Source organism: Coptis chinensis, chromosome 3, assembly GCF_015680905.1.
Source record: "Coptis chinensis isolate HL-2020 chromosome 3, ASM1568090v1, whole genome shotgun sequence".
Taxonomy (NCBI): domain Eukaryota; kingdom Viridiplantae; phylum Streptophyta; class Magnoliopsida; order Ranunculales; family Ranunculaceae; genus Coptis; species Coptis chinensis.
The window spans coordinates 22,486,788-22,630,966 of NC_141458.1; the positions used below are offsets into that span (position 1 = coordinate 22,486,788).

General features: G+C 36.5%; 5 protein-coding genes, 4 long non-coding RNA genes and 1 pseudogene across 9 annotated transcripts; 7 read left to right on the top strand and 3 right to left on the bottom strand.

Annotated features, from left to right (window-relative positions):
* The first annotated feature begins 25,570 nt into the window (after nt 1-25,570).
* Nucleotides 25,571-27,978, top strand: LOC147508640 (uncharacterized). The gene is made up of 3 exons (XR_015216396.1): nt 25,571-26,042; nt 26,617-26,677; nt 27,605-27,978. It is a non-coding gene; the product is annotated as an uncharacterized LOC147508640 (long non-coding RNA).
* Nucleotides 27,979-30,711: 2,733 nt separating this feature from the next.
* Nucleotides 30,712-39,551, top strand: LOC147508641 (uncharacterized). Its single transcript, XR_015218130.1, has 3 exons — nt 30,712-31,092; nt 35,948-36,028; nt 39,051-39,551. It is a non-coding gene; the product is annotated as an uncharacterized LOC147508641 (long non-coding RNA).
* Nucleotides 32,570-34,636, bottom strand: LOC147508642 (PTI1-like tyrosine-protein kinase At3g15890). Its single transcript, XM_086601060.1, has 4 exons — nt 34,446-34,636; nt 34,181-34,328; nt 33,507-33,769; nt 32,570-33,423 (listed from the first exon to the last, which is right to left on the bottom strand). The coding sequence occupies exons 1-4, from the start codon at nt 34,493-34,495 to the stop codon at nt 32,724-32,726; spliced, it is 1,161 nt and encodes a 386-aa protein (XP_086457186.1). The 5' UTR covers nt 34,496-34,636; the 3' UTR covers nt 32,570-32,723.
* An 11,507-nt stretch (nt 39,552-51,058) lies between the features above and the next one.
* On the top strand, nt 51,059-58,035 carry LOC147508643 (uncharacterized). The gene is made up of 4 exons (XM_086601061.1): nt 51,059-51,714; nt 56,933-57,004; nt 57,087-57,320; nt 57,896-58,035. The coding sequence occupies exons 2-4, from the start codon at nt 56,938-56,940 to the stop codon at nt 57,928-57,930; spliced, it is 336 nt and encodes a 111-aa protein (XP_086457187.1). The 5' UTR covers nt 51,059-51,714; nt 56,933-56,937; the 3' UTR covers nt 57,931-58,035.
* A 4,904-nt stretch (nt 58,036-62,939) lies between these two features.
* LOC147508644 (uncharacterized) lies at nt 62,940-64,685 on the top strand. The gene is made up of 5 exons (XM_086599151.1): nt 62,940-63,170; nt 63,279-63,584; nt 63,695-63,796; nt 63,906-64,187; nt 64,283-64,685. The coding sequence occupies exons 1-5, from the start codon at nt 62,985-62,987 to the stop codon at nt 64,679-64,681; spliced, it is 1,275 nt and encodes a 424-aa protein (XP_086455277.1). The 5' UTR covers nt 62,940-62,984; the 3' UTR covers nt 64,682-64,685.
* A 9,222-nt stretch (nt 64,686-73,907) lies between these two features.
* LOC147508645 (uncharacterized) lies at nt 73,908-76,523 on the bottom strand. Its single transcript, XR_015216397.1, has 5 exons — nt 76,390-76,523; nt 76,205-76,321; nt 75,250-75,352; nt 74,290-74,467; nt 73,908-74,155 (listed from the first exon to the last, which is right to left on the bottom strand). It is a non-coding gene; the product is annotated as an uncharacterized LOC147508645 (long non-coding RNA).
* Nucleotides 76,524-85,578: 9,055 nt separating this feature from the next.
* LOC147508646 (uncharacterized) lies at nt 85,579-89,439 on the top strand. Its single transcript, XR_015216398.1, has 2 exons — nt 85,579-88,692; nt 89,079-89,439. It is a non-coding gene; the product is annotated as an uncharacterized LOC147508646 (long non-coding RNA).
* A 28,841-nt stretch (nt 89,440-118,280) lies between these two features.
* LOC147508647 (uncharacterized) lies at nt 118,281-119,420 on the top strand (annotated as a pseudogene).
* A 2,149-nt stretch (nt 119,421-121,569) lies between these two features.
* LOC147508648 (uncharacterized) lies at nt 121,570-125,119 on the top strand. Its single transcript, XM_086599152.1, has 5 exons — nt 121,570-121,952; nt 122,100-122,197; nt 122,289-122,396; nt 122,477-122,817; nt 124,900-125,119. Coding segments are annotated over exons 2-5 (516 nt in total). The 5' UTR covers nt 121,570-121,952; nt 122,100-122,131; the 3' UTR covers nt 124,901-125,119.
* A 1,474-nt stretch (nt 125,120-126,593) lies between these two features.
* On the bottom strand, nt 126,594-130,046 carry LOC147508649 (large ribosomal subunit protein eL28z-like). The gene is made up of 5 exons (XM_086599153.1): nt 129,891-130,046; nt 128,955-129,246; nt 128,601-128,764; nt 126,961-127,112; nt 126,594-126,653 (listed from the first exon to the last, which is right to left on the bottom strand). Exons 3-4 carry the CDS (start codon nt 128,697-128,699, stop codon nt 126,972-126,974), a joined length of 240 nt encoding a protein of 79 aa, XP_086455279.1. The 5' UTR covers nt 128,700-128,764; nt 128,955-129,246; nt 129,891-130,046; the 3' UTR covers nt 126,594-126,653; nt 126,961-126,971.
* Between the last annotated feature and the right edge of the window lie 14,133 nt (nt 130,047-144,179).

Below are 144,179 nucleotides of genomic sequence, written 5' to 3' on the forward strand. Positions count from 1 at the left end.
TCACGCAGTTTATTGGCAAGATAAAAAAATTGGTAACAAGCTTGAGCGAAAAGGATAAGATTTCATTTCTTTCTTATCTTCATCCACTACCTTCTCTTCCTTCTTGTTCTTGTTATCTTCATCCACTCTCTGAACTACCACTTCCTTCCCTTCCCTTTTCTTAGCTGCTAACTGTATTTCCTGTAGATTATGCATGGAAATAAGTAATATAATAGAATTTATTCAAATTCAATCATTTAATAGCATTACATTCCTCTAAATAATCCAACCTCAAAAAACTCAAATGCTTATGCTTAAAAATCCATAAATTAACAACAAACTTAAAAATTGTCTTTGACCTTCTCTCCCGGGCATCGTTTTTTGCTCTCCCTCCCCATTGACTCTAAATGCACATTTTCCTCGTTTTTTCTCTTCTTTGATGTATCAACTGCTTTCATAGGTGTTGCTTTCGTCCTTGATGGTTTTTTACTGTTAGTCATTTTCTTCTTCATTTTCTGTAGTGATTTGTAAGCTCTGTATTTTTAGGTTGTTTGAAGTTTGGAGTTTGGTTCTACCATTTAACTGTTGTCGGAAGTTTGGAGTTTGTTGTTTTTACTGTTGATAGAGAAGAAAGAAAGAGAAAAGAACAAGGCTAAATAGGGTTTTACATTCGAATTGTGGGCTTTAGGCCCAAACTCAACTTTAACACACTGAGATATACCACATAAAGTATCATACTGAGAACCGCTTTCATAATAGTTAACACTGAAATATGTCATATAGAGTATCATATTCCAAATTATACCACATAAAGTGTGACATGAAGACATTTTATCATTTCAAAAGACTCATGGACTGACAACATAAAGTGTGCGAACTTCTTCCTGAACTGCAAAATCACAATATCTATCCGATTCCTGAAGCCAAAATAAATACCGTTGTAACAATTGCTCTAACTATTACAACAATCGCTAAATCTTCTGAGAAGCTTAGGAACAACTGCTTCTAACAACAAAATTACTCTACATTGTTCAATTGCACATCTCTTTCCCTTACAAATATAAATATCTGTCGAAAAAACACCACCCATCCTCACTACAAAAATTCTCAACATTGAATTTTTCTGGAGTGTTGTACCCAATATCATAACCTAGAACATCACCACTAGGAACATGACCAATAACTTCACCATTAGGAACATCACCACCACTTCTTCCCCGTAAGTTCAACAAGAAATCAAAATAAAAGAGTTGAACCATACTATCTAAGTTTACACTATAATGTCATCCCCATCTAAGTTAAACAAGTGTGAAACCAAAACATGTGTCGTACCTTGCTCACCATTGTGTTTATGCGGATGTGGACACCTAGGCTTTGTGTGCTCCGTAGATTGGCAGTTGCTACACTTGTACCTTCGAGATCCTGGTGTTCCTTTATCAAATCTCACTAAGGCCACGAAACAAACAACATTTACTTACTTATAACCCAAAGAAATAAAATGGCATGTGCTCCAAAAGGAAATTTCTAAAACTAAAAGTGAGATGTACATGCATGCATGTTATTATGACTTCCCACACCTTGTAGCAATATATTTTGATGTAGGTAAAAGATAAATGGACACTCTTATTAATGCCAACTGTTATCCACTGGTCTATACGGAAGTTAATTTTATAACATCAAACTTTCAACTTATACCCTGTATCTCTGTTCAACTCGTCATCTTCCTCACGTAGGTCGGCAACTCGAGCAGTGAGTTCAACATAGTTGCGGTTAATACTTGGACCTGTAAAATAGTGAAACACAACCAAAATGTTGCCGAAATAAAGTAGAATCAACAACTAATCAAAAGATACAATTGGAAATATAGACATTACAAAGTTGGGACCATACCAAAGCAAAAATCGCAAAGGTAAATAAAACTTACCTCCGTCCTTCGGATGCAAGAGTGGGCATATGGGTTTTGTGTGACCTGTCACACCACAATGGCTACACTTATTCTTATTCGTCTCATTGTGACCTTGAAGTCTGCTAGGATTTTGCGGTCGGCCTTTAGATTTTACATGTGGGGGATCATTAACCGATTGCCGATGTGTGGTTTTAGGCGGAGTAAAAGGCATCTCAAAAGGAACATGTGGGCTACCTTCATAAGCTGGTGAAGTCTCATCAGTTATTGGATTTTCCGTTGGACTGTTAGGCATCTCAAAAGGAGCATGTCGACTGCCTTCAGAAGCAAATGGAGTTCAGTTCTTTGTAGAAAAAGAAGCTAAAAAAAATTTGAAAGCTTCAGTGCTTTCCACTGTTTGGGAGGCCCACGAACATATCTGCCTACATTTGGTTGTAAGATCATCAAAAACGTTATAACGAGGGCGGCTTCGGGTCGAAAAAGTTGGGTTCTCCTAATTGAACAACCGATTTAGCACCCCGTGTCTATCTCCTTAAAAAGCAGCCCTGAGGTATCACACCACCGTCCTCATGTTTGTAAACTGAAATGATATGTCTACATGGAAATCCAGACAACTCAAATAGCCCACATGAATAGCTAGCATCCTGCAATACAACATTGTATCTCACAGTCGACCTTTTTTGCCTATTCAAATGGCAACTCATGGTGTACACACGAATATTGTCATCCACATCTTTTTTATCGTCTCACAACCTCGCGCATCGCCAGGTCACCATCAGTGATCACTGACTTAGGGTGTTTGCCATACATCGTGCCAACTAAAGATTTCAATACCCACTCGTAAGACTCCACACACTCACCCATCAACAATGCAAAACCAAACACTACTGTTTGTCGATGGTTGTTCACTCCAGCAAACACAACAATCGGCATCATGTACTGGTTGCTCTTGTATGTTAAATCAAACAACGATACATCTCCAAAGCAACTGTAGTCCGCAAGTGAGGTGGAATCTGCCTAAAATAGTCTAACCAGCTGTCCACCCTCATTTAAGTTATAATTGTAATGAAATAAGGGATCACCCTTCACCTTGTTATCCATGAAAGCCAACAGTGTGTTGGCGCCACCATCAATACATCGATTTCTCCTATCAAGCCCTATATGATTATACAAGTCTTTCTTCAAAAAACCAACACTTAAGAAACCTCCAGCCCTATGTACAAAAACATCCATCACCTTGCATTTACGAATACCAACATCAACTAGGCTCGTAGAAAATTTCAAATCTTCTTCACTTACATTTCTATGTGATCTTAAGAACATCGAGCTCGGATCTAGTACAAGTGGATGTGTGTGCTCCCCAATAAAATCCTTCATAACCCACAAATTTGATTCAAAATCATAACCAACTTTAAAGCGGGCTTTACATTTAAACCTACTGGTGGCCTTCGACTCTCTAGATTCGATGTCACGTTTTCTGGGTGTCACCCTGTTTACATTTCGTTCACCAGCAGCTGAGCATAGAAATCTCCGCTTAACACGAACACCATCTGTACGCATTCTATAAGTATCTTTACGAACACTAAAACCGACTAACTTTGCATATTTATTATAAATTGCGAAAGCCTCCTTAGTCGTCTTGAACTGCATAGAATAGAATGTTGCTTTGTCTATTTCGAAAACTCTATTAGCCTCACACCCGTCACTGTCTCTATCATTGTTCTCATGAATTTCAACATTTTCACCCTCCCCCATAAATGTGACATCCACAAAATCACTATCCTCATACGTAAAACTATCAAAACATGAATTTCGAAGCCAATCTTCTTCGTCATCAGAGAAGTGAATTCATCATCAGATTGCTACATGAAACAAGTGCACTTTTAGCGCATATTCACTCGTTTTCTTACTCTACGAAGTAATCACAGTGGTAATAGTAAAAAAAAAACACATAAATGCTTGAACAGTATAATGGTCAGAACCAAATAACTATGGTGCTCAAACCATATACCACTTTGGAAAATTTCAATGTCAACTTCATTTGACATTAAATCATGCACCATTCAATTGTGAAACTTTACCTAGACATGAAAAAGAGAAGGAGCCAAAAAAGAAATCAACTAACCTCATACTTATAATTGTTGAAGATCAAAGTGCACTACGAGAAATGGAGGTAAGAGTTCTCAAGTTGAACAGATTTTAGTGAGAGGGAAAAGTTTAGTTCGCGCCATTCTAAATGTTAGAGGGAGAGAAGATGTGTTGTTACTTTCTTACCCTTAACTATTCATTTTGCTTGTAGCATACTCCTATTAAACTACTACATATCGCATACTCATATTAAATTTCTAAATGTAGCATAACACTATTAAACTACTAGATATAACATACTACGATTAAATTACTATATGTAGCATACTACTATTAAACTACTACATATAGCATATAATTAAGTATCCAACAGCAAATGACATTGTAGTCTACTTGCCATTAGATATCAGTTAGATATATCATCCGACCTCATATATCATACTATTTTTGTTTTTTTTTAGATAAGTGAATTCAGTTTATTGAAATGAGGTATGATCCGACCTCAAACTTATTAATCCGACCTCAAACGATTCAAGCACAACTCTTTTTTGTCTCTTTTCGGACATTTTGGTTTCTGCCATTAAAGCACAACTCTTTTTTGTTTAGAGAAGAAGGAGCATTTACGTTTTTACCCTCACTTGTCGCATTGACGTTTTTACCTTTAGTTGTTGTTCACTGTTCCTTTTCCTCAAAACTTAAACACCCGGTCAAAAATTTTAAAATGTGTGGTGGACAGCCCTGCGCACAGGTGCACCCTGCACACCCTAGCTTTTCGGTTATTTTAAATCCAAAAACCCTATCCTCTGGAAAAATATGAATATATACCTGGGTTTGAAACCTAAGCTCAACACAAACTCGGGACTAGAAATCAGGCCCACGTATCCCAAATTCAATCCAATAAATTTTAAATAAAAAGTAATTAATAAATAAATAAATAAATACGGATTACAAATACGGGCGTTACAGCTATACACATCTCAAAAGAATCTCGTCCCGAGATTCGAAAGTAAAGTAAGCTATATGAACAAGTAACGTTGGTTATATTAACTTAGAACCTACACAAGAATGTACCAAGATTAAACTTAAACATGATAACGTTGATATTAATTATTTTTAAATAATTTCAGAATATATGTCCTCATGCCACTGCAAAATCTATTATAGTTTAACTGTCTATATTAAAACAAATTATTATTGTCACTTAAACACAAGATAAATATATCATTTATTTTTAGCATGTAGTTTCTTGACACGTAGCAACCTCTACGAAAAATAATATTCTACTTAAACTAATCAATAATATGGGGTAAGTTCATCCCTGCATAAAATATTATGGAGTTTTCATTATCATGCACAAAATAAAATTAGTGTCCCAATACATTTAAAACAAAAATCACTCATGTCATTGAAACTACAATAAAAATATCAAACATTTTAATTAAGCGTACTCCCGTATCATATGAGTCAAATCGAAAGGGAAACATCTAATTAAAAATACAAACAATAATATGAATCAATAACGTTCACTACTCTAAATACCAAGGTATCGTCGTCAATAACGCATTAAAACACTATTATCCCATTTTACATCAATTTCTTCTCATGAATATATCAAAATTTATTTTCTTTTACTAGTAAACTATTTTTTTTTCTTACTAAACAAACAAATCAAGTTTCTCATATTATCATGGATGACAATCTAAGCAATGGACATACTACGTATATCATAAGAAAAATTGAAACGACAAAATGCCTATAATTTGTAGTTTATTTCGTGACTTCTCACGATGATGAACCATGGATCTAAAAGTGTAAGAAAACTTCAACACACTAACACATTTTTAATCACACCAGAATAAAGTTAATTCGTCGGCAAAAGTTATAGAGAACGGATGAATTACACTAATTATTATGCATTTGAAATCTATTGAAATGCCACAGGATAGTAACCACCTCAAACAATAAAACTTTATATTTACTTTAGTCATACTCTCAGACTCCCTTTTATTCTATTATTTTATTGTATCTACAAATATTATTTATTTGCATTATCAAACAAAATATTAAGAAACTGTAATTCAAGTTTATGCAATTATAATTCATCACTATGAGATGAAGATAAACAATCCAACATATAATACTCTCATTTAAGTAAGCAAAAATGAATCATTTAAAACTATAGAAATCAGAAATATTAGATTTAGAACGACTATCAAATCCTAATTTAGGAATGCAACTAGATCAAATATAACAATTATTCTAAAAAAATAATTTTTCATATTCATCCATCAATATTATATAGACTAAAACAAAACAATTAAGAATAAATACTCGATGTTCATTGTTATTATTATTATTACTAATTATTTTAAACAGTGAAAAGGTTCAAAAATTACTCTCCATATATAATGCCAATTAGAATAAGTCTTGCTACCGTATGACACGAATTTTAAAATTTTTAGGATAATATAAACCCACTTCTAATACATCACCCACAACAAGTTACATTGACATGAACAAAGTTTAATATATTAATTAAGAACAATAAACCCAAGACATATATTTTAAAATACTTGAAGATGCAAAAATCAATGTGCAACTAATGTAACACTATTAATCAATCCTGTCATAATTTATAAGCACGAAACACACTTATAAAAATAAAAATTTGTTTGCTATTGAAGTAAGATCATCATTGTATTAAGACATCCTCTACATAAATTACAATATGATTTACGACTACCAATTATCACAATTATTTTAATTAATCATTAATAAAGCAGCATTAAGAAAACAACCTACACATGCATGTCTTATTGGTGAAACAATATTATCATCATATACACCATAATAGTTCATCTATATACAATAATATAAAAAAAACGTGTATACGCAAGTATACACATCTCAAAAGGAATACACGTATATTTTATTTTACCGTTCATTTTATTTCTAACTAATCACATCTAATAAATTAATCTCTTATACTTTAAAACATTATTCATCCATTAAAGTGTACGAGTGAGGCTAGATAGTTCCTCAAACACAGAGATAATTAGTTCCTTACTTAGTTCGTCACAAAGTCATCAGTTAATGCAGCACATTCAATATAGATTAAAATATCTCCTTGTTTCTTAAATAATAACATAACATTTCAAATAAAACGTTCACAAACATGCTATAGCAGTTAATCTATAATCAATGTGAAAATGATCACCAGCAACAAAACAACATTATAGCAGCACACAGGAGTAACTAAGATAAATATATACATTACACATACAAACAAATCAAGAAAAATATTGACTCGCTTTATTTATGTATCTTTTTTTTTCTTTGTAAAAATAAAACGACTAGCGGAAATAGTTTTGAAAATAATACTTCCTAAACACTACCCATAAACCACGATCCGAGGATCACTTAGACTCACCTAAGTCTAAGCTAACCAAATGCTCCGATACTAAATTGTCACACCCCAAATTTCGAAAAATTGGAAAAACAATATTTGTTCCCGACTCTTCAATTTGCGAGGTGTGATCCACTCTCAACTTCCAAAAACCCAAAATTAGTTTAAATATGCGGATAATTAAAAACCAATAAAAAATTTCAAATAAACAAAAGTCCTCTTCATTACAAAAATTCACAAATATGATTAGGTTACAAATCTCCTTTCAACTCTCTTTAATTATAATTACAACTGAAAATACAAAACAACATTTGTCTCAACTAAAATCTATTACACCTTAAGAGAAAACAAAACATATCCTGAATGCGACGCTAATGCAAACCACAAGCAGCAACCAACCTTCTTCAACCTTAATCCTGCCAAGACTTATCAACTATGTTCATTTAATGAACACACCCGATAAGCAAACATGCAAATCGGGTCAGCATTATAAACAATGCTGGTGTGAGTAGCCTTAAAATACAATATATACTTATACATATATATACACAATCCATAAGGCAGTTAGTTCCTCCCCCGAGACGCCTCAACTTCCAATGACTAATACAACATTCTTATATACACGAATTAAGGCAGGTAGTTCTTCCACTGAGGCGCCTTAGCTTCCAATTCAATAATAGTAAGGCATTTAGTTCCTCCACTAAGGCGCCTTAGCTTCAAACCGTACTAGATCAACTATATCTAATAATCAAATAACAAACATAAACTTACTCTTTACTTACACTGGTATATGCCAAATCACTGAGTGGGTCACACCTGCATAACTAATCAATTCAACTCACCCTTCTGCAAAACCTTGTGAATGCAACCTAAGTTACAATAGAACAAGCATATCATATACCTATTTCCAAACATCTCATTTGAACCAACAAGAACCATCTCAAAGACCAATTTCACAACCACCATAAATCATTTATTATCGATTTAACGTACGCTTCGATATATCGTCACAATTATTGTTTAGAGTTTCTTCAAGTGTCTCTAGAATCACGTCGTCTATATGTCTTACCTAGTTTTCCTGGCTACCACAATCGCTACCTAATGCGGAACATGTACATCCACATGCCTCCCCTCACATAATGCACCACTCCGTGCATAGTTACCCTAAGCGGGATATCGCATACTAGGTAACCCTCACACGAACGTCATTATGTGAGTACTGCCACTATTCGGCATAAAATTTCGTGAGTCTCGTTCTAATTTTGCGAACGGAATAATCAAGCCACTATTCGGCTACACCAGAAGGGCCATTCAGATTCATTGAAACGCCAGAAGGGCCAATCAAATTACTTACGCCCGAAAGGCCATTCAGATTCACTGAAATGCCAGAAAGGCCAATCATATCACATACGCCCATCACAAGGGCAAATCACATGAGTTGTGGTAGCTATGTTCTAGGATTTTTGTTACGTAATTTATTTAGGTGTCATACATATATATCTCATAATCATTTCGCTATATCACGTGCATGTCAAATACATTATTGCACTAAGCCAAATATATTTAGAATTATCTCAATACATCTCATAACAACTTTCATTCTTTCACGTGCCAATATATTATTGCACTAAGCCACAATCCGATGGGAAAATATCTACAAATATGATACTACCTCATAGTAGCATCTCACAGAAATAATAATGGAGCGTTTATATCAATTTCTCAAAAATATTGCATTTAATAGATATTCTAACATATGATATTATTTAACAGAATAACAATGTTAACATACCACATAACATCACAATTTCTCCAAACGTACCGCATAACATTTTTATAGCGTTTTAGGAAGATTATGTCTCCTAAAATTTCTATCTCGTCACGTGTCAAAAATACAAAATATCAACGTCAAATCTTTCTTAGATAATGACAACCAAATTTATACAAGCTTCCACAGCATTTTAGCATTTGATTTGTCCATGCAATTTACAACATAAAACGTAGCACGATTCAACAGTCAAAAGTCCACAAATAAAGTCCAAAACCAAAACCCAAAAGTCTAAATATTTAAAGACTCACTTTGACCCATTCTAATTTATATGGACCGGCCCAAAACAAACTTGAAACTGGCCCAAAGAAAGCTAATTGGTTTCGGCCCAAGCCAACAAAAAATGAAACTTAAACTGGCCCAAAATTTTAATTGGTTCAGCCCACAAACCACTAAAATGAAACTGGCCCCAAAACAAACTAAACTAATCTTTGGCCCAAAGCCCAACCAAACAAAAGAAACTTGCCCAACCAAACAAAAGAAACTGGCCCATAGAACTAAACCAAACTGGTCCGGCCCAAACAAAACAACCCAAGCCCAAGTGAAACCAGGTCGTCTTCCTCAGTTGCTCCCTCCACCGCACCAGCTCGCGCGCCGGCCACCACTCCTCACCTCCTCCTTCCAGCGGTTTCACTCCTGAGCAAAAACCCTATAACTTTAATGAAAGCTCCAACTCGATTTTCTATCACATCCAAACTCGACCCTGACCGAATCGCGCCGCCATTAACAAGTCTTGGGAGCTTCCAACAACACTTCTGCCAACCCCCAACCACCACCAAACGATTGGGTTTCGATCCCCATCAAAAAACCAAACCTTTGGAGTGTAAACAAAACCTCACTGCTCACAAATGTCGACTCCCTTACAACCTTTTTCAAAGCTTCAACAGCCCAACCACACCACAAACTCAAATCGATAGCCCGACCACCGTATTCCGTCCAACAACAACACACAACCAAATCGACAGGCACCTTCCACCCACAATCAATAGCCACCACCAATTCTACCTCGACAACTAACAAAACAATCCAACCCAAAACTAATAAAACCGATAACACCGACAACCATAGTCACAATAACATTTTATTATATATGGATAAATAATTTTAATTAATTAATAGTCAAATCCATTTTATCAGTATAACTTGGTTTCAACAGCAGGCAGAATATTTCGGCACAGAACAGAATGAATAGGAAAAATAAACAGGAACTTATATATTTTGACAGTAAATTCGTAAATTTTAAATAGACAAAAATCATAGTTTTTTTTTTTTTTTTAGTAAGTGAAAGATAAAATCTATTCACAATAATCCAAAGCTCCACGAATCCCTCATAGTCCGAATCATTGCACTCCAACGCTCTAACAAGCGAGCCGCCTCTATCTTATTTTATTTTAAATCCAAAAACCCTATTCTCTGGAAAAATATGAATATATACCCGGGTTTGAAACCTAATCCCAACACAGACTCGGGCCCAGAAATCAGGCCCACGTATCCTAAATCCAATCCAACAAATTTTAAATAAAAATAAATTAATTAATAAATAAATGAATATGGATTACAAATACCGACGTTACATGGAGCGAATGCATATGTCAAATAAGAAAATGAAGATTTAATCGAGCGACCGGAAGACAATTGACAAAGACAATTAATTAGGTAATTGTATGAATGTAATACCATAGAGCTAAAAATTCTTTTGATGAAAAATAAAAATAAAGTATAGGTTTGCTATTGAATATTGTTGTTGTGTCAGATAACATACATGCGGAAAACTGACAATGTTGTTGATTTTTATAGTTGAAATAAAATAGAACGAGACGCCCCCATATAGAGAAAAACGCCCCCAATACTAACTTAACTTGGCAAAATTAGACTAAGCGAGTGTAAAAACGTTCAAACTTAAACTGACGAAGCTAAATGTGGTAACTTTGCCAGATTTTGTCGTAGTGATAGTAACGTACTAAGCGAGCGTAAAAGTATTCAAACTTAAACTGAAGAAGCTAAACGTGGTAACTTCGTCAGATTTTGTCGTAGCGATAATAACGTACTAAGCGAGTGTAAAAGCGTTCAAACTTAGACTGACGAAGCCAAACGTGGTAACTTTGACAAATTTTGTTGTAGCGATAGTAACGTACTAAGCGAGTATAAAAGAGTTCAAACTTAGACTGACGAAGCTAAATGTTATAACTTTTCAGATTTTGTCGGAGCGATAGTAACGTACTAAGCGGCCGGAAAAGCGTTCAAACTTAAACTGACGAAGCTAAACGCGGTAACTTTGTCAGATTTTGTCGTACCGATAGTAACGAACTAAGCGAGAGTAAAAGCGTTCAAACTTAGACTGAAGAAGCTAAACGTGGTAACTTCGTTAGAATTTGTCGTAGCGATAGTAACGAACTAAGCGAGCATAAAAGCGTTCAAACTTAGACTAACGAAGCTAAATGTGGTAACTTTGTTAGATTTTGTCCTAGCGATAGTAATGTACTAAGCGAGCATAAAAGCTTCCAAACTTAGACTGACGAAGCCAAACGTGGTAACTTCGTCAGATTTTGTCACAGCGATAGTAACGTACTAAACGAGCGTTAAAGCGTTCAAATTTAGACTAATGAAGCTAAATGTGGTAACTTCGTCAGATTTTGTCATAGCGATAGTAAAGTATTAAGAGAGCGTAAAAGAGTTCAAACTTAGACTGACGAAGCTTAGCGTGACAACTTCGTCATATTTTGTCAGAGCGATAGTAACGAACTAAGCAAGCATAAAAGCGTTCAAACTTAGACTGACAAAGCTAAACGCGATAACTTCGTCAGATTTTGTCAGAGTGATAATAACGAATTAAATGAGCATAAAAACGTTCAAACTTAGACATACAAAGCTAAACATTGTAACTTCGACAAATTTTGTTGTAGCGATAGTAACGTACTAAGCGAGCATAAAAGAGTTCAAACTTAGACTGACGAAGCTAAATGTGGTAACTTTGTCAGATTTTGTCGGAGCGATAGTAACGTACTAAGAAAAAGGAAAAGCGTTCAAACTTAGACTGACGAAGCTAAACGCGGTAACTTCGTTAGATTTTATCGTAGCGATAGTAACGAACTAAGCGAGCGTAAAAGCGTTCAAACTTAGACTGAAGAAGCTAAACGTGATAACTTCGTTAGATTTTGTCATAGCGATAGTAACGAACTAAGCGAGTGTAAAAGCGTTTAAACTTAGACTGACGAAGTTAAACGTGGTAACTTTTTCAGATTTTGTCAAAGCGATAGTAACGAACTAAGCGAGTATAAAAGCCTTCAAACTTAGACTGACGAAGTTAAACGTGGTAACTTCGTCAGATTTTGTCAAAGCGATAGTAACGAACTAAGCGAGCATAAAAGCCTTCAAACTTAGACTGACTAAGCTAAACGTGGTAACTTCGTCAGATTTTGTCAGAGCGATAGTAACGAACTAAGCGAGCATAAAAGCGTTCAAACTTAGACTGACGAAGCTAAACGCGGTAACTTCGTTAGATTTTGTCAGAGCGATAATAACGAACTAAGCGAGCATAAAAGCGTTCAAACTTAGACTGAGAAAGCTAAACGTGATAACTTCATTAGATTTTGTCGTAGCGATAGAAATAAACTAAGTAAGCGTACAAGCGTTCAAACTTAGACTGACGAAGCTAAACGCGGTAACTTTGTCAGATTTTATCGGAGCGATAGTAACGTACTAAGCGAGTGGAAAAGCGTTCAAACTTAGACTGACAAAACTAAATGCGATAACTTCGTCAGATTTTGTCATATTGATAGTAACGAACTAAGCGAACATAAAATAATTCAAACTTTGACTGACGAAGCTAAACGAGGTAACTTCGTCAGATTTTATCGTAGCAATAATAACAAACTAAGCAAGCGTAAAAGTGTTCAAAGTTAGACTGACGAAGCTAAACGTGGTAACTTCGTCAGATTTTTTCATAGCGATAATAATGTTGCGATGGAAACCAAATTATACCATTAGAACTGAAGTGAAAGAAATACTTTATTGATCACCAAATCTTAAAAAGTGCAAAGAAAATAACGAAAAAGAAACTATTGAACTGGAAACAAACTAACAAATTGTTGCTCGGTTTTTCTTTCAACTTGTCTATTTTGTCTGCTCACTTAGTAAAATAATTTGTTACGATGAGCAAGAAACGAACACTGCTAGGGGCTATCAGAAATAAACCATCAATGTCAAGGCCCCATTTTTTAAATGACCAAGGTTTACGGATTAGATGACGCTTCATCGCGGGAAGTTTGACCCATATCATATATCATATTTTTGACAAGACATACACTTCTCGGACAAACACTTAACATCTGTTGGCATGTATGGCCACCAATACCATTGGGTCATTGCTATGTGAGCGAGACTTCGCCTTTGGGAGTGGTGTTCACATAGTCGTGAATGAATTTCTTTGAGGCCTAGTAAATCGTTCGTTCTGCCCAAACAACGAAGGAGATGATTGAGACATGTGTCGTTGCGATAGAGTTTTTGGTCATCAAGAATTCCGGAGCATCGTCAGCTGTATGATTGTTATTGGTAGATACCGAGACATTATCAGTGTTAAGCTCGTTAGAATCATCTGACAACATAAGTGGTTAATCCGGTGTTGTCTTGGCAGCGACGACTTGATTTCCACAAATAAGTTGCGATAAAATCAGGATGTCTTACATCATAACGTGGAATCTTGCACAATACTAATAGATGTAAAATTTCATGCAATTCATTGAATTAAGTCTAAATAAATAACCATTCTATTATCGCGAGCCACATATTATCATTCAAAGTGGCTAGCAACTAACTTAGAATAATTAATCGTAACTTAGTTGCCCCCAATTGAAGAGTTGTGCATATCCCACAAATGACAGTTTTGTACTCGGCCATATTATTTGAAGCGTCAAAACTCAAACGTAGAGACCTCTCAATTATATTTTCATTCAATTTAAAGATGACAAAACCAAGACTGGAGGTGGACTTATTATGCGAACTATCGGTGTAAATCTAGCAATTAGCTGATATATCAGATAAATATTTCAACTCATCGCCTCCGGGAGGTAATGACAATTAGGGATCGACGTTTTCCTCATCGAGTACCCGCAAAGACCGACAATTCTCAGTCTCATGACCATAATCACTATAAAATTTGCACCATAACGATTTATCGCGAGTTGTTTTAGTGTCGTCGCGTAGGGGAAACGGCGGAGTGAGCAGACTTTTATCCTTGATTTTGTTGAAAACTATCGCATATTTAGTATTAAACGGAGTTAATTTAAAATCAGTAAAAAGCTTTCCGGTCCTGTTCGTGGAGTCTTCTTTTTTATACGGAGGCTTCTGACCGGGTTGCTGTTGCTCAAAAATTGGATCCTTCTATTTGTTTCGCTGATCGTTAAAATCCTTTCCTTTATTATCGTTGTCACAATAAGTTCGAGCAGCTGTGGCATCCTCAACATTGATAAATTGTTGAACTCGCTGGTATAATGCATGTCGGGAAGATGGTATGTCCCGAACAAGAGAGTTGTACAACCCATCTTTATCAAACAAGATAGTTTCTTTAAAAGCGTAGACCATCATTAGATCGGATTGCTCGGAAATCTCAGCTGCAGCTTGGCAAAAACGAGTGCAAAACTACGGAAAGTTTCATCACGTTGTTGCTTGATATTGAAAAGAACTCGGACACCATTTAGACATTTTAGATTATGATGAAAACGTTTCGAAAACTTTTCGGTTAAGTCCTTGAACCGATGAATAAATCGCGGGGGTAATTCGCTAAACCATACTAACGCTTCCCCTTTTAATGTAGAAAGGAAAAGTTTGCATTTCAAAGCATCATCACCTCCCGATAAAACTAGTTTGTTAATGAAATTAATCACATGAAGCATACGGCATCCCTCGACATCATCATATTGATCAAACTCTGGTTGTTTGAAATCTTTGCTATGAGTAACCCGTTGGACGGCGAGAGCAAATTTGTCCAAAATACCATCTTCAACTGCCATATTATCTAGTGTCGATTCAAAAGGATAGCTGTCAAGAAGAGCTTTTTTAATCATTTCTTTGACACGTTGAGGAGTCATCAAATCCATATATGCTGGCTCGTAATCATAGTCGTGATGACGCTTATGGGAATGAACGGAATGAGAAGAAAATGACGAAGATTCAACGTGTCGAGATGAATGTGGTTGGTACGTTGGGCTTTCAGTACGATATTCTTCAGAATGATAAGAATCGCATCGCTGAAGTGTATTTCCATACTGATGGTTTCGATAATGAGTGCGACCATTATTCTGTTCGCCACCCGAATTCCTCGGGACTTGCCGATAATCTGTAAGACCTTAGGGTGCAGTCGGGCGGTTATTAGCAATACCTTGCCTACCGAGAACGTGACTGAGTGGTTGGTTGTTTCTCAGCGGAGGTCGGGGAACTCTACGCCCATTACTTGGAACTCGTTGTTGACTGTTGTGAATATCGTGAATCTCATTCTCACCATTTAAACGATCCCACACACTGTTATATGTCGTTGGCGTGTGTTACGTTGTGGTGTGACAACATCATCGGCGAGTAGAATGGGTCGTTTTAGACGACGCTTGTAGTAGTTGTTCTATTTTCGGACACTCTTGAACTTGTTAAGAAGTGCTTCGCGAGACATTTCACTGACATTATCCGCATTAGATGATGAAGAATCGTCAGGGGCAATAACCTCGCACTGAATAATTTGGCGCATTGGTGGAACGACGTTATTATGAGGGATTAGTCTGTTATCGCCAAGTTAACCTTGACCATCATGTTCGTGATGATCGTCAGTAATTGCATCGGGACCTTGAGATCTTCGACTATGCGTCATAACTTTTGCAGAATGTGATCGAGGGTGTTGAATAAGAACTGTAGACGGCGCCAATTATGTTTCGACCAAATATGATCAAAACACTAAGTAATGATGAAAGAGATGAAGAACGTAGAAAAATAGTGAAAAAGTGATGGTGATTGAGAGAATGATGAGACTGTACCTTTCGGTTGCCTACGTACCTAAATTATCGATGAGATCAAGTCTCAATAACGTAGTTCTGTACATAGTACAAAATATCAGGATATGGCAAAATATCGACCCCTAATTTATGGATATATATCGTGGATATATCCCTCTCTATGTGGATATATTACATTGGGGCATCTGCAAATATCGTGGATATATCGACAAATATTGTAAAATATCACTTAACTGTGTGTGGGTATTGCTAACTGCAAATATCGTGGATATATCGCGATATATCGTGATATATCGACAAATCATCTATATTTTCTTTGAATGTGGTCATACTTTTAATATTTTCTTTGTACATATTTAGGATGATTATATGTCGTTATAAAGTTATATTCGAAATTTCAAATATTTAAAAAGTTACACAAATTACTACACTGGTTGTAACGCCTCAGGATTAAAGAAATATTACAAGGCGTTAATAGGACTACGTTCAATTTTAATTAATTAAAATCAATGATAAATCATCATTTTTATTTTATAAAATCCAAAAGAATCTCCTCTCGTATTTTTAGACATTTAAAATCGTAAATCTGTCATAACACGAAAATCAAAATAATACAATTCTCATTGATTCAACATTTCCAAGATCTGTATATATATACTCTACTTTAGCAACAAATATATATATATATATATATATATATATATATATATATATATATATATATATATATATATATATATATATATATATATATATATATATATCCACTTCAAGATGTTCAACAAATACATTAAATATCCACTTCCATAACAAAATACATGAATTAAAATAAATGAAAGTTACACAAAATGAAATTACGATTACATGAGATACAACAAATTACTACTCACGGGTAACATTAGGACTCACAAAATGAAGTGACAGTCAAAGGACTTGGGAAATAACGCCTTAAAATGACAAAGTTAACATATTTTGGCCCCGAGGAGAGAGTAGAGCTACGCAGGATATTCACTAGCCTCCCCTGTGATTCTTTTGGTTTTTCTAATCCTCGAGGAAAATGATCACCAACAAAAAGCAAAATAGCGAGATGCACAAAATTAATAATGGATATAGAGGGCTTTCTTCCCATTCATTTATCGTCGAGTTCTGAGGCCTCAATAGCACACCATTTGGGTGCTATACTATAGTTTAAATTACAACAAATTCATTGGCTCCTTGAGATACAAAATTTAGTTGGTCTCCAATTGCTTGTCCGCCCGAGCGGCTCATATCCATAACCATCAAACGACTTGTCATCTCGGACCACGTTCATCAGATTCGGTGCTTTAATGCCAACCATTGGTGATGTCCACTGGACCGGCATTGAAGCATTTGAGCTAGAACCTTCTTGGTTCAGGCTCGAATAGTCTTGATTCTGTGGAGAGGTTGTTGCATGTCTCTTGTTGATTTGAAGTGACTATTATGCGGGAGAGGGGCGATAGCTACGGCTCTTGATTCTTCTGAATTGGAGACTTAGGTCGAGGCCCTTTATATCGGTGTTGTCGGCACTAGATGAGGTGCTTGGGTGGTGGATTCCGTCCTCCTCCTCCTTGCCAAACTTTCCCATCCTTGTCACAAAAGTTCCCCGATATAACCCTACATTTTTTTGAGGGAAAACCATTTTCAAGTCGGACACAAAGATACAAGTACAACCAAAACGATTTAGCAAATCAGATTTTGACTCCTAGGATTAACATGCAATTGATCTTGTGTCATGCCCCTTTCCAAGTCGGACACAAGATACAAGTACAACCAAAAAGATTTAGCAAATCAGATTTTGACTCCCTAGGATTAAACATGCAATTGATAGTGTCATGCTCTTCGAGGAAAGAAAGGTGGGTTCATTAGATACTCTACCTCTGCATTAAAGTTTGAAGAAGATAATCATTTTCCTCTGATCGAAACCGGACCGAATGTTGTGATCTTCACCAAACAGCTCAAGTCTCCTGCTCCCAAAGGAGAAATGCTCAATAATCCGATACATATCTTCCGGTTTTTACTTGAACACCCATTCAATTGGTTACAAAATTCAGCCACCATGCTCGTGAAAAATATAAGCGAGAATATTGATACACAATGGAGTGAAATATAAAACAAATATAACTTGAAATGAAGCGGGGAATAGTTAATCCGATATATATGCTTTACTATTCATGTATACAAAACACATGCACCGGGCCATGACAATGAGTGAAATCATCAAAACTTTTGTCGGACTCTAGTAAAAAGTATGACATATACACACCGTAAGGAGGTTATTCTTCGATTATAATATCCGTGTCAATGTTTGCATAGATAATGTGACCATCCGTTACTCTGACGTCTTGTTCCTTTTATGCCCATCAAGCAATGTTCCTACATTACTGGATAAGAGACTTTAGAAAAGTAATAAATGAGTTGTCTTGAAGAGTGATAACAGCACTTCTATGTGTGGAAGCCAATAATGACAAATGTCAAAACCATAAGAGAAGATATAGCCTTTGAATCTTTGAAACAAAGTGTGAGAATCATGCATTGAACCGGGAGGGTTATTAGATTTGTTAGTCTTCACCTAACATATATCCTCAACACCTCAGGAATCCCACTGCATAAACAACATTACAATTTATATATGTGAATTCTGACAGAGTCTGAAGTACTATCCAAGTATCCAATAAATAATATCCGATTTGGTCCACGGGAATCATTCCAATCCAAGAATGATGGTGGGTGACTCCATCAAATCTGAATCATTTTCAGTTAAATTATAATAAGAATTAAAGAGAGTTCATTGTTTCCATCGGAAAACTTCAACGGCAATGTTGTTGTGAAACCTGATGGCACTTTGCTATATAATGCAAAAAGAGAAGAGCGCCGAGGGCAATTGTGATAAGACATTCTCACAAGAGGTACAAAAGAAAACAGCAAAATATTCCAAGAGAAGAATCATTGACATGAACGATTAAAATTCTAAAGAGAACCCATATTGTGATGTTAAAAATGGGCTAACTAAGAGCTATGAAGCACGGACACTGACACACAACACGACATCATTCAAAAAGATAGGACATGGATACGTCATGGACAAATTTAAATCAAAATATGAACTCTAGTTTTGGACATGTCCAAAAATACAAGCTAATGCCAACGAAAGAAATAACAATTATAGAAGATTCATAACAAGTATATATAAAAAGGAATTGGCAATCATCAAGTGCAGTCGTGCATTGTGCCTCATTTTTCTTATTTCAAAAACCCCTACCAAGTCATGTATTCTTTTAAGTATTTTAATCACTTTTTTAAAAAGAATAATAAATTGTAGAAGTGTCCCTAGCATGTCCACAGAGTGTCTGAAATTCTAAAAATTAATTATTAAATCCGACACTCCAAATCGAATATCGGACACGTGTTGGCGGTGTGTCGGGGAGTGCCGGTGTCGGATACGTTGTCGGTTGCCCCTAGAGGAGAGTTGGTGCTTCATAGACTAAGAGCTCCTTATTTGATATAAAGACTTTGTAAAACGAGTATGAGAAAATATATCAAACTTAAAAGCTAAAACCCAGTTACTAAAACTCCAAAAGTAATACTGTGAAACCTGATGGTCTTTATCGAAATAATACAATGAAAGGGCCGGAGATTTCGAGACAAAAACACTCACAAAACATAAAAAGAAATATTTCTCTGTATGTCTAAATAGTCCAAGAGAATAAAATATTGACATTGAGTCACTGACGATTAAAGAGGACGGAGGACATGTTGAAAATTGCTAATTAAGAGTTCTTGGTTTGAATGTTTGATTTAATGACTAGTGAAATGAATACGAGAATATCAAACTCAAAAATCCAGTTACGTAAATGTGTTTTACGCGTGTGATGATTTATGTTTATATACCTAAACAATACTTACCTTTCTTAGGCACTGCCGGCCCTGCTCAAGACCCACACCATCACCAACCCATAGGAATATGAAAGACGGTGTGTCTGCAATTGCCTGAGGACACCCGAAGAAAAGGTTAGACTGTACAAACGCATGAAGGTGACACTTAGACCACAGAGAATAGCAGTGGAAATAGGCAAAAAAGGTACCTCAATCTTAAGGTTTGACATTTGTTCAAATGTCCAATATTCCGTATGGTCAGCAACTCCAGGTGCTCGATGGATATACTCTTCCCAAGTTTCTTTCCCTCGCCACCACCACCACCAATTATATCCAAATATCGTGACTAAAACAAAAAAATTTTATATCGTAGAAATATCGCGATATATCTACAAATATCGTCGATACTTACACTGGTATTTATCCAAACTAATATCGCAATTTTTATATACCCATCTCTGAAATCTCGATATTTATTGTGATATATCGCGATATTTTGTACTATGGTTCTGTATAAAAAATAGTTTGGTATTTCTATGTATAAAGTAGAGATTTCTTGTAGCTCAAGTAATTGTAATTGAATATAATTCTTAGTTGATAATTATCTCTTTGATAAGAAACGAATATGAACACAAATTAAAGTACGTAAGTGGCAAACCATGTGACTAGGGTTCAGCCCTAGACACATGAATTAATGAGCCTGTACATCAATCTATGGTATTGCAAATTGGGACTTAGCCTTGTTGATTAAACAAATAAAGATGGAGATGGAGACCCCTACTAATGGACAATTTCCACGTAGGTGGGGGTCGAAACAAGAGTGAAAGATGATAATGATCCACTTTTTGTTGTTTCATTTTGTGTTATGTTGTGTGCTTTGTTTTGCAGGTGTATATGCTCTTTCAGGTATGTGTTTTATGGTCTAACATTAGGGTGTAGTGATCTTCATGGTGCCCTAGTTTTGGACTCAGTTCTTGTACATTTTCAGGTTATTTGGTTTGGTTGGACTCTTTCTAGCTATGCATTGGTGGTGCTGTGTGGTTTGTGTTATATGTTCTCGTCTATTAACTCCTTTGAGCTTTTCATTAGCTTTATTTTGGAACTCTGAAGTTGGGGGCTTTGGAAGTTTAGCTCAACTATAATTAGTTCTATTGTCCAAGCTTGGTACCCAGAGACATAGACTTTAGCACCTCTCCAATCTGGATAACTTTCACTGGGCTTCAACTTGAGCACCAACTCTCGGTGGTCATTGAGAGGATAGCAACTACGGCCGGCCGAGTTCTGGAAATCTTTCCACCGGATAACGCTCCACGTGATGCGGATGGTTTCAAAGCCAGGGTAGAGGTTGCACTCAACCACCCACTCACTCAAGGGATTCCTGTTTGAATATGTGGGTTTACCATACCACAATTGTCGAACTTGCTTCATGATCGACCATGATACGTATAAGTGCAACAATCAGGATGGGGAAGCACAACTGGTTCTAAATGAAGTTAATACCAACCCCCCAAACGAGCAAGAGGCGGTTCTTATTCTGCCTTTGGTCTATGCAGAAGCAACTGAAGAAGAACATAACCACCATTCAGCTTTATTTGGAAGTATTGTTAACATTATTCATGGGGAAAGAGTGATGGAAACAAGCCAAGAGAGCCCATGTATTGAATTACCAAGAAATTGGTCCCAAGGCCCAATTTTGAGGAAAATGAAGTCTAGAGGACACAGTTTTTTGTGAGTAACTCACAAGAACAAATTTTGGGGAAAAGTAACTCACAATCCCACTATTTCAAAATTAGTAACCCTCAAGGATAAAATAAGTTGGCCCCGCCTTATTACATTTTTTAAAATGCCAGTTATACCTTTCCGTGAAAATAACCCTCAAGGACAAATTACCCGGATTTAAAATAAATATTTTCCGATTTTACCCTTTCTGTCATTTTACTATGAACAATGAGTGCTCATACCTTCTGCTGGTGTATGAACAATGATTGTTCATGTCCAAATAGGTGAATGTACCTTTTACAATATATTGATATATGAACATTGAATGTTCATACAAAAAGGACTATGAACATTCAATGTTCATACCCAATCAATGTTCATACCCAAAGACTATGAACATTGAATGTTCATACCCAAGGACTATGAACATTGAATGTTCACTATGAACATCGAATGTTCATACCCAAAAGGACTATGAACATTGAATGTTCATATCCAAGGACTATGAATATCGAATGTTCGTACCCAATCAATGTTCATACCCAAGGACTATAAACATTGAATGTTCATACCCAAAGGACTATAAACATTGAATATTCATACCCAAGGACTATGAACATTCAATGTTCATACTAAATACACTGAGTCGTTTCGTCTAGGCCGGGACGTTAATTATTTTGCGTCAAGAGTATAATTGACATTTTATCTACCCGATCCGTTTTTTATTTCGCATCAAGGGTATAGTTGACCTTTCATCTACCCGGTCCTTGTGAGTTACAAAAATAAAAAGGTGTCATTGAGAGTTACTTTTTCAACATTTTTGTCCTTGAGAGTCACTCCCTGTTGAATTACCAGGGTCAATCATACTTTCATTATGGATCTTGTCCATCAAAGGGCTCCAGAAATGTTCTCTAGTACAAAGGTGGGTGAAAGCCCAAACCTTTCTATGCAAAGCCCAATGTTAATTGGCAACTCAGCAACCAACAATCCCTCTGACCAGATCTACTATTTACCAACTCCGCCGACAACATCACAAATCTCCATTCCAGAACTCATCAAAAACAGCACAAACACCCGCCCAAACTGTTCCAAACTACCAATCATTAATAATGAATTAATGAGTCACCCTGCTAAATACTCCATTACCTAAAAACTTTTCTCATAAAAAAGTGAGGGGAAAAGGGAAAGGGAAACAACATGATCAAGATGATCGTCCTCTGAAGAAACGAAAAAAAATCCATTCACATCGAAAATTCAACCTCAAATCAGACTGCTATTATACCATACTATCCATCCCCTCCCCTCCCCCAATTGAAGAACATCTAGATGTGCCATCTAATCCGTCGCTGGAAGACATAAGCATCCAAAATGAAATTGCTGAGCATAGTCGGGATGAAATAACTGTTGAATCAGTTTGGGATTTAATCTCAAACCCAATAGTAAATCAAATATTACTTTCTCAAGGAATTGTTCTCCATTCAATCTGGGGAGAAAGTGGAGTGGGGTCTGAACTCAATGTTACTACTACTGGGAATACGGAGACTTTACAAACTGAACCTAGGGTTGCTATGACTGAGCTAAATCTCTAGATGCAGCCACCAATCAATTTCTATGATCAACTTGATCAAATTGAGGGACTTGGTGACGAATCTTCAATGTAAGAACTTCAAATTCATCATACTCAATCTCCTGAGAATATATCTGCGGCTGATGTAATAAATCTTCCTTGGGCCTCTCAGATGGATATAGCTGGTTCACTTAAAGTAACACAGGTACAAAAATCAAAACTCACCTCTTTTGCCTTGTATATAACTTTGGTAGTTATAAAACTGATATGCTTTTCTCTTGCCTTTGTTATCCTCTCTATTCGAATGACCTATTTATCCAATATTTCACATATTCCCTTTTTCAATCTTATCATCTTAATGTTCATATATTGTCGATCATCCCTTGTTGCACCTTTCATAACGACAACCTGCTTGATGTTCACTTCAATAATCTATATAAATTTGGGAAGGACACTTGTGGTCTTTAGTATAGCTTTGAATAGGGCTGTAAATATGGAATTGAGTTTGCTCTCTCTTGGGTTAGTATTTAAGACCGAATGTTTCACCGATGAGTAGATAAATGAAGATTAAATATGAACAAAGGGGTTGTGGTAACATATCAACAATTAGGCACTTGAAACACCTGATTAATATAGAAAATCCTGACATTGTCTTTCTCTTGGAGTCAAAATCTACAAACAAAAAAAATGGTTTCTCTTGTACAAACCCTTCTCTACCCAATTTTTTTTTATGTACCAGCTATTCAATCTACTGGTGGTCTGTGTATTATGTGGAAAGATGGTATAACTATTCATGTAAATTCTCATTCTCAAAACCATGTCACTACTTCTATTTTCATGGGACCAAATTCTAAACGTTGGACAGGTTGTTTCTTTTATGGGAGTCCTTACCCTCAGACTAGAAACATTAGTTGGAATCCTATTAGAGTTCTTGTTAATAATCCTCTACCTCTTCTTATTATTGGAGATCTCAATGTAACTTTGTCGAATGATGAAGCTATCAGAGGAGTCGATTACTCCTTCAATGATGGACAACCTGCCTATGATATTATAAGAGATCAGGCTCTTATAGATTTAGGTTTCAAATGGTACCCCTTCACCTGGAATAACAAAAGAGTAGCCCCTGACAACATCCAAAAGAGGTTAGATATAGCTCTAACTAATATTGATTGGAACATGATCTTTCCTGATTCTATCCTTTATCATCTCCAAGCCATTCAATTTGACCATTGTCCCCTTCTTCTGAATACACATCATTCTACTCATTCACATCCTAAACCTTTCAAATTCCATTCCATGTGGTTAGAACACCCTACTTACTTTCATACAATCGACCATGCATGGTCAAGAGTTATTTGCCCACCTCATATTGCAAAATCACATGTTTTAGTCTCACATCTCTCATCTGTAAAAAAGGCTCTTAGGTGCTGGAATAAAACTACTTTTGGTAACATACATGTACAGATGAACATTATGCATCAAAGAATTGATTATCTAAATAGTTTGTTACCTAATAAATACAATTCTTCTCTTCATAAACAAGCTCTAAATCATCTTGATCATCTCTTAACATGCGAAGAACTTTTGTGGAAACATAAATCTAGGGATAAGGATATCCCTGAAGGTGATAGGAATACTAAGTACTTTCACATTAAAACTCTGAGACATAGAAGATACAATAAAATTGAATGGTTGAAAACTTCAAATGATTCATGTTAGTACTATCCCTATTACCTCCCTCTTTCCTGCATATATTTCTATTAAACAAAATATTGACTTCCTTAGCCCTGTCACACCTGATGAAGTAAAAAAGGTTATGTTCAGCATTGGTGGTTTGAAATCCCCTGGACCTGATGGGTTTCCTGCCATATTTTACCAATCATCCTGGGACTTGCTTGGACAGGAAGTAACAAAGATGGTTGCTTTATTCTTCTCTCAAGGTCATTCTCTCAAACATCTTAATCAAACAAACATTGTTCTCATCCCTAAATGTCCTAATCCATCTTCTTGTAGTGATTTTAGACCAATCAGTTTGTGTAACATCTCTTACAAGGTGATATCCAAACTCCTGACTAATAGACTTAAGGCTATTATTGGCCCTGGTATATCTCCTTATCAGTGTGCCTTTGTGCCTAATAGACAAATCACAGATAACACCATCCTTGCTCATGAGATTATGCACACTATCAAACATAAAAAAGGTAAGTCTAGCCTTATGGCTATAAAGCTTGACGTGTCTAAAGCCTTTGATAAGGTTAATTGGAACACCCTCTCTTCTATCCTCACATCTCTTGGTCTTAATCATAATTCAGTCAATCTTGTCAACCAATGCATTTCATCACCTCAGTTCTCTGTTATACTCAATGGTACACCTTATGGCTTCTTTAAGTCTTGCAGATGGCTTAGATAGGGTGACCCACTGTCACCCTTCTTTTTATTTTATATATGGAAGTGTTAACCAGAATTCTTAATGTAAAAAACCCATAATAACAAGCTTCATGGAATAAAAATCTCAAGAAATAGTAGTCCTATTTCTCACTTGTTGTTTGCAGATGATACTTTCATTTTTTGTCGAGCAAATATTGATGAGGCAACAGAACTTTTGGATGCTCTAAACCTCTTTTGTGAGATCACAGGTCAAGAAATTAATTTTGAAAAATCAGGTATCCTCTTCAGTCCAAACATGCCTTCTTCTGATACAACTAATATCATGCATTTGCTTTACATGAGGAAAATAACTATTGGTGAAAAGTATCTTGGATCAACACTCTTTCTTGTCCAACCAAAAACTAGGATATTTAATCATCTTATTGATAAGGTAAACATTAGAATTACTGGGGTAGAAAAGCAAGCTGCTATCACAAGTAGCTAGAATTGTTCTTATTAAATCTATATCATCTGCTATCCTTGTTTTTCATATGAGTACCTTTCTGCTACCTAACTCTGTGACATTTACTTTGAATGCTATTCAGAGAGACTTTTGGTGGGGGAAAAATACAGGTAAAAAACATCCTTTATATTTGAAGAGTTGGAGCTTTATTTGCCAATAAAAAAAAAGGTGGTGGCCTAGGTATTAGAGATATGGAAACTAATAACCTTGCTCATCTTAGTAAAATTCTTTGGAATATCATCACTAAACCAGACTCTTTTCTTTCCACTCAACTGAAAGATAAATATCATCATAGTGCGAATATTTTACCTACTGTACACAAATCTAGTTCATCTTGGTTTTGGCAGGAAATGCAAACAGTTTACAATACTATTGTCAAGGAAAATGCTATGTGGCAGGTAGGCTCAGGTAAGGATATAAATATCTGGACGGACTCATGGATTCCAAGTCTTGCATGGTACGATTACCAATTCCAATGATTCATAATCCTTTGTACAGTAAAGTTGCTGATCTTATAGATGTAAATACTAGAACTTGGAAAATAGATATATTAAATTCTCTTTTTGATATTAAAATACTTCACTCAGTATTCAGAATATATACATTCCTGGAATAATCCTATTGATAAACTACATTGGACCTTAACCAAAAATGGGCAACACTCTGTAAAATTTGCCTACCATCAGTTAAGCTTAAGATATGTCACCAATGTGAATCACAATACTAGTCTAGCTTTCTGGAGAAATAATCTCAGACCTAGAGAAACTTTGTTTGTTTGGAAATGTTACGACTCTATTATCCCAACAAGAGACCATCTTAGTACTCTTTTCTATGTAGCTGATAAAACTTGTTTGTTATGTAACTCTTCTATAGAATCTGTACATCACTTACTCCTAGTTTGTCTTTTTACAAGAACTCTTTGGTTTTCAACACCTTGGAATTTCAGACTAATATATTTTGAGAGTTTGCAGGTGAAAGAATGGATAGACATGTGGTACAAACCCCCAGTGGATTGGCCGATTGACAAACATGATTGGACAAGTTTTTGTATATATATAAACTGGATTATATGGCTAGAGCGATGTAGAGTGTTGCATGATAAGTCTAAACCTAACTAGGCACATGTATATAGTCTAGTACAGGGGTTTGTAAATGCCCTGGAAGTTGGTTTAGACCTTAATCTTGTAAATTTTCAACCTGTTTCTTTAGAAAGATGGAAACCACCACGAATAGGCTGGGTAAAACTGAACATTGATGCCAGCTTTAAGACAAATATACCCGATCCCATTGGCATTGGTTATGTACTTAGAGATTCTAATGGATGCTTCATTGCAGCAGGAACAAACAGAGGGAGGGGCAGAACTGTGGAAGAAGTAGAATGTCAAGGGGCACTTAAAGGAATTCAATGGTGTCAGAAATTCAGCTCATCAGTAGAAGTAGAGCTGGATGCGAAAGATGTATGCAACTTTTTGGACAAACAACCATCAAGCATTTTTTTGTCTTCAAAGATTATACTTGAAGATGTACTAGAAGAGCTTGTAACTTTTGATAATGTAAGTATTAAGTGGATCAATAGATCAGCTAACTATGTAGCTCACAAGTTAGCATCATATGGGCAAAATCTTCCTCCTAGTTCTGAGTGGCTGACACTGCCACCTAGTTGGTTGATGAACTATTTGGAGGATGATAGACTATCTGTAACCTCTTCAGTTTCAGTTTCTTAATATATATACAGAAATGTTCTAGTGCGGACTTCCCATACAAAAAATAATCCGGACCAAAATAAACCAACTTGAATTCTCGTGAATTTATTCCCTCTCTCTCGTCTCTCCACTTTTTTCTCCTATTAGAACCCACACACTCTCTCTCCACTTTTCCTCTCTCCTCTCTCTACGCCCTCTCTCCTCTCTCAAATTTTTTGCTGCCAACTCCCTCTTCTTGATTCAGAGACAATATAATTTAGAACAATATAACATTGTTTATAACTAATTAATCATATCAGATTATTAGAAGTGGCTGAGTTTGGATAAGATCGTACCACAGACAGAGGGGATGAACGTACCTGCCGTACAACAACGTCACGGTAAAATCTGTACTAGTTGAGCAGCATTGCAACCCTATCCACTTGCGAGCAATATATTCTACCATAGCTGCATGTGAATATTGACTGAGTACATCATAATCACTTTCAAATGCAAGCTGAAAATTAATATCTTCTGCTGAAAAGAAATGAACCCATGGCGAAAATGAGACTATCTATTAGCCAAAGAAATACATAAAATTGAATTTACATTGTCACAATATGCACATCTTCCTCAGCTAGGAGCCTAGGACAGGTTTCTCGTTGGCCTCAGCTTTGGCCATTGCCATATCAAACCATGGCACGCGAATGACTCCTCCAGCTAAAAACTGATGACATGAACAAGTATTTGGGTTTAACAAGTGAGAAATAATAAGAGCTAAATGATAATGGTATCTATCTTAAGCTTCGATAATGATGTCTGCTTTTGAACTTTGGAAACAAGATATATATGGAAATGAGAGGCACTCTATAGATTAAGAAGTCAGAACCAGTAAATTAAATTTGCTATGTTGCATGTGCATAAGTTATTGCAAAATCTAAAAACAAAGACTAAATGAACAATTGAATGTTACAGCATGGACAATGATGCCTTCATTTAGTTGACCGCCTTATTTATTTTTTAAAGAGTAAAAGCTTAACCTTACCACTTGTGAAAGATATATACGACTCAATCTCACAACAAGAGCATACCCTCAACTCTTCCTAAAAAGTAGTTTGATGAAAACAAACAACAAAAGATCTGATTAAACCCATCCCAAACCATCAAACCGACACTTATCCCTCTCTAGATTCTAGACACACACCTTAGGGATTGAGAAAGAGAGCAAGCTCCATGCACACTCCCAAGCACACACTCATTTGGGGGAGTACACACACTCTAAGACACTACAACAAATTGGAGGGGAGGAAAGAGCACCATATTTTCCATGTAAATGACAACATATTATGATGTGATCCACAGACTCACTGCCACACATGCATGCATCACAAAAAAAAACAAAAAAACTTCTGAGGAACGAAATATATATTGCCTGCACTAATTAACAAATAAGAAAAACTTAATGCAATAAACTATTTATTACTTCTTTTTTTGATATCTTAGATTTATCAATTAAACTATTCATTTGTAATTAGTAGCAGGAATCAAAAGCATGATTCAAATAGTTCAATCAATAGCAAATATATATGTTTAAATTTCCTATGAACGTGAAATGGTATATATATTCTCGTTTGCGGTAGAAATTGGTGAAACCAATCTGGGGAGTAAGAAAAAGAGTTTTTTTTTAATGGTTGGGATTGTTCTAAACTATATTGTCTTTGAATCAAGAAGAGAGAGTTGGCAGCAAAAAATTGGAGAGAAGAGAGAGGGCGTAGAGAGAGGAGAGAGGAAAAGTGGAGAGAGAGTGTGTGGGTTCTATTGTTCTAATGAGTGATTTTTTGCTCCCAGTAGGATTTGCTCCAAGAGCTCCAAGCGAAACAAGAACCAGCCATGTGTCCACTAAAAAGAGATTGACAGTTATCAAATTCCTTCCTTAGAACAAACTTCCTGATTTGCCCCCACAAAAAATAGAAATAAATAAAAAGAAAAAGAATTAAAAAATCTCATTGTAAAATATTTAGGAGTTCTTCCCATCATTAGCTAAAGATTTTTTTTTTTCTTTTTTAGTTTGAAAGAAGTGTCACTAGTTCCACATTTCAAGTTTTTTATTCTTCTTTTTTTTCCAACAATTAAGACCAAAAACTAGATTTTGTAACTGGTTAAGTTTTTTTCTTTTATTTTTTTTAAGGTTAGGGGTAAATCAGGAAGCATATATTAAGGTGGAAATTTGATAACTGTTGACCCCTTTTCAGTGGACACTTGGTTGGTTCCTGTTTCCCTTGGAGCTTTTGGAGCAAATCCCGCTGGGAGCAAAAAATCACTTGGTTCTAATAGGAGAAAAAAGTGGAGAGATGAGAGAGAGAGAATAAATTCACGAGAATTCAAATTGGTTTATTTTGGTCTGGATTATTTTTTGTACGGAAAGCCCGCACTAGAGTATATATATATATATATATGTTGATTATCAAAAAAAAAAAAAAACTAATTAGTCCTAAATCTGCTTTTTCTGTCATCTACTTGGTTTATTTGAATTTTTATTGTAAGGGTGCATCTCCTTGGATGTGGTATTTTAATGAAAAGTTAGTTCATTAAAAAAGAGAGAGAGAGAAATGAAACAAATGATTTGGATCCAAATATCTTGAACTCTCTTATATTTGACCTGTTTGGTTTGGTATGATGGCTCTGAACAAGATTTGATCAAGCAGAATCACAGATGACCAAAGTTAAAATGCATGAATATCCCAAATTTTGGATTGGGCCAAATTGGGCATTATGGGATCTTGCATGAAACTTGAGGTGACAAATAATCTGTGAAAATTGATATTCCCTCTTGGTTGCCATTTTCATGATCCACAAACAAAATACTAATCACTAGCCTAAATGGTTACACGTAGTGGGCCTAATTTATCCCAGTGTGCTAGAAAAATTAATTCATGTTTAAGTTTTGGCACGTTGCTGACTGTTTAAGTTTGGTTTAGGGTGCCACTTTCTGATCCGAATACATCCCACAAACTTATTCTGTTGTTGCCCTTGACTAAACCAACACAGGCTACATCTGAAACTTCGCTGCTCAGCGCATAGGAGTAAAAATCCTACCAAACACCAAGGCACCATACAAGGGAATTGCGAAGTTGTCACCAGGTATGGTTCTCAAAAGCTGATTTTTTTTAATAAAATATATTTCCCTTACGTATGTGGTAACATAATCTGATCCTTCATTAGTTCATTGGATGTTCTTAATTTTTTGTTTATGTTGTTCCGGATTGAAAAATACTTTATATATGAAGAGTAATTACTTCGCAAATATCAAATTAGTATAGTAGCGCAGTTGGTCTGAAGCTTGACGAAAACTGGAAGAGACGCAGGTTCGAGTGTCCCCTCACTTTCAATTCTACTGAAAGTGACTAATCAAGAGTCGGGAGTGGTAGCAAATATCATAATTGTGTTGAAAAATTGAATAGTAATGTTACAGTCATGTAGTAGTATGAGCTATAGTACAAAATATCATGATCTTTGTTGAGTATTTATGGAACAACATGATAGTATCATACTATTAAGGATATGTTTGGGGCATTTTCTCATGTAAATATCGTCGATAAAAGGGGATATATCACAATATTTTGACTGTGTTAATTAATATCTAGGGCATGGGAAATTGACCAACATTTTTTTTAGGAGAGAGAAAGTACACATTTTTTAGCCTTCATCTTCTTCTTCTATAGCCTTCATCTAGGAAAGAGTTTTGTTAGATCTAAAATCTCTTCTTCTTCTATAGCTTTCATCTTCTTCCTTTCTTATTTACTCATTCTTATTACTTGTTCCAAAGAAAAGAGATGCAAAAATCAATGAATGATTTTGTGGTAGTTTTCTTTAATCATGAAGAAGGTTGAAGGTTGAGGTTGTTTTGTGATGATGATTCTTTAATCACGAAGAGAGTATAATCAATTATAAATTGGGGGTTTTTAACTTGTAACATGTAAGAAAGTATGGAATTGTTGTTCATGATTTCTTCAATGGATTGAAAGTTTGAAACCCTCCTTTGTATTTGCTTGCCCAGTTTGATATTTCAATACAATATTGATATTTATCGGTATATCTTTAAAATATAGCCAAAATATCACAAACTATAGACGATTTTTTTATATTTACTGATATATCGACGATATCAACAAATGATTTTATGTAAAATATCTCCACACAAAAAGATATATCGATGAAATATATTGAGATTTCATGGGTCGATATATCTTCATATCCTTATATTTTATACTATGGTATGGTACGAGCCCAACACATCATATGTTTTTCTACAACCTAATAAGCTTGGGTTCAATGCCATGTTTAGGCTCAACAAACTCTAGCGTGACACTTACTTGGTGACTTGTAATGGTTATTAATTTTAAGCTCCTGTTAGAGCTAAAAGAAACTCATTGCAACCCTAACATAAACATTGAGCTTCGATCAAATTCTACTGAAACCAATCAATAAGGAAATTTCGCATAACCTCAAATACTAACAAAGTAACAAGGTACCATTAGAATTTTTGCATACGCGCATTCAGCCATCAGAAGTATTAAAATTGTAGTAAAAATCTGCTAAACTCACGGCACGCTTGGTAGGTTATAGAACTTAGAAAATTAAGATGAAAGGCAAGATGCGGTAGGTCATCAAAGTTTTCAACATGACATATACTCCCCAAAAAATAGAAACAATAGTAACAACATAGAAATGGATATTCATACAAAAATACGGAATTACAGCATTGATCTGCCTCACCCATAAGTGGAAGGTTTCCTGCTTCTATGATGCACATAAGGGTCTTGCATTTTTTGGACCTCCATAGCGCCAAAAACACCATAACCAGTGCTTTCATCTTCACCACCCCCTACGTCGTCTTCTTCGCTGCTAGCTTCATCAAGGGCCATTAAGTCTTCACCATACTTAACACTTTCAATTCTCATTTGTATCACTCTGCCTTTAGGGTCATACCCTTTCAGAAGATTAACAACTTCCTTCATATTAGGTCGCCTCTCAGGCTCACTTTGGACGCAAAGAGCGGCGACATTGATTGCTTGTTTCAATTGGCTTTCGTCAAAATTCCCCCTAAGCTTTGGATCAACTAGTTCCTTAAACTTCCCTTTAACTATATATGGCTCAGCCCATTCGGTTATTGTTCTCTTCACTCCTCCAGGAAGCTTTTCTATTGGCTTTCTTCCTGTTAACATCTCTAGTAGGAGAATTCCATAGCTGTAAACATCACAACTTTCTGAAACCTTCCCCCACATAGCATACTCCGGTGCAAGGTACCCAAGTGTGCCTTTAACCCGCGTCGTCATGTGGCTAACACCGTCTGGAATCAGCTTTGCAAAGCCAAAATCTGCCACCAATGGTTCGAAATTTGAATTTAGGAGCACATTACTTGCCTTTATATCTCTATGAATTATATGGGGTGTAACCTCATGGTGCAAGTACCTACATGCATGAAAACATTGTTAGGGTAAGCGATAAGCTATGATTAATTTTCATAAAATTAATAAGCGACTGATTAAACTTACAGTAAGCCTTCTGCCGAGCCGATTGCAATGCTTATTCTTTTCTTCCAATCTAGCTGAACGTCGTTAACAAATTGGCCATGGAGATGAGAGAGTAAGCTAAGATTAGGCATATAGTCATAAACTATAAGCCTTTGGTCCGCTCCAGCACAGTATCCTCTTAGGCCTAGGAGATTTTTATGTCGGACCCTCCCTAGAACTTCAACTTCCACTGCGAATTCCATTTCAGCTTTCGAGTTCATTGCCTTCAACTTCTTAACAGCAATCTGCATCATATTTTATGCAATTGAATATAGTTAGCCACTTAGGTATATACTTTCATACTATGTACATCAATTCATGTGATTCAAGTACTTCAACTCTTCAAGTAGAATTGAATGGAAGATGTCATTTTGTTCGTTCTCTGAGAATAATTAGCAATCTGAAAATCAAATTAAATTGTGTCGTGACATACAATAAGCATGCCGATCAATATATCATTCATGTCCAAATGTTACTGGGCTTAATTAGTCTAATGTGGTTAGTGATTCTAGTACTATTGAGCATTACAAACATAACAACTCACAAGTTCGTACGCACATATCAAATGAATCTTACAAGATTTTCTCTCGACCAAAGAGGTGGTTAACGGTTGTTAGCTTAGCACTTACGTTTGAAGCACAAAAGATGAAGAATACCTGAAGACCATCAGTTGTTTTACCCCAATAAACACTTCCAAATCCTCCTTCTCCAAGCTTGTTTTCTTCACTAAATCCACTTGTTGCCGTGTGCAACTCCTTGTATGTAAATATTCTCCATGTACTACTTCCCATACTTGGTGTAAACCTACAGAAAATTAAGAATAACAAGAATATAGTTACAAGAAAAACAAAAACTAACAAAATCGAAGTAACAAATGTTCTCTCTCTATAACGTGTTTGAATGTCCAAAATTAAACCATACCCCCCTGCATCAACTTTCTCTTCACCACAGCAACTCAGTACAGAACCCATAGCTGGCCTATTGGATTCTTCCAATCAAGAGAAAATATCACATCTCTTATTCAAATGAAACTATGGAATTAAGGATATTTTGGTCATTGCATCTTAGTTCTAGCCGGCCTTTTTTGCCTTGGCCGGCTTTATTATAAAGAACAATTAAGGGAACGTTTATAACTAGAGATGTGTAGTTATCATCCAAGTGGCCATCATGTACATTTTTTAGCTTGGTCCAGATCACTGATATTCCTTGGGATACATAACATATGGAATTAGCAGAGTGGTCACCATCTTAGGAAGGCTTTAGCTGAGTATTATTCCAAGGATCTCACTATCAATTCCCTTATAACTGAGGTCATATGATCATATGGGGACGAGGAAAATGTTTTAAAAAATTAGCTGCTGGCTAAGCCACCCATATTCGGTATCAAGATGTTGTCTCCATAAAGTCTCTATTTCTCAACAGTTAAAAAGAAAATCATGTCACAAACTCACAATAGTTCTCTTTTGAGCTTGTCTACGGTATAGCTGTGCATCGAATATCATCGATGCAATATCTCATAGTTGAGATGGTCAAAGACTCCAAGTTATAGGGAGAGGTTCGGTATGGAGCCAGTAATTAAAGGCTGCGGTACTTCTTTTTGAACAACTTTTGGATCGGAGGGGTGAAACGTTGTATTTTCAGAGGCTTTTTGGGGGATATAGCAATATAGTCATATATAACATAGTATTTTTTCAATAATGCTAGACTGATCCACTTATTTGACTTACTATTTGGACCTACTGATGTGTCAAAAGTCATAATTATTGATTTATATAGAAATATGTGGCCGTGTGTATTGCAATGCAAACCAACGTTATCCAAATAGTGAGTCGCAATAGTAGATCTAAAAAGTAGATCCGTATAGTACTACCACTATAACAAAAAGTAGCAACAATAGCAACCACAAGATAGCCTATCTCATGGGCACGCTATTTCAACTAGCAATAGTAGCAAACCTAACCTTCTCGCAATTAAAATAGTAGCGCACGTAATCTGCCCGCTATTTCAACTCTTACCAAATAAAAAAAATAGTGTGGCGCGAGTGAAACCTAAAAAAGAAATCACAAGCACAAATCACTCCCTGGGTTTCCAAACTCTTGAGACCAGAAAATCGAGAAAACCCATAAAATCAAGTGTCGCTATCCCCCCCCCCCCCTTTTCACTCTTTACTCACATAAAATTGAGAAAACGCATTTCTATTTTGTCTCAAAAACACAGGAGAGAGAAAACTCATTTCTCATAAACCAAGCGAAAACGAGGTGAGTGAAAAATAGGGATTTTAGATTTGATTAATTTGGGATTTCAATGGTGATAAATTGATAATTAGGGATTTCAGATTTGATCATTTGGGATTTCAATGGTGATAAATTGATAATTAGGGATTTCAATGGTGATAATTACTAATTTCTTACATTTTTATGTAGATCAAATTGAATTTCGAGCAGATCGATCTGTTTTCTTCATCAAATTCGAAGAGATTTTGAGCTGTTCGTGTTGATTTATTGGTAACATACATATTTCATATTTATTTCATTTCATTCATCGATTGAGTTATTGCAGTTTGAACTCATTTTATTTATGTTATTTCGGTTGTATTAGTTTATTTAATTATTGATTTCATTTGGTTATTGATTTCATTTTGTTATTTCGATGCTAATATTGCTAGTTCAAACATGAGTAGTGGGAGCATGTTGAAACAGTTTAACTATATGCTTATGGATTTTGAACATTCAAGTTTTCTTACTTTTAGTATAACCTTAATAGTTTTCTAGCCTTGAGGCACTACTAAAAAAATGAGATTTCCCGACGGATGCAAAATAGATATGCCTACGGATCCAGTCCATACTTCTATTGTTGATGGGCATTATCCGTCGGCATAAAATCCCAGGCCCGTCACAGCTCACTTTTTATCTATTCCAACCCGGCGACGGTTTTGTTGGGGATCTAATCCGCAGCAAAATTCAACCCTAAAATCCCAAATTTCTTCTCGGTGGCTCTATTGTTATTTAGACAATAAAATTTTTTAGGGAACCGTCGGCTTACATTTAGGCACCTGATAAATGATAAAAATGATAGTTTACCTACGAAATGAACGATGAAACTCAAAATGTAAGTAAACTAAAACTTATTACGAGTCTATATTTATCAAATTTTCTACTCTCAATTCTATCGAAATAGAGTGGAGTAACAAATTCGTTCCACTCCTAGTTCTCTAGCATGGAATGATTTCATAGTTAACTAATCGGTCTTAAGTCTAATGAGAGGTTTACGAGGGGAATTCTATACTACGAGGTGAATTAAATTAACAAGTTACGAATAACGAAAAGAGAGAATGCTAAGGGTTTGAATCTAGATAAAGAATTAAAGGGAATTGAATCCACCTTAACTTGACTTAATCCTGCTAACAAAGACTTGTCGTGATCCAAATTGAATGCTTAGCATATCAAAAATAGTAATTCTAATCCCTAATTATACATGGCATTTCTACCAATTCATAACTAGCATATGAGCGATTAAACCCATTCTCATGGTGAATTAATCGTTTCTAGAGTGGAATAATTATCACGACGATTTCTAAGTTTAACAAAGATCAAGCGTCATCAAGGCTTTTTCAACCCCTCTAATGGAGGTTTAGCCTTGATTCATACCACTATCATTTCCCATTGATTTAAAACTAAACATCATACCAAAATTCTACTTGGCTAATTTAACTAACAATACTTCAATCTAATTTAACAACTCAGAAATGATACTCAACAAGAATTAAAATTAGATCTATAAATTGAAATGACAAAAATCGAAATTAACAAACTAGCTATTTTATTTATCAATACTAATGAAGAACAATGATTCTAAGAGTTTAATCTAAAACAAGAATTGAATTTAAACTAAACTTAATTTTATTTAATGAAAACTAGATCTAGAATTATCTATTATTTTAGGTCTAACTAGCTACCATTAACAAAGAGCTAAGCTTTTGTTTTTATATGTTCAGATCCAAAAATCGTGCATGGGCTTGGAGCCATGTTTTGGGCCAGAGAATCAGGCCCAAAACCCAATTATTTCAGTCCAAAAAGGCCTCTTCAGCTGCAGTTGGATTCAATAGACTTTTCGTCCATTTCTGCTCCTCTGATTGGGTCAAAGCTTAGACCATTGGAAAGCTCTTTCCGAGCCGGTCGTTTTGACATAAGGTAGGCCCAATTACGAGGTCTGAGTCCAAAGATACGGCCTTCGGAAGTTCTCTCATTGCTTTGAGTCTTTGTTTACGCCTCGCGTCGACTTTTCAACTTTTGACCGGGCTTTAGAAAGGCTTTGTCTTCTTGAATCTTGGCCTTTAATCACAGAACTCCTTAGCAACCGACCTTTGCTCCTTTATCTTGCTAAAGTGGCACATTTCTGCACATAATGGACTTTGAAGCCCTAAATGCATAAAACACGAATCGATATTAACTCTTAATTATTACTCACATAATTGGTCTAAAAGTATGATCATTCTGGGTTAAAACTACAGTTTTGGGCTCTTATCGAACCACCCCAAACAGCATTTTGCTTGTCCTCAAGCAAAGATGAGAAATTAGAATAAGTGACCAAAAATGGAGTTCTATCTACTCGTTTCACTGAAAAGGGATTGCATTGACCATATCAACAGGGCCTTAAACCACTAGGAATTCCCTAGTGGACGAGTTATAGCCTCATGAGAGTTTTCCAGTGAAGGTACTCACAAACTTCATCTATACTACAACGACTAAGAAATAAAACTATTGTTTCCTCATTTATGTCTCAACTATCTATACATCTCACTAGCAAATGAATAAGAATAACCAAGTCAAAAACCTAAACTAATATATGCATAATAATCAATCATCTATGATACAAATATATATACTATGAGTAATACTATGAAATGCATAGCAGGTTCGTTTCTGAAAACTCGGAATAGCGTCCTTAAGTAGGTCCTCACATAAATGTCAAGACGAAAACCACTCTGATTTTTCCGCTCAAGTTTATTACTCCGATTGTGCGGTGGGCACACTTTACCTTACAATCTCAATGACAACAAGGAAGCCGAAGTCGATCAAACACATCTGCCACTTACTATCACACTAACCTATTCCTAATTGAGCTAGAGGTCTTTATTAGGTGTTGCGGGGATTAGGAGATGGTTTAAGAATGAAGGAAATGGATATTCAAAAGGGACAAGTCCGAGATAATAGAGTCTTCATATTATGTAACTTAGAAAACCTTGTTATTTTCTTTTTGCTTCTATACTTTGTTTCCCTCCTTAGCCATATTTTTTTTTTTTTTTTTGGCTTTTGACTCCCTTTTATTCTATTTTTGGAGTTTTTATTTATTTCTATTTATTTTTTTTCTTTTCCTTGGATAGAAACTTCTTTTCTTTTTTCGGAAGCAACTAACTAATTTTTGTTTACACGTGTTTTCTCTTCTTCTTTCTTCACTCATTCTATTCCTCGGGCTTATTCTAGATTGGGTAAGTTGAATTTTTATTTTGTTTTGTTTTTGTAACAGGGTAAAGGAATTGTAGTTTATGGAAGGCTAAAGAAAGGCTCGAGAGGGCGACTAGCGAAAAATAATTCATAGGTTTGAATTTCGGCTATATCGATCCAAAGAGGGGCCTAAATTTTCACTTAGGATATGGCATAGTGATCAAGCAAGTGGACGTGTGATTTCTATCCGGATTTTACTTCTCCTTGTGTCATTTTCTCAAATGTTTATCATATAAGGCTTTTAGGCTATATTCTCACAGGATTTGTAGAATAAGTACTCTAGCCTAGATTTCGAAAACTTTCTTCGCTAACAATCATAGATACTCATGTAATATATTTATAGATAGATGCAAAGATTATTACCTACATATTAACCTAAGTTTCTAACAATTATTCGATGCAAAAGCTACGTTGAGACTTCTAGATTGTTAAGAGCATAGAAAAGAAAACAATACCAATATTCCTAAGTGTATAGCATAAACTTATTTATTTATATTTTTGAAATTTTTAACTTGAAAACAAATGCATGTTATACATATTTATATCCTAACAGATGCCTTAATTACACGTGTTTCTATGCCCCCCAAACAAGAAGCATGCTTTGTCCTCAAAGTATTTAAATAAAGAGGGTAGAAAAAATACCATGGAAACGCGTGAAATTCTGGAACATCTGCAAAACAAGGTTAGAATGTACTAATATAGGAAATGAAAATACTGACGCAACTCTATAAGAGTTCCACCCATTATGGGGTTAATAGAATTAAATTGCTTGGGACATAAGCAGACAATAACAAACTAAAACTTACCTTATCTCCCGCTTAAGCATCCTCCTCCTCATCAAAGAGATGAGGTTCCTTCGCATCCTGCTAGGCCATTATAACTTGCCAAGCTTGCCGCCATTTATCATCTACTAATGCCAACATGTTAAGTGTTATTATGTCTGATGGGATGTACGGGGCGACCAATTGAGGCTGCACCTGCCATCCCGGCCAAGTCATAATTCGCAATGAGCGAACCACCCAATTGGTGGGTCTCATGACTTCAACTCTTTTCCAATCTATGAATTGGGCACAAAATACAGGTAAACAACTACGCATGATGTGGCTTACCAAAACATGCATAAGAAGATACTTACGCCTCATGCTTTGTGCTCTCTTAAGACTAGCGACTAAAACTCGGGGAATGTCATATCGGCGACGTCCCTCAGCTAAAGCGAGGAAAATGTCACCAGCGATCTTTTTTGCGAAATGAACTGCCATTCCCCCAAAATATTCATCAGGATGAATAACATGGTGGTGCCTACGTTTAGGGACAGGCTACCAAGGGCAATGCTATATCTCCCCTGGTCTATTACTCGAAATACCCCTCCTCCATAATACTCATGGAAATATGTATAGTCATAAAGGTATGCATTATCGGTCATATATGCCCATGTGTGAACAAGATCAGGTATTGGTAATCCTGAAACTAAAGCGACCACATTTTTATTGAATTTTAGTGTCATATCATCGACTACGACAGAGAATTCTTGTTCTCCATCCTGATTATAATAGAATCTAACGTGGTCGTAGAAATAAGCAGTAAGCTATGCTGAATATGAATCGTCATCACTTACTAGTAGATGGCGCCATCCTAACTGCAGGATCCTGTTTTGGAACCAATGTCCATAGGTCTCGGTTCCCAACACGTCTTCGAAAGACTGTTCAGGTATGACTATAAGAGATGTCATCTCAACTACTCTTTTGAACAGGTCCAAAAATCCTGGAACAACCCTCAGAAAATTGGAATTTTTCGTGTTTACGGAGGCGGTAGCGAGGTGCCTCCTTCAGGCGGGTCGCTGGCGGTGTTTTGAGTTACGGTGTTTTTTGGAGTTACTTGGGCGTGGTGTTTGAAATAAAATTCGGTCAGTCGCAAATCTCGAACAAGGAAGGGAAAAGCGTGGTTCACGCCTTGTAGAGTAAAATTTCGACAAGGTCGAGGGCGAAAGTAAAATTTCGACAAGGTCGTAAAAAAGTGCTAAAACAGATGTTTACAAGGAAAAAGAAGGAAAAGCTTGGAGTGAGAGGTGAGAGATGATGGTGGGGTGTAGTGTGGGTTGTTAGTATAGAATGAAGGAAGTTTAAATAGGTTCTGAGCTTCCAAAATGAATCGGCAAGTTGCCAAATTGTTTTAAGGCAATTTCCGAAAATAGAAAAATTCCAAACCCGAAAACGGAAACAAACCATATTCTTGATTTTCTAACAACCCTGGTATCTTTTATACTGGATTTAGAATAGTAACTGCTAAACTCTCCTAGGTTTCATGCTACCACCACACATAATCATAGATATGTCGATATCGGCCAAATTCTCAACCTTTACTCCAAGACAACCTTACAGAAGATGATCATATAACGAATTATGCTCGGTATAAATATTACCACCCCCAAACAATTAGGGAAGGTGGGATTAATGATAAAAACACGTACAATTCGAAAATAACCATTTATATTAAAAATTTAAATCCAAACAACATAAAACAAACACATTAATATTTAAATTTAACAACTGAATTAAAATCCAACTAATAAAATAATAAAAACAATGAAATAACAGCGAACACAAACTGATGGTGAACACCTAGCCATGTGATGAAGATGGACCCTGAGATGAAGATTGGTCCTGGGATGAAGAATGGCTTGAGCCATCTATCCTTCGGCGACGACGCTCATGCCTCTCAGACTTGGCTGAAATAGAATCCTCCACGGGTGGCATGCGTCGTAGCATCTCTATTCGGAACAAGCGCTGTGCTTCCATCTCAGTCCTGAGTACTGCATACTGGGCTTGGTGATGCTGGTGGATAGTCTCCATGTTAGACAAGATATCGTCTTGACCCCTTTTGAGCATTTCAAGTCTCGTCTGAAGGTTCGTTTACTTATTTCGAACTACAATTTGTCTATCTCGGATATCTTCACAAATACCATAAACGCAACGCAAGCCAGTTTGCAACACTTGCATGCGTTCTAAATTAGAACTACAACTATCTAATGCATCATCATCTAGACATGTCATATCCTCCCTTTCATCCTCCGACTCAACCACATTTCCTTCAGACAACGGCCAAGTCTCTTGGATGCAATCCGTATAGATACTTGTATTAGAATGCAATTTGATCTTAATAGGAGCAGATTTTGTGACAGCTCTAAATGAGAGCATGATCTTAGTGATCAATACGGGAAGAGGCGCCATGCTCTTTCCCACTCCTCTAATCACATTAAAAATTAAATCGAGGATGCAGAAATTATACTTATTCGTTTGCAAAATCCATAGAACGTCGCGGACATTATTGCGGTCCGATATCGGGCTTTGTTGTCTTTCCCGGGCGTTCCTACCAATCCAATCGAGCTACAACTAGTTGATTGGTTCTCGAGTCAATCGAGCTTGACGAATGAGAACTCGTATTGTATTCACCCTCCATGATAGTATCTTTCATCAAAGCAGGAACTCCAGTATACTGGGATTCCTGAATGGTTGTTTCTAGGTTGCTTTCAGGCGTAATTCCTAACAACTCAGCCAACAACTGTCTCGTTACTTCCCTCTTCGTTCCTGCTACCTTAATGAAAATCCTATCCCCCTCCAATTCTCGCTTCTTATAAAATTGTTCTACCAAATCGTAGTGATAGAATTTCTCAGTCGAGTACCACAGTCCATTCCAATTTCTCCTAATCATCTTCGCGTCGTAAAATGGCTCGAAGCGATCAGCCGCAAACGCGTGCTCCGGCACAATTCTTCGTCGTAGCGCCATTGAAGTTTTTGAAACAACCAATGGTTTTGTAGACGGTGAAGGAGGGCGAAGTTTGATGTAAAACAACTAAAACAACGGTGGTGGCGATGGTGGATGCGGTGGCGGGTTGAAGCTTGAATTGGTGGCTATTTTCGGAGTTTTAAAATTGTTAGGGTTGGTGGTAGTAATGGTTTGGAGAAGATTTCAGTTTGGTTTAACTGCTTGGTGTGGGTGTAGTTAGGTTTTCTTTCCTCTTTTTCTTTTTCTTTTTCTTTTTTTTTTTTTTTTTTTTTTAGGTTGAAAACTTTGTTAATGGCGGTGGTGGGATTAGAACGCGATAGTGTTCGTGGAAACAAAGGGGGGCTCAGGTGCGCTGCCAGTGCGCGCGAGTTTGGACCCAAGCCCAATTTGAATTCCGAACTTTTTCGATATTTCGCGCAATTTCAAATTCAATTTGCCACTTCGTTACTGGTCCGATTTTGGCGAATGAGTTATGAAAATGATCAGTAGAGAATTTCCAATCCAATGATCTATAAAACACTCAATTCCAACCATGGATGACGTATAAGAAGGTGAAAAAACGCCTCGAAGTGCGTGTGTGACGTAAGTTATGCGAACGAAGGAAATCTAAGTTTTAGATAACGTCAACCCAAATGAACTACAACTAATGGGCCTAAGCAACACAAATGGAAAGTTCGAGCAATCCGGATGGAAAGACCGACTGCCCACCCCCAAACAAATTTTTAAACACAAAATTTATTTTAACGTGGGTCGTTTAAAGTCAGATTCCCAAGACTTGTTGGATTGCTATTTCTATGATTTTAGAATTTTTTTTTATTTATATATATATATATATATTTATTTATTTTTATTAGTTTATTATAAGAAAAACGAAAAACAATAAATACATAATTCACCCCATAGAGGAACATGACTCAAAAATCGAGAAAACATGCAAAAGTGGAAAACGTGAATTATGTTAACCGTGGACTTAGGATCCGGTACTTACAGCCACACACTCCATAGGGAGGGCCCAGTTACCTTAATGGTGCACTTACCACTATATGGAAGTGAAAGGAAGTACACCAAATGACAAGGGTCAATCCTCATAGACAGGGTCCTGTAAAAGGACTTCCTCTACATCAGGGGACAGAAGTTTGTGAAAATGTTTTAACCATTGACCATTAACTTGAAAGGTACTGTTGTCCTTGGGATTTACCAAGGTGATTGCCCCGTAGTAAGGTGACTTCATAACGAGAAAAAGGACCGCACCAACGGGTTTTAGTTTCCACAGGAAAATATGTAGGCGGGAGTTGTAAAGCAAAACCTTTTGACCAACCACAAACTCTTTGCAAGAAGATTTGTTTATCATGAACACGCTTCATGTTAGCTTTATAATCCTTCATGTAGATTGTAAGAATCGCCACGGATTTCTTCAAGCTCATTTAATTGCAACTTCATTTTAACACCCGCTTCATTAATATTGAAGTTAAGGTTTTTATAGCCCACGAGTATCTTTGCTCTAATTCAACGGGCAAATGACATGGTTTTCCAAATACAAGTCTAAAGGGGGAGACATACCTATAGGAGTTTTGAAAGCCGCCCCATACCCATAAGGCATCCGATAGACGCCGACCGGTCTTTCCTATCGGGGTTTACAGTTGTTTCTAAAATCTCTTTGATTTCCCTATTAGAAACTTCTACTTGTCCGCTAGTTTGTGGATGATAAGGAGTTGCTACTTTGTGTATAACTCAATACTTTTTCACTAGGGATGCAATAACTCTGTTGCAAAAATGTGTTCCACCATCACTAATGATGGCTTTAGGAATGCCAAACCGACAGAAAATATATTCCTTAATAAAAAATACAACTGTCTTATGGTCATTGCTACGGCAAGCCAGGGCCTCTATCCATTTAGACACGTAGTCCACGGCAACTAGAATATAAATGAAACCGTGGGAAACAGGGAAGGGATCCATGAAATCAATACCCCAAACGTCAAAAATTTCTACTATCAAGATTGGATTTAATGGCATCATATTACGCTTCGTGATTCGCCCAAGTTGTTAGCAACGAATACACGTCTTGCAATGCACTTGGGCATCCTTAAAAAGGGTAGGCCAATAAAAACCACATTGAAGAACTTTAGCGGCTGTTTTCATTCCATTAAAATGGCCACCACACTCTTTGTCATGGCAGAACGATAGAACTTCATTATATTCCCACTAGGGAATGCAACGACGAATAATCTGATCCGCATAATACTTAAAAAGGTAGGGCTCATCCCAGTAGTATAGTTTAACTCTGGCCAAGAGCTTCTTACGTTCATTTCTTGACCAATTATAAGGCATAACATCAGCCGCTAAATAATTTACAATGTCAACATACCATGGTGCTGAAAAAATAACATATAGATGCTCATCAGGAAAGGAGTCCGGTATGGACTCAGAATCACTATTATTGTCGTTTGTAAGTCTAGATAAGTGGTCGGCAACTACGTTTTCGACCCCTCTTTTGTCCTTTATTTCTAATGTGAACTCTTGTAGGAGAAGGATCCATCGGATTAATCTCTGCTTAGCATCCTTCTTTGCAAGAAGGTACTTAAGGGCTGCATGGTCCGTGTAAACTAAAGTTTTAGAACCAACCAAATAAGGATGAAACTTATCTAAAGCATAAATGACAGACTAAAGAATTCTTTTTCGGTAGTTGAATAATTTAGAGTTGAGCATCGTTTAAGGTTTTACTAGCATAATAAATAACAAAGGGACTTATTATCTAGTTTTTGTCCCAAGATCGCACCAACCGCATAATCACTAGCATCACACATGAGTTGAAAAGGTTTAGACCAATCGAGGTCAGATAATTGGTGCGAGAGGTTAGGGCAGCTTTTAAAGTTTCAAAAGCCTGCTACGCTTAAAATTAAAATCAAAGATTGCATCCTTTAAAAAGCAGATTAGTTAAAGGCCTAGCTATTTTTTCGAAAATCTTTAATAAATCGCCTATAAAACCCTGATGGCCTAGAAAGTCTCTAATATCACGGACCGCGTGGTTTAGGTAAAGTCGCTATCTTATCTAGTTTGGCCTTATCTACTTCGATGCCATCGCTAGATACAATGTGACCTAGTACTATGCATTTTTTCACCATGAAATGACACTTTTCCCAGTTTAAAACGAGGCTCTTTTCTTCACACCGTGTCAAAACCTTAGACAGGTTAGACAAGCAGTGTGTGAAGGAGTCTCCATAGATAGAAAAATCATCCATGAAAACTTCCATAAAGCTCTCTACCATATCACTAAATATATGAAGCATACATCCCCGAAGGTACCAGAGCATTACAAAGGCCAAAAGGCATTCGCTTATAGGCATACGCTCCAAAGGGACATGTGAAGGTAGTCTTTTCTTGGTCATCAATATCAATAATAATCTGAAAATAGCACGAGTAGCCATCCGTAAAACAATAAAAAACATGACCCGACTAGGCGCTCGAAAGCATCTGATCTATAAAAGGTAAAGAAAAGTGATCCTTTCGTGTCATATCATTTAAACGTATGTAATCAATACAGATTCTCCATTTCATAGGACCTTGTGTGACAACATAGTCACCATTTCCGTTACGTACCATGGTAACTCCCGATTTCTTAGGAACTACATGAATGGGGCTTACCCATTCGCTATCAGAGATTGGGTATATGATACCCGCATCAAGTAATCATAAGACTTCTTCCCTAACCACCTCTTTCATGGCAGGGTTCAGACGACGCTGAGGTTCGCGAGAAGTCTTCACGTTATCCTCCAAATGGATGCAATGAGTGCAAACATTAGGGTCAATTCCCTTAATGTCGGCTAGGGACCAACCAATCGCAGACCGATGTTCCCTAATCACCCTGATTAAACGTGTCTCTTCACCCTTAGTTAACTGAGAAGATATAATTACCGGATGACTACCATCCGGATCAAGTTGAATATATTTTAACTCCGGGGGAAAAGGTTTAAGCACCGGGGTGGAAGGAATGTCAATAGATGTTTCATCAGGGTCCCCATTTTGCATAATGAATACTTGCTTAGGTAGCAAGTGTTCATACTCAGTATATGGAGCAACCGAAAGGTCTACAATTGGTGTGGACTCAAGGATGGTGTTGACTTCCTCTAAGTAGGAGTCATTTACAAAATCTGAAGTTCCAAAAGAAAGGAATTTATACATATTGTTTTCGGGGAAAAGTGTTGTTAAAATAATCTTGAGCTAAGTTCTCAATCATGCTAACCTCCCCATCTATAGGCGATTATTCTCGTAATCGCTTTTCATCATTTTAAAATATTTACTTCAACAGAAAGATGGCCAAAAGATAAGGACATCTTACCATCGTGGCAATTAATAAAGCTGGCGTTTGCGGTTGCCAAGAAGGGGCCCTAAGATGATCGGTCTGCAGTCGTCGTTAGCGACTTCCTCGTATCGGATAACAAAATCAGCAGGATAGTAGAAATCCTGAACCTTAACAAGCATGTTTTCCACTACACCCTTAGGATACTTAATTGACATGTCCGCTAACTGCAACGTTATTCTTGTAGGTTGCATTTCCTGTAGACCTATTTGTTTATACAAATAATACGGGAGTAAGTTAACACTCGCCCCCAGTACGTCTAATAAAGCGGTTGTCGTGTGGGAATCTCCTAAGGTGCATTTTACAGTAGGACGACCAGGGTCCTTGTACTTAACAATTCCATTATTTTAGGATAAAGTTGGGACCGCTGCTCGCTTAGAAAGGCGCCTTTAGGTATGTTGGTCTTACGCCTAGTAGTGCACAACTCTTTAAGAAACTTAGCATGGTTAGGTAGGTTTTAATAGCTTCGAAAAAGGAAGGTTTATCGTTAGATTCTTGAAAATGTTCCTAATCTCCTCAAAGTTTGTATCCCCGGTTAGCATGGCTGATTTCTCAAGGAACGGTGGTTTAAGCTTTATATTTAGCGTATGGCTCGAATTTTGATGTGTAACCTTGGCTTTCTGTTTCTTAGTTTGTTGTTTAACCGGGTACCTCTACAAAGGTAGGCTCTTCAATTTCTATTTCGGTATCTAGTTCGATATCCGGTGTAGGGAGTATCTTGATGGGGTAACTATAGGCATAGTTACTTTGTTATCAACCACTCTTCCGAATCCGGAGTGGTGATGGCATTTAGGTCACCTACGATTGTAGCTTCCGTACTAGTATTACCGCTACCTCAAAGGCTGTGTTTGCTATTTTAGGGTTTGGTATCGCTTGTCCCGAAACACGCGCTTTTTGGTTGGGCTTTCTCTTGGGCTAATTATTGTATGCCCCGATTTATGGATTGTAAGATCTGTTGGTTTGATTGAGTCATTGTTTGGAAAAGTTGTTGGGTAACCTGTATAAAAAGCGTCGATCACGATCCGGTTGTGTAGGTGTAGTAGTCACGTGGTGCGACCGAACTATTTCACGTTGATTATTTATGGGTGGGTTGTGATAGTTACTATTGTTAACCGGAACGATACCTCTATTGGTATTATAACTATTATAATTATCCTGACCTTGTGCTAGACCTTGTCGTGGTTGTGCTTGGTTGTTATAATTATTATAATTCCCCTGAGCTTGTCCTTGTCTAGGTGGAGCTTGGTTATAGTTGTTTGCTTGCCTAACATTTTGGTTATTAAACCCTGGAGGTGTAACTTGTTGATTGTTTCGCCAACTAAAGTTGGGATATTGTCTCCATGGGGCATTAGGAATAGGATAGCTATTAATGGAGCAAACATTATCTTGCTCTAACTGTTGTTGTTCATAGGCGAGAGGACAATAGGAGTCAGGGTGCTCAGGACTCAAATAGAAATTACATGGGTTGGAGTTTATATTCATGACGGGGATAGGCTTTTGTTGAACAAAAATAGCCTCAACCTTTTAAGTTAGAGATTCGATTAAATTTTTAAGTTCTAGATCGGGTTTCATCTCAAACATACCGGCGGCCTTAACTGTTGAAGAAGAACTAGCAGAGCGGGGGATATCATCACTACCCCCCCAATTATTATTACGTTTAGTTTGATCTTCTAAAAATTTGTAAGCTTCCGAGGCTCCTTTACTTAGGAAACTACCCCCATTCATTATGTCAAGGACTTCTTTATGGTGATGTAGAAGTCCTTTGAAAAAGGCACGAACTAACGTGTCTTTTGCTAGGTTATGGTGTGCACACTCTATAAGCAGATCGGTGAAACGATTCCAAGCCTCAAAAAATGATTCATGAGGATTACGTCGAAAAAATGAATCTTGGAAAGCATCTCATCCAGATATAGGGGTGGGTAAAAATGTTCCATAAACAAATTTGAACAAGTTTAGCCCACGAGTCCACGAGTTAGGCCAAGGCGGTTAACCAAGACGCCGCCTTTATCGGGTAAGGTGAAGGAAAATACCCTCGGTTTAATTTGTTCCGCACCAACCGTAGGGATGATGGAATGTTGTAAGGACTTGTTCAATCCTACGATGATGTGTTGATAAGGTTTTTCATGGTCTAACCCATGGAAAACGGGTAACAAATTAAATATGTTTGGGGAATTCAAAATCCCCACCGGTCCGCTAACGATGCAAGTTTTAGGGCTATCGCCAAGGCTTTGTAAAAGTCGGAGAGAGGAGTCTCTCTCTTTCTTCACCCATTATTTCAGGTGTGGTGGGTGGGATAATAGCTAGAGGTGTAGTGATTGGTATACTTTCGATAGACTTGTTTGTTGACGCGTTGGACGGTTAATTACGCTCGGTGTTTTTCTCCCACCGGACCTTAATCTCATGCAAGTCTAAGTCTAAAACACGAAAACCCTCCAAACAATCTTGATATATCGGTATAAACCTCTAACCGAGATGCGAGGTACGGAAGAAAGGAATACCTAATTGCGTCCTTGCTTCGCTTTATGAATAGCGTCTTGTTTACGCGTGTTCGGTGTATATAACAAGTTAGAACACCTGAAAAACTTAAAACTTCGAAGTTCAAAACAAACCCGTGGAAATCCAAAATTCAAAATTCAGCTTTGGCGCTGGTCGCCCATGTAACTTCAAGTTACAGTGTTTTAGGGCGGGTCGCACTCACTTTGGGCATGGGTCGCGCTCAAGGTTCCAGGCGTTTGGGCGCAGATGCGCTCCGTTTGGGCGCAGGTCACGCTCAGTGTAATTTTTCGTGGAACTTTTCAATGCTTAAACGGACAACCACAGTATGAATCAAACAAGGGAGGGTGGGTTTAATGGGACTTAAAAATGACTAATTATACTATGAAAACAATGATAAAGGTAACTAAGATGGCAGCGGCGCCATTTGATAAATGATAAAAATGATAGTTTACCTACGAAATGAACGATGAAACTCAAAACGTAAGTAAACTAAAACTTATTACGAGTCTATATTTATCAAGTTTTCTACTCTCAATTCTATCGAAATAGAGTGGAGTAACAAATTTGTTCCACTCCTAGTTCTCTAACATGGAATGATTTCATAGTTAACTAATCGGTCTTAAGTCTAATGAGAGATTTACGAGGGGAATTCTATACTACGAGGTGAATTAAATTAACAAGTTACGAATAACAAAAAGAGAGAATGTTAAGGGTTTAAATCTAGATAAAAAATTAAAGGAAATTGAATCCACCTTAACTCGACTTAATCCTACTAACAAAAACTCGTCGTGATCCAAATTGAATGCTTAGCATATCAAAAATAGTAATTCTAATCCCTAATTATACATGACATTTCTACCAATTCATAACTAGCATGTGAGCGATTGAACCCATTCTCATGGTGAATTAATCGTTTCTAGAGTGGAATAATTGTCACGACGATTTCTAAGTTTAAAAAGATCAAGCGTTATCAAGGCTTCTTCAACCCCTCTAATGGAGGTTTAGCCTTGATTCATACCACTATCATTTTCATTGATTTAAAACTAAACATCATACCAAAATTCTACTTGGCTAATTTAACTAACAATACTTCAATCTAATTTAACAACTCAAAAATGATACTCAACAAGAATTAAAATTAGATCTATAAATTGAAATGACAAAAATTGAAGTTAACAAACTAGCTAATTTATTTATCAATACTAATGAAGAACAATGATTCTAAGAGTTTAATCTAAAACAAGAATTGAATTTAAACTAAACTTAATTTTATTTAATGAAAACTAGATCTAGAATTATCTATTGTTTTAGGTCTAACTAGCTACCATTAACAAAGAGCTAAGCTTTTGTTTTTATATGTTCAGATCCAAAAATCGTGCATGGGCTTCGAGCCATGTTTTGGGCCAGAGAATCAGGCCCAAAATCCAATTCTTTCAATCCAAAAAGGCCTCTTCAGCTGCAGTTGGCTTCAATAGACTTTTTGTCCACTTCTGCTCCTCTGATTGGGTCAAGGCTTAGACCATTGGAAAGCTCTTTCCGAGGCAGTCGTTTTGACATAAGGTAGGCCCAATTCCGAGGTTTAAGTCCAAAGATACGGCCTTCGGAAGTTCTGCTCTCTTTGAGTGCTGTTTCTGCTTGCGTTTTCAGCTTTTGACCGGGCTTTAGAAAGGCTTTGTCTTCTTGAATCTTGGCCTTTAATCACAGAACTCCGTAGCAACCGACCTTTGCTCCTTTATCTCGCTAAAGTGGCACATTTCTGCACATAATGGACTTTGAAGCCTGAAATGCATAAAACACGTGTCGATTATTAACTCTTAATTATTACTCACATAATTGGTCTAAAAGTATGACTGTTACAGGGTTAAAACTACAGTTTTGGGCTCTTATCAGCGCCAAGGTGAAAATCTCCCCCCAAAAGTTTTGTGAGCTTGAAGATTTAACGCCGTCATTGTTTTCTCTCCTAGTTTTTTCTAGAGAAGTGTTTTTTTTCTGACCCGTTCGTTGTTCTAAGGCAGCCAAACACAATCTTTGCTCGTTAATTTCTCAGGTAAATTTTCAATCTTTTTCACTTTAAGCATCGATATCTATAATCTTTTTGTGAAGAAATTTGGTGTTTAGAAGTTCAAATTTAGATCTGTGGTTTCTTTTTTTTAGTGATTGGCAATTTATTATCTCATTCGTAATGAGTGTTTGCTGCAACTCTCAACTCAAAATGATTTTCTTAAAGACTGATGATTGAGGTTAGCGCACTAAAGATTCACTTTATTTTGTAGATCGAGTTTTGTAGATCGAGTTTTGTAGTGAGGAATTGAGGTTAGCGCACTAAAGATTTCTTAAAGACTGATGATTATTCAGTGAAAAACATTTATAGTATTAATAAGCCATCCTAATTCTGTTGGTCATATATTAGTGGTAATCCAAGTTCTGAAAATCCCAGGTCAAATGCATGCGTCTGGTTTCATGTTGAGTTTTATTAATTCCTTCCACTGTCTACACTTTGTTATACTAAGTACTAACAATGAAATTATTCTTAAGCTTCTTAATTTATGTTCTTCTTTTTTCGATAGGAAACTTCTTAATATATGTTCAGAACCGTCTTTTAACCAAGTACATTATTGAATGACAGTGACACAAGCTCGTGCTAGTACCAACTCACAAGGACAAAACACACGTGCTAGTACCGCCTTTTGGGGCCTTCGCTGCTAGGTGAGGCAATTACCTTTAGGGACTTTCATCCCTCTGTGGCTCTGTTGATGAGATTGCCTGTATGTAGTAACGTAGAATTGTAGAGCTACAAGCAAATTACAGTGAAAAATGGCTTATTTCTTCACAATAGATCTAGTACAACCTAAACTACACAGATATGGATTTGAGCTTATAAATAAATGGTTGTGCAAATTAGGTGTTTAGAAATTTGGTGTTTTCACTTTGAGCTTATAAATAGATGGTTTTTTTTATACGATATAGTTTATAAAGTCGTTGTTTTGAGTATTGGTGTTATGGTTATAGTTTTATTTATAGATAGTTTAGATCTAGTTCTAGTAATTGCACTTTGTTAATGCTTTATTTATTTTATTATTTTGGTAAAATAATTGTATTAATTCATGGCTTAGATTTGAGAAATTTTGGGTTATTGTTATTTTGTTTTAGGTTTAGGGCATGTGTAGACAGTCAACAATTTAACTATTATATTTTGCATGAAAATTGTTGTTGGAAAATGAAGCTATTCTAGTTCTCCATCTATTTAATTCTTAGCATGGATGCATTGCATTGTATGGTGAGGTGCTTAGTATTGCATTCTAGAATGCTAAATCATAGATTTATTTGATGCCTAATTATCTGATTTGGTTGATGCTTCTTACATACTAGCTTTTCTTTGTTATATATAGTGGTATGGATGCTTTCGCTTCATCGATAGATAAAAGTTGGATTTCCTTGAAATATCCAGATAAGCGTTTTATAGCTGGTTTAGAGAAATTTGTGGAGTTCACGAAGATACACCATCGTAATAAAAGGTCATACCACATCCATGTGGCAAATGCCCGAACCAAGGCCCGCCAAGACCCATGATGACGCGTCAAAGTAGATTGTTTTAGGCATGGCTTTGACGAAACATATAATGTGTGGTTCGTGCATGGTGAAGTAGCACAAAATCAGTATGTTGAACAAGGATAAGGTTTTCGTGATAATGCATATAATGAAACGAACATGGCTAATGCCCTTAACATTGTGGTGGGGGAACTTGGTGGTGATAATTTGGATACGTTAATGGGAGAACATAATGAACAAAATAACTTATTTGAAAATGACTTATTTGAAGATGTTAAGTTTAGTTCTAATTTGCGTAAGGCGATGAGTGAATTGTATGCTGGAAATAAGGACTTCACCGTTCTTAGATTTGTAGTGAAATTATTTAATTTGAAGATCACACATGGGTGGACTGACCAAAGTTTTACTGCATTGCTTCAACTATTTCAGTTGGTGCTTCCAAGTGGGAATAACACACCAAAAATATGTATCATCGGGATAAGATAATCAAAGATTTAGGATTGAAGTATGATAAAATTGATGCGTCTTGAAAATGATTGTATGTTATAATCGGGGAGACTACAAATCTAAGGTTTCTTGTCATATTTGTGGGGTCTCGAGGTTTAAAACTTTAAGCATTGAGGAAAGAAAGAAAGGGGTTAGTCCGGTGTCTTTGCGAAGATTTTAAGATATTTTCCACTAGCAGATAGGTTAAAGAGATTATATAGAGTGGATTGGGTAGCAAAGGCTATGCGTTGGCATTCAACTGGAAAGTCCCCTCCATGTACTTTGGGGCATCCAGTTGACTCTGGGGTGTGGAAGCTAATTGATACACAATACCCAGATTTTGATGCCGAGCCTCGAAATGTCCGTTTGGGGCTAGCAACTAATGGCTTTAATCCTTTTGGGTCATTAAGCTCATTGCATAGTTCGTGGCCTGTGATGTGTGTGACTTACAACATTCCACCTTGGTTGTGCATGAAACCCCAATTCACTATGCTCACAACACTCATCAAAGGTCCAAAACAGCCAGGTAAAGATATTCATGTGTTTTTGCAACCATTGGTCAAGGAGTTGAATGACTTGTGGCATGAAAGGGTAATGGTAAAAGATGCATCAAAAGGAGACGTATTTAAAATGCGGGGTGTTTTGATGTGGACAATACATGACCTTCCAGCTTATGAAAATATCTCCGATTGTAAGACTAAAGGAAAACTTGGTTGTCCAGCTTGTGGTCCAAAGACTGCTTCTTTTTGGCTTCGCAATGGAGGTAAGCATGTGTACATGAGAAGCAAACGTTGGTTGCCTTTGTTAGATGAAGCCAGAAATGATACAAGAGAAAGCACCTATGATAAAACTCAAGAGCTAGAGGAGCCACCCACAAAGGCTAACGGGATCGAGGTTGATACTATGACAATGAACTTAAAAGCAAAAGTTGGGAAAGGCAAACGAAACACAATGTTACTAAGTCGCGATGATAACCGAGAAAATGAAGGTGAATCGTGTTTTACCAATAGGTCGATTCTTTGGGTTGGATTATTGGAAGTACATTCCAAATTCCTCATAACTTTGATGTCATGCATATCGAGAAGAATTTTTGTGAAATCTTGATTGCAATGATGCTTAATTCGAAATAGAAGACCAAGGATAATGACAAGGCACGCAAAGACTTGAAGCTTTTGAAAATTAAAAGGAGGTATTGGTTATCCCAGGTGAATGGTAAAACTGTTATGAAGCCGTGAATTTTTTGGCTTAACAAAGTGGAGAAGAAATGCTTTCTTGATACATTGTGCAATCTGAGTGTGCCCGTTGGTTTTAGTAGTAATTAGTCTAATATTGTCAAGGCTGATTCAGTAGATTTAAAGGGATTGAAGTCACATGACTATCACATCTTGTACTTTGTACTTTTTTTGGTAACATGCCTATAGAGATGGCAGCAGAAAGGAAGCTCGATCCATCATCAAAAGCATTTGTACTTTTTTTGGTGCTTTAAGTGCTAGAACAATAGATGTCGAAACACTCAATGTACTCGAAAGAAATATGATTAAGACATTGTGCGCACTCGAGAGACATTGCCCTCCATCACTTTTTGTTATCATGATGCATTTGCCCATTCACCTTGCTCAGGAAGCTCGTGAATGTGGTCCTGTTTGGGCGAGATGGATGTATACATTCGAAAGGTATTAGTTTTGTAATTGTTGTCTTGCAAATTCTGTTTTCTATTAATGTTATTCCTATAATGTGTTCCTTGTCGTTTAAAGGATGATGAAGACTTATAAGGGATCCGTCTCAAACAAAGCACGTCCCCGGTGTGTCATTTATTGAGCTTACTTTAAAGAAGAGACCCTTATTCATTGTGCAGGGCTATAAAGGAGGGGGTGGTATTCTAGAGAAACTTGATAGGATGGCTGAAAATGAAGCTCCACTTGTACCTGATTTGTTTGATAAGATTTATGATCATACTATCAAGGAGGTTGGGCCAATTGGTGTGGGTCATGGCTATGGGTTAGAAGGTGTTGAGTATGAACAGCAGGCACGAATTGGGTATTAAAAGCCATGCTAAATATGATTATTGGCAGGAGTAAGTATACCTTGACATTATTATTTGGAATTGCATACTAGTTTAATCAAATGCAATTTCTTTCTAACATGTTAAATAATGTGTAGGAAGTACACCAAATTTCTTGAGGACCGGAGAAGAACCGGGAGGAAGAGGGTAGGCCATTTAAGGATACCTTTGTATGATAATTTCACATCATGGTTGAAAACACAGGTTGAGTACATATAGTCAAATGATGTCCAGTTCAAAGATGTTGTGAGAGGACCTACAGGTTTGGAAACAACATACACAAAGTATTGTGTAAATGGTTTTCTCTTTGTCACCAAGGATCATGAACGAGCACGAAGGAACCAAAACAGCGGTGTTAGCACAAGATGCATGACTACTTTTCGGTCTAGTGCTAAGGACAAATATCCAGTTGAAGACTATGTCAATACTATAGTGTTCTTCGAAAATTGTCCAAATTCTACAATGATCGAGAGGGTACAAGCCCTGTTTTGTTCAAGTGTGATTGGGTAAAATGCTCCCAAACTGGTGTGAAAATAGATGTAGAAGCAAACCTCAAATTGGTGAACTTGTCTAACCTAATGAGTTCAGACCACATGGCTGATGAACCGCTTATTTTCGCGGAGCGTGCTGCACAGGTTTTTTTATTCGAGGGATCCAATGGATCTTGATTGGCATGTAGTCATAGAGGTTCCAAAAAAGTTGTATTCTGATCATGATGAAGTGTGTCTATTATCAGATGATAGAACGATAAATATTAATATTGATATAGGAGGGCCTTCCAATGTGGAAGCCGTGGAGGATGATCTAGTACCTAATGACGACCCAGAAGATGTGTTTGTGGTTGTTGAGAATAGGAGAAATAAAAAGAGACAAAGATCTAATAGACCTTAGACAATTTCTTTGTTGGTTATTGCATTATATAAAATTAAACTATTTGGTTATGTCCTTATGTCATTGGTTATATCCTTATGTCATTAAACTATTATAATTGATTGTGAAGTGTCATCATGGGAGCAGAAAATCAGCACAAGTATAGGATTAATAACTTCTTTTTCCCTATGTTATGTTATTAGAATCTTATAATTTGACTGTATGCTCTCTTTGAAATGTCACTGTTTTCTTTATTTTCTTTTGCTTTTTGCTTCATGAAATTCCACATTTTATTTAGTGAACATGGACACTCACTACTCACCTGGTGGTTCAAACTCACTGGATGATGATCAGCTTAATGAAGACATGGGTAATTAATTTCAGTTTAACATTTAAGATTTCTTTTAATAATTATGTATGGTACAAGCTTAAAATGTTGTTTGTTTGTACAGGTGATGATGCCACAAACATTCCGAGTTCATCCGTAGCTGCATCTTCTAAAAAAAGAGGCCCTTCAATTTGCATCGAAGAAATTGAGGGTCAACCACGTCCGAAACTTGTAATGCAGACTAACCGAAAAGGCCAACCAGTCACACCCATAGACGTTGTTAGTGAATTTGGTACAAGATTAGGATATATTGCTCGTCGAGACTTTCCAGTATGCTATGAGGATTGGCGACATATTGGTAAGGATCTCAAAGACACTACACCATAACTGCTATTTTGTAACAGGGCAAATTTTCAATAAATAACGAAAATAACTGTTACTCATTAAGTAACGAATATATTCGTTACTTACGACCGCAAGTGTTACTTAAAATCTTGAATTATAATATAATAATATTTTCACTTTTTGGATATGCTAACACTTATATCCGTGAGAAAAGTAGAAAATTAGGCAACAAAATTAAAATAATTTGAAAAAGAAAAAAAAAAATGGAAGTGGGCCAGTATTTGGTCACGCGCGCTTGGCTTTCATTCTTTCCCCCCGTTTTTTTTTTGGCTAACACTTAATTAGCCAATTCTAATTTCCGCCGTTTTTAAGTTAATTAGGAAGGAAACAAAAGAAAAAACTCTCTTAAGAACCCTAATCTTGTGAAATCTTTCTCTACTTCTCCAACTTTCTACAACCCCAGGTTAGTGAGTTGACTCTCTCGATTCCGATTCGTCAAATCAATTTTTACCATATTGTTTTTTTTTATCGATTGAAAAATCAATTTTTTCTTTCTCTCTCTCATTCTCTTGGTTTAATTATTTGTAGAATTCCAGTGGACTATTGGTAACGAAGTGGACTGATCAAAAGTGGAAGTTCAAAATTCGGTAAGCTTCCAATCGGTGCTCACTCTACTTTTTAGTCTACCTTGTTTAATGAATCTAGATATAGTTGTTGAATAATGTTTTAGCTGGTTTGGGATGCTTGGGGCTTTTTTAAGTTGCGTCGGGTCCTAGAACTGCGGTTGTTACTAGTGTTATTGGTGGTTTGGCTGCTAGTGATGTTGCCGCTGGGAAACATGTTGTTAAAAGATATGTTCCTATTTGATTATGACAATTTTCATGTTGTTGTTAGAGAGGGGTAAATTGGGGGTTTAATCGACGGTTTTTGTTTTTGTTTTTTAGAATAAATTACATGTTTTGTTCCTGTTACATTTTATGATGATGGTAACTCTATGTTACACAAACAATTTATGGTATTGTACTCAATGTATTGAGTTACACATTGTCAAGTGCTGAAATTTAAAATCTTTTGGAATCTTAAGTACTGGATGTTATCTTAGATATAGTTGTTGAAGTAGTTTTCTTTCTCCAATTTTTTTTTTCTCTGTGATGCTGTTGAGAAAGATATATCATTATTGTGCACACTTGAATATTTTGTTTGGTTGAATTCATCATTATTATGCGAGTTTATATTTTGCAATCGATGATAAAATAAGAGGTTGCTACTGAATTCTAACAATGCTTGTGTAATTTGCACATCCTATGAACGACTAGTGATATGTTAGGCGACACTGTTTCAAAAGTAAGGTTAAATCATATAAAAAATAGACGAAGATTAAATTGGATTATATAGGTTTGAGTATGGAGCTCTTTTCAATATGGGGGTTAATGAACTAGTAATTATGCATGATTAGAATCATAACTTCCAGATCATTTATGCATTGGTTTTATCTTGCGAGCTACGTAGTATTTAAACGTGTTTGTATTTAGCGCACGTGTTGGACTTATTGGACTTATTGGTTTTATTTGGTTTTTATTTTATGTATATAAAGTTTCTGTTATTTATATTTATGATGCCGTTTGTTTCTTGTTTTTGGTTGTACTTGGATAGCTAGTTGTCCATTTATTTATCTTTGATCATTATTTCCCTTGGTGTCTAAATATAGTATAGAATGTCGAAACCAATAGATAAAGAATGGATGAGTGAAAAACGAAAGAGGCGGGCGAAGTCTATTCATTGGGAGTTGAGGTTTTTCTTAAATTTGCAGAGTGGAAGTTGGGCGGGAAGAAGTGTCCTTGCCCGTGCAAGAAGTGTCAGAATAGGTATTGGTTGACATATAAAGAGGTTGGATACCATTTAATCTCAAAAGGTATAGAGAAGTCCTATCGTGTATGGACTTTACATGGTGAGGACTTATCTAACGCTGCTGTTCATCCTCCATTGGTTGCAAATATTGGAGAAAAAACCTCGGATGATGATGGGTTTGAGATGGGGGACACTGAGGAAGAAACCATTAGGGATGTTGGGATTGGGATGAGAAACTTTGTCGACTCTGCTTTTGGATTACATGGTGATGCAGTGGCAGGTGATGACAGTTTGGGAATTGAATTTGATGAGCCTTATGTTCCTGAACCAGACTTAGGAAAGAGGTATTACGATTATAAGAAAAAGGCAACTGAAAAATTGTATCCTACATGTGAAGGTCCTGAGACAACTCTCTCAGCACTTGTAGAACTTCATAATGTAAAGAAAGAATTTGGTTGGTCTGGAACTGGTATGACAAAGATTTTATCCTTGTTGAGGCGATGGTTGCCTAAAGGTAACACCCTCCCTGAGAAGTATCCGGTAATGAAGGAGATGTTGAAAGACTTAGGGATGAAGGCTACGTGCATTCATACATGTGAGAACAATTGTATCTTATATTGGAAGACGAACAAAGATTTGACAGAATGTCCCGAGTGCCAAGCACCAAGGTTTAAAGTTAAGGAGGGGAGTAAAGGGAAGAAGAATTCCAAGGAGCCTAACAAGGTAATCGGAGACATTTTCCTTTAATTCCAAGACTCAAGCGGTTGTATACTATACCATGGATAGCGATGAGATGACATGGCATGCACGCAAAGCGAGACTTCTCAAGCTTATATCGTCATCCAATTGATTCAGGTCGATGGAAAATTTGTAAAGAAAAAAGTGGCCAAACTTTGCTAATAAGCAGCGTATGAATGTTTGGCTTGCAATTGCAACCGATGGGTTTAATCCACGGGCATTCAATCTACTAGTTATAGTTGTTGGCCTGTTATCACTGTGCCTTACAATCTCCCCCCTTCTATGTGCATGAAAGCAGAGTTTCAGATGTTGTCTTTACTTATACCCGGTCCAAAGGCACCAAAAGGAGACATAGATGTTTTTCTTGAACCATTGTACGATGAGTTGAAAGAGTTGTGGAAAGGAGTGTCGACATGACATGAACAAAAGAGAAAACTTCACTTTGAAGGCTATGCTAATGTGGGGTATCCATGATTTGCCTGCATATGGAAACTTAGCGGGCTGCGTAACACATGGTTACAAAGCTTGTCCTGTTTGTGGTGACAATACTCCTTCCATATATTTGAAGTCTAGTAGGAAAAATGTATACTTAGATTACCGTATATTTCTTAAAGGCAATCACCCGCTCGAGAACGGCAAGTACTTGGGCTAGTGGGTAGCAAGAAAGAAGAGCGTAGAAATCCTCCTCAACGATTAAATGGCGATGTACTTTTGCAAACATTGAGTTATGTGAAGTATAAACCCGGTCGAAAGCGGAAGAGAGAGGTGGTCAAATTGTGGTTGATGACAATGAAGGTAATGAAGTTACATCGGCCCCGGTATAGAAAGTCCATATTGTTTTTCCTTGTTTACCGGATCTATCACAAAGTTCGTCATGTTATTGATGTGATGCACATTGAAAAGAATGTTGCAGAGCACATACTAGACACAATCCTTAATAAGAAAGACAAATTGAAAGATACTGATCCGTGCACGAGAGGATATGAGGGAACTTGGCATACACCGGGATCGCTGGATGCAAACCGACCCCGCAAGTGGGAAACAAGTTAAACCTACAAAGACCGTTCTTCCTAGATAAAGCGAGAAGATGGATTTCCTTAAAACTTTGAAAACTTTGAGGCTCCCTTCGGGTTTTCATCTAATCTGAAAGTAACATTGTCGGTCTTTGATCCACCGGTTTGCTTGTAATGAAGTCACACGACTATCATGTGATTATGCAATATCTTTTGCCCGTGCTACTTCAACATGCTTTTCCAACTCATCCCGATTTCGGGAAAGCTCTTCATCGATAAGCTTATTTTTAACCTTTTGTGTTCGAAAGTTGTAATTTGGAAAGAAATCCAAGATGCCAAGTACATGGTTGTAGAGGCGTTGTGCGTCTTTGGAAAAGTACTTTCCACCATCATTTTTGATATTAGCATTCACCTTGTTGTGCATCTAGTCGATGAGGCATTGATGTGTGGACCCGACTCAAAATCGTTGGATGTATCCGCTTTGAACGGTAAATAATCCTTCTTTCAATCCCAATTTTTTTTTCTTGCTTTTAAATAAAATTAATAAATGCATTCATGGGTTTATCACTTAATTAGGTCAATGAAGGAGTGCAAAGATATACCCAAGAACAAACGATTTGTTGAAGGATCGATTGCGCGAGTCGTATCTTGTCTCGAGTCCGTTAGGTATGCAATGGAGTACATTCCAAATTCACAGCCCAAGAATCACAAAAAACCAATGGTCAAGTGTTTCTAGATGAAAATGATGAATATAGCGATGAGGGGTTATGTGCTTGAAGGTAAAGATGTGATTTTGTCGAAGGAGCAATTTGTACAAATCCGTAGATGGCTACTTTTCCGTTTGGAAGTCGATGGACTTGATGATCACTACAGGTGTTAGTTTTTTTGGCATGAATGTTTACTTCCCTATTAATAAATTCACACATATATACTAACTTATTTGAATAAATTGTAATGAGTATCGTGAGTCTTTGCAATCTAGTTCCCGAGGCGTGAGAAAAGGGATAACAAAGACAGTAGAGATACAAACAGATTTTTATCGATTGGTTATATAATAAGGTATTTGTTAATTAGGATAGTAAGTTATGTTTTATGTTATTTTCACTTTTTGAATTGTGGTATGTTTTTTCTCTCAGTAGTTGTTGGAGAATGGCGACACTTCATCCGAATTGTGGTTCTTTGCTAGAGGGCCATTGTTCAAAGCTAAAACTTTTCGAAAAGTATCGATCAATGGTTATGTATTTTCTACTAAGTCTCACGATGAAACCGTTCTTACGCAAGACTGTGGTGTTTGCATGAGTGCAATTACTACATTTACATCAAGTAGGAAAGATAAAAATCCTATCGATGCGTCTGCTAAGTGGTATGGAGTCATCAAACAGATACTAGAGGTGAATTACACAAATTTCAAGGAAGTGGTGTTTTATTGTGATTGGGTTAGGGTGGAAGATAAGACCAATGGATGTAAGTTATGCCTAGACTCTAACTTGGTGGTGGTAAATTTTAATCGGCTCAAGAGTTCCGACAAAATGTTAGATGAGCCAGCCATTTGTGCCAAAGAAGCAAATCAAGTATTCTATTCGAGGGATTTGAAATATCCTGATTGGTGGGTGGTCATACATTCACCAAGGCGAATGACTAACGAAGTGGACAAGCTAGAAGCACCAGAACCAGAAGACTTCCAATCTACTCTTGCAGAGCAACCTCATTTGAGATCACTGCTAGAACCACGTCATTGATTGTAGTGTGCAATAATTTTGAAAATATGTTCAAATGCCTGCCTTCCTTTTTTTATGATCATCTTAAGATTTTCTAGTAGTTTGGAAAATTAATTTTGGATATTATGGTTAATTTGATAGTGCATATTCTTTTATTTCTTTTCGTTCTTTTTGAATAATTGGTTATGTCATATTTTAAGTGTTATGAAATCCTTAATAATTTGTTTTCAAATGTTGTTGGAAATTGTTAGGCTATTTTTAAATAATGGAATCGGTGGTACAACCGCACAATCGCATTGCATCGATGCCTCTTCTCCCACAGGTCAATGTACTTCTCAGTCATCCAAGAAGACACAATTAATGGGTCCCTCCGGGAAAGTGCTTGTTGAGTTATTATGGCCTAATGGCCAAATTGTTGGACAAAATGCAAGCAATAAGTTCAAAACTGCAATAGGGAACCAAGTGAGGCTTAATATCCCTATCAACACCAAGGATTGGAGACTAGTGGATGGTGGCTTTAAGGATGCAATTTGGAAAGCCTTGACGGTAATTATTTTTATTTATTTATTTAATGTGTTAATTAAATAATCAACTTTACCATTAAGCTAAGCTATGTCTTAATATATTGTTTCTTATCAACTGTACTCATGATAGGAGGAATTCGAATTTAATGTCGAAAACTTTGAAGCTCGTCCATTGGTCGAGACAAATTATTCTCAAAAACTTAGGACACAGAAAGCGACATACAGGGCAAAGTTTTTGGAGAAAGCTGAAAGCATTGAAGCAGCTAAGGAAAACTGCCCACCTGCTATTAATCCTACTCTTTGGGTAGATTTTGTCGACTATGAGCTTCAGACTAAAGTAAAAGAAAGGAATGCGAAAAATGCGGCAAATAGGGCCATGAATACTATTGGTAGTACTAATGGTAGGAGAACCTTCTCCCAAAGGCATAACGATTTGGTACGTATCATTTTTTAAATTATTAACCCTTTTGATTATGTATATAGATATGAATACTATTGTCGTCCTTTTTGAAGCACTATTACTAAGCATTGATTATTTGCCTGTAGCAACAACAAAACCCTCAAGCAAAAATAACTCGAGTTGATGATTGGCTTAAGGGTCGTGAACGCAGTGATGGAACAGTTTTGGAAAGTGCTCGGGAAAAATATGTGAGTAGAAGTTTTACTGCTTCTATTTTGTAACTTCAGTTTTTGATTGCTACCGGGTATATTTTGGGCTATTTGATTGCTTTTTTAAAAAATAAATAAATAAATGCAGGATCAAGTGAAAGCAGTTAAAGAAAGAAGACTAGCATCTGGAGAGACTGACACGGGAGACATCGACTCCGATGCATTGACTGAAGTACTTGGCAAGGATAAGAAGAACCGTGTTCGTGGAGTTGGTTCTAATGTTTCTAGGAAGCAGCTACAACATGCTGCTGTCGCAAGCGCTTTACTCAACCAAATGGCTGCTACATCAGTTGCAAAGGTTGAGGCCGATGTGGCTACATTTAAATCAAAGGTCGAGACAGACATGTCTGAGGTCAAATCAATGCTCAAGGTCAGTTTTTTCTTGGCAATTACGGTTAATGGTTAGAGTTAGTAATATGTGAACCACACTTTAAAATTATCATGTCTTCATCTATACCCGCATAGGTTCTCCTTCAACAACAACTAGGCAATACTGCGACAGCCAATGCCAAAGCACATATGGGTGTGACTACACCCAGAACTGAAGTTGGTTCAAGTTCCGCTCAACGCCATTCTCCAGCAACCCCTCAGAACTTGACTCCTGCTTTTGGGTCGCTTGAACAGCCTAGAGTCACATTACTAGATAAGTTTGGTACAGAAGTTGCTAAAGGGTCTATTGATTTAAGTGCAAAAATTTGTCATGGCAGAATTCTGGTTGGTGGAGAGAGAAGAGTGTATATTGATGAAGTATTGGTTCCCGATGCTACTGTTTATGATGGTCCACAAGATGGTAATGAAACTTTGAATGCTTGGCTTGAAGGAGGGTATATAGCTTGGCTTGATGGGCGATTGAAGTATGATTGATGTTTGTAGGTTTTAGACCTTTTTGGATTTCTCTACTTTTTGCTCTTCTGCTTTTAGTTGAAGCTCAAGACATATTTTTATGTGGTTGTGGTTGCCATGACTTGGAACTTTTTGGGTGTGTTGTCATGCCTTGAAACTTTTATGTGGTTAGTCTTGTCTAGTTGTAATAATATAATGAACTCTTTAGCTGTCAAATCTTTTTATTGGTTTTATGTAAGTGACTTGCATTGTTGTAAACAAACCAAGGCCTTTTGTGTATTTAAGTTTAAGTGCGGATGGCGATGTCGAGATATTTTGAGCAATTAGTAGTCAGCCGGGGATCGTAAAACCCCAGTTAGTTTTTGTTTATTTTCTTCTTCTTTCTATTAGCTATTTTAATATGAAGTTCTTATTTTCATTTATATCACTAATAAATGTGTAATTGTTTGATGCATGCGAGGTTCATACTGTTGGAGAAATGTTGTTGTGTGGTGACTTATGCTAAGCCACTAAGGTACCACGAGAACATCTCGAACTCTTTTCATCACTTTCTTGTGTGTGTGTATTGCTTGAAAAGCTTGCGGCTTCTCTTATATCATCAAGTCGCGAACAACTAAGATAATCATATGAATTCTACTAATTGTCTAAAATAGCAAGCCTTTGGTGATTCTACATTGCTCATATGATGATTTGTGATGATGAGTTTGGATCTGTTGAATTGTAAACAATCAGAAACATCAATGGCGGCAGCACGTCCTCATAGTGCAGAAACAAGACCTGGGAGCTCTCAGCTATCGCGGTTTGCTGGAACATTATGGCTTGCTTTTGCTGTTTAATATATGATTTTGTCAATGCCGCAATTAGAAAGTCTGATTTCATCATGCTTAGTCTAATTATTTTCGATAATTACATTGCCTGTAGGGAGTGCCATCCTCCAAGATTGATGGGTTTGATTTGAGTTTTGGAGATTTCCCAACACTTGGTACTAAAAAGAATACCGAGTCGCATGATCAACAAGGTTTGCATATTTACCTCATTAAGTTTATGTTTTAATATTTAATGTAATGTGGTCATTTCCAGTTTTTTGCGTATAAGAAATTAGTCCATACTTGAACAAATGAGTATTAATTTTCTTGACATTTTTTCAGTTTTTAGGGTTTGTTTGTTGCCTCTTTAAAAAATTATTAAGGGAAACAATTTAAGATTTATAATTACCATCAAAGCTAATATTGTTAATCATTGACCTTATAAAAAACAAAACATAGGGTGTTCATCATACCAACTCAAAACCCACTGAAAATCAGACTCCTTCAGGAATCCCTTTTTGTATTTTAAATTTAGAAACCTCGATATCTAGCTCGTTTAGCTCAGAGCCCAGATTTTTTACTTCGCTCTCATGAAGCATGGGTATATTGCACGCCTAATGTTCCTCGGTTGTTTAATATGACTACATATCATGCAACAAGTTGTTGGGTTTTCAGGGGTCACTTTCTCTATTCATAGATTTTTTCTCTATTCATATCGTGCCTGTCGTGGGTTTTCTCACTACAGATTCCATTAGTTGTTAATTATTGTAATCACATGTTCCGTGTCTCGATCTGGGTCAACTCCTTGACCTCAAAGGCAGACTAGGAACACCGAAAGGGAGATCTGAAGTTTATGTAATCGGTGGGTATGCTTATGCTTAACTATTCTATCCAGGCACCTGCGACCGATATCCTCCTTCATTTGAAATTTTGGAGTTCTTTATAAAGAATTACAATGACACAAGAGATGTGGTCCATTGTCATCTCGCTTGAAATTTTAGAATTTGAAGTTCTAAATGATAGAATTGAGATTTTTAATTGAACGCGATTTTGGTTTTCGCCTTTGTATTTTCAGAAGTTGAATCTGCAGATGCAACCACCGATAAAGGATCTGTTAATACTTGGAAAAGAGACAGACTTTCCATATATTGGAGAAGGAGTGCCACCACCACCCGATGATAAGTGGCGAGAGAACCTCAGCCGTATCCCAATCACAATATGCCTCCTCAGCATTTTGACCCCTATCACATGATTCCTGTTCATAATCCTCCTGATGGACTTTGGTACAAGGGACCGTCTAGTATGCCTCCTTATGGACCCCCTGGTCGTCCTGGTGGTTATCCACATGAATCATATGGTTACTATCATCCTCGTCCTCAGCATTCAGCTAGGCCTTTAGCCAACTCACAGCATTCAGCACGCTCCAGTGAGTCATACGCCATATCTTGAAAGAGGGAAGCGGTCAGGGGTTCTTGGAGAGGATGGCTTTCAAGTAGACTGTACAAATGATGAACAGGTTACAAACTTCGTTATGAAAGTCCTTTTTCATCACCTATGGATATATAGTCTGTATTGTGTAGTAGCTAAAAAGGAGCATATTTCTTTTGTTAAGAACCATGAAGAAAGATTAACATCATTTAGCTCATAAGAAAAAGTAAGTCCTCAATTTTTCCCCCATTGTTTGTTTTGAAGGTACAGATGCAGATGTGATATCCAACAACAGCAGGAGAAGTTTGGACAGGGCTGATTTGGTTCGGCTGGTTCATGAAAAGATTGTCAAAGGCAGAAACAAGTTTAAAGAAAATGCTCAACAACTTGTAAAGGGTTTCAACACCAATTCTCTTTGTAGCCAAACATGCAAGCTCAGAGCAAGATCCTCACGCAGGTGAGAAGACAGCCCCTTGTGAAAGCTCGATGACTCTGCTATCATTCGAACAGAGGACAACAGAGCTTGGGATGAAAGCATTAATTGGCACGGAAAGGAAGTAAGAAGTTCTTTTATAGCGTCTGCTCCTATAGAGAAAAAATGGTGAGAGGTGGCATGAGAAAGGACAAGAAGAACAAAGCGAAAAGGAAAATGATTCTACTGAAGACAAGGGATCTCGCTAAATTTTCACCGATGCTACCCAAAAGTTCATAACATCTTCCGGTGCTACACTTCCGTCTTTGTAATGAAGGAAGTATTGCAGCAAGTGGTACCTTCCCTAGGAAGAAACCGAGGCATCCAAAGTCTATTCAAACATGCTTGGACTCAAATTTACAAGCAATGAGTCAACTAAAACAGTCCATGCAATGAAGAAATAAAGGAAATTGATGTCTTGATTGACTTTTGTAGTGGTGCTAATACCTTCGTGAATTTTGAAAAGAAAGACACACTCTAGTTGGTCGTAAAGATGTAAGAAATAGCTTCACCGATGGTAAAGCTCGAGAATTAGAGTGTAAAATAGAGAAACTTGAGAGAGATCTAAGAGAAGCTGCTGCAGCTGAGGTCTCTTTTACTCGATAGTCGCAGAGCATGGGAATTCGACAAATAGGGTTTATGCTCCACTTCGACGCGTTTCCGTTTATACTTACATGCTTGCGAGAAATGGATCGGCAGCTAGCGGGGAGAGTCTTTGCTAAAACCGTTGTTTCGGATTAGTTTTGGTTGTGAAAGCATGTGCAACTGATGTCCCAAGGTTCGTGATAAACTCACTCTTTCCTGTTTTTTCTTTGAAATTTTCATCAATACACCTCCCAGATTTTAAATTTGCGAGTTTGAATCACGGTCAAGACATCAAGTGTATCTAGACTCTTTCCTCGCTTATAAGCGCCCTCTACTTAACGTTCAACCACATGGCTCTCATAAAAGTTCAGCCATGTCTACCATCGGGCTTGAACTTTTTGTAGTACAAGGCGATGAAACTTTACAAACCAATATGTCTAGCTTAGATGTTCTCCAAACCTGTTTCTTTGTTATTATATCCCAATTGTTGCACATTTAATTCTCCGTGAACTCTTCCACTTCTCGGTCCTTCATTGTTTGACTCGCTTTATTGAAAAAAACAGGTTAACTTTCTCTCGGTTGTCAAATTCAGTTGTCTTCTGAGCAAGCATCGAAGAAAGTTCGATGAAGTTGTTCACTACAAGCTCCCTCTACACCCTATATTGAAATCAATAAATCTGGGAAGCCAAACAAAAAGAGATCTTCATTAATGAAACGAAGGTGTCTCCCCATAGAAAAAAGGGAAGGAATTTTGAGTTTACCAATGATTTTGACGACTGGGAGGATCCAAACACATTTACAAGTGCATTGGAAAGAATTGAAGCCTGGATATTCTCTCGAATAATTGAATCATTATGGTGGCAGGTAAGCAAGTCAAATCCTAGTGATTTCTTTTTGTTAGATATCTCATATCATCTCTATCTGAACATACTGAATCCATTACAACTTGTATGTTTCATATCATCAAGTTTGACTGAGTATTAGAAAATAGCATTCTGAGATACGGTATCTTTAGGAAGATCTTGCTGGTATCTTTCTAAAGACGCTCTCATTTAGTGTTTGCATAGAAAAAATTATATTCATCAAGATCTCTTCTATATCCTACAACTTTGAGTTTTCCCAATGGGAATAGATTAGTATATTTCCCCACAATTTAATAAGTTAATGCTCAACATTGAAGAATGTACGAGTTTAGTGTTAGGACCAACACAGTTATATAAGTATTTGTATATAAGTAGTCCAATTATTGTGTTACGGTGTTACCTAAGTTTGTTAAACATTAAACTCAAAAAAAAATACCTTTAATGGCTGTTGATCTTTGAACCATTGTGTATAAACTAATAATGTAAAGACCTCGACTTCTTGTTCTTGGCACATGCATGCCCAATCGAGAGTGATTTTCTTTGCTCACAATCTATGGAATGAAAGTGTCTAGATTATGTTGATTGGCATCTATTCTTGCTTGTATTTCAGATTCTCAGATAATCTGAAATTCCTTATAAATTTTCAGATTGCTTTGGTAAGAATGAGAAGAACAAGCGAGCATATAGTGTAGACGTGAATGAGTTCGATCTTGTGATGCGGGGTAAAATGTTTACTCTTATATTGATAACTTTAGGTGGAAGCTTTATATAAGGTCCTTCAACTTTAACAATCCACATTAAATTTGATATCTTTAACTAGACAACGGGCGGGGAACCCATGATTCAGAATCTTGTCAAAGGCGCAGCCTTTGTTTGCCTTTGGGTGGCTACTGGTGAGAAATCGTTACTCTATCTCTCTCTCTCTGCATGTGTTACAAATAGGAGTTTAATTGAGATTATAATGAGATATATAATGGGGTTGATTTTCAATTCATCGACTGATAATAGAAATACTACATGAAAACCTTGTTTCTTTGTTAAAAATGTTTCAATTTTTATCCATATTTGAGAATAAAGAAAGTTCCAAAATCTCGAGAGATATTATGATTTTGGGAGGTTCATAATAAATTTAGGCCACACTTAGTTTAAGTAAGAGGCAAGCTTTGACATGATTTAGTAATTTTGAAATATTTCAAGATTTTATGTTGATGGAGATTTTATGTGTTACGTTTTCTGAAAAATATGAAGAATCTTTAGAGGAGAAGAAAGTATAATGCTTAAGCTATATGTGTAACATTATGTGAATTGAAGTTTACTCATGCGGACTTAGTACGATTTTTTCAATGGTGGATATCTTGATTTGCCAAAATATTGACATATGGGATGGTTTTACTCAATTGTCTCTCTAGTTCCTAATATTTCTCATTGATCTGATTTGTTGCAACCGGAATTTTCCCATACCTTCATGCTTTTATGGTGTATAAGCCAATGTTTCTTAATGTTGGTCATGACCGAACATTTTAGTTTCTATATCGTCTGTAATATTACATGCTATGAAGTACCGTTTGTTGAAGGACCATTCCATTGTTTTTTTACTTATAACCTTCAGTTGCACTGTTTTCGACATCCGGGCGGTGTCTTGTCTTCCTCCCACCAATTAGTATTACATCGGGACAGCCCAAGCCTATCTTATTAGTAGTGGCGTCCATGGATTCCGCGTCTTTTTTCCGTGACAAAAGTCCTGGTGCAGATTCTCCTTTATCTGTATGTTGAAAGCCTTCTATTGCAATTCCTATAGTCTTTATAGCAAATTCAGAGATAATTTTCCTGTGTGTTGAATATATTGTTAAAAATTGAATAGCTATTTCAAACAATGTTCATGGAATGATTTCATTGTTGGCGCGAGTTGATGCTCTTTCCCATATTGATGGTGTAAATGAGCTTAAGAAGCAGGTATGTTTGAGATTGATATCGTCGGGAATTTTTATATACAATTTATGTGTTGTAATTACTTTACAAGTTATTTTGAAAATTATTAGGCGTTCATCCCATAACTGCAAACAAGGATAAATGTCAATATCTCAGAGGGTGGGGAATTGTTTATAGTCAGATATAAAACACTTTGCAAATAAATGATATCACAATGGTTTGTGGTTTTGCAGAGTATTATCCTTTGATATCACAAAGCGGTACTTGGATAAGAGCATCCCCAACTGTTGTGTCAAATGCTAGAAAAACAATGTTATTTCTCATTTTTGTGGCTAAATTTGGCCATAAAATAACCGATAACTTTGTGCTTGATTTAGCAACCACGCGGCAAGTCCGGCTGATGACTAGTCCTCTCGCCACATGGTGACCTTTTCTGATATTATTTTATGTCCGTTGAAAGAAATATAGCCTTAAAATATGAGTGTTGGTAGATTCCGGATACCATATGACATAATTTCTAATAGTAGCTTCATGAGCTACTATTAGAAATTATCTTCTTGAAAGATCTCGTGTTTGTCAAATTTCCGATCCCCGAAAGCGCAACTACCATTGTTTCTACCTTCTATGTGCGGTATCATCACGGGTATTTTCTTATGAACTTGATCCTCCGCCTTGGGAAAGTTCCTTCATTATTAGATCCGATACATGCTAATATAGCCGATGCGCCTATTGTTTTAAAACTTAACAGGAAATTGAGAAGTATAAGTTGGGAAATCCCCAATCATTTCATTATCTTAACCAGTTAAATTGCTATGAACTAGTTGGTGTAAGCGATGCTCATGAATACCTTGCCACTCGCAGAGCTATGGATATAATAGGAATTACTGAAGCAGAACAGGTGCACAAACTGGATATTTTTAATTTCTTTACAACTTGCATTGATAAGAGCCACGTCCTCATTCTTCTATTTTCCAGGATTCAATATTCAAAGTTGTCGCGGTGATTCATCATCTTGGTAATATCAAATTCGATAAGGGGAAGAAAGTGATTTATCAATTCTAAAAGATGAGACATCCAATTTTCATCTTCACATGACCGCAAAACTTCTCATGTACTCTACTGGATCCTTTATAGTAGCATACTAGATGGTTACATTTTGTTAGATATACTGGTGGCTGGAATTTTTTTTATTAATGTCATCATTTCAGGTGCTTATATAAGGGTCCTAGACATCATTTTGGGCTTGTTAAATGTTGTGGGAGCATGGACCCATTATTCACTTTGTGAAGTTTCTTTCTATTTTTATGGAAAGTATATTTGGATATGGCTGCTTTTCTAAAGAGATTTTGGGTAAGGAGGCGCTTTATAGTCACATATAGTCACAATTCCATGAGATGCCCCTAGCATTGATTTCCTTGTAAGGAGGCGCTTTATAAGGTTTTAACCCCAAGAAATATTTGTGTAACTAGAGGATTGAAATATTTTTTTACCTAACTATGTCCTACTTCATATAGGTTGCCATGTCAGAAACCAACACACACCTGTGTCAATGTTTCTCAGATATTTCAATTCTTGCCAGGCTTTGTCAAATAAGTGGTGATATCGTGGGAGAAGTTATGGGAATTGCAGATGTGCACCCCTAAAACTGATGGGGAACACTTTCGAGAGAGCAATAACAAACGACCGATGGCGACCAATACGATGGGATATTCTATGACAAACATATTAGACATCCCAAGATTAGGTTAGGTGAAGTCATTTCTATATAAGTTTGATTTGTAAATTGGGATTTGGACTAGTGTCTATATTTTTATAATAATGTTTAATTGATTAGTGGTTTTGTTTTTTGTTATTATATGTTGATTAAGTTTGTGGAATGTGATATCTCTATAAGATGGAATATTCATATGTGTAGGGTGAACTTTTTTTGACATTTTGACCCAGGAAAAAAATAAATATATATATTTTTAACTGACAAAAATTTAGTAACGGATATATCCGTTACACACATCGATATCAATAGCAAGTGGCACATTTATTACTAACGGATGTATCCGTTACACATATCGATATTAATAGCAAGTGGTACATCTATTACTAACGGATATATCTCGTGACATATGAAAATTGATTTCCCTTGAGAAAAGTAACTAAAGCAAAAGCGTAACGTTACTAACACTTATATCCGTTAGAAATGAATAGATTAAAGCTGCCGATCAACGGTTGGCTATCCGTTACAAAGAATTATAGTAACGGATATAAAGCGTTACTAAGATTAATTTAAATGTAACGAGTTATATCCGTTACTAAATTTTGCCTAAGTGACTGTAACACCCCAGAGCTAACGGATATAAGCGTTAGTAAAAATATAAGTAACGGATATAGCTGTTAGTAAAAACCTTTTTTGGTGTAGTGAGACAAAGTTGTTAAGACTTTGGGACGCCAATTTGTGTTTGAATATGAGAAGACGATAGACACTAACTACACAAGGCAGAAACTGAATGAAGCATGGAGGAACTACAAGCACACGTTGTATGAAACTTTTGTCAAAGATGAAGATCCTTCCTTAGTGAAAGAAGTTGCGCCGCATAACATTCCCTTGGAGGATTGGCACAAATTTGTTGATTATTGCAATACAGATAAGTTTAAGGTATGTGTCAATGTTTTAATAGGTAGTGCTTCATGTTAGTTTGATTTGACATTGCTTTAAATATGTAGGCCATGAGTGCAAGGAACAAACTGAATCGCGAGCAACAGATCATGCCTTCACTACACCAAAAAAGGCGTTTACTAACGGCCATATCCGTTAGTTATTTTTTTACTAACGCTTATAACCGTTAGCTCACGGGGTTATTCATACTTAGGGCAAAATTACTAACGGATATATTCGTTACTTAAATTAATTTTAGTAACGATTATATCCGTTACTATAAATATTTGTAACGGATAGACAATTGTTGGATGTCTTTTGATATTAGTCGTTTGTAACGGATACAAATGTTACCAAAGTTTGGCGCGCTTTGGCAGCGGGAAAAAATGATTTGGTTAGTCACAGAAATATCCGTTAGTAATAGATGTGTAACATAGTATTAGTCAACTTGTTTGTAACGGATATATCCGTTACTAAACTTTTTGTCTGGAAAAAAAAATTAATTCCTGGGGTTAAATAGTTTCCGCCCTGCAGTACAATTAGCTCAGCTACATTTGACTATTCCATCTTACAAAGTTACAAACACATCATACTCCACAACAACTCAAGTAACAAATCCAAAAGAAAAAAACACCAATTAAACTCTATAGAACAAAACCTCCAATCCCAAATTACATAGAAACAAAAACAACATGTCGAGGAGCTTTTCTACCTTCTTTGATTCATTTCAACCATACACATATATTGCAACAAAGTAACAACCTGTAGAAAAGATAGCTTTTGGCCTCAAAAACAATTTGAGAAAGAAATAGGAAAAAACTACAACAATGCAACAACCTTTCAATAAGCAATGCAATTTGGGTAAAAGCAACAACGAAAAGATATTTAAGACTTACCAAGAATTTTTCATCCTTGACATGAATTTCTGACAAACCCAAGAACCTGCTTGCATTTGTCTTTAGCAAAACGAAACCTATCTAAAGCCATGACATAATGTGACTATTGTAGTCCAACTCATTAATACTTGCATTATAGCTTCTGAAGAAGAACCAAGCACAAAACCAAACTACTAATCTAGCAAAAGAAAGAGGACATATAAAGCAACATATTAGGCATAAAGGTTCTAGTTGTATAGTTTCAATACATAAGACATGATATTCTCGCTACAATAAAAATAGAAGTTCAGCCTAACTTAAATTCCAAAACTCTTCACGTCTTCATGAAACCCATCATAATTATATCAATTTCCTTTAAGGAATTCCATGCCTCCTCCCTATCTTTATTGGTAGATGTTACATTTTTAATTGGTAGACATTAACAACTCCTCCTTGTTCCAGGTACGAACCATTAACAACTCGATCACTTTTGATGAGTCCCCCCTTCCTTTTCCCACACATGCACAAAAACCCACCCACCAAAAAAACAAACACAAGCCCACATACATGTATTAGAAACTCAAATGGACATACCAAGTAAATGAGTATTTAAACTCAAAAACAATGACCAAAAATGCATACACAATTTGCTAATATTTCTCAAAGAACAAAACAGGTCATGCTAGCTAGTAATTTACCAAAACTTCAAGAAACAATCCATAGACAAAATGAGGAACAAAGGGAATAAGCAACATCCAAGTACAACTATTTTTTATCTGTTAACGATAAATCCTAGCAACTCTTAATTGTGTACTACCTCGATGCTAAGAAGGGCATTCAGACCATCTTCCAAAGATCCCAATAAGAATGCATCATATAGAGGCAAGCAGCTATAAGCCATGTATAGAGAGGAGTGGACATAAAATTATCAACTGGCAGCAAACATTTACGACAAGGAAACAAGCTAGAAGTCCCACTTACCAAAGTACATATCCCCCAACTGACTATGAACTGCTCCAAGTATAGTAATGTTGGATATATTACTTTAGGGTCAACTAATAGCATGGGAGAAATCCATTTTGACCTGCAAAAATAGTAGTTGTTGATAATCCTGATATAGATGAGCAATAAATATTGTAGGCTGTTTTCAAGAGACAGTACATATTTGCATAACTTAGAGAAAAAAAAAAAAGAGACAATACAACTTCTTTGAATGCAAGATATACCATTTAACCGTAAGAATTGAGAAAAATTTATAAAACGTTCTCAAGTTATATTTTATTCAGTAACCAATAAGCAAACTGTGTGAGGCATAATAAGTTAAGGGGGTGGGGATAGAGCCACTCCCTTGTTAGGATTTTGGGGGACTTAATTGCAAATAACATTCTTGGTGGCTTGAGCTCTAAATTAGTGCCATGATTATGCTTCAAAAGGTTTAAGCTCTTAGGTAAACAAAAGGTTTTGATATAGACGACAGGGAAATAATATCAGATACATCGAAAAGATAAATGGGGAGGTAGAATTAACACATGCACACAACAATAGCATTAAAGAAGATAATGACAAAGCATGTTAACACACGACAACCATGAAACTTTATCTTTCAATTCACTTTTGATGCATATACCCTACATTCAGGGAAAAATATGCTTGATGTGGAAACAGACCTGTAGCATCAGTAGTATATGATCTTGTAAGAGAAGGTCCACATAGATATTTTTTATTTATGAATCAAACTCAAGATACATGCAAAGATGAGGTGCAATTAATGGTTTGCAACACATATTTGGAAGGTAGGTGTTTAGTTCTAGAGTCGGTGAAATACTTTGCTTTAGCTGGATAGGATAAAAATAAGATTAGAAACTTCACTGTGGCAATCGATAACCATGGAAGGTTACAATATCATGTGCGTAGTTGCATAGAGTGCGGGACAAACCTCATCGTGGTTTTCATGGCCAGAAGAAATCTCATTGAAATTAATTTCACAAGCCACTGATATGCCGACCCCATGAAAGGAACTCACTCTCTCTCTCTCTCCGATATCTTTCTCTACCTGGAGCAAAAGATTGTTTTCAGTAATAAACCAACAAAATATAATACAAATAAGACACCCAAGCATACCTCTGTTGGTGGGACCATGATATCATAACACATCAACGCCAAGGGTATATATGCCTTGGGACACCACAGTGATCCGAAAGTCTTCTGATATTGTCCATTGTAGGAGCATCAAAGGCTGAACACCCCCACACCCCAAAATTAGTACGTGATGGAATTACAACAACACTAAAAGAAATGAAAATGGCAAGGTACAAAAGAATAAGAAAGCACTAAAAAATCTTAACAAAAAGGGAATAGCATGCACCTAACTTAGTCTGATACTTCCTTTTTATATCTATGCAGAAAGGCAGCAAATCCAGTAATTTATATATATATTAGTAAAAAGATATAAACAAAAATAAAAAAAAGTCACAAGAAATTACTTTCTACGCAAGCCTAAAATCAGATAGAAGAATACATTCAACAATCTATATGATGCAAATCGTTGGTGGACGCAAAGAACAACAGTTAACACATGCAAATTATTAGAATAATGTCCAATTTTAAGGTTCTAATCACCAAACAAAGGGGAAAAAAACTCTAACTTTGAGTTCAATCTCTCAACAATCATCAAGAATCAAACTCAAATAGGGAATAGTTGTGGGTTCAAGTCCTCTAAATAAGAAAAGTAAAAAGTATATATACATTCTAATTGACAACCAAATAGGAAACCACCTCGGTCCTATTCCTAACGGATAACCTAACCTTGTTCCAAAACAAATAGGAAACTGATAATAACCTATTACTAAAGTAACAAAAACTATTAATTAAATGGTCAATCTTTCTGATCTCTGGATCATTACATCTCTAAGAGCTGAAGTCTTAAATCTGGTGTCTTTAGAAAATGGATGAAAATTTGTTGTATATATTGCAACTGTCAGGCCACATGTAGCAAATTTTAGACTTATATTCAAAACAAAAGTAAGCAGAACTCCAGTCGATATGGCGTCAAATAAAAACCTAGTGATAAGTTTTATCAACGGGAAGGTCAATAATTTCATAAGTTCTTTCATTGATTGATTTATTTTGTATCATTCATCTCTTATAAAATCCAATCAACTAAACCAACTAAAAATCTTCACTTAATAATTCAACCACAATAAAATGTTTATAAAGAAAACAAAAACCGTGAATATCAAACAAATCCATAGCAACACCGACAAATTCCATAAAAAAGAAGCAACATCCCATATTATTTGATTGGAAGAAACAAACCTGTCAAAATGAAGGATGTTCCGATCAATTTAGGTACTGAAAAAAACGAAGCAGGCAATGAAGATTGTTTTGGCCAATGAAAACCTAAATTCAACAAAGCATATAAACCCATAATGGTTAGCTAATTGTTGTTTAGTGAAAAAACAAAGATGATTACATCGTCAAAACCCTAGAACCCAATATTGAGAATTTGAGCGAAACAATTTGAAATGACGAGAGAAAGAGACAGACAGATCGAGTACCTAATTGAAAAAACATATAGCACTGTTCGTTCTCTAAAATTTCATCAAAGTTAGTTCTTTTTCGCTTTCCCTCTCAACTATAAGGGGCGCAGGGTATTTGTAGGAAGAGAGTAAGAGAGAGTTGAAAGGGGTATACAGGCAGAGAGAGAGGTTAGGGTTTACCAAGAGAGAGAGAGAATAGAAAGGGGGAAGATGAATAGAGAAACTGCGTATGCGTGACCAAATTTCCCCTCTTCATATTTTCGTTATTTCGTTATTATTATTTTTTTGTTTTATTTCGTTTTGTTCTGATATTTTTATTTTATTTTATGGGTTTAGTAACGGATATAAATGTTAGATAACGTGACCAACTTATTAAAAATTATAAAAACTATTATTGTAGATATTTTCTAACGATTGTTCCCATTACTAACGGATATATCCGTGATACAGTAAGTTACAACTATAACCGTTACTAATGCCAAATTGGCTCTGTTAGAAAATGACCATTATGGTGTAGTGCTTCATCTCTTGGCAGAACTTCAGTTGCTATAGCTCGGAATGAGCTAGCTTTGGAGAAAGGTATTCCTGAATCGGAGATTACAAGGGCAGACTCCTATATGCTTATTCATAAACCAAAGGAAACTGTTCCACAAAGCCAGGAAGTATTGGTTAGTGTTTTAGTATGTATTTAGCTTATATATACATCTTTAGTTTAAAATGAATGACTTTCATCTTATTTTTGTAATTTTAACAGAATTCGATTAAGAATCACATCTCAGAGCATCTAGAGTCGCAATATGATTTGTCTGGAGACACAATTGCTACGGTATAGTTGTTTCAATATCATGATAGATATTTATTTTAGTTTTTGTACTTGTTATAAATTGCTCAATGAAAACAGGTGGTTGGGCCAGATAAAAGAGGTTGTTTCCGAGGTCTAGGTACAGGGGTTTGTAAAACTGTACTGCGAAAAGAAGACTCTTTGATGAAAAAGAATGATGGCTTGATGGAGGCAAATACTCTCCTTGAGAGGAGGATTGAAACTATGGAGGCGAATATGGATGCTAAAATGTCGAGGCACATGGAAGAGATTAGAGGCCTGTTTATGAGCCAAAGGGGAACTTTCAACGACAATGTTCCATCGCCACATTCTCATGCTAGTCGTCACAGTACTGCTCCGGTAACTATCAATAACTTAACTTTCTCTTTTTATAGACAATATCATTGCCCTTCTATTTCTTTGTCTTTCTATAGCTTTGTTCTTTACTCTTTCCTTTTTGTTTCTTTTGGCCCTTTTTGTTGTTTATTAACTCATGCACAAAGTAATGGTATTATCATTACCAATAATGCATTCCAGAAAATTGTCCTCATTAAGACACCTGTGAACAAGTTTGGTTTGCAGGAGCACCATTGCTATAGACCTTCTTTCCTCTTGTTTGCTTCTTAACTTGCCATCCCTCCATTTCTAGATGTCCTTCCTTTAGGTTTGGTCTTGCACTAGTAATTATTAATAATATAAATAGACTTATCTAAAAATGTTTACCACAAAACTAAAACAGACTAAATAAGCATTAATAATATAAAAATAGACTGTATCTAAAAATGAACAACATACAGACATACCCCAGGTAAGTTTCTTGAAAAGTCAAGACTGAAAGACTTCCACTTCTGACCAATCTCTTATTCACGATCCAACTCACGAGCTTTATATTTAGCAGTCTGAGCTACCTCGCTCACTCGACGAGACACTGAGTACTGCCTATCAATTCTTTCAACTGCTTTTTTAGCATCATAAACGAGTTGCTCAAACCCATCATTCGCACTTCGCCACGCGTCCTTCCACACTTCCCCTGACGCTACTTTTTTAGCGAACCCGTCGAAATCACTTCGACGGAATGCTTGAGTTGACACGTGGCATCTAGTGGTAAATGTTACTTGTTGAGATTTGGGTTGTAGTAGTAATAATGGGTGGTGGAATGGCAAAGTGGTCGTCATGAAATAATAAATGTTATTAGAGAAAAAAATTAGATTTTGTTATAGACAAGTTGGAAGTACAGTGTGTGATGGCGTAGGTTTGTTCTGGATTGAACCATGTGACACTTACAACCAAAACCATGAATTGCAGCAGTAGAGTGGAGATTTGGGTTTCATTGCTGCTTAGCTTCTAAGGGATCTCCTTATAACCAAAACCATGAATTGCAGCAGTAGAGTTTGCTTCTATCCATAGGTTTAGCTGCCCCTCATTTACGGCTCTTTCAGCTAACAGTTCAAGACACTATATCGAATCAAGCTTCTGACTACTTTGCATCCTTCGATCTGCAACTCTACTGTACATCAGCTAGTTCAATTAATTTGTACCCCATCTTGAATGTGGAGTAAAACATATAGCTTATAATGATATGATAGGGACAGTGTACATTCATTATGTTAATCAACACAGGTAGGGGGGGTCTGCCAGTCTGCCTAACCATTTATATTGTCTGCCAGTCTACCTAACCATTTATATTGATCGAGGTTCCATAATGCAGTTACACTGCTCCTAATATAAAACTTTGCTAGAGTATCTCATTTGTCTTGTATGATGTACTTGAAAGATGTTGCTCGACTGAAAATTCAGGGAATTGTTAAGAGTCAACAGAACGGTCCTAGCTCATTAAACATTATTACCTGTTTAGTTAGTTTCTAGGTAATTGCTTTTACACAATTCTCTGAAAGTATCTCATTTGTCTACCATAACTTTGCGAAAATGCTCCCGAGTCCCGTGATGCATATATTGTTTGAGATACTGGTTGAGCTGTCGTTCCAATTGCTGAAGCTCTTTTTCTTGAGCTTATTGCAGAACTGAAGTGACATTTGAGGAGCTCTTTTTTGGGTTAGCACAAGTCTGGGTGTTCACTTCTATTAAGACTTTTATATATCTTAGGCTATTCTCCGAAGACTTCTGAAAGTCGTCCGGCTTCTGTTGTCAATCATTTATGTTATGGGTTGTCTTTGTAGACTTCTAGGTGTCCGACATTCACACTAAAAGCGTGGGGGGGGACTATTATAATCTTGATTCATAAGCTGATGATGATAACATATACGTACTGAACTACCAGATCCACCAGTTCAAGGAGTACACATTACACAAACTTCCCAGTGTTTAACAAGAAAAGAAGTGGACCTATGTGAAGCATCACATAAATAAGTAATGGCTCTAATTGTATGAGGCACATTTTTATCCCAAGACTTCAATCTCGAAACTGAAGCCTGACTTATCAAAGGTTTTCTGATTTCACTGAAACAACTTGCTTAATTTAATTTATTTATTCTAGTTTCTTGTTTATTCTGAATTCTTGCTCGGTAGGTTAGTAATAGATTTAGTTTTCTACTCACTTTGTTCTGGAAGATAGAACCCGTAAAAAGAGAGAACGAGTTGCCTAACCAGTCTCTAATAGGTTGAAGCACATTGCTGTTGGTATTAGTGGGTTATGTACTATCTAGCACATGGTCTTGGGCACCCATCATATGTATCAAACATATCCAAGTTACTTCAATAGTTTAAGTTAGAAACTATGGACTCAAATTATTTTGCTGCTGTTACTGTTGGTGTTACTGGTCAACGTGTTGTTGTATATACTTTATTCTTATGCCATGTTTTACGTTCTTTGCAACAAAATAATCACGTGCAATGTAATGAATGGTGTCGCAGACTTTTTAAATAGTTTCTCTACGTGCACGTCTATCTACATGTATGTATTGTTTTAACGTGAAATCTTTATTAATTAAAATGTTTTCTTTTCAGCTGGAAAATGCCTACTATATTGGCAAAGACTGTGAGTTGCGTGAGGTTGGCCGCTTGAACTTGTTGCTAGAGGTGTTGTGCAAGACGTCAACCCCAACACAGAGTATGGTGAAAGGACTTTAGAAGAAGGGAACTTCAAAGTTTATGTCCAGGTCGTGCGTAGGGCTGATGCTATCCTGCCTTTCCCTCACAATGCATGGCAAAAAACACTTGGTCAAGTTGTGCAAGGAGCTGTCATCTGCCCTAAAGAGTTCTTGGTGTTTGCATCTCATAGTTCGTCTTCTTGAAGTGTTTATTGAACTTCTCTTTTGTCTAAAACTAGTAGTTAGCGATCTTTATTTTGCTCTAGTACTTAAGAAATTAAATTGACGTGGTGGAGGATGTGAACTTATAGGTACTTTAAGAGATCGCATGAATATGGTTTTTGCTAGACTGAATTCTCTTTTAAGTTCAAGATGTGAACTTATTTTGTAAGTTGAAGATGAGAATTATGACCACAAGTTATATATATATATATATATATATATATATATATATATATGAGTTCATGCTAGAAAGTTGGGTATGGATTAAAATGTAGGATTTTGGTAAACATTGATTGAATTAATAAAATATGAGCATTTAAAAATAATAATAATAATAATTAATTTTTTTTTTTAAAAAAACAATTCCGAACAGACACAATCCCTAGCTGACATCAACTGTGATTCATATTGTTTCGCATACAACGACAGATACCATCACACACCAATCCGTCGCCAAAGGTGACCTATACCGACAGATACCATCACACACCAATCCGTCGCCAAAGGTGACCTATACCGACAGATATAATCCCACACATAACCGTCGGCGTATCTATGCCGACGGATAAAATCCCACACATAACCGTCGGCATAGCTATTCTATACCGACGGTCCTTTCCGACGGTTTTTGTCCATAACTAAAGCAATGGCGACAAAGCAAATTAGGACGTCCTAGGGACGGTTTTAATCCGTCGGCGTAGCTCTGCCAGGACGGTTTTTGTCCGTCGGTATATGTCAATTATTTTGTAGTGAGGGAGTAAAACTTGGGTCCTGTTTGAACTTTATTTCAAACTAAGACTTTTATTTGGCAAAATTGAATAGAGAGAGAGAGTGATGTGAGAAGATGGAAAAGGAGTGGATGTCATATGAGTTGGTCCTTCTGTATTAGCATTACTGCTTTTAGAGTTATACCCAGATGTTAATATTCGTGGATATGAGCTTGATCCATCAGTAATATCAATGGGAAGAGAGTTTTTCGAGCTTTCGAAGCTCGAAGAACAAAACCCAACTAGGCCTTTGATTCATATAGGTGATGCTTTAGAAGCAAGTGTTGTGGAAGAGAAGTTTTCAAGAATTAAGTAAGAACTGGGATACATTTAAAGAGACTTTTGAAAGAGTATTTGACACGGGTCATTTTAACTTTAGAATTTATATGACTTTAAACGTTACTTTTGCTGAGAGTACTATAGATTGAGGTTCAAATGTTTCACTTAGCATATAGAATTATAGATTGAAATAGTTATATATTTTTCAATTTTTGAAGACAATTCGTTGGGTATTGCTTAAGAGCTCTGTTGCTTGTTCGGAATGTAGGTTGACCCATTCTGGTGATTTGTTAGTTGTTGGAATCATAGTACAAAATATCCTGATATATCGCGATATTTAGAGATATCTATCCAGATTTCAGAGAAAGATATATAAATATCACGATATGTTCAGAGATATATACGATTGCAAATATTGGTGATATTTCGACGATATTTGTGATATTTGGAGATATTTGGCGATATTTTGTGTATATAATAATTTTATTTAATATTTACCATTATATTTCAAATAAATATAAATAATGTATCATGATATATCAAAAAATATTTACAATATCTACGATATTTGTCGATATTTTAGATATATCCACGATATTTGCATGTGAAACAATGTCAAATATCTCCAAAAAGGGAGATATATCCACGATACATATCCAAAAATTGAATATCGATAAATACCCATATCCTGATATTTTGTACTATGGCTGGAACTGTAGGCTGACCTCTATGAAACTTGTTGCTTGCTGACATTTTTGGTTGACCCACTGGTTATTTGTTACTTGTTGGAACTGTAGGCGACCCCTCTCGCTTGTTGTTAGTTGCTTCCTAATATTGTTAATGTTGTTTTTCAAGTTTCGAAAAACATTTGAATATTAAATTTTTGTTATTGTCTTTGTTATGATTGGAGGATTGGGGATAGATACATATAACTGCATATTATGGTTTTAGTGATGAATACAATTAGAATTTGTGTTTCAGTTGTCTTTGCAAATATTTGAATTCTAATATTTATAGTGAACAGGCAACAGGGTAGTTCAGGTTTCAGAAGCCACTGCAGGACCAAAAAAAAAAAATAATAATAACGAGACAGTGATAGCTTGCACTTTAGGCTATTGGTACATTTTATTAATGCCGTGCAAAGCAGGCTATAAATGGTTCAGCAGTCATGGCTTGCCAAAAGTGCCATCTTTGCTTTCTACCAAAGATATCATAGGCTTCAATAGCATGAGCTAGTAAGCTATCAGAAGTCAGTCATGGCGTTTTTTGAGAGCTATTAAAGCTATTTTCTGTTGTAGTACTCGTATTTTTTGGTTGCATATCTTTTAAATTATTTTGCGTTCCTAACTAACAAGGAACAAAGTTTCCGAATATTTCAAGTTCCAACTTCCAAGCTCCAAACTAGGGGGCTGACCAACTGGTTGCCTAGCTATGGTGTGTGTGTTGTGTGAAATGGGCAGGGTGCCCAGCCTCCGGACTATAGCAGCGGTTCCAATTAAAAGCCATTGTTCATTGTTCATATCCACGTAGTTCAATTTTGCGAGCTAAAAATGACGTTGCCTACATCGGGTCTTAAATTAGCCACCCATTCGTGAATACATCGGATTGTACAAACTGCAAACTACAAACTAGAAAGTACACGCCTCTCTTTTTCTTGGGAAAGAAGTACATGTAATATGTGTCTGAGCTGACTCTGATTATCACATATATTGGTTGGAGAGTACAGAAACTGTATGGTAACATTCAGCTGGAGCAGATACTTGCAATATCTATTGTTTATTTCTCTTATAACTTCTTATGAACATGTCTGAGATTAAGAATTTATCGAAAAAAAAATGTCTGAGATTAAGATATTTTCATGTACAGCCATGTGTTTGAACGACAGACGTAGATGACGCAAAGGGGTCATATTCATAAGACTTTTCAAAGACGTGGTGGTATCATTTAAGAAATCCATTAACAAGAGGACATAATATTAGTGTTATTCAGCGAGATCTCATTAGCATCCAACAGATTTTGGTCCTTTAAATAGTAAGGTCCGTTCAAATTGATAAAAGAACATCAAATCTCAATATTGTCTTAGCTTAGGCTGTCGCTGGTTCTCATGTCATTTTCGCTCGACTTAAAAATGTATATTATTTTGGATACCAACCTAATGACTTAGGGGCCTTGTTCCAATTCTCCTCGCTAAGAGTCTAGGCGACAATATTGTGTCTCACTTCACCACCATATGTGTGACATGAAACTGTGTCACATTCTGAATTTCGACAAAATCGATAAGCAATATTTATTTATAATTCTTCGATTTTCGAGGTGTGAAACACTCCAAACTTCCGAAGACACACTATCATTTAATTATTATAAACAATTTGAAACCAATATATATTTTTTTTAATTAAAACAAACTCATCTTCATTGCAAAAATTCACAAATATAATTAAATTACAAACTTTCTTGAACGTATAACTCTCACTACACCAGAAATGCTAAAAAACGACACCAGCTTAAGACTGCTAAAACCGTCCTTAAATTAGGACTGATAAAGTCATCGTATATGGCATAAGATCGTCGTATAATGAGTTTAGGTAAAAAAGTGGACAAGTTTTAGTGTAGTAAATACACGACGGTAGCGGCAGTTCTAGTACTCGTCGCCTTAAGTGGGCGGGGCTAGTTTTTCACTCTTGCGCTCATTATTTCCAATACCCTATTTTTAACAAAGCCAGTTAGAAACCTAGCGGAAAGAGAGATAAAACCAAAAAAAAAGGTGACTTCTAACAAGCCGTGAGTTTTGTCCACTTAAGCAAGAGCTTCTGTAAGTAACACAATGCAATAGCTTTTGAGCTTCTATAAAATTGTAAGCTCTCTCTTTCTCTCTCAAAATATAACATTTAGTTAATGATTTTAAAGCTTCAAGTTTGTGTTTTTTCGACTGATTTTTGGTTATTAAATTGATGTATTATTCACTAAACTGAAATGGGTACTTGAAACTTCGATCAAATCAAAGTTCCTTCTCCAAATTGAGGTAAAGTTCTTTCCTTTCTTCATTCTTTTGCATTTTTTATTGTTTTATTACTATGGATTCAATGGGGTTCGCTGAATCTATCATGGGTATTTGTTATTTCGATTTTTCTTTGATGAGTATGAAATATTCATCTATATTTTAGTATTTGGGTTATGTTAATTTGATTCATATTGAATTATTTGGTGCTGATTGTTTTAGAGTTGCTTGATCTTAGTTGTTAGTGGCACAGGTGTTGTTGTTAATTAATCTTGTTCAGTTTTCAGTTGTAAACTAGTTTTGTTGTAGAAATTATTTTCATTTGTCAAAATTTGGGTTTGTTATTTGCTAAAAAAAAAGCTATCTTTTTGTGATTCTTGTGTAGTTAATGTTTTTGTATATGTTGAAACATAGAAGTGGTCATTACATTCCATTTCAATTCATTTTATGTTATTAATTCATTTTATGTTATTAATTGGGGTTATTAGATTAAGAGGTTAAATACGTATATGAGTGTCATTTTAGGTGATAAAAAAAATGTTGATGGGGTTGTTCGTGATTGTTTTTTTGTTTGCACCCAAAAATTATTTGTATATATATATAATATGTCGAAGTGGTTGCTATCATTAAGACCTTAGGTTTCTCCTTGGTACTCTTGACTAGTGGTCCTGACCTTAACACGTAGTAGTGCCCTTGAAGAAGAATAATGTATTGATTGAATGTTTAACTTCCTCATCAACACTTGTTTTTTTTTAGTATCTTTCGTCAACATTTGTTGCGAGTATTTTTATTTGATCCATAGATTAAATTAGCTGAGGTATGTATATTAGCTTCTCTACTATTTTTTATGACATGTTTTTGTAAAAGTTAGTGAGACTTGGGGCTTGTTTCACTGCTTATTTGTAGTTTTTGTTGTTTGATAGTGCATATTTGATATTTTGATGTGAGTATGTGTATGTGGATATATTACCTATTGGAACTTGCTTCATAGTAATGAATGTATATAATTATAAATGTTCAGATTTATTGGTCCATTATCTATAAGAGTAATGTTTTTTCTTGTCTTGCATAAGATGTAACGCTACTCTATATCTGTGTCATTTGCTTATTTTTTCAAGATCATTTCTTGTTACGATGGTTTTCTAGTCTTTAGTATATTTGTGACCAAGCTATAGTTTTAATTGAAATGTCGTATTGAAGAAAAGCGCAAATCATTTGGGTTATAGGGCATGCCAACTTCACGCTACACCAGAATTTAATAATTTGGAAACAGTCTTGGGACTATACTCCTCGTATCCAATGAAGACTATATACACGTACAGTCTTGTAATGGTTAGCTATTGAAATGTAATGAATGATGAAATATATGAAAATGAGTTGTTTTGTAGCGAAAATGTAATGGATTTTTACTCCTCTGAATATCTTTGTATGATTTTTCATAAAGAAAAAAACCCTAACTACAAGTGGTTTCCTACTCATTCTGCCTATACTCTTGATTTCCTCTCAGTGTCGGGGTCTCAAATGAGCTAGGAGCCCGAGAACCTAAAGCTGCCAAGTTCTCTATAGTGATGGCTGTTTCGACATCCTTCCTGTTTGGTATTATTTTCTTAGGTTCAATATTAGCTACCAAGAGTCAATTGCCCAAAATTTTCATAGAGAAACCTTGTGATGTCCGGGTTTCTCATACCGTGTTACTGTGTTGCGTGTAGTTACTGTTCCTTTTTAAGTTTCTACTTTAAGGAGCACTAGAATTCCTCTTCATTCAGTTTGAGATTTCTATTTATTTAATTTGTGATTTTTAACTAGCTAGATTTTATTTGTTTAATAACTTCTTTGATTTGCTAATTATTTTGGTTGCATGTGAAGTTTTACTTTGGAGACAAGTGTGGGACACGTGCCACAAAACTCCTAAATAACTAGACTATGTACAATTAAACCTACCCCACAACCCAACTCTCACCTCTTGTTTGGGGGCGTCCATGGTCAGTAGAAAGAACCACTTGCAGTCAACAACAAATCAACAATATTTCTTATCTTTGTCTTATTCTACCATACTTTCACCCTTTCAATCATAGTAATTGGGTACTTTTTGACAATCCATGCTTTGGAATCACTATTGGGCATTTGATTGATTGTGTGGTCTGAGTATTAATTGGGAGCATCATTTCTAGCTTTCTTTACTCTCTTGGATTTTGCTATTCATCTGATTTTCCAACCATATATTCCCTAGTCTGAAGTTTGAAACTTTGTTGATTGCTAGCATTCCATTTGTTTTTTTTTATTGGGGTTATATAGGTTCATGATGGGAATTCTTCTTGCTGTTGATTTGGTTTCTTTGGTTGTGTGCATTTTCTAATTGTTAGCTACTGAAATGTAATGAATGATGAAATATATGAAAATGAGTTGTTTTGTTATGAAAATAAGTTGTTAGCTACTGAATTGATCGATTATAACATTACAATCCTATTTCGCTTGCTTTGTTTTCTTTTATTTGCAAATGAAATTTTCTACTGATCAAAAGAAAGCATCGCAAAATTGAACTTAATTTCTAGTGCTGAATTTTTGTATCTCTTGGTCCCTTGGGCATATGGTCACAACTGGTTTACAGTGACAGTGCAATTAGAGTCTTCAGAAGTTCGTTTTTCTTTTTTCAGGGTAATATATTGGAAAAGAATTGCAGCTTGAAGTGATCGAGTGATACTTAGATGAGCGTAGGTCCTATGAGAGCTAGGGAATTTTCTTTCATAACAAGGTAACGCTCCAAGTCCTGTTTCTTATCTTTGTATTTTGAAATTTATTTATTGTATTAACTTAATTACATTGTACTCGACCGTCTAACTTCTCATAGTGACTGGTAATTTAAAGGTTTAAAGGTTTCATATCTTTAATTTGCAGACTCTCAAGTTTGAATGGGTAAGTTTCTACGCACATGAGAATTATATCATCTTGAATCTGTACATGCATTTTTTTTTTCTTGAGTCCTTCATATGATAGTGTTAAACCCACTTTCACAGCAACTCTTACATGATGGTTTGAATGGTAAATAGCCTACTAGATACTTAAACCTTGTTGTTTTCAATAGTGCATTTTGTGTTAATTATTTGACTTTAGTCTTTAATATATGAATGCTATTATTAGGTATCTGGCCATAAGTAGTCTTGTTAAGTAACTTCCAGGTTCATTCCGATGAACCGAAGTCTACTCTTGCTTTGTGTGGAGTGGCGCTGCACTGATAATGCTCCTGCTGTATTGTTTGCCTCTATTTGTTCCATCTCTAGAAAATTCTCAGAGGCTCTTTACATACCCACATGAAAGGTTGTGCGACTCAATGAAAGAACAAATTGCGTAAAAGTGATGAAGTTAGGAATTTCAAAACACAAATTGTTTTTTCCATTATGTTTTTGTTATTATGCCTTGTGTACTTTAAAAACCTAGTTATTTATTGGCAATAACATTGTAAATTTTGGAAAACCAATGTATAATATATCAATTTTTGAAATTTGTTGTTTTAGTATGTTGCTTGTGTAATTGATTTTATGATCTAAGAATTAAGTAATATTTAGTAGCGGTGTCGGGAAAAATAGGTTCTACCAAAAAATTAATTATTAAAAAAATTAATTTAAATAAATACGACGGGGAATAGTGTCGTTAATTGACGGAAATGTGTGGCCTAAACTTGGGATGCAAATTTACGATGGATGGGTACGTTCCAGATTTGAAAATATGAAGTTGCAGTACAAAGGAGATTTGCGACGGTTTTGAGTGTCTTATAATTAACGATGGTGTTAAATGTCTCACACTCGTCGCATTTCTAATTCAATTTACCACGCAGTTTCCCGTCGTTAATATTAACGACAGTGCGATTTGCAACGAATGGAAAACCAATTTCCGTCGCAAATCTCGATTGAGGACGGCAATTACCATCGTTTTTGGCTTTTTCTGGTGTAGTGTCTTCAATTATAATTCCAACAAGAATACAACTTTGCCTCAATTTGAAAATCTATTACACCTTAAGGAGAAAACAATCATATATTCTTTAATGCAACACTAACCATAAACGAACGCAAACCATATGCAACAAACAACCTTCTTCAATATCAATCCTGTTAAGACTTATCGATTATGTTTATATATGAACACACCCGATAAACAAACATACAAACCGGGTTAGCATTATAAACAATGTTGATATTAGTAGTCCTAAAACAATATTGATATGAGTAGTCCTAAAATCATGCATATATGTTGACAGAGAAGAAAAATGTGTACGTAGTAGTTAGTTGATATTTTTAAGTTGTATTAGATATTATATTGAAGTTCTAAAAAACAATTTTTTTGTTAGTTGTTTTGTTTTAAATGATGAAATGAATAAATGATAGATTTTCGGATTTATTATAATATATATATATATATATATATATATATATATATATATATATATATATATATATATGGTTTAGGATAGAGGCACATTCAAAGCCACATTCGCCACAAAAATGCACACCACCGATCTATCTCCAATCCAACGGACCATCTCAATTCTCAGCTACCAAAATGAAATTAGCTTAATTTCGAAAAAACATATTTTATAAACATAAAACGAAATAAACAAAAAAATCGATCGAACTTTCTTCTCCAAAATTAGATCGAGAATTTTTCTCCTCTCTCCAAAATTCAATAGGAAAATGATACTCTGTTGGAGCCTTGAATTGTCTCTTTTGCGCTTTTGGTCTTTGAGGTTTGGACTACTTTCTTTGTTGTATTTTATTGTTTTGTATAATTTAAATTACTATTCTAAGGAATGTGCTTCCTGTCAATTGGGTTCTCTCTCAGATCTGTTTCTAAGTTCTTAGATTCTCTTGTTATTAGATAAAGTGTATCTTATCTATTTGTCTGCTCTTTTCATGTGATGCACTAGGACAAATATCTTTAATTTTGCAACTTTAAAATATTACCGTAAAATGGTGATCAATTTATTTCTTCTTGATGGTAACTAGGAAGCACCCCGTGTTATTCGTTAAAAGCTAACCTCTACTATAATATCCAAGCTTGTTATGAACTAGGGAACCCGCTTGGTGGTGGACTATTATTCAAAATTTTGATGTACTTTTTCTGTTACCCATATGAAAGCATAAGACATCCTCTGGTTAGTATGCTATATTGGTTTAGAACTTAAATTTCTTTTGAGACTACGTACTCTTGCTAGAACAATTGAACTTGTCTTCTTGATGAAAGCGTAATCATTGTTTCACTTACTTCCGCGGGGAAAAAACTGCTATGGTTATCGTTGCATCCTCCGCTAACTCAGAATTTATTATCGAATTCATGTGAATTCGCTCACATATCCCAATTAAGCGCCCTAGTTCTAACAATATAGAATCACTCACAACATAACTCTAGGAATCAGTCCTAGTATAATCAACATCGCCACGCTTACATCGCTATATGTCGTGGGCAGCTAAATAGAGGAGTAAATACATGATCATTTTCTTTAAATGGTACTTCCTTTAATGGGTAGTTTAATTACTATAGTGTAGTGAATTTGCTTCATGTGTTCTCTTCTTACTGAATTTCCCTCCCTCTTCTCGATATTTGTAAGCCTTTTACGCTCTTTGTTTCTATTATAGGTGTTCTTGGGTATGGTATGTTCTTTTTTTATGCAAATGTGTTGGTTATAGGATAAATTTGACTTCAAATTATGACTATAAATGGTGATCATTGTACTATGAGTGATTTTACTAGGGAAGACAACCGGATAGGGATATCTGAACATAGATAAAAGGACTTCAAAATCCGTGGACTGTTCATGCAAATTCTGCCTCAAACCATGAAACAAAGATGTTGAAAGAGTTTTAGTCAGATAGATTTCTGAATGCAACACCTACAGTTGTTGTGTTCACCTTTTAATGGTGCTTTTGTAGAAGTGCAATAAACCTAATTTGGTGCTTTGCTTGACAACATTGAATGATTTCATTGAGTTTAACAGATTAATTGTATCAACTTCACCGACGGAAAAGCACCACTACACCGTTCTTTTTGTGGATGTCTTGTGATCTCGGGCACCCCTACCAATTGCTTGTCTTTTCAAATTGGAGTAGAATGTTTGCACAAATCTCAGTACAGGAATTGATATATTTTCTTTTTTTATAAATTTTAGAATAATAGGAAAATGAAGGCTCCAACAGAGTATAGTGTAACACTTGTTATTTATCGGTAATTCCTTCCTTTATCCCCTTCCATAAATTTTAGTTGCCTTCTGACAGAAAAAATAGAGTATACAGAGTATAGTGTAACACATAGCTTAACAAGTTTCATTAACATACAACCTGATAGGGGCAAAGATTTCTGACAGAAAAAATGAACTTCACCGAAAAAATGAAAATTTCAATTTCGGATTTAAAAATGAACTTTCATCATATGAATGCACATTCACTTTGCATAAAAAATGAATGATCACATGTCAAATAATAGGAAACAATATAAAACTCTATCACCAAAAATGACTGATCACATGTCAAATAATCCAAAACAAGTCTTACAATTAATACCCACCAAAAACTCAATAGGATTATATCAAGTTTGAAATGAGTAAAAGCAAAATTACAAGGTTACACATCTCACACACACATGAGGAAGCTAACATCTCAGCAGACCTTGCAGCAAAGTATAATCTCAGGAACGAATGTAATGACTTTATTCTGTGGTCATCTCAGCAGACCTTGCATATCAATCTTTAACTGCATTGCTTCATCCTCATCCTTTCTGCTCCAGTTCTTTCCCCGTGGTTGATCGGCGAGCTCACCCAACATGCCAAAAAACTCGCCTATGCTCCTAGGTGTGGAGACAAATCAATGACATCTGCATATAGTAAGGAAGGAGATTTATAGAGTTCAAATCTTACACAAGAAACAAATATAATAACTACCCAGAAGCATAACAACATAAGCCATAGATGTTGAGAAACAAAAACATTTGAAGTAGATAAAAACAACCCCAACATCAGAAAATATGATACAGCCCCACCGTCCCCACATAATCAAAATCAGAAAAGAAGCATTGATGAAGTAAACCCCAAACACCCATCAGCATAGCAAGATGACAGATAGAGTTGCTACTTCAACAATGGAGAACCAGATAACTAGTCCATACAACTCTTTTTTATGAATAATTTAGATATTCACATCAATTCTAGTTCAAATAACTTCTTTTCGCGGTATATAAAATATTCAAGGCAATAGATATGAAACAACATCACTTAGACTGCACTGCAAGTCTTCAGGATGGTTGTATAAGAACCAAGAAAAAAAAGGGGGTTTTTTTTTTTCTGACAGGATCTGTTAAAAAGATTAGTAAGTGTATAACTATTCTCATTTAAGATCTGATCGATAGAGTTTAGATTAATAATGTGATACGAATCAGCACTAAAGCCTAGGTGATCAAGACAATCAGCTTTTCAAGAAATGTTAAGTGGTCATAGAGTCATCCGGACAGTTTTATCTTGTAGAAGCAAACTTATATCAATGAGTTAAGCCACACACACTCACCGCGTAAAAATCAAATTCCCCTTCAGATTGGGTTTCATGTTAAAAAAATCATTAATGAGCCATTAACCAACCAATCAGTTACAAAACGTTATCACTTAGTTAAGTTAAACGCTAAATTGTCTCACTACATATATGAATTTTCCATGGCCTACAAACAAGCTATACTGATACAAATACTGATACAACCAAACAAGCATGTGATTGCTAAACCCCAACATGACCCTAATAGCATGTAACTTGTGTAGAATAATGCCATGCTTATAATGTTCATAATAATGATTATATAAGCAGCCTATGAAGCTAGATTATCAACATTTACAGTGACATCAAGGACATATCACATAGGTTTGATAGAGATTCTCACTTATTACACGCAAACTAGCAAATTCATAACAATCATATGTCCTCACAAAGCACATAACAATCATCATTATATAGGGGAGAGGAAACACAACACAACATTCCTTTACAAGCCTAACAATGAAAAAAAATGAAATACCTCATTGATAGCAAGCACTTGTCCATTGCTCTTCTTAACCTTCTTCAATTCCTCCGAGAAATACCTATAAAACCAACCAAACCAAAACAACAAAACATATCGATCATAAAAAAAAAAAAAAAAATGATGATGATGATGATCATAGTTAGATTGGTTACCAGAACTTGGATTTGGCACGAACTTCATTAGTAGCCCAAAGCTTCATCCTGAAAATCTTAGGGTGCTCCTCTGATTCAGTTGGAAGAGCTCTCCCCACCACCTGATACTGATGAAACTGCACAACACCATGAAACACCCATTTCTCAAAATGAAGAAAATAACATTACATGATAGAATGAAAGAGAAAAAAAAAAACTTACCCTGAAGGTAACCATTTCCATACGAGAGTTTAGATACAACAAAAACCTTGAATCACATAAAAGAAACTCCCAAACAGAGATATATTAGACAATAAAACACAAAAATATTATGATATATGAAGAAACCTTCAGATCGGTCTCAATTTTGAAAATTTCGTGTTTAAGATCAGTTGTGTGCATTCACCGCTTGCATAAAAAAGAACATACCATACCCAAGAACACCTATAATAGAAACAAGAGAACTGTAAAAGGCTTACAAATATCAGAGAAGAGGGAGGGAAATTCAGTAAGAGAACACATGAAGCAAATTCACTACACTATAGTAATTAAACTACCCATTAAAGGAAGTACACGAAAAGAAAATGATCATGTATTTACTCCTCTATTTAACCCATTCACAAAGATATAGCGATGTAAGCGTGACGATGTTGATTATACTAGGACTGATTCCTAGAGTTATGTTGTGAGAGTGATTCTACTGTTAGAACTAGGGCCTTAATTGGGATATGTGAACGAATTCACATGAATTCGATAATAAATTCTGAAAGTTAGCGGAGGATGCAACGATAACCATAGCAGTTTTTCCCCATCCAAGTAAAGTGAAACAATATTCTGCTTCATCAAGAAGACAAGTTCAATTGTTCTAGCAAGAGTAATGAGTCTCAAAAGAAATTTAAGTTCTAAACCAATATAGCATACTAACCGGAGGATGTCTTATGCTTTCATATGGGTAAATGAAAAAAAGTACATCAAAATTTTGAATAATAGTCCACCACCAAGCGGGTTCCCTAGTTCATAACAAGCTTGGATATTATAGTAGAGGTTAGCTTTTAACAAATAACACGGGTGCTTCCTAGTTACCATCAAGAAGAAATAAATTGATCACCATTTCGGTAATATTTTAAAGTTGCAAAATTAAAGATATTTGTCCTAGTGCATCACATGAAAAGAAATCGCATTAGATAAGATACACTTTATCTAATAACAAGAGAATCTAAGAACTTAGAAACAGATCCGAGAGAACCCAAAGGACAGGGAAGCACATTCCTTAGAATAGTAATTTAAATTATACAAACAATAAAATACAACAAAGAAAGTAGTCCAAACCTCAAAGACCAAAAAAAAAGAGACAATTCAAGGCTCCAACAGAGTATCATTTTCCTATTGAATTTTGGAGAGAGGAGAAAAATTCTCGATCTAATTTTGGAGAAGAAAGTTCGACGATTTTTTTTTATTTCGCTTTTATGTTTCAAGAAAATATGTTTTTCCTTGATATTTAAGCTAATTTCATTTTGGTAGCTGAGAATTGAGATGGTCCGTTGGATTGGAGATAGATCGGTGGTGTGCATTCACTGTGGCCAGAATGTGGCTACAGTGAATGTGCCTCTATCCTAACCCTATATATATATATATAGCCCGGCTCCTAAAATGACCTTAAATAAGTACCAAATCTAAAACACCTACAATTTTACCTACAAAATGATTTAAAATCTAATCTTTTGTGTATATAATATACTAACCATAAAGAATATCTCTACAAAAATTCAACTCATTTGATATCCTCTAACTTAGATAAAATTGTTTTCCACTTTTGAATATATATATAAAGGTCCAGAAATATCTAGTTTTTGCAATCATCTTTTGCCAATGTTAAAAATTGTCAAACGAGTTGAATTTTTATAGAGATGTTCTTTATGGTTAGTAAATCATATGCACAAAAGATTAGATTTTAAATCATTTTGTAGGTGAAATTGTGGGTGTTTTAGATTTGGTACTTATTTAAGGTCCTTTTAGGAGCCCGGCTATATATATATATATATATATATATATATATATAGGAGCCCAGCTATAAAAATATATATATAGGTGTTGTTTTCGTAGGGGCAATGATATTTATTTTGTTACATGTGATGTGTAGAAATGTTGTAATGGAAAATTTATTAAGTGTTAAGACATGTATTTGGTGTTTAAAATGTGTTTGGAATGGATAAGAAATTATTTAGCCAATGAATAAAAATTTATGTATATTTTTAGTGTAACATGATATTGTTGAAATACTATAAAGTTGTTGTGCAACATTTATGGAGTAATTATGACATTTCATTGTAAGTTGGAATTTATTCGCTAAATACTATTCTTTGTTATATTGTTGTTTGAGAATGACACAATTAAATAAATGATCAATTATATTTTTGAGATGCTACTAAAAGTTATCGTAGCGGTTATGGAGATTTGTAATATTTATAAAGGATTTGTGGTTTAGTGCAATTATTTATTTAGCACGTAAAAGAATGAAAATGGTTATGAGATACATGTATTGTGATATTTCAAAATATTGTGGCTTAGTACAAAAATTTATTTGGCACGTGATAATTAAAGTGAAATGGTTAACTACGCCTTGTGGGGGTACCTCGACATCCCACTTAGGGTAACTATACTGGTGTGGTTCCATTATGTGAGTGAAGCATGCAGATGTATATGTTCAACTCGATAGAGTGAGGGGAACGATTATGGTGAATATGAAACTAGGTAAAACATACAGACGATGTGATTCTAAGGACACCTGATGAATAACTTTAATTAGTGATGATAATAATATATCGAGGTGTACGTCAGAATATGGATAAATTGTTATTTATGATTATGAAATTTGTCGTGAAGATTGTTCTCTTTGGTTTGATGAAATTATTGAAAATTATGTATATGATATATATACTTTGTTTTATTGTATTTTATTTCTACTCATAATTGTTTTGTAGAAGGGTGGGTTAAATTAGTTGTTTTTGCAAGAAATGACTCACTCTGTAATTTGGCCTACGTAAATGTAAGTATATTAAAATTTTCATTTTTGTTCTTCTTATTATATGATGTGGATTTAATTAGAAGCTAAAACGCCTCGGTAGAAGAACTAAATGCCTTAATATTATTGGATTGGAAACTAAGGTACCTCAATGGATGAACTAATTGTCTTAATTATTGTATGTATGGTTGTCGTGTGATTAGTTGGAAATTAAGGCGTCTCGAACTGACTATCTTATTGATTATATAAGCATGATTTATATTTTACACCTACTAATATCAGTATTGTTTATAACGCTGACCCGATTTGCATGTTTGCTTATCGGGGTATGTTCATATATGAACATAATTGATAAGTCTTGACATGATTGATATTGAAGAATGTTGTTTGCTGCATGTGGTTTTCGTTAGTGTTGCATTAAAGAATATATGATTGTTTTCTCTTTGAGGCAAAGTTGTATTATTGTTGAAATTATAATTGAAAAGTTGTACGTTCAAGGAAATTTGTAACTTAATCTTATTTGTGAATTTTTGTAATAAAGAGGAGTTTGTTTTAATTAAAAAAAAATTATTGATTTTTAATAATTAAACAATAGTGTGTCTTTGGAAATTTGGAGTGTTTTAAACCTCGAAAATCGAAGAGTTAAAAACAAATATTATTTTATGATTTTATCGAAATTCGGAGTGTGACAATTTGATCGATCTATAGATAAATCAGTTTTTGATGCCCAAGCGGCTAGGCAATTTAAAGCCTAATCACCGCATACTAATTAGACGATCCAGAAAAAAAATTTAGAGGTCTACCATGCCATAAAACGGGCAATTTCTTCCGTTTAATCGGAAAATCGGTATAAAAAAAACACCGGTTAATAGGTTTACAGGTTTTGTTTGTTTGTTTTTTTTTTTTTTTTAATTTAAGTCCACAAAAAAGCCCACAAATATATATATATTAAAAACGCGTTTAAACTTCACCGGTGAAAACCATCAAGAAAACTCTTAGGCTAGCTAGTACTCCACCACTTAAACTTGTAGTTTTTTTACTTTATTTTGTTTTAGGTTGTTATATCACTTATATGTGAGATATGTATTATAGATTAACTAAGGCAATTAATTCCGACGCTATAAGCTCTTGGAGCGACTTGCTCCCGATTAGTGCTTAAACTGCACACTGCCCAACTACATGAGTTTTTGAACAATTTGTTTTCTAGTATCATAAATGGGTCCAAATATGCATCCAGTCTTAGGACATCAGTTCTATGACTATGTTGCTGTGAACCTGGGCCTCCGGCCCAAACTAAGGTCATCAAGCAAGAAGCAGCTATTTTTAAGCTTAACCGCGAAAGTTCAAAGTTGTGGGATTAAGGGACATTGGTCTCCACATTGCCGCTCCAAGTAATATAGATTCATGCAAGTGATTTTTCCATTTTCTTAGGACCCATATCACTCATTTACGTGACATGACATCTTTATGTAACATCTTTTATGCCGTAGATTATAGATCAGCTTACTTTTGCATTGAAGAGAAATAGTAAAAACAATTGGACAGGATTGTTGGAGCTTGGAAGACAAATATTGCATCATACAAACTCAAATATTACTTTGTTTTTTTTCTTGGCGAAATATTGCAATATTCGAACTCAAGACATTGTAATGGTTACAAGATCTAACGTCTGAGTTTTGAGTTTTGACTACAAATGGGGTATATATGGTATGACAGTATGACACTATGGCAGTGGGATCCCAACAAGACAAGAAGATGAAATGACAATAAAATGTGGGTCAAGGGTACCCCAAAGCCCAACTCATCAACAGCTCCAACACTCAAAACCGAGAAACCAAAAGCAGTAGGCATAACTCATAAGTGCATAACAATTTACAAATGGGTGATAGATTGGTTGGAGCTTCGGAACCGAAGCACTAGGCCATTTTTTACATGCTAAGGCCTACCATCTAGCAAGACATAGTCATGACCCTACCATGATCGTACGGTGAGGGTCCAATTGGAGTCATTGTGTCCAGATAAAGATGAACACCTGCGCATCAGTGAAAGATCCTGCTAGGCTATCAATCCATGGAAATGACAAAAGAGGGTCCCTAGGTTTTTCATGGAGATTAATCCATGATTAGTTTTTCTATTTATTTTTAGGAGCACTTCGACTAATTCGACCTATTATTCAGAATTTTTACTTGGATAACGTTGACAAATCAACAGTGATTACTTAGGTAGTTTGGTTTAGTAGGTTCGTCTATAAATGTTGTAGTTTAAACCTTGTGATAATCTCATAATCTCAAGATATTAATTGTATTATTCTAGATGAGGTCAAGTACTGTTGGGTCCCCACCATTGATGGAACGACCTCATCAGACTAGATCGGGTGGAAGGAGCGTGACCGGTCTGACATCGGTTGAATATTCGACTCCGGAATTCGGGGGTTCAAACGATCTGCTCGGTCACATCGGTTGAATTTTTCCTCTTCGAATTTCAGACTTTGAACGATGTTGCCTACAGAATAGCAAAGTATTAGCCGATGCCACTGCCTACTCCGCCTAGTTTGGGAGCTGATATATTGATGCACCGCCTAGTTTGGAACTGAAATTTTGTAGACGGACTGAAATTTCAAAATACTATAAGACCAAGTTAAGTTTTTGTGTGAATTAGGTCTTGAATAGAAATCCAATTTTGAGAGCAACCAAAATTGAGAGTAAACCTTGCAAAGAGAAAAAGTTTGTAAGGAGAGATGAGTGATCTAGTAAGGTGGAGAGACTTGAGATGAGTGATTGTAATCTTCTTTTCCATACTTATAAAAAGATTAGCTATTGTGGAAGTAAGCATCATTGGCCGAACCACGGTACATCTTTGTGTTGTGGTATGTTTTACTTGCTTTATATTTATATTGTTTATTTATAATAGTTATTTTCATAGATTAAGATTGTGGTTGTTAGTTGCAGTGAAAGATTGGTTTTTTTATTGGAGTAGTAGATTGTCCAAATACAAACTATCTTAGTGGGGATCAATTGATATCGTTTTCCCCAACAAGTGGTGTCAGAGCCAAGTTGGATTAAGCCCAACAAGGTTGTTATCCAAATTTTGCCCAGAAGATATTTGATAAAATTTATGAGAGAGGTTTGAGTTAAAATAGCTTGTTGAGATGGACCATTCTATAAACACTTGCATGACTAGTCTGAATAAAGCTAACTATACTATTTGGGAAGCCAAGATGGATGACTTGCTCTATTGCAAGGACTTGGCACAACCCATTGAGAATGGAGGAGTAAAACCAAATGCAATAGCGAAGGCTGAGTGGAGCAAGCTTAATAGAAAAACAATTAGGTACATTCGACAGTGGATTGATGAAAATGTCTTCCACCATGTATCCCAAGAGACTATCGCTTTTGGCTTGTAGAAGAAACTCAAAGACCTCTATAAGAGGAAGTCGGCCGGAAATAAGATATTACTCATTAAGAAGTTTGCTAACACGAGGTACAAAGAAAGTTCTTCGATGTCATAACATTTTAATGAAGTACATAATACCATCAATCATTTGCATTTGATGAAGATTGATATGGGTGACGAAGTTGAGGCTTTGTTCCTATTAAACTCTATACCCGACAATTGGGAGACGTTAGCAGTTTCTCTTAATGGAAGCCGCTAATGATAGAATCATTTCCATGAAGATGGCTACCAGGGCATTATTGAATGAGGAGACAAGAAGGGGTTCACAAAGCAGCTCCTCTCACTCAAAGATCCTTGTCACAGAGAAGCGGGGGAGAGGTAAGAGCAGAAAACCATCTCATTCTAGAGGTGATGACAGAAACAAATCTAGGGATGAAGCTAGAACTCCTAAGGCAGAGAGACAATGTTACTATTGTGCCACCAATGGTCATTTTAGGTATGAGTGTAGAACACTGAAGAGGGATGAGAAGGATAACTGTGTACATGAAGACATGGTAAAGAGGAACGAAAGCACAGGCCGAGATATTACTACACTAGTAGACGATGATCTAGTGGGAATTATGTCAGATTATGGTGAGTGCTATGTTAGTACCTCATGTCAGGATACAGAGTGAGTGATAAATATAGGAGCATCCTATCACGTCACACCGTATAGGAGGTTCTTCACTACCTACAGCTGTGGTGAATTTGGTGAGGTAAAGATGGGTAACAGTGGCGTCTCAAAGATGTAGAAACCAATGTCGGCTACACCTTGATACTCAAGGATATAAGACATGTCCCTGACATTCGGCTAAGCCTAATTTGAACTAGGAAGTTAAATGATGATGGCTTTCAAAACTCGTTTGGTAACGGGGTATGGAAATTGAGCAGATGCTCCATTGTAGTAGCCAAAGGGAAGAAAACTTGCTCGCTTTACAAAACACAATCTAGTTTGTGTAAAGCAGAGTTAAATGGGCACAAGAAGAAGCTTCCTCCGAACTATGACATAAAAAACTGTGTCATATGGGAGAAAAAGGCATGGACGTTCTTGCCAAGCAAAAGGCCTTGCCAAACATCAAAGATACGCATTTTAATAGATGTACTCACTATTTGGTAGGAAAGCAACATAGGGTATCTTTCCAAAGATTCCCCTATCACAAAAAAGACAATGTCCTTGAGCTTGTACGCACAGATTTATGTGGTCCTATGAAAGTGAAGTCCTATGGGGAGCTTTGTACTTCTTGACTTTCATTGATGATGCGTCAAGAAAGATATGGGCATATAATCTGAAGACCAATGATGAAATACTTGGCGTGTTCAAGACTTTCCATAGCATGGTGGAAAGAGAGACAGGGAAGTCTTTGAAGTGTATTCGTTCAGATAATGGGGGTGAGTACATTGAGCCATTTGAAGAGTATTGCAAGAGTCATGAGATTCGTTATGAGCAGACCATTCCCAAGACTCCGCAACACAATGGTATAGCTGAGAGGATGAACCAAACCATTGTAGAGAGGATGAGATACATGTTGTCTCACTCTAAGTTACCTAGAAATTACTGGGTAGAAGTAATACGCACAGCCGTACATGTGATTAACCTATCGCCTTCGAAGCCTCTGAATAGTGATTATCCAGAGAGAGTATGGTCAGATAGAGATATTGATTATGGATACTTGAGGGTATTTAGGTGTAGTGCATTTGTTCATATTCCCAAGGATGAGAGATTCAAGCTTGATGACAAAGCTAAGTAGTGTATTTTTCTAGGTTATGGGGATAAGAACTTTGGCTACAAACTTTATGATCCGATTAACAAGAAGGTAATCCGAAGTCGGGATGTTATGTTCTGGGAAAACCAAACCATAGCAGACTTTGATGATGGTGAGAAGCTAGAAGCTTTCACTAATGATCTTGTTGATTAAGAACCAGAATTAAAGTTCCTACTGTGGAACGTGCAGAAGGCATTAAGAATGCAGAGAACCATGGGTTTGAAGCTCATGATGGGATAGAACCTATTGATATAGAAGATAGAACCTATTGCATGAACCACCATGAGCAAGATGAAGTGCATGAACCCTCACTTGAGCCAAAGATGAAGTGGGATAAGGAGGTCCACAAGAAGATGGGATAAGCTTCAACTAGGTATCCACCATATATGTATGTTTTACTATCTGATGGTGGAGAACATATATACTATCAAGAAGCTCTTGAAGGTATAGATAAATAGAAGTGGTTAAAGGTCATGCATGATGAGATGGATTCTTTGCATAAGAATCACACTTATGACTTAGTTGAGAAACCGAAAGGAAGAAATGTTTTCAAGAATAAGTTAATCTATAAAATCAAGCATGAGGAAAATAATCCACATTCAAGGCACAAAGTTCGCCTTGTTATGAAGGGATTCGGTCAAAGAAAATGTATTGACTTTGATGAAATTTTCTCTCCTGTAGTTAAGATGACTTCTATCATGGTGGTATTAGGTCTGACCGCAAGTATGAACCTAGAGGTTGAGCAATTAGATGTCAAGACAACTTTTCTTCATGGAGAGCTTGAAGAAGATGTCTACATGGACCAACCAGAGGGGTTTGAGGTCAAAGGCAAGGAGCACCTAGTATGCAAGCTGATAAAGAGTTTGTATAGGTTAAAGCAGACACTGAGACAGTGGTACATAAAATTTGATTTTTTATGGTGAAGCATGGCTACATGAAGTCCACTTTTAATCATTGTGTGCTTGCTCAGAAATTTCCAGATGGGGATATCATAGTGTTCTTGTTATATGTGGATGATATGTTGATAGTTGGCCAGAACATCAACAGGATATCCAAGCTGAAGAAAAACTTGAGTAAGTCCTTTGAGATAAAGGATTTGGATCAAGCAAAACAGATACTTGGTATGCGATCACTCATGACAGAAAGAGTGAGAAGTTGTGGTTTTCTCAAGAAAGCTACATTAAGAAGGTGTTGAAAAGATTCAACATGGATCAAGCGAAGCCAGTCAGTTGTCTGCTTGGTAGCCAGTTCCGCATGACCAAAGATATTTGTCCAAAGGGTGAGCATGAGCAAAGTCAAATGGAAAATATTCCTTATGCATCCGCAGTGGACAGCTTGATTTATGCAATGGTGTGTACAAGACCGGATATTACTTTCACCGTTGGTGTTGTAAGTCGTTTTCTGTCAAATATGGGTAAAGAGCATTGGGAAGGTGTTAAGTGGATATTGAGATATCTTAAGGGCACTTCCAAAGCGTGTTTGTGTTTTGGTGGGAGTAAGACCTTACTTGAAAGCTATCCAGATGCAGACATGGCAGGAGATGTTGACACTATGAAGTCCACCTCCGGTTATCTCTTTACTTTTGCAGGGGGAGCAGTTTCTTGGCAATCTAAGTTGCAAAAGTGTGTTGCCTTCTCCACTACAGAAGTCGAGTATATTACAACCACTGAGTGTTGCAAAGAGATGCTATGGATAAAGAGGTTCTTCGATAAACTAGGGCTAAAGCAGAAACTGTTTGTAGTTATATGTGACAGTCAGAGTGCTATCCATTTGAGCAAGAATATGAGTTTTCATTCTAGATCCAAGCATATACATGTGCATTATCATTGGATTAGAGAAGTTCTCAAAGACAAATATTTGTACATTGAGAAGATTCATACTAACAAGAACTGGTCGGATATGATGACTAAAGTTTTGCTGAAAGGCAAATTTGATGTTTGTTGTACTACTGTCGGAATGGTAGCACACTCCTCCTGTTGATTTGGGAATGCATGGAGGTATCCCCCCTCATGGTTTCGGGAGGGGGAGATTGTTGGGGTCCCTCACTATGTGATGGAACGACCTCATGAGATCGGGTGGAAGGAGCATGACCAGTCTGATGGCATCGGTTGAATATTCAACTTTGGAATTCGGGGGGTTCAATGATCTGCTCACATTGGTTGAATTTTTCCTCCTGGAATTTCAACCTTCGAACGATATGGCCGCATAGAATGGCAAGGTATTAGCCCGATGCCACTACATAGTTTGGGAGCTGATATCTTGATGCCACCACATAGTTTGGAATCAAAATTTCGCAAACGCGTTGAAATTTCAGAACACTATAAAACCAAGTTAGGTTTTTGTGTGAATTTGGTTTTGAATAGAAACCCAATTTTAAGAGCGACCAAAATTGAAAGAAAACTCTTGCAAAGAGAAAAAATTTGTAAGGATAGAGGAATGATCTAGTAAGGTGGAGAGACTTAATAAGAGTGATTGTAATTTTCTTTCTTATATTTATAAAATGATTAGCTCTTGTGGAAGTAGAAATTATTGGCCGAACTACGGTACATCTTTGTGTTGTTGTATGTTTTACTTGTTTTATATTTCTATTACTTGTTTGTGATAGTTATATCTATAGATTAGAATTGTGGTTGTGGTTGTGGTTGTTGGTTGTAGTGAAATATTGGTTTTTGATTGGAATAGTAGATTGTCCAAATACAAACTATTTTAGTAGGGATCGATTGATATCATTTTCCCCAACAAGTACTTCTTATTGAGAGTGCCAGTGTTTTTGTTGTTTAATACAAAGCACCGTTCTATTATTGCCGTCTGAGCTCAGCTGGTAGAGTGAACGGTTTTTAACATAGTGGTTGTGCGTTCGATTCCACATACGGCGGTATTTGCAAAACAATTCGGTAACAGCCTCATAAAATGTACATACGCGATATAATATATCGACCCGTATTCGGGAACAGATCAATGACAGTGATATCAATGAGAGCCTGGTACCACACTGATTGCTATTGGTGAACTCAAGTTTGTAGACCTTGTTTCAAATTAAGAGCAGAGATCAAGTATCAGTGACAAAAAATCAAAATGTACATACGCGATATAATATCTCGACCCGTATTTGGGAACAGATCAATGACAGTGATATCAATGAGAGCCTGGTACCACACTGATTGCTATTGGTGAACTCAAGTTTGTAGACCTTGTTTCAAATTAAGAGCAGAGATCAAGTATCAGTGACGAAAAATCAAAATGTACATACGCGATATAATATCTCGACCCGTATTTGGGAACAGATCAATGACAGTGATATCAATGAGAGCCTGGTACCACACTGATTGCTATTGGTGAACTCAAGTTTGTAGACCTTGTTTCAAATTAAGAGCTGTTCCCCTCCATTTATGTATGTGGATTGCTGATGTTTCCACGCAATGCAGCAAGTGCAGGGACAACATCACTAATTAAAGTATTTCCACACTGTAGGACGGGGATTAAGCAGCCACTGAGACATTGATGTTTGGCATATACATAGTCACGCCTGGAGGCACCGAATCTCATTATTTTTTTGAAATATTTAGAGGGTTAAAGACAGACCCACACCAGTTACATTGAAAGACCCTAGCTAGTCTGAAGGCTTACATTGTCCGTAGGCTCATCAACTTCAAATGGAACCTAACTATCCTGAAGGCTTACATTATCCGGAGGCTCATCAACTCCAAAGGGAATCTAGCCCTTACATTGTCCGAAGGCTCATCAACTCCAAAGAGAACCTCGCCGATGTGCCATTTTGAGTAGACACAACTGTCTCCACCTTGTCCATGAAGACTTGCTTTCGCTCCTCCCATTGTAAGAGATTCGAACTTGCAATCTCTCCCATGAAAAAAAGAGTACACAACTAATTGAGCTAGAAGCTCTTGTGTCATTAATCTCATTATTAGAAACATTGAGCTCTGACTAGTTAAGATAAATTGTGACAAGCGGCAACTCCAGTTGTAGTTTTCACCTTTTTAGTTTTTTACAGTAAAAAAAAATTGTCGTAGACCAGGGTACCATACGGATTGTGGATTGTGTTGATGTACGTGGACCGGATAATGACCACTTCTTGTTACATTATACAGAAGAAAGTGTTTTCAACCAAATCAACTATGCTTGATTTGCTGATTTTTTAGATCAATTGCTAAATGACACAGTTTTAAACTTGTGTCAAATCTGTACGTTTAAGAGGAAGGTAAGTGAAAGCTACCATATCAAATCTGTTTTTTTTTTTTTCTGTTTTCAACTTTAATATCAAAGTGTTTTTTTCTGTTTTCAAATTCAATAAGGTTATCAATAGACTATATAAACTGCTTGGTTGCGCGTTGAAAATGACCATAGCACTTTACCACATGTATCTGTTGGCATGTCTACTGTTAATATGAGTGCGAGTTCAAACTACCTCGACATACCTACGAATTAGCCTGCAGGGAAAATTCCATGATGATTGGTCAAGCAGATCTTGACATTCCGCGAGTAGCTCCAAATATATGTCCACGTCGCACGAAGATAAACGTAGTCCAATACAAGTTGAATTATTTCAAAACACTATCATCTCGTCCACTCTTTCAAAGGAGAATATAAGTAATACTGATAATTCTCTTATCATTTGGAGCTTGAATTGAAGCTGTCTTGCAACAGGATATATATAAGATATAACACTAGCAGGAGTGTTTGGTGTCGGCTAGATATAGTGTTAGTAGTTTGCCATTGAACCCTTTGCGTGGGGACAACGAAATGAAATAGCAAAAGCGCAATCAAGTGGCCACCCTTGGCTAAAATATCAGGATCATATCATGACTGGCCTCATGCGTCATGCTGTACATATCTTTAACTAGTCATCCTCAAAACTTTACTCATGACATTACTAACCGACGAGAGGCAGGCATGAACTGGCCGGAATGAATAATCTGGACCGTGGAAGTGAATCTTTTACGCACAAATTAAACCTACGCGTATCTCATTAGTACTGCCAAAGAAAGCTCCCGCAGCGCAGTTAAACTGGGGCCTTCGAATTTTAGTGATAGCCACTCGAATTGAACAGTCAAAAGTGTACTACTACTCTCGCATTTCATAAGCTTGGACCTGTTCGATCAATTTTTTTTCCTCGTAGAAAGAGATTACTTCTGATGCGGATGCAATTAATGATACCTATATTTGGTTATTTGGTTTGCATTTCAGTTGTATATGCATTTTGCATGTATATTTATAAATATCGTACAGACAGTAAATATATGAAACAATGAAGCAACTTCAATTGACAGACCTGACTCCATAATCAGACAGTATTCCTAAAAAAAGCCCTTTTCCATTTTATTTTTTTCTAGCTAGGTAAGCAAATATTTTGTAGGTCACTTAGTGACAGAGTGCAGGCAACTCAAGATCGCAGCTCCAGTGACAGGTAACAAAGGGAAAGAGGCGGATACAAATGCAAAATTATCAGTGAATGGATCAAAGCGAAAAAAGCCCTTTTCACATTCATTATCTTGACAATCAAAATGAAGAATGAGGAATAATTTTTGTGTAGTGTACAAGGCATCAAGTATTCTTTTCTTTCTTTGCAACAATGGCTCCTCAACTTAATTTGGTGTAACTTCTAATTATCCTACTGAAAAAACAAATGGAATAGAGAAACCTATGCATTGTACAGAAGAATGAATAAAAGGAACTAGCTAGGGAACAATTAGGCATCTAAAAAGGAGTTGAAAAGAGAGCATCTTTTCTTTACTTTAAGTTCACTCTTATCTTTATTAAAATTTCTAGACACAAAGCTGGAAACAATGCATTTCCCTTTACATGTTTCACTTCGAGAATAGTAATCAAAATTTGGAGAAAAAAAGAGTAGTACTAAGAGAAAAAAAAAAGGGCAGGTTCTTGGGAGCCTCACATTATTATATCCATTGGAAGTAGAACCATTCTCCCTTCGCCGCGTCTTTCACAATGATTTGAAAGATGCTCCGGATATTAGGCAATTGCCCTCAACTATTCTTTCTTCTCATACTTGTCACCATTCATTGTTTAAGAAAAGATATCACTATATGGCTATATACATATATTCTAATGAGCATATCTAATTTGTATTAAGAACACTTTTTTATTCAAATTGAAATAGAAGGAAAAAAAAATTACATAATATATCACCAAATCGTACTTATAAAATTTCGAATGGCATTGGAATCGACCAATTATGAAGTGTAGGAATCATAAACTGTATTTAGAAATAAAATAGCTGAGGCATACACTTTTCTTAGTTGACTTTGTACTCACCCATGCTTAGTTGGACCGGGAACGCACACATCACCCAACAGATTGTTTTTCCAATTTTGCACTTGATTTGATGAAAATCAAACGGGTTATATCAATTGTAACAAAATCGAAAGTTCGTTCACTTTTAGAATAAATTCAAAGTACGTTATATTAATTGTGAAAAACGGTAAAATACTTTGTATTTTTAGGTAATTTTTACTACACCAGATCTGTTGAAAAAAGACATGACAGGTGTGTCGTTTTTCCAAAAAAAAGACACTTTCTTAGTGTTGGATGGTGACCCGTTTTTTTAGTAGCCATTTTTTTTCTACGACACTTGACATGTGTCGTTTTTAATTTTTTTAAAAAGAGCTGCATCAGGGCCAAAAAAAACCCAAAATCTATTGAATCATGACCAAACGAAACCCACCCAATACAGGCTAATTGGATCCATCCTCTACCCTAGTGATCCAAAATCCCTTTAGAAGCCCAACCAAAACAAAGCCCACAACATACAAGATCAACGAAGATGACGCTTTATATATTCTGAGGTCTGACAACTATCAACTATCAATTATCAAAATAAGAATTTAGGATATCCCAAAATACCACAAATTCCGGCATTACCAATGAAACAACAAGTCTGTTTTATTGAAATCCCCAACAAAAATGGAACTTCTCATAATAGAATCATGAGAAATGTAGTGACCAGCATACCAATAGTACCTACAGCACAAGATAAGAAGTTAAATTTACAATATTATGAGCTTAAAACACATCAAGAAGTAAGAAAAAGAAGAGAATTTGAAAAACAGAAATTGAAGAATATGTTGTACATTTATAATTCTGACTGTACACATGAAACTTCAAGAATTCTAAATAATGACATAAACTGCAGAAACAATGTTGGAACCTAAAATATCGAGTATGCAAGCCCCATATGCTGTCATAAGTATGTCAAACCTACAAGATGAAATACAAAAGGGCACAAACTCACCATAAGCATTTCCTATATGGATTTGATTTCTGATTCCAGCAGTGATGGCGATGCAAAGAAGCATAAGGATCCAATTTATTTCAGGTATGTTATATCTGCCCAAGGAACTTTGTAGATGTATGAACAACCTTGACTCTAGGAAAGCAACCAAGTGCATGTGCCTGCTTGATTATTGAGAAAGTTGCAGATATTGTAGCGTGACTTGCAACAATAGCAGCTGCAGTTCCAAGAACAAACATTGGCCAGTATATACCCTCTGCAAAAATATGATATGTTAGTTAGTTATCAAGCTTTTTTAGGAGATATGGCTACATTAAAATTTTCGTACAATGTACTACAAGAGATCAAAACAGACTTGGTATGGAATGATAGAAAGTTTGCAAATACCTATTCATACACAAATGCACATTTTGTTTTATGTACTTAACTGGTTGCTTCCGTTGCCACCACTACAACAAATGACCTTTTTAGCGACAAAAGTTTTAGCGACGACAGGATATCGTAGCCAATGATTTCTTTTGGCGACGTTTTCAATCGTATCCAATACTATTTTGACTTGCTTCTGAAAAATATTTTTACTGACGAGTTTTAGCGTTGGCAAAAGTTGTAATCGTTATTAGTTGAACAAAAATATAGTTTTAGCAACGTATTCAACGTTGTAAATTGATTTTTATATTTTAGCTACGTTTAGGAGCGTTGGTGATTGTATTTTAGTACCGACGTTATTTGAAATCGTTGCTAGTAATGGGGTTTCAACTACACAATAATACACGTCACTAATTCACTTGATATTAGGGACAAAATTATCGTCGGAAAATATCAAATTAGTTTGGTGAACAAAATTTTTTAGTTTCGGCGCTCTATTTTTCGCTAAAGCCCGCTTTATTTTTTTAGCTATTGTCGCCCATTAAGAAAATAAGGAAATTAAAATGGAAACCTAAGTTTCACCAAAATAGAAAACTAGAAAAGAAAACAAAAAAAAAAAAAAACACGTCTCTTTTCTCTCCTTCTCCCACACCTCCATCTTTCTCTCTACTGAATCACCCTTTTCTCACAGCCCGCTCAATCAAATCAATACACCAAAGACCGTGAAAGGTGAGGCGATGTCTATCTTAACAAGTGAACCCATATGTTTTTTTTATTTGTAACCCGATAAAGATTGCGTTTGTAGGTTCTCATACGGAGATAGGAGCTCTCAGACCTTACACTAACAAAAGGTGCAAATAAGAAATTAAGGTACCCCCCCTCTCTCTCTCTCCCTATATGAATTCCATTAAGTCTATGTTCATTCAGGTGTGATTGACGACAAATTCTGTGGAATTAAAAAGAGATTGACAGATTGAGTTTTGAATTTTATTTTTCTTTTGTACTAGTCCGATTAAAACAAAAATATCTTAGTCATCCCCATAAATCATATAGTTTTACAAACCAGAATTGGAAAGAATCTTGCGGAGTCTCCAAATTTCTATACTAAATAGAAATGTTTAGCATGTTAATCTATGTTTACATAATAAGGTAAATGGAAACTGAATGAATCTTTCCGATTAAGGCATGAACCATTTAACCATGCCTTTGGCTTCGGTGATAATGGGATGACTTGCACGAGAAGAAACACATGATGGATGGAGTGCTATTGTGTAGTTCTGATTGATTTTTTTTTTTTCTTTTCAAAAGTGGGTAATTATTAGTTTGGACTTACTTTAGCGATTGTTATAGAATGATGTTGCCTATAACAACTATACTAAGCCTCCTTGAGAATGGTGCTTTTTTTATCACCTATACTAAGAAACTTGGACTCGATTAGGGAAGTTTTGACATACTCGGGGAATAATTTTGACGCCACATTCGACCAAATTTGCTTAGCTGAAATGAAACTATTACTATTACTAGTAGTAGTAGGGGAGTGATGTCATACCAATATAATTGATTGTTACCATGCTATCCTTTTACACCTAAGCAAAGTGTTGTTGTCTCCTCTTCTTTTTCCTCCTCCGGATACTAAGCCAACCTTTTGATTGCAATATCGGTTAGATCCTTAAGTCCTTAACATTAGCCCTTAAGTTTGGAAGTGTATATAATAAAAAAAGAAATGGTCAAGGATATACAACCATCTTTTGTCTTTGCTATATAATATATACAATTATGCATAGTACAAGTGCTGTTGTATTAGAATAATTCTTTTCAGGATAATAAGAACAATGAATTTTGCTATATAGAAACAAATTGTTTCATCTCATTATCTTGATTTTTATCTCTCAAGTAACTCAAGGCTTTTAATTCTCTCTGATTTCTTTGACTAAGCCTAGAAATGGAAATTTGCAAGGTTCTCTGTTCCTTGATCATCATCTTATTTTGACCTTTGTCTTGCCTAAGAAATCCAAATAGTCCGCGCCTTTACAGTTCAGCTTTGGTAGCCTATATAGTTGCTTGTATTTGTTTGGAGAACCTTTTACTCTCTCACATTCCTTGTGACTTGAAAAAATTTGAATTGTGTTCGCATACTATAAATACAAATAAAATTACCTTTTCTCCACCTCTGTCTTGATTAATTGTTTTTTTTTAAAAGCTAACCTCTTTTATGGGTTCTTTCTTTACCCTTTTTGCTTCTTTAACTTCGTTTATAGTAAGTTTTTGTGCTGTCTTTGTGTTCAATTCCCATATTGTTCATTTTTTAAAACTTGTTATTGCTAGGAAGTAAAGCAATGTAAAAGTCTGTATGCTTGATTCCGTTGCTTTTAAATATAATTTTTTTTTTCTATATGCATGTTTAACTATTGTCATCTATTTTCAATTTATCTAGAGAAAAAATTTATCTAAAGGTATGTGATATTGACATTTTCTTTATATCGAGTGGCTATATTGATCCCCAAAGTCTACAGGTTGCATATGAATTATTGATGTATTTAGATTATGCTAGTATAATCTATTTCTTTTTTAGGAAAATGTTAATTCTATATGAGAGTGTCTTTCTCTCTTTGATTTTGTATGAAATTGTATTACCTGCTTTTATCTTCACACATTTCATCTTTCGTGTTCATATGGGTAGTGTGTCCCTTTCTTTTGGTGTCCGCTTTGCTAAAATAATTCATGACCTACTTAGTTCAAACTTCTCACATTAACTTTCATACGTATTGCTTTCTTATTTTTCTCTTAAATTTTTGCAAGTCTTATGTTTGCTTTCACCTTTTATTGCTTTCTTGATTGTTCTTAAATATTTTTACAAAGTTTTGTTTAGTTTGTCTTGCTCAATGATTACTAGTGAAAGGAGTATGTTCTATGTTTGTGACATAATTTATATGTTGAAAGATAAATTATTTCTTGCAGTTTTGATTTTTTGCATGCATGATTATATACTAGGATTCATTTTTAATTACTGGGTATGATAAGTTAATTCGTTAGATATATATGCTTAATGGATTTGTGAGTCTCTTTAGTTAATCTGAATTGTCAAGACGCTACATAACTTAACAAGATTATATTGACCCATTTTCTTCTGTAGGCACCTATGAGTTAGTTTTGTAATAGTTTGATTAGTGACGAGTTATTGCAAGTTTATCTGAGGTCTGATAGCATCCTAGTATTTGTTATTCTTAAATGAGTTTAGTAATGGAGTTTGAATCCAGTGCCTTGAAGTACATGTCGTAGCAGCCTCATTTTTGCTTCCTATATATTTGGCATGTAGTGAGAGGGAAATAGCTTGTTTTAGTCCCACACCATGCTTTTAGAACCTTGTAACATACTAGAAAATCAATAGGTGAGAAATACCAACAAACACGACCTTTACGTTTAATTTAGAATGTGATATGTTAAATAGGCTCACACATTTAAATCCTCGAGTCATAAGGAGACAATATGGTTAATGTGGAAAATGTTGTGAAATGCATGGTGTTTGTTGTTTATTTATTATTTTTAGTTAAATGATCATTTTGTCTAATGAATTTTTAATAGGAACAAATATGGATAAGAGTTGGTTGAATATGCCACATAGGCCTATTCAATATGCCCAAGGTATTAGGGATTTTATTGCTCTTGCTAGCAATCATTTAGACGGTGCAGGTAGGGCCCGTTGTCCATGCAAGAAGTGCAATAATAGGATGTACCGACACTTCCAGGAAGTAAAAGATCATTTGTATGATAATGGTTTTGACAAAGATTATACTTCTTGGATATACCACGGAGAACCTTTAGACGTGGCAAGTGATGACGACGATGATGATACTGATTTAGGTGGTGAAGGTGTACGCTATGATGGTTTGGATGACATGCTTGAAGATGTGAGACAATCAACACACAGAGACAATCAGGTGTCGGACATCCAACATGGGGAAGCTAGCAGTAGTTACATACCCGATGCAACTGACGGGGGTGCATTTGCTGGCCATCATAATACGAGTGATGGAAATACAATGTCATTTGATAGACTCTTAAACGAAGCACGTCAACCTCTCTATCCGGGGTGTGAGAAATATAGTACGTTGGATTTTCTCATGAAGATGTTCCATTTGAAGATAATTAATCGTTGGAGCAACAAATCTTTTGACATGGTCCTTGCGTTGGTTAAGTCAGCACTACCTGCAGGTGAGAGGCTCCCAAAATCTCACTATGAGGCTAAGCAATTACTGCGGGATCTGGGCCTAGGTTATATCTCAATACATGCATGCCAATATGATTATGCGCTCTTCTGGGGGACAGAGAACAAGGATCTTGAAAATTGCCCTGTTTGCAATGCATCGAGGTATAAAATTAATGAAGGTAAGACTAAAAAAGTACCCGTGAAAGTATTACGGTATTTTCCACTTAAGCCAAGACTTCAGCGGTTATTTATGTCGAGGATGACCGCTAAGGACATGAGATGGCACAAGGAGAAGCGAGTTGGGGAGGAGAATATACTTCGACATCCTGCTGATTCTGAAGCTTGGAAAGAGTTTGACAAGGAACATCAGTGGTTTTCTAGTGATCCCCGCGAATGTCCGTCTTGGCCTATCAAGTGACGGGTTCAACCCTTTTTCTTCGACATGAGCAGTATCTATAGCATGTGGCCAGTACTGCTTATGCCGTATAATATGCCCCCTTGGAAATGTATGAAGGAGCCGTTCATTTTCATGTCTCTCCTTATCCCTGGGCCTAAAGCTCCTGGAAATGACATTGATGTGTATTTACAGCCATTAATAGAGGAACTGAAAGAGCTGTGGGTACATGGTGTGGATACATACGATGTCGTAACGAAACAAACATTTCGGTTGCACGCTGCATTACTATGGACTATAAATGACTTTCCTGCATTTGCTAATTTATCCGGTTGGTCTACAAAAGGCAAACTAGCATGTCCAACTTGCAACAAGGATACATGTTCTATGTACTTGAAAAATGGCAGGAAGTTATGTTATATGAACCATTGTAGGTTTTTGCAGCCACGACATCCTTTGACAAAGCGTGCTAGGCAGTTATTCAGTGGAAACAATTGGAGCAGGTTGCCTCCTAACAAGTTAACTGGGGAAGATGTGTTAAAGCAGTTAGAACATGTTGAGGAACAAGGGTATGGAAAGCATCCAGAATACAAGAAGAGGAAGCGTACTGAGACTGAGTTGAACTGGACAAAGCATAGCATATTTTTTCGATTACCCTATTGGCGTACCCTTAAATTACCCCACAACATTGATGTTATGCACCTGAGAGAAGAATATTTGTGAAAGTGTTTTAGGGACATTGTTGAACCTAGATGGGAAGACAAAAGATTCAGCAAAAGCTCGGTTGGATTTGGCCGAATTGGGTATTAGACAAGAGTTGCATCTAATTCCAAGGGGTAATAAATTTGTTGTACCCCCTGCATGTTATACATTGTCTCTTGCTGAAAGAAGGATTTTTTGCGAGTGGTTGAAAACGGTGAAGTTTCCAGATGGTTATGCATCAAACATTTCTCGATGTGTAAATGTTACAGACTGCAAAGTACATGGACTGAAGAGTCATGATTGTCATGTACTTTTACAACGAGTTCTCCCAGTTGCACTTCGTGGTTTTTTGGCTAGTGACGTATCTTCTGCTCTAATTGAACTAGGATTCTTCTTTAGAGAGCTTTGCTGCAAAACGTTAAAAGTAGAATTACTCGAGAAATTGGAAAAGGACATTGCAGTGATACTTTGTAAGCTCGAATTGATTTTTCCACCAGCATTCTTTGATGTCATGGTCCACTTGGCAGTCCACTTGCCTCGTGAGGCAATAGTTGGTGGACCTGTACAATACCGGTGGATGTATCCTATTGAGAGGTGATGTTCATAAACTATATTCTACTCATTTTTGTGCTAAAATACTATCATACTTTGATACCTCATCTAACTTTACTTATATAACACTTTATCGCAGATTTCTCAAAACTCTCAAACAATATGTTCGTAATAGGGCACACCCGTAAGGTTCCATTGCGAAGCAAACATTGACTCTGAATGTCTCACTTTTTGTTCAATGTATCTCCAAGGAATTGAAACGCTGTTCCAACCGTGAAGATCGTGAACTTCTGACGGTGGTCAAGTGAAACAAACCAAGGGGTTACATGTTTTCTCACATAATGTTAGACCATTGGGAGCTCGAATTATATAACAATGAGTTCAAAGGATTTCAACAAGGCTCGATATTATGTGTTAAACAATTCAAGAAGAAATATCATCATATTTAGAGTAAACATCTTTTCTAATTAGATGTGTTAGGTGTGTAGATTGTGTTAAATCAATCACGAAAGATAATAATACTCATTTTGCAGTGAGCATATGGTTGAGCTACAAAAGCACAGCTCGTGATTTGGAAAAAGGCAGGGAACAACATTTTGCTTTGAATGGTTCCGGCTCGCGTAAGTGTTAAATTAAGTTGACATGTAGTTAGGTTCACTTTCGATTACAAAAATCTTAAATTATTATTAATTTTTTTTTTCCCATTTGATAGATGGAACAACTGTACTATGAGAAATCTCCCAAGGCAACCGATGATTTATATTCACTATCATGCGGTCCCGATCATCGTGTGACTCGATATAGTGGTTGCATTATCAATGGAATTAGGTTTCATACCAAGGATCGTGAGAAAACTTTACGGACTCAAAATAGTGGTGTGGTTGTTAAAGGGGATGACCAATCAAATGATATCGACTTTTATGGTGTCCTGGCGGATGTTATAGAGTTAGAATATATATTTGGGAAATGAGTTTGGCTTTTCAAGTGTGATTGGTGGGATGTTAGTAACAAAAAAACAGGAATCCATGTAGATAGATATTTCATTAGTGTTAATGTGTCTAGGAAGTGGTATAAAGATGATCCATTTGTGTTGGCCACACAAACAAGTCAAGTATTCTATGTGGCAGACACCAAATTGCGTGGTGATTGGCAAGTTGCACAGAAGATAGTTCATAGGAACACGTTTGATGTTCTAGAGAAAGAGGAAGAAATCGGAGTACATCGAAATCTTTGAGACTTATCAAGAAGAGGAGCAACTCATAGTTGATGAAATTCTAAGTGATGAAGTTACGCTTGTGCAAATGAATAGAGATGATGTGAACCTAGATGAGGCTTTGAAGAGGTTGATGCAAATGAGGTCTTTAACAATATTGTGGACGCTAACCATAGACTGACGATACAATTATGACCAATGACTATGACATTGAAGAAGATGATACATTGATAGAATATTGTAATGAAGAGGAGATTCTTTCGAGTGATAATGATACTGATATTGATTAATCATAATCAATGTAAAAGCTTGTTATTTTTCTTCTATAAAAATATATATTTCTCAAATACTTATAAATGTATATCACACATTCATACTTGTAGGCTTCGTTTTTATTGCCTTTTGATATTGTACTCTTCTTACTCTTCTTTTATTGCCTTTTGTTTAAAAGTATTGTACTCTCTAGCGTCCACTTTGTGTTTCATGTTAGTTGTCAGTTCTTAACTATGTGTTAATGGCCACATTTGATGGTTCATAACCTGCCTTCTCTCTTTGTTATGGTATCTCTACATTTTTTGTGTTTCGTGTTAGTTGTCATTTTTTTTGTCCTTCACTGGACTAGTCCGTTAAAGCTATAATGGTTCTAACATTATGTGTTGTCTTACTTCTGTTGATGTTTTTTACTAGTAGCAACACCTCATAGTGTGCACATGTGGCAATACATGATATATTGTGTTTTTCTTACTATATATAAGCTCGTGAGCTGCGTTTTATTTGGTCATATCTGATCCTCATAGTGTGGCATTCATGTTTTATTTGGTCATATCTGATCCTGATAAAAGCTCAGATTCGTATAACTCTAATAAATGAATTGTGGAATATGGTCCACCACTTCACATCTGAATTCTTCAGATCTTGGTAAGTTCCCTTTTGCCATTGTTCTAAGATTTTTAGTGCAGTCCGTGTTTACATTTTTTCCTAGAATTTTGGATAATAAACTTGAGATGAAAGTCTCACGTTACTGTTTTTAGCAAATGATTTACTCCTAAAAATAATGTTAGTACAAGATCTGAGGGATGATATCTTTAAAATGTTAACAATATAACTCATTCTCAATGGGGATTTGTCGATAATGCATATCAAGAGTGGCATCTCTATATTTTGTTTCAAGTAGTGACTTTAATAGGTGTCGTAGTTATTGCTCAAGGGATAGATGTGATCCGGTTTGGGGGAACATAACACTGCATGCCAACGGCAAAGATTTATACTACTCTTATAAGCATATATTTCAAGATGGGTAAGGACGAGAAAGCTTTGGGTTTGTTTCGCGAAATGAAAGAGAAGCATTGCACCCGAACTGTGTTCACATACACGAGTTGATAAGGGGGGCTTGGGACGGCGGGAAGGATTGAAGAGGCATATGGTATGTTTCTCAAGTATCGCGAGAAGATGGGTGTAGACCAGATGTGGTGCTAATGAACAACGTAATCAACGCCTTTGGCGGGGCAGTGTCGTTTGGGGGATGCTATGAAGGTGTTTGAGGACATGAGATCCTTCCAGTGCTCACCTAATGTCGTGACATACAACAACTATGATTAAAGCTTTATTTGAGTCTAAGGCTCCAAAGATTATCTGAAGTAGCATCATGGCTTGAGAAGATGAAAGAGAATGGAATCACGCCTAGTGATTTTACATATTCAATTCTTATTGATGGGTTTTGCAAGACAAATAGAGTAGAAAAGGCTTTGTTACTGCTTGAGGAAAATGGATGAGAAGGGTTTCCTCCTTGTCCATCTGCCTATTGCGATCTTATTGATGCTCTTGGGAAAGCAAAACGATCTGGCCGCAAATGAGTTGTTTCAGGAATTAAAAGAGAACCGTGGCTCTTCAAGCTCGGGTATATGATGTAATGATCAAACACTTTGGAAAATGTGGACGCTTTTGGGTGATGCTATAGATCTTTTTTAATGAAATGAGGAAACTTGGATGCAGTCCCGATGTGTATGCTTACAATTCCCTTATGTCCGGAATGGTTAGAGGTGGCATGATAGATGAAGCCCATTCTTTGCTTCAAACAATGGAAGAAGAGGGTTACGTTCGGATATAAACTCACACAATATCATTTTGTATGGGTTGGCAAGGTCAGGCAGTCCTAATCGAAAGCAATGGAGATGTTTATGAAGATGAAAAATGCAAACATTAAACCGGACTCTTTATCCTACAACACGTTAAATTTTCTTAGTCATCTTTGGCATGTTTGAGGAGGCTGTGAGGCTGATGAAAGAGATGAGTTCAAACGGATTTGATTATGATCTTATTACTTACTCATCGATTTTAGAGGTCATTGGAAAGATTGACGACATCTGCAACGATTCGGTTCCATAAGGATGACCTGGTATGATACTATGATGATTATGATCTTAATGCTCCTTTGCCTACCTTTGTGTGGTTAATGAATGTTAAGTTGCTTTTCAAATCTCTTGAATGGAACTTTGAGGATGACACTCTTTTGTCCAAATCGAACATGCAAAACGAGAGATGTTAAGGAGCTACACATTAACCGCAGGCCGGACCTCAGTAGTGTAATGGGGGTCCCCGAATGCGAGTCTCTTCCTCGGCATGCAGTGTTATGTTCGTTGACAAGCATAGTCTCTTCCTCGGCATGCAGTGTCTGGGTCCCTGGAATCAAAGCAGCTTCTCGGGGTCGTAGCTAGTATGAGTCCGGCATCCTTACCGGGGTTGCTTCCATGGATTTACAGCCCGAAGAAAAGACCTCTCTCTCCCAGCCGATTTATTTGCTTTTTTTTTTTATGTAAATGTCGGATCGCCCTATCATGTAAGGTGGTGACATCTTCAAGTCCTTGGCTGGAATGCCCAACAATTATCTGTTGACATGGGCGAGAGAGTGACTACAAGCCCGCTTTCGGGTCTGTCGATGGGGGCCTTGCCTTCCCTTTTGTTCTTTCTTTATCGTTACCACGATGGGGTTAGGTTATGTCTTTATCGATTTTGTTTGATCGATCACGATGAAGGACGAGGCTTCGGATCTGACTCGGCTTCAGACCTGGTGATTTCTTGCTTTAATTTGCTTAGAGCTCCAGAACCTACTCCTTTGCTTTCTTGAATACCTGAATTGAACCACTCGCTATCATGAGCTTAGTTGAGTCCCTTGCATCGAGTTTGGTTGTTCGCCGATTCGCAATTCGTCATGAGCTATAAAGCCTTTTGAACCTAATTCAGGACATAAAGTCTTATCGATAGTTACACTACAGGCCCCAGAACGCAAAAAAGGTCGGCCCACTCTTATCCTAGTAGCCGCATCATCTCTTCACTAATTGCGCCTTCTTATCGATAGTTCTTCCTGGCTTAGTCCATCCATCAGATCTTTTTCACAGACCTTGTGAAAGATTATGGGGAAGCTTTGGGGCTGTGCCTCTTCGTTTTTGGTTGGCGCATTGGCCATAGGGGGAGTAGAGATCAACTGATCATCACCCTTGTATCCGTCTTTTCAGGGTAAACTGCTCAACCACCAAGATAGGGGAATGAAAGTCCTTTTCTTAGCCATGGATCTCGCTATCAGACTTGCTCTTCCAGTTGGTGGGCGTGAAAAGGGTATGTGGGTCAGGTTCATCAGACGTGTTTCAGACATTTGAGTCTGCTTGTTCTTCCTTGTACTTCGACACTTTCTCAGATATTTTTGGTATGAATCTTCTTATATACGAGAGTCTTCCCAAATAGCTCTTCTTATTATTATTCTCCTTTTTCCTTTATAAGAACTTGTCTGTCCTAATGTAAGTATTTGGAGGTTGTATCGTGCTAACATGTGCGGTATTACTTACACATGTAAAGGTTAAGATGTGACTTGAAGTTTTCATTACTCACAAAGACATTGTAGGTTGCTAGTTACTTCGTAAACCCTCAAGGGTTCATGTTGATTATCCTTTCTATAGAGATTCATTAATATTTGATATTAACTTTGAATCATGAATATGATCTGATTATAGGTGTGATTTACTCTTTGCTTGAAGTAAATATTAAACAGGTTCAAACTTTCGAACCTTTTCTTCTATTGCCTTTTGATATTGTACTCTTCTTATTCTTCTTTTTATTGCCTTTTGTTTAAAAGTATTACTATTTAATTTGCTTTGGTGTAGCTATGGCACGGTCGCCCATCAAGCACTTTCTCGTGTTACATCACGCCACTCGGGCCACTCAGCCCGCGCAAGATGGTTCTAGTGTTGGTATAATTCTTTCTTAATTTTGTACTATTCTTCTTCATACTAATCTTTTACGGTTCTGCTAGTGTTGGTACAATACTTACTAACAAATATCTTGTCTTCTAAATAATTATGAAAGCCAAAAACGGGGCCTAGAAAGAAGACCCAAAACCTAATTCTTAAGAACCACTTAGCACGAGGGGTGGAAAACCGAGGATAGAGATTGCTATTGGGAAAGATAGGCCTGTAGATGCAATTGGAGCCAACAAAGGATCACCGAGCTTAAGCCATTTGCTAGGTTTAGAATACCGCCTTTTGCCCATTACTGGAAAGACGTGACTGATGATCAAAGGAAAAGTCTTCACAAGCTTGTTTTGGTAATTGATGTTTGTTTATTAATTGTTTCTTTTACTAAACTCTTTAAAGCATCGTGCTGAAAATTACGTCTTTATGATATCTTTGTCTGTATTTTATTTTATTTGTTTTGTAGGAAAAGTTTGACATGGACATCCATCTACCACATGTCGAAACTCATGTTAATAATTATATTAGGGATCGTTTCAGAGATCATAGGTGTGCCCTTCACAAGTACTACGTGAGCATTCCAAATAATGTGAACAAACGTCAACACCCATTTGATGGTGTATCACAAGAGTCTTGGGAGAGATGGTGCGATCTGTGGGAAACAGATAAGTTCAAGGTAAGTGAGTTTACTCCTCTTTTTAAAGAAGAGGTTATGGCGGCCAAATTCAATGTGGGAAGTGGTAGTGCTAAAGGGTTGGTTGTTGTACTTATACACATTATAATAGTTCTTTTTATGATGCATTGCTTATTTGTTTTAACCCAGGATGTTAGTACGCATAACCAATACAGCCGCTCATGCCTTGTCGTCAACCATTGTGCTGGTTCAAAATCTTTTGTCTCTTGGATCCGTCTGCTGACATGGTACACTTTAATTGATTAATTTTAGATATTATAAATAGTTTTCTTTTTAGTACTAACTTTGGAATTTTGTCTGTCTTTTAAAATGACACAGCCGGTTGATCCAGAGACTCAACAAGAGGCTGGGATGATCGCACTATATCGTAAGACTCATTTCAGTGAGAAAAAGGGGTGGGTTTCTCCTGAAGCAGAAAATAATTATGTAATTAACTCGTACTTACCCTTTAAGTTAGCTAAATCGTACTTTTGTGAGATAGTTATATTTATTTGTTTTCTTTTCAGGAGAGAATGGTGGAATTACAAAATCAACCTACATTAGAAGGTTCTAACCCTTTGACTGAAGAAGAGATTTTTGATGAAGTCTTGGGCGTAAGACCTGGTTATAAACATGGTCTTGGACATGGCGAGGCACCCCCATCCCGTAAACGTGTGGCTGGATATGAGCACCCAGATGTGGATCAGTTGAGAGCAAGGGCAGAAGAGGCAGAGTCTCAACTAGAAGAGTTGCGAGGATGGAAGGAAGCGGCTCAAGAGACACAAGAAACACACCGAGCACAAATTCAACAACAACAACGCCAGTTGGACTATCTCATGGAGAAGCTTGGTGGTCCTCCTTCAATGTGGTATGATTTATGAATTTAACTGTTTTCTGATATGTGTTGGTGTTGCTTGATTGGGATATAGTTGTTTGATCGGAATGAATAAGCCTCCATATCATGTTTTAGGTTGTATATAGTCCATTCAGTTTTGGTAAATGGAATATGGGTTTTTCACCGTCTTGTGAAATATATTATTGTGATTTTCAGGTTATGATAGGTTATTGTATTTATGAAATGTTGAAAATACAGAGGAGACTCTGTCGAAATTTTACTATAAAAGTCACATATCTTATCTTAGGTATGTAATTGTTTGAGATTTGGGTAGACATAAACTTTAAGTAGATGACCTATTAGTTCATAGCTCCTCACTAAATTCTTCCACCCCTATTGTTTGTGGCTTTATTTATTTATGTTTAAATTAATTTCTTTAGATTTACTTTCCCTAGTATTGATTTGATTAGTTCTATTTAACTCTATTCTATAAGTATGTATCTTGCAGTATATATAGGTCTACCTTACTTGACTATGTTATGTAATTTTGAGGTGATTTGTTTCACGTTGGCTGTGTTGGGGTGGGGTTTCCTGTTGGTGGTTGATTAGCATGATAGGTGGGTAATCCTTTTTGTTATGAGGGAGGGTAGAGCTTTTTATTTTTTTCATATTGTCTGAGTCAGAACCTTTAGTTAGACTGATCTTGGGTAGGTTCCAAACCCGCGGATTCATCTTAATGCTACTTGGGGAGATAACTTGTCATCTTCAATAGAACTTGTCACCCTATTCATGTGTTTATGTGGAGTACACATAAACAGAGTCTTCTGGTGAATCTATTGATCGAAGGGGGTTTTTTTATCGAAGAAGCTCAGCCATATTCAGAGTCTTCTAGTGAATCTATTACTTTGGAAGGGTCAACCGATTCCTTTAGTACTATGCCTACTGAGGTTAAATCCCTATCTGTTGAGTCTAGCTCGAATGAAGATGAGCCGTGTGTATATGAACCTTGATGATCCCATTGAAGCTAACTCTAGATTTACAAGTGAATATCCAACAGCTACTACTTTGTGATGTTGTGAGTGATGTTGAATCGAGCCCATTGGATAGAGCCGATGGTCTTGTTAAGGTTGATGCAATGGCCAATCGGAGGAGATCAATAGGATCTTGACTTGGGTATCTGGAATCAAGTTCCTTGAGTTTGAAGTATCTTGATGCAACAGGGGAGTTGCTTCTTCGAGGAGGTTCTTCAGGGAAACACCTCAATTGCTAAATGCAATAAAGAGTCGATTTTAAAGGAATTTTCAACAGATGAATGCTTGTCATATGAGGGTGAGATACATGAAATGGCTGAGACATCTTGCATTGTTCCTTCTGCTGGTTCAAATTCAGTTACAAAAGTTGTACAATAGGGGAGACCTTTCACCTATACCTTGCCAAAATTCAGTTACCTATACCTATACCTTGCCAAAATTCAGTTCCTTCTGCTGTTTCAAATTCAGTTACAAAAGTTGGAGAATCAATGCGAGAAGAATTATATGGATGTAGATGAAGCCCAGCAGCCACATAAACACATGAATAGGATACACAAGGTTGTTGTTTGTGTGTTTGGCGCTGGCCTTTTGTACTTGCCAATGTTGTCTCTTGCCTCACTGAATTCTTCCACCCCTTCCCCACCCCATCGCCATCCACCACCACTCCGCCTGCCATCACCATCTTCTTCCGCTTGGACATTAGAATGTGAGCTGTGAATTATTAGACATTCTTATTTGAAGTGGAAATGGGATTTTGGCTTATATATTCGTGGTCTTTAGAGTCTATGCTTTCCTTAGTGCCTTGCTAAGGAGGTATATAACTTCGTACTGCAGACTCCTCTAGCCTTGTACCTTTGTGCCTCTTCATATTAATGAAATTCTTGTTTTGTATATAATTCAGTTCTTAGATTTATCTCAATGAATACTAGCTAGTAGAGGTCTAATGGATAAATTATTTTGATACAATTTAAACTTAACATAATTGTTAATAGTTCACTGGATTTTAATTTTGACGTGATGAAACTATTATATTTTTTGTTTCAATTTTTTTTTGTGGTCTAATAGATAATATCTTTGTATGCAGATAATCTTATGCCAAAATGGATCGGTTTGGTATTAGTTTTTGTGAAGAAATGGCGTTTTAGAATTGCAAGAGGCACTAGAGGAATCTAAATGTTATTTATTATCATTTTTTATTTTGTGAAGATGGTTCATTCTCAAGCTACTTGAGGGATGTTTAGAAATGTTTTTGTTTAAGTTAATACTTTTCTTAAGATGAGTTCGAAATAAAAATTATGAAAGGGGATGATGCAACTCTCTTTTGTTTCTAATGGAGTGAATTAACTCACTTTTATTTATTGAAAATTTGTTGCTTAAGATAATTGATGTTCTGGTTGTGTTTATTTGTTGAATAGAGGGCAATCGAAACGATATTAGTGATCAAAATAGTCTTTTGTGACGTATGTAGTGTGGGAATATGATTACAATTAACCAATAGCTACGATGAAAACGTCACTTATAACACTAATTTTTTTTAATTTGTTTTACCTTTTTCGACGATAGAAACGTCACTAAAAATACACAAAATTCAAATATTTTAGATCTTTAACGATGATAACAACGTCGCTTATATAACCAAAGTTTCAAATTACTAATATCTTTAGTGACAATAAAAACGCCGCTAATAAGATATTTGTTTTTTTAATTTTTTGGACTTATAGCGATGATTAAAACGTCACTAATAATGCTAAAATTTTCAAAATTTTCAGACTTTTATTGACGTTAAAAATGTTGCTAGTAATGCTTTATTACCGACGATTTTAAAAAAATGTCGCCAAAATTTCATCTTTTCGCGGCGTTATCGCAATGAGAATACCAAAATGAGTTAGCGGCGAAATTAGAGAAATAGCGACAGTATAAACGTCGATAAATATCGGCTATTTGGCGGCGTTAAAATAAGCGTGGCTGCATATCATTGCCGACTATAGCATTAGCGACGTTGACTCGACACTCCAAAAAGCGTCGCCAATTTGTATTAGCGACGTTTATGCAATTTTCAGCGACAATTTTTTTTGTCGCCAAAGACCCTGTTTCTTGTAGTGCACTTAAACAAATATATCCCACAACACTACTAGATTTTTCTAAGATCACCACAGAGGATGGGACTCGATGCAAAGGTAAGCTTGCTCCTTTGTGACCTTGAAATCATGAGTTCAGTCACAGTAACTGTCTCAGCACTTGTAGGGTAAGGCTGCATACATCTGACCAACCCGGACGGCAACGTACTAACGGGAGCCTTGTGCACTAGGCTAACCGTTCGTGATAGACTGAATAGATAGTTCGAACCTAGATAAGATAGTATAACAAACAGGACAAAAAAAGGAGATCTAGATGTGAGTTCAAAATATGAAGTACCTTCTTAATAGTGTGTGACCAAAATCAGCAGTATCATCGTTTTTGCTTGTTTTAGATGAAGAAGGAATCTTTCCATACGCTAGGAGTCTTGAATGTGATAGTTTAAGCTCTGCTTGATGGCGCCTACTCTTGCTCCACCTAGACATACCACCCACTTCACCATGGCGCCCAACCCATGGAAGGGTTCCCAAAGGACTTGGACATGAGCACCTTGTCTGGCTTTATGGACTTCAGCTGGTGACCCATGTACCTTTTTACATGCTCCAATGATGAGCTTTGAAAAGTTTCCACCATGAGTAGTCACAAACGCATCTGATTTCAAGCACACCAGGAAGTCGTGAGTCGCCAAGTTTGGGTCAATCCGGTCACATGCTTCCTGAAACCAGCCAATTCCTCTTTGCTTGTAAGTTCCTCCTTTGTAACCTGGTTAGAATACCAAAAAAAAAAAAAAAAAAAAGGAATAATAGCAATTAATTGGTATCTATTTCGTGTAAAGGATGTCAATGAGTATTAGGGTGTTACTAATACCAGCGACTGAAGACTAGGGTTTCATTTCTCATTTTCTCATTATCAAAGCTACTTCAATAATTTTTCTTAGAAAACAACAAATACCTTGTACCAGACAGGGTATTCTAACCACGTTACAAAGCTACATACTATGCCTTCATAGGCTTCAAAGAAAAACTAAAGAATAACAAGGTCCCTCACAAATCGAACTCAAAGTACTTACTATAATTTCTCTCATTTTCTTCCAGGGATCCTGACATTTTGCATGTTCCTCTTCTTCACACCAGACTTGTTGACCTTGAGGCTCCTATAAACAGCACTCAGCCTAGCAAGTGCAGCATTCATCAAATCAGGTTTGTAATTGTTTTCTCCAACCTACATTAAATGTTGAAATATGCATTAGATTGTAAAATTTGGTGGAAAGCAAGCAAGTACGCTACTTACTAAAAAAAACTCTGCTAAAAAACAAGTTTTGCCATTCAATCTACTGTCACACAAATAATACAATGGATATGAAAAACAACAAATTTTAATGATAGACTGCGTGATTCCAAAATGATGCTTATTAGATAAAAATCAAACATAACATTAAAGGATGTACTAGAAGTCTGTTATATCAGAATAACTCTGTTTCACTAACCTACTACTACACATTTCTGAATAAACAACCAAACTAGCCAGATCCCTAAGGCGTGCATGATATTATATTTGCATCGACTAATTTACCAAAAATCCAAAATCATACATTAGTCTCAAATGCAGTAAAGTATGATACTATCATGTCCCTCATTACAGACCTCATCAACCTTAATTTTACTAATTCCACTAAAAAGATCATAGCAGACTACATATGGTGTAGTTCCTTGCCTCTTTCTTTCATCAGTTTCTTAAACTTTGTATCATGTAGTTTTTCCACTAAAAAGATCAAAGCAGACTACATATGGTGCAGTTCCTTGTCCGCTTTCTTTCATCAGTTTCTTAAACTTTGTATCATGTAGTTTTAATCGGTTTTCTTTTGCTTTCTTTATAGAATTGTGTGTGAAATAATCATGCGGAACATTAGAACAGTAAATAATGCAATCAACACGGCTTACTTTCAAGTATAGAAGTACTAAAGTCCAGGGTAAAAGGATTTTTTTTAAATAAAGATAAACCACAGTCACTACTAACACAACATTGCAAACTTTGACAAATGGCAAAACACTAGGATCCCAGACTCAAAGATCAATATGAAATTATGTTAGAAGTTTAAGCTTGATATACCCTTTCACATGATTAGCCAATGGAGTAAATCCCTTTAACACAAAGAATAGTATCCATACCACCACCATAAAAACCACTGGGATCTGTCAGTTAAAAATCAAATGAACTGTTACTCTTGTCTCAGTTTCATTCCAAATGTACATTGAAAAAAGGAAAAGAAATTGAATCCCAATGATATGGTATCAAGTCGCTATTCGGTAGTTGTCAATTAGTATTTCCCAACTAGTTTGCAAAATCATCATAGTTTAGCACTCATAATTACAAACAGAAACATTCATCCCATAAACCAAACTACAAATTTCAATTATATTATCTATTATCATTGCACGACATATTAAACATTAGAATTCTATATAATAGCATCAACCAAGCAAACACAATTATTTAACAACAAGCAAATAGGTACATTAGCATAACATTCCAGATTCCATAACTCGTCAATACAATGTAACCACATAATAACATTCAACATTTCACTTAAAATATTACTTCAATTATTCTACACAATCATTTATCATGAACAACCAAATAACATATCATTAACAATATCACAAGTACAAGAATCAATAACCAAATAACGAAATAACAAAACGAATATACCTGATTAGAAACAGCCTTATCCATACGATAAAACTCCTTATTCATAACAGACTTTTGCTTCAACTTCCCTGGCTGATTCTGTTTCTTAGTCTTACTCATCGCTAACTCCACAGTCAAATCTTTCCCTCCTCCTTGAATCGCAACTGTCTTCTTATTAGCCAACCCTTCAAAACAAAAAATAGTCAAACACCCAAATCACAAAACAAAAAAATAAACAAAACCCAATTTCTCAAAACCCAGTTTAGAAAAACAAAACAAAATTTCTTCAAATATACTTCAATAAATAAAATGTATATTTTTGAGTCGATAAATAAAATACTTATCCTATTCTAAGGTCGTCTAGGTCGTACGTACCTTAGATGTTATTTGATGAATTTTCACACATTTGACGAGCTCGCCATACTTCAATTCTTCAAGGTGAGTTCACTGTTTGATTGTGTATTCTTGAACCTATATGATACAAAATGAGTCCAAACAAAATATAGGTGTTTCATACCAAACAAGTTGTGCGACACATTACGGCTAATGCAATTGTATGACCTGACACATAGGATACAAAAATGGATCTGTGTTCACTTGTAAATTTAGGGCATGATAGTTCACCCTCCACTTCAGCCTGTTGATTTTCGGTGGAACATTATCATACCTGAACATCCCAAACAGATCAGTCTTGATAATTTAAAGCGGTTTGCACATCTGAAAACAATGAGAGGACATGATGGTTAAAATAATCAAAAATTCATTTACCCACCAGCCGATCAACTAAAGGTTTGGCCATTATCTTCTTTTCCTTAACCCGTGCAGCACATTGTCAATGTAAAATTGCTCCAAATTCCAACCCCCAGGACTTATTTTACTTAGTCGTTGAAGAAGAAGAAGAGCGCTCGAGAGTTTTTTAATTCATTGTTTTTCATTCATTGTTTTTCATGGTGGAGTTTCATATAAGTGGAGTTCATAACTAATTTAGCAGAATACTAACATTGTAAAGATTGGGAACATTATTCAACATTTTCCATAATTTGATCGTAAAATAAAAAGGCCTAATCTAGATAGAGAAGACACGAGATACGAAAAATTATGCATCTAGGTTTCATTACCAAACGCAAAACCAGCTGACAAATCAATGATTCACTAATTTCGAATATGATTACAATACTAATATGTTTAACAAATTTCGAATCTGATTATATGTTTAAAGATTATATGAATTAATCATTGACGGATTAAAAATCGTCAAAATCTAACCTAATCGCTTAACCATAACAACTGAAATCAAATAATTTAAATTACCTGAAAAGATTGTAGATTTGATGTGATTGAGATTGGATTTGATAAAGAGAGCAATTTGAGGATCGATCAAATATTATGAAGAGAAATTGAGGATTTTGGGAGTGATTTGGGAGCGAGATTTTTCTTATTTTTGTGAGAGAGAAGAAACAACTTTTTTTGGGATGATTTTTTTTTATTTTCTATGGGTTGTGATCCGACGTTTACGGGGAGTTCAACGACGCGTGTTGGGCGTGCTCACAAAAGGACAAAAAAAAGCGTCGGTAGTCTTGTCTTTTCTTTTTAAATCTGGTGTAGTGTTTGCCTTTTAGTTATACATACTAGTTCAATTAGTTCAATTCATTAGTATATATTAGGCAGAGGTATAAGGCCAAAAATCCCTGAGTAGGAAAGAAGTGTCTCAATTAGGGAAATTATAGAGGATTAATTAATTGATATAATTTTAGGTTGTGCAAAACTGAATGGAGTAGTACATGTTGAGCAAATTCACTATGAGGTTAGGAGATTGGATTTCCTACGTACTACAAAAAATCTTCAGTATGGCGTGGGCTTTGGTGGGCTCTTCAAGAAATGTTTCCCTAGCCACTTGAGTTGGATTGTAGGACAAGGGAGAGATATCAAGCTATGGCAAGATGACTGGTCGGGCATTGCAGTGGCTGATAGAGTCTAGGGGATGAACTTGAAGGAATTTACAGCAAGAGTTTCCGACATTATCATTGATAACAAGTGGGCAATTCCACCTCAAGTCTTTGCAGTTCTTACAAGAGATAGTGTTGATGTTACCTTGTTGCTGCTCCCTTCAGGTGAAGCACATGAGACTAGAATTTGGAAGTCTGCTAAGGATGGGAAATTCACAGTTAAAGAAGCATACAATGCTGTCAGGAAAAGAGAAAACATGGTTAATTGGCACAAATGGATTTGGTCAAAGCACATACACCTGAGGGTAGCAGGTTTAGTGTAAAAACTGCTCCAAAAGGCAGTCCCAACGGATTATAGAGTTAAGAGGCCGGAAAGGTATACCTCTTGCTTCAAAATGCAAATTATGCGACAAGGAGGAGGAAAGAGTCATTCATATGCTATGGGAATGTAACATAACTAAGAACCTATGGGCTTGGCTTGCTGACATGCTCAAAGTCTCTCCTCCTAGCTGGAACCTTCAAGGCATCATGAGAGCATCGATCGACTTGACCCCTATTAGAAAGGAATTCTAGAATGTTGCTCCATCTTATGGCACAAATATGGAAAACTAGGAATCGAATATACTTTGATGATGACAAACTAAATTAATGGAATTTAAAGAAGGAGGTCATCAAGGGTATTAAAGTTGCTGGTCTGGTGTCTATTGGCCACATGTACAACTCAGTGGAAGACTTATCTATTCTTCACTTTTTAAACATCAAAGGAAGGGTGAGGGCAGCAACAAGAATCAATGAAGCATTATGGATCGGAACCTTCCACTAATGGGTTTTGTCAAAGAAAATACTAACGGTTCGCCTCTTGGCAACCTAGGTCTTGGTAGTGCGGGAGTAATATTCAAAGGAAACAATGCAGAGTTGCTCGAAGTTTTAGCCCATGGAGTTAATGGGGATGACTACAAGCTATAAGGCTAAATGCACAGCCATTGTATTGGCACCTGAAGTGGCTGTAGGCAAGAACTGGAAACAACTATGGGTAGAATGTGATTCAAAGCCTGCGGTCTGGGCCTTCGGAAAAGGCACAATTCCTTGGAAACTGCAAGCTAGGTGGAAGAGAGCTATTCATAAGCTTGACTATTGGCACATTTCTCACACATATAGGGAAGCCAACTTTGGAGCGGATGCGGCAGCAAAGAAGGGTGCAACACTCATTCCAAAAAACACGTTATGGAGCTATACAAAACCAAGCTATATCACAAAACTAGAATGCCCTTACTGGACATACTATAGATTCATTTAAGTTTGGAATTGTAAGCTCTAATAGCATGTGAAACATTTTACTTATTGTATTTTTTTTTCATTCTTTATAAAATCTCTATTTGCGTGCAAAAAAAAAAAGTTGTGCAATGATCATGAACCTTGCTCTGAGCTCTAGTTTATTTGTTGAATATAAATAGGGTTATTTAGACTTTGGTCCTACTATTTATAGCTAAATTAGGCTTTGGTCCTACTTTTCAAATCCTACATTTGTTTGTTGACTGTGAGTTAAAATAGTTGACCCTCATCAATCCGCTTCAATCTGTTTGTATTTTCAAAATGGCAACATTACCATTCAGTGTGCTTGTCACGAGAATAAGTAGATAACTATTGGAATAATCCAACGAAAACTCACATGATAAGATTTGTCACGTGTCAAAATCCTCTCTACAATCCAATGGCCCAAAAAATATAGCCGTTAGAACTGAAGTACTATAAGAGTTCAACCCTTACAGTCATCTTCTTCCTATAAGTCACCCTTTCTTTCTCTTCTTTCTCCAATCCAATCCAATGGGTGGAGCTCTTGTAAGATCTTTTGTGTCAGATGAGGTAGTTTTCAACTTAACCAACTTTTAAACTATAATGGCATATAAGTAGGACTAAACTCTAATTTTGTAAAGTTCAGTAGGTTTAATTCCTAAAAGATGACTTTGTTTTCTATACCAAAATCTAAGTTTATCCGACTTGTGTTTTTGTCCATAGATATGTTAGTTGTGTGACCAAGAAGGCCACACTGCCCCAAATTGTGACTACCTTTATAAGAGATGCAACATGGACAGGGGGGCAGACATGGTCAAGTGCAGAGGCTTTATGAAATTGTATAGATGTAGTGATCAGTCGGGCAAAGTAATTGAAATGTGGCTTTCATGTGACATGGTTGGGTGTTACAACTAGTAGATGCTTCTTGATGCTTCCAACTAGCCTATGGTGCCTACTGAGAAGAAGACTACTCTTGTACTAAACTGTGATGTGTATGGTAATGAGTATTATTATCTTATTAACTATCCTAAGTGAGGCTATAATGTCTGGATCAATGTAAGGGTGATCTAATTGTTCCATTCTAATAAAATGTAAGTTGTAGCAGCATATAAAATCCCAAAACCATATCAACCTATCTGCATAACATAAAAAAGATGATCATAACAAAAGGGGAATCATAAACTGGCAGTCCGTTCTTTCTTACATCAAATTTCAAAATGAAATCCCAGCAGACCTGAACCATGAGAAACAGACACAACACTTTGACCTAAACCATGAGAAACATAAAACATACACAACACTTCAGCAGACCTAAACCATAACAAACATAAAACACACAAAAACAAACACCAACACCAGTAGCTTAAGTACAAACAAACACTTCCTGACTTGACATATGATATACAAAACTAGCAAAAGATGCAATCCCCTTACAAGTAGCAAAATATACTTGCAAAAGACACTTACTATTGAGTCTGGCTAAGTGGCTCATGAGTTGATATACTTGCATTCACTGGAGGAGTTGAAGGTGCATCTAGGCCATCACCAAATAACAAATGATGTAATCCCCTTGTTCTCTGGCTAACTGGCTCATGTACTCCTTTGCCTCTTCCATCCCTTCCACCCCTTATGTTTGCTCTTCCTTTTGCTCTGCCTCTTCCTTTTCCTCTCCCTACTCTGCCTCCTTCTAGTGATCCTCTTTCAGTTAGTCCTTGATCCTGCTGCTGCTGCATTGGGGCTTCTTGATGTTGCTGCTACATTGGGGCTTCTTGATGTTGTTACTGCTGCATTGGGGCTTCTTGATGCTGCTGCACTGGGGCTTCAGTTGATTCTTCTTGTCCAGGGACACCTTTCCTTTTCTTTTTGCCATATATCGCCTTCTGTCTTTGATCACATGTTATAGAGTTGTGACCTGGTTCTCCACACTTTGTGCACTTCCTTCTTGTTTTAGGTGGTTCATCATCCCCCCTTAATTCTTTGTTTTCTTGGCCTTCATTCCTTATTAGTCACTTCAGGAGGCAGTACCAACTCTTCTAGGTCATCCTGTGAATAAAGATAATTACTATCCTATACAATAAAGATAGATAGCATTACATACATTACTTACTATTTCTTCCCAATCCTCAATGTTCTCCAGTGGATAAAGATAGTTTGCATAAGTTATTTTGAATGCCTCAACACTAAAATATGGACTACAATACCTGTCATAAAATATATACAACAAAAATTAATGTACACATAAGTAAATATTTAGAATAATGTGCACATAGTATGAAAATGATACAATTTACCTTGACCACTTTTCCACTCTCTTCTTTTTGATGACATCAATTGCATGTGCACAAGGAATTCCCGACATTTGCCATTTTATGCATGAGCATTCAAACTTATACCTCTTCCCTCTCTTGTTGTTGATTGCTAAATATTCAGTATCTGAAACACCCTTAATCTCATACCAATGGTGCCTCAACTCCCTCTTTTTAATCATGAAATACACATTTGGGACTACATCTCTTTCAACTAGCTCCATGGACAACTCTCTTCTCTCATAAACCAAATTCAACAAGTCTAGGTTGTACCTGTCTATAAAGCGAACCAATGGTTTATCTCTGATTTTGAGTATCCAATTATTGAAGGACTCACTAAAATTATTGGTCAGTTCATCACACTTTGAGATCCAATCAAAGTGTGCCCTAGCCCAACTACTCCTTGGCTCTCTATCCAACCAATCTAAAGCTTTTGGGTCATTTTGGTTAATGATACCCAATATCCTTGTAAGTTCTTGCTTCTTGTATTCCCTTATAGCTCCCCAGATTAGATTTTCCCACAACTCACCACTATAAATATTTTTAAAGTTCTAGTACATATGTCTGAAGCAATATCTGCATAAAAAAACATGCATAAGTATCTTAAATAAATGTGTATAATTCAGCATGTGTAGAAACATAACAAAATGTATAGGGTGCACCTGTTGTAGGGGAGTTTTCAAGTATCCCCTGATCTTCCTCTGTGCCTTGTGATCCAAAAGCTTTGACTGAGTAGAGAAGGGATGACATGATTGTGAGTTCAAGGTTGAACCGCCTAAATATCTTATTGTTTATTTAGAAGAATCAAACCCTATTTTGTGTAGTTCCTAAGAGCGAATCTCTATGGTTTATATAAGAAGAGCTACGAGAATCCTAGGGTTAAGACTGTCCTCACTGCTTGTGAGTTCCCTTCCATCTTTGGACTCTACCTTCCTATTAGGATTCCTCTTCTTATCGAAGTCTGAATTTAGACTATATCTTACGAGAGGTAAATTTCCTTGTTGATCATAATGTCCCATCGTGTATGGGAAAATTATATCTAAAAGGTAACTCCTAAGATATGTCATCACAATTCCTTTCTTATCATTAGAGATCTCCATCTTTAGTTTCTTTCTGTTAAGGAACAGTCTATATCAGTTCCTAATGACTTGGAGAACTATCATACTTAGAAGCGGTCAGCCACGTGCCTAGCACATGTCCACTTAACACTGGTGCTAAGCACGAGATCACTTATTCACAGAACTGATCCGATGGTCCTCATCTCATTCTGGATATCTATAGTCTTAGGTTATTTTTCATACACGTGTCATATGTTTATTGATGGGAAATCCCCCTTACAGATGCCCCCTCTCATGCCATCTAGCATGTGGGCGCTTGAAGCGACACTACTTTTGGTGCGAGAATCATTTTCTTAAACTGTTACTAGAACTGCTTACATATCAAGCTAATTAAGGCTCTGAAAAGACGGCTCGAATAGACACGCCGTTTCTCGAAAAAGGTAATGATGGCAGTTTCATCCTGAAAAGATGCAATGCTTAGGCTAATCATAACAGTCCATCTTATCTGTATATAAAGGATCTGGTGAGAGAACCCTCATTACCTCTTCCGCTACTTTTTCTCTGTATACTGAACCTTTTGATATCCCGCTTAGGGTTTAACCAAAACTTGAAACTTTCTCTCTTTTCCGATTATGAATCCCAACTGGTCACTTATAAACTTCGGAGATCTTTTCTCCCTGGAACTGATCTGAGAGAAATTTCACATCCCTGATTATATCGGCCTAGAGTGGGGGAGATTGTCAGATGAATTGGCCTATAAAGAAGTGGTGCTTATCACCATTGGTCAACTCAGGGCCGGACTCACTCTTCCCCTCCACCTATTGTTAAGAGAGTGCTTGATTCACTTCAATCTTGCTCTTGGTCAAGCAGCACCTTTGTTATATAGAATTGTTATGTACTCTACCATGTTAGCCTAGAGACATGGATTCGTTCTGAATCACTGGGTTTCTGGGTACTTTTACGAGGTCTGGCGTATTCGAGACCAATCCTACTACTACCTTATCTCCTCAGGTTGTATTGCGATCGCCTGTTCGTGTGCTACAAACTGCTTCAAATACCCCCTTTCAGTCAGATCCTGTAGTTCATTTTTCAGGGTCCTGTAGGCTCTAGTGATGTGACCCTTACTCTTATGGAACTTGCAGTAGGTCCTTTGGTCTCTGGTACCCAAGGAGCCTGGCTTAAGCGGAGCTGGCCATTTGAGGTAACTCTGATTCTTGATGGAGTCCAGAACCTCATCTGTCATTTTGTTCAAAAGGGCGAAGTTTCTGTCCATTGAGGGAAAAGCTTCTTCAGCTCCTTAAACTCGTGGCTTCTTCTATGGTTTTCTATCTGCGCCAATGGTTACATTCTGGTACTGTCCTCTGAGCATCCGTCCCTTTGATGGGGATTTAGCGTGCCCTTTGGCGGCCATGATTACGGCCTCTATTTGGCTTTTGAGGGGAAGAGTTCTCTTCTCGAGGGGCCACAAAAGCTGTCCAACTAGTCTTTTTTGCTTCTTGATGTCTGTTCAGGACATCCTTCTCCCACCTTGCATGAGTCTCAACCTTGTCTAGGAGTTCCTCTAAATCACGGGGTGGTTTCCTGGAGAGGGATCCGAATAAGGCGTTGTTTTCATCCAACCCTTGTTTGAAAACTATTATGGCAGTCTGTTCATCGCAAGACTCTATCTGGATTGAAATTTCAATGAATCATTGCATGTAGGACCTCAATGCTTCTCCGTCCTTTTTCTTGATGTTGAACAACGCGTCAATCCGCTTTGGTTGGTGTTTGTTGCATGAGTCTATGAAGGTCCTAAACATTTCTTCTGAGGACCTGATCTGCCGCTCAGGTAACTTATGGTACCAATGGGGCGTAGATCCAGACAGGAAAGCTTTGAACTCTTGACTCATGACATGGTAATACCTTTCATATTGTCCCATAGTTGCTCGATATCTGAATACATGATCCACCAGATCTAATTTGCCATTGAAGACACTAAACTTCGGTTGCTAGTAGCCGCGGGGGTAAGACTTTCTCATTATTCGAGATGCGAAAGGAGATCTGCCTGACAATATTATAACGTATTGGACAAGGGAGTCTTGCATTTTTCTCTCCTTACCTGTCATCCGATGCATCTGACATAGCAGGTCATTCTTCTCAATTTCCCATGCAGCTTCTTTGGTGGAATGCTTATTGGTCTGAGCTCTTTCCCTGTGTCTAGGGTCAACGTGACGATCTTGGTCAGTTGACACTAGTTCGGATGCCATATCCGAGTCCTCATCTAAGTTGCTGTATTCTGACTCAGATGTCTCGTGTCGAGCTGGGCCCCCGCGCTTTGGGTTTTTTGCACGACCACTTTCTGGAAGGTCGTCATCAACGAGATCGATGAGTGGCTCCTTCCCTGTGTCAGATTGATACAAATGCCTCAGCAGCTGTACTTCTCGTTCAAGATTGCTTCTTTGCTATTCCAGAGCTTGTATTGCCTGGCTTGCCTGAACAAACTCTGGGTTGGTGAGGACATCATTCTCATCATCTTGACGCTCCTCTTGAGCATTATTCTTGGGGCCTGCACCAGGAGAAACTGGTCCGTCGGTGCTGGTCATAGGTCTTTGGAAGGGCTTATTCACGTCATGGTGACCGACGTTCTCCCTCACTTCAGGTATTTCATGCTCTTCTTCTCTCACGGCAACGCTACGCATAGTAGCGCCACCCTTTGTTTTCTTTGCTCCTGCCATCACAATGGTAAGAGTTTTTAAACTAAATCAGTCGTTTGAACGAATGTTTACCTGCTTTCTTCACCACAGACGGCACCACAAGATGTAGGGGAGTTTTCGAGTATCCCCTGATCTTCCTCTGTGCCTTGTGATCTAGAAGTTTTGACTGAGTAGAGAAGGGATGAGATGATTGTGAGTTCAGGGTTGAACTGCCTGGTGGCTGCCTACATATCTCCTTGTTTATTTAGGAGAATCAAATCTTATTTTGCGTAGTTCCTAAGAGCGAATCCCTATGGTTTATATAGGAAGAGCTACGAGAGTATTAGGGTTAGGACTGTCCTCACCATTTGTGAGTTCCCTTCCATCTTTGGACTCTACCTTCCTATTAGGATTCCTCTCCTTATGGAAGTATGAATCTGGAAACTATAGTCTTAGGTTATTTCCTATACACGTGTCATCTGTTCATTGATGGGAAATCCCCTTTACACCTGTGGTTGGAATCTAGAAAATAGTGAGCTACAACATGTATCAACCCCTTCTATCTGTCACTCATGAAGATAACCTTATCCTTATGTGTAGGGGAAATTCTGAGTATCTCCTGATCTTCCTCTGTGCCTTGTGATCTAGAAGCCTTTGCTGAATAGAGAAAGGATGAGATGATGGTGAGTTCAGGGTTGAACCGTCTGATGGCTGCCTACGTATCTCCTTTTTTAATTTGGAGAATCAAACCCTATTTTTCATAGTTCCTAAGAGCAAATCCCTATGGCTTATATAGGAAGAGCAACAAGAGTCCTAGGGTTAGGTTGTCCTCACCGCTTGTGAGTTCCCTTCCATCTTTGGACTCTGCCTTCCTATTAGGATTCCTCTTCTTATGGAAGTCTAAATCTAGACCATATCTTATGAGAGGTTAGTTTCCTTGTTCATCATAATGTCCCATCGTGTATGGGAATATTATATCTAAAAGGTAACTCCTAAGACATGTCATCACGATTCCTTCCTTATCATCAAAGATCACCATCTTCAGTTTCTTTCTGTTCAGGAATTGTCTATATCAGTTTCTAAAGACTGGGATAACTGTTATGTTTGAAGGCGATCAATCATGTGCCTGGCATATGTCCACTAAATACACGTGCTAAGCACGAGATCACTTATTTACAGAACTGATCTAATGGTCCTCGTCTCATTCTGGACATCTATAGTCTTAGGTTATTTCCCATACACGTGTCATCTGTTCAGTGACGGGAAATCCCCCCTACAGATGCCCCCTCTCATGCCATCTAGCACGTGGGTAATTGAAGCGACACTGCTTTTGGCGCGAGAATCTTTTTCCAAAACTGTTACTGGAACTGTTGACGTATCCAACTAATTAAGGCTCTAAAAAGACGGCTCAAACAGACACGCCGTTTGTCGAAAAAGGTAATGATGGTTGTTCTATCCCGAAAAGATGCACCGCTTGGGCTCATCCTAATCGTCCATATCTGTATATAAATGACCTGGTGAGAGAACTTTCATTATCTCTTTTGCTACCTTTTCCTACATACTGAACCTTTTGATCTCTCGTCAGGGTTTAACCAAAACTTGAAACTTTTCCTCTTTTTTTATCATGAATCCCAACTGGTCATTTGTAAACTTCAGAGATCTTTCCTCCCTGGAACTGATCCACGAGAAATTTCACATCCTTAAAGATATCGACCTGGAGTGGGGGAGGTTATCTGATGAGTTGGCCTACAAGGAGGTGGCGCTCATCACCATTGGTCAGCTTTGGGCTAGACTCACTCTTCCCCTCCACCCATTGCTAAGAGAGTGTCTAATTTACTTCAATCTTGCTCTTGATCAGGTAGCACCCCTGTTTTATAGAATTGTCATGTACTCTGCCCTTCTTGGCAAGAGACATGGATTTGCTCTAAACCGATGGGTGTTCGGTTACTTTTATGAGGTCCGACGTATTCGAGACCAATCATACTATTACATCATGACCAGAGACAAGAATTCTCCGATTGTCTTTTTTGAAGGGAAGCAGAGTGACGAAGGCTGGGCTGATCACCACCTTCGTGTGTTAGGTGATGCGTGGGATATTCGCCCCTCCGATGCGGATGATGAGCCAATGGGAATTCCTGTTCCTAGAAAACACACCCATGCTCCAACCAGTAAGTCTTCCCACTCAGGTACTTTATAACTTAATATAAGAGTCCTTCGCCTCAATATCTTTGCTATTATTCCTTAGATGACTCTTCCCCCTGGAATCAACTAACTGCAACTGATGCTGCTACGGTGGGCTTCATCAAGAAGATCCCCTAGGAATAGAGGATGCCTTAGGTGATAGTTCCTGATCCCACCCATCTTTTTGAGTATTTCAACATGTTTACTGAAGAATTGCTGCAACTTACCCCCTGGTTTTTCCCCTTTTGGGATAAGTACTGTGAATTCTGGGCGCACAACACTTCCTCCTCCTACGGATCAGGATGCGGGACTTCTTCCTCCTCCAGTTCAGGACGAATCCTCCCTGATTACTAGAAGGAGAGGAAATTGTAAGGAGAAGAGTTCTGCGGCCGCCTCTAGTGATGCTGTAACATCGAACCTAGTTTAGGAGCCTGCTGTCAGTGATGATTGTGTGATCACTGGCGGGAGGGGCCCTGAACTGACTCATGAACTGCTGGCGGCTAGTAATTTTAAAAGGGAAGCGCATGTGTCCAACTGTCATAAATTGAAGGGAACTGATCCTTCTTCTGCTTCTGATGTTGCCCCCTCTGGTAAGAAAATGAAGTCTCACCTTCTCTCTGTTAGTGAAGACACTTTTTAAGATTCCTGTGACTATTCCCCATTCTGGTTATGAGAAAGTAGTTGTACCCCTACTAGTTCTAGATCCTCCCACAGGTTTTGAACGAACTGGCAACAATGTTCCTATAATTGTTTATCATTCCCTCCCTGACAATCGCAAGGGGAAAGGTATTGCTGAAACAACTATTGTAACTGTCGCTCTCCCTCCTCCTCAATTCAGTGATAGGAAGGGGAAGAGTGACGACATTCCCTTATCGCCAAGATCTCCAGATTCCTCTGAGAGGAAGATGATTGTGGAGATGAGACGTTGGGGATGAACTGACGAACTACCTGTTACGAACAATCATTCTGTTAATGATGTTGACATCGCGTTTGGAGTTCTGGAAGCTGTGCGACTTTCTATTGACAAGGCTGAGGCCAGCATGGCTAGGAGCCTGGACCTGTCCTTTCATCGATCTGATATTCATCTTGCTAAGGTAAAACTTTCCCTCTCTGTTCAACGATCTATTTCTCTCATTGCATCACTTATGCACTTTGTATCCTTTTCCAGTTAGTGAATGACTTCTTAGCCATGAAAGAGCCTATCTTCACAGCCTCAGCCGATACAGCCACTGATCAGTTGATCTGGGCGTAAGAGGCTGCTGAGAAAAGAGTTGAGGAGCTGCAGATCCAGGTTGAACAACTCTTGGCTAGAGAGAGGAAATCTGATACAGGTTTCAAAAACATGAGAGATATGATCTCTAACCTTCGGGGCTCTCTGGAAAAAGCCCAGAAAGGAGCTGCTGATGTTGTTACTTGGAAGGTGAAGTTCTTGGAACTGCGCTCCCATTTCACCACCCTGCAAGCAAAACATGACCAGGTCCAAGGGGAGCTTCACCGTAGGAACACCGAGATGAAGACCCTTGGTCAAGCCATTGCCCATGCAAATGAAGTTATGTTAGGCTATGAGAGAGCTCTGAAAGAGAAACGTCTTCATTCTGATAAGAAGGTTGATGACCTCCTGGTTGAGACCTCCGAGTTCTATTCTAAGGTAGTGCAGGAGGTGAAGAAAAGATCAGCTGAAAATGCCCTTCGTTTTGTGATAAAACGATAAAATTAAATAGTTCTACTCACGAATAAATGATGAACTTCAAACGCAAGTAAAACTAAAACTTTACGAAGACTAATTTATCAAAGATTTTCTACTCTCGAATCTATCAAAATAGAGTGGAGTAAAAGATTCGTTCCACTCCTAGTTCCTTAGTATTCAATGTTTTCTACGACTATCAATCCTACCAAAGTCAATGAGGGTTTTACGAAGGGAATTTTACTACGATGTCAATTCAAATACTAAACAAGATACGAATAACGAAAATGCTAATTTGATACTAAATAAAGAATTAGGGGGGGATTGATTCCACCTTAACTTGACTTAATTCACTAATGAAGAATCGTCGTAATCCGAATTGAACTGCTTTCGAATAACAATTGGTTCTTCCTAATCCCTAGTTGTTCATGGTAATCTCTACCAAATAATATCTAGCATGTGAAACAATCAAACTCATTCTCATGGTGAACTAATCGTTTTCTAGAATGGAATGGAAATTACGACTACTCTACGCTAACACAAATCAAGCTTCATCAAGGCTTCTTCAACTCCCTCTAATGGAGGTTTAGCCTAGAATCATTATGCTATCATTTCCAATCGAAATTAAACTAGACATCATATAAAGATTCTAACTTTACTAATTTAACTAATCAATAATTCAAATCTAAATTAACAACTAAGAAATAAAATTGATTCTAATGAATTTAATAATTGAACTAGATTATGATTAACTAATTATGAAATAAAGACAACTAATTTAAGAATTTAACAATACTAAACTTAAACAAGACTTTAATCAATAACTAAATTGGAATGAAATTGAATACTTTATTATAAACTAATATTTGATTCTAAAATAACAATCTATTTGTTCTAATACTAATTAATTGAAAGGGAAAACTAGATCTAAAACAATAATTGAAAACTAATTAATGGAATAAAACTCAAAAACTAGATCTAGAAATCTCTAATGGCTACTTTCTACCCTAAGCTAATTGCTTCTTAAGAGTTTAGTCTTATGTGTGGAAATGGAGGAGACCAGATCCACATTTTCGTGCATAGGCTAAGGAGCCATGTTTTGGGCCGAAAAATCGAGCCCAAAACCCAATCTTTTCAGTCCACAAGACCCTTTCCAGCTAGATCTGACTTTAGTAGGCCTTTTGTCCACTTTTGCTCCTCTGATTGGGTCAAGATTTAGACCATTGGAAAGCTCTTTCTGAGCCGGTCATTTTGACATAAGGTAGACCCAATTCCGAGGCATGAGTCCAAAGATACAGTCTTCGGAAGTTCTACTGCCTTTTGTGTGTTGTTTCTGCTCGTGTTGACTTTGACTTTTTAGCTTTTGACCGGGCTTTACAAAGGCTTTTTCTCCTTGAATATTAGCCTTTAATCACAAAACTTCTTAGCAACCAACCTTTGCTCCTTTATCTCGCCAAAGTGGCACAATTCTGCACATAATTGACTTCAATGCCTGAAATACATAAAAGCATGTAATCAACATTAACTCTTATTTATTACTCGCATAATTGGTCTAAAAGTATTATTGTTAAAGGGTTAAAACTACAGTTTTGGGCTCTTATCATTTTGCTCTGCGAGTACTGGATGTTTCTGAAGAGTCCTTCAACGCGGCCAGACAGGTTAAGTTCGAGGAGGCTATTAAGGCTACTGGGTACGTGTCTAAGTTGGATGATCAAGGGTGGGTAACCAACCCTTTTGTCTTGTTTCCTTACTTGCACACCAATATCTCTGCTTTTCAAACTGAACTTATGCCTGATACCTCCTCATCTTCTGAAGAAGACACCAATGATGACATGCCTCCCGTTCAACTTCCTTTTCTGGCAGTTCCAGTTTTAGTTGAGTGTTATGTTCAGCCTTCAACCGTTCTAGCTAATCCAACCACACAGTTTGTTCTTGAGAGTGAAACAAGAGTTCCTGACGATGGTGTAGCAGCTAGCACTGATGGTGAACCAAAGTTTGATTCTACCCCTGCTTCATAACTTTTTAGTTGATGATTCACATAAACAATTTTTTTTAAACAATTATTCTATAGGTCTGTAATATTGAACTATGTAGCTCACATACAATTTACTTACTGAACTCTGTAGCTCCTCTATTTTATGCATGTTATTTACTTACCGAGCTCTGTAGCTCCTCTATTTTATGCATGCTATTTACTTATTGAGCTCTGTAGCTCTTCTAGTTTATGTATACATTAGAAGCATTTTATGTTATATGACATATGTTACTATGTATACTCTACCCCTGATGCCCCTAAAGTTCATTTGGAACAACAATAGGTGACCCTAGTAGGCTAAATAGATTAAAATGAGGCATGACCAGAATCTAATCAGGATATCATGGAAGTTATTCAAGTTAACTGTAAGTAGGAGTTCGATCACAATAGAGTCATGCCTTTGCAAAAGTAACTTGGTACCATGA

Coding starts and splice junctions, on each gene's coding strand:
- LOC147508644 (XM_086599151.1), top strand. CDS start 62,985: ATGGGTCCCTCCGGGAAAGTGCTTGTTGAGTTATTATGGCCTAATGGC. Junction 63,585..63,694: donor CCCAAAGGCATAACGATTTG/GTACGTATCATT, acceptor ATTTGCCTGTAG/CAACAACAAAACCCTCAAGC. Junction 64,188..64,282: donor AGGTCAAATCAATGCTCAAG/GTCAGTTTTTTC, acceptor ATACCCGCATAG/GTTCTCCTTCAACAACAACT.
- LOC147508648 (XM_086599152.1), top strand. CDS start 122,132: ATGCCTTGTCGTCAACCATTGTGCTGGTTCAAAATCTTTTGTCTCTTG. Junction 122,198..122,288: donor TGGATCCGTCTGCTGACATG/GTACACTTTAAT, acceptor AAAATGACACAG/CCGGTTGATCCAGAGACTCA. Junction 122,397..122,476: donor CTGAAGCAGAAAATAATTAT/GTAATTAACTCG, acceptor TTTTCTTTTCAG/GAGAGAATGGTGGAATTACA.
- LOC147508642 (XM_086601060.1), bottom strand. CDS start 34,495: ATGGGTTCTGTACTGAGTTGCTGTGGTGAAGAGAAAGTTGATGCAGGG. Junction 34,329..34,445: donor GAGAAAGTTGATGCAGGGGG/GTATGGTTTAAT, acceptor AATTTTCTGTAG/GTTTACACCAAGTATGGGAA. Junction 33,424..33,506: donor GGCTCGGCAGAAGGCTTACT/GTAAGTTTAATC, acceptor TCATGCATGTAG/GTACTTGCACCATGAGGTTA.
- LOC147508649 (XM_086599153.1), bottom strand. CDS start 128,699: ATGAGTAAGACTAAGAAACAGAATCAGCCAGGGAAGTTGAAGCAAAAG. Junction 127,113..128,600: donor ATAAGGCTGTTTCTAATCAG/GTATATTCGTTT, acceptor CATTTAATGTAG/GTTGGAGAAAACAATTACAA.
- LOC147508643 (XM_086601061.1), top strand. CDS start 56,938: ATGGACACTCACTACTCACCTGGTGGTTCAAACTCACTGGATGATGAT. Junction 57,005..57,086: donor TCAGCTTAATGAAGACATGG/GTAATTAATTTC, acceptor TTGTTTGTACAG/GTGATGATGCCACAAACATT. Junction 57,321..57,895: donor TGAGGATTGGCGACATATTG/GTAAGGATCTCA, acceptor AATTATTTGTAG/AATTCCAGTGGACTATTGGT.